At 64.0% G+C, this 135,841-nt stretch overlaps 5 protein-coding genes across 9 annotated transcripts in view; 3 read left to right on the top strand and 2 right to left on the bottom strand.

The window, feature by feature from the left end:
* The first annotated feature begins 4,334 nt into the window (after nt 1–4,334).
* On the top strand, nt 4,335–49,731 carry TAF1 (TATA-box binding protein associated factor 1). Of its 2 annotated transcripts, XM_029067779.1 has the most exons (39): nt 4,335–4,533; nt 10,561–10,693; nt 11,208–11,324; nt 12,084–12,200; nt 13,787–14,040; nt 15,430–15,654; nt 15,756–15,980; nt 16,626–16,824; nt 19,443–19,619; nt 22,381–22,508; nt 23,461–23,568; nt 23,717–23,890; nt 23,992–24,165; nt 25,389–25,493; nt 26,949–27,149; nt 27,978–28,119; nt 28,232–28,362; nt 30,429–30,509; nt 30,623–30,772; nt 31,254–31,373; nt 31,457–31,632; nt 33,292–33,533; nt 37,003–37,219; nt 38,452–38,617; nt 39,453–39,664; nt 41,406–41,514; nt 41,642–41,740; nt 42,948–43,125; nt 44,917–44,984; nt 45,856–45,978; nt 46,236–46,328; nt 46,447–46,531; nt 47,448–47,515; nt 47,659–47,775; nt 48,019–48,144; nt 48,348–48,488; nt 48,626–48,776; nt 49,001–49,187; nt 49,313–49,731. In XM_029067779.1, exons 1-39 carry the CDS (start codon nt 4,414–4,416, stop codon nt 49,536–49,538), a joined length of 5,865 nt encoding a protein of 1,954 aa, XP_028923612.1. In that variant the 5' UTR covers nt 4,335–4,413; the 3' UTR covers nt 49,539–49,731. The 2 variants fall into 2 exon arrangements, with proteins under 2 accessions (XP_028923612.1, XP_028923613.1); XM_029067780.2 differs by lacking the exon at nt 48,348–48,488.
* Nucleotides 49,732–52,663: 2,932 nt separating this feature from the next.
* Nucleotides 52,664–78,301, top strand: OGT (O-linked N-acetylglucosamine (GlcNAc) transferase). 3 transcript variants are annotated; one of them, XM_029067511.1, is made up of 22 exons: nt 52,664–52,745; nt 60,597–60,747; nt 60,953–61,196; nt 63,684–63,752; nt 67,239–67,355; nt 68,487–68,566; nt 68,996–69,191; nt 69,657–69,797; nt 69,881–69,981; nt 70,080–70,233; nt 70,975–71,076; nt 71,164–71,343; nt 71,819–71,977; nt 72,390–72,479; nt 73,149–73,274; nt 73,425–73,595; nt 73,695–73,811; nt 73,913–74,080; nt 75,222–75,374; nt 75,802–76,054; nt 76,152–76,275; nt 77,832–78,006. In XM_029067511.1, exons 1-22 carry the CDS (start codon nt 52,709–52,711, stop codon nt 78,004–78,006), a joined length of 3,108 nt encoding a protein of 1,035 aa, XP_028923344.1. In that variant the 5' UTR covers nt 52,664–52,708. The 3 variants fall into 3 exon arrangements, with proteins under 3 accessions (XP_028923344.1, XP_028923343.1, XP_028923346.1); XM_029067510.2 differs by having other exon boundaries at nt 52,709–52,745; nt 60,567–60,747; nt 77,832–78,301; XM_029067513.2 differs by lacking the exons at nt 52,664–52,745; nt 60,597–60,747; nt 60,953–61,196; nt 63,684–63,752 and adding an exon at nt 65,452–65,792.
* Nucleotides 78,302–85,769: 7,468 nt separating this feature from the next.
* Nucleotides 85,770–106,402, top strand: GCNA (germ cell nuclear acidic peptidase). Its single transcript, XM_029066970.2, has 11 exons — nt 85,770–85,952; nt 88,439–88,485; nt 90,015–90,072; nt 93,045–93,130; nt 95,343–95,627; nt 96,795–97,070; nt 98,048–98,159; nt 99,374–99,521; nt 104,292–104,421; nt 104,529–104,733; nt 106,041–106,402. The coding sequence occupies exons 1-11, from the start codon at nt 85,900–85,902 to the stop codon at nt 106,285–106,287; spliced, it is 1,647 nt and encodes a 548-aa protein (XP_028922803.1). The 5' UTR covers nt 85,770–85,899; the 3' UTR covers nt 106,288–106,402.
* Nucleotides 106,403–106,508: 106 nt separating this feature from the next.
* On the bottom strand, nt 106,509–110,873 carry CXCR3 (C-X-C motif chemokine receptor 3; the record flags this gene model as incomplete). Its single annotated transcript, XM_029067229.2, has 2 exons — nt 110,558–110,873; nt 106,509–107,681 (listed from the first exon to the last, which is right to left on the bottom strand). Coding segments are annotated over exons 1-2 (1,194 nt in total), but the record flags the coding sequence as incomplete, so codon positions are not given.
* Nucleotides 110,874–134,095: 23,222 nt separating this feature from the next.
* The window catches only part of AIFM1 (apoptosis inducing factor mitochondria associated 1), a 13,763-nt gene continuing 12,017 nt past the window's right edge, over nt 134,096–135,841 (bottom strand). For both annotated transcript variants that reach the window (XM_029067835.2, XM_029067836.2), the window contains 4 exons: nt 135,078–135,220; nt 134,860–134,984; nt 134,467–134,663; nt 134,096–134,349 (listed from right to left, as the gene is read on the bottom strand). In XM_029067835.2, coding sequence (XP_028923668.1) covers nt 134,278–134,349; nt 134,467–134,663; nt 134,860–134,984; nt 135,078–135,220 — 537 coding nt within the window. In that variant the 3' untranslated portion in view covers nt 134,096–134,277. The remainder of the gene's footprint in view (nt 134,350–134,466; nt 134,664–134,859; nt 134,985–135,077; nt 135,221–135,841) is intronic.

The raw sequence follows: 135,841 nt of genomic DNA on the forward strand, positions 1-135,841 counted from the left end.
AATAATAATAATGAAAATAATATTAAATGGTATTTATTAAGGACTTGAGGCCCAGGGAAGCCTAATAGTAGTGATAATAATGAAAATGATGTTAAGTGGTATTTATTAAGCACTTGAGGCCCAGAGAAGTGACGTGACTTCCTATAGCAGTGTTCCGAAAGCCCAATAATAATAATAATGAAAATAATAATGTGATATTCATTAAGCGCTTACTAGGGACACCATGTTGCTCGGTCTGTGCAGAGTCGGCGCCCGGCACAGCGCTCGGCACACAGTGGGCGCTCGGCGGGGCCTGGGGATCGGGTTCGTGCAGAGCGGTTCTCGACAGTCATCGTGCAGACCCGAGCCCCGCGGAGGAGGTGAAACCGCAGAGACGGGTTTTTCTTTTCTTTCGCTTTTGGCCGCGGCGGACGGGAGGAGATAAAAGTCAGGGCCCCCACCGGATGACAGCGCGAGGCGGTAAAAACATCGCGCCCCGAGAGAGAAGTCAGACCTCCGTCAACATCCCTTTAATCTTACGCCCTGCAAACGGTCGCAGAATCGATCGTGACGCAGGCGGCGAAATGAGTTTCCCGCTCGGTCGGGGCTATTTATTGAGCGCTGGCGAGGGAGATTAAGAACTGTGGCGTTCTTTGGGCGCTTACTAGATGCCAGGCGCCGTACTAGGGGGGCTGGGGTGGATCCGAGCAAATCGGGGTGGGGGCGGTCCCCGTCCCGCCTGGGGCTCACGGGCTTCATCCCCATTTTGCAGATGAGGGAACTGAGGCCCAGCGAAGCGACTTGCCCAAGGCCACCGAGCCGCACTTACTAGGCACTCGATATTCTTCGGTCTGTGCGGGGTAAGCGCCCGGCACAGTGCTTAACGCACAAGTGGCAGAGCCGGGCATAGGAGCCCTGACCTGACTCCCAGGCCCGGGCTCTCCCCGCTACTCCGTGCTGCGGAGCGCTGTACTAAGCGCTTGGGAGAGCGCCATACAACAGAGTTGGTAGACAGGTTCCCCGCCCGCCAGGAGCTGACAGGCCCGTCCGTCAGCCGGTGGAAATTAATAATGATGTCAATTTGTTCGGCGCCTACTATGTGCCAGGCACTGTTCTAAGAGCTGGGGTAAAGACAGAGCCATCAGGTGGGGCTTACTGAGCGTTTCCTGGGTGTAGAGCACTGTATTGAGCGCTGGGGAGACTACGGTCTAGCGGGGGAGCCAGGAATTGATAGAAATAAATCACGGATACGGACGAAAACGCCGAGGATGGGGGGACCATTAAGGGCTTAAAGGGGACAGAGAGAAGCACGCGGGGGGACGCAGAAGGGAGTGGGAGGAGAGGAAACGAGGGCTTCATCGGGGAAGGCTTCCTGGAGGAGATGTGATTAAAATAAGGCTTTGAAGGTGGGGAGAGTTGCGGTCTGGCTTCGGTGCAGGGGGAGGGCGTTCCGGGCCCGAGGCAGGACGTGGGCGAGAGGTCGGCGGTGAGATCGAGGTACGGGGAGGAAGCTGGTGCTAGAGGAGCGGAGCCTGCGGGCCGGGCCCGAGGAGGAAATTCAGCTGACTCCCGACCGTCGATTTGAAGGTTTTCAATCAGCTCCGTCCTCATTCGGTCGTATTTATTGAGCGCACACCGTGTGCAGAGCACTGGACTAAGCCCTTGGGAACTACTATTCATTCGGTCGTACTTAGTGAGCGCTTGGCAAGTCACTTAACTTCTCTGTGCCTCAGTGACCTCATCTGTAAAATGGGGATTAAGAATGTGAGCCCCACGTGGGACGACCTGATTCCCCTGTGTCTCCCCCAGCGCTTAGAACAGTGCTCGGCACATAGTAAGCGCTTAACAAATACCAACATCATCATTATTATTATTACTATGCGCAGAGCACTGGACTAAGCCCTTGGGAAGTACAGTTCAGCAATAAAGAGGCAATCCTGCCCACGCCGGGCTTATTTATCGGCACTCCTCTCCCACTACACCCCAGCTCACACCCTCTGTTCCTCTACAGCCGCCACTGGTCTGCTGTGCGACTTTGGGCAAGACACTTCACTTCTCTGGGCCTCAGTTCCCTCGACTGTAAAATGGGGATGCAGAATGTGAGCCCCACGTGGAACCACCTGATGACCTGGTATCCTCCCCAGCGTTTAGAACAGGGCTTTGCACATAGTAAGCGCTTAACAAATGCCATCATTACTATTATTACAGCCAACCTACTCACCCTGCTTGGTCCTCCTCGCTCTTACCTCTGACGTCCTCCGGTCTGCTGCCACTTGTCTGCTGGGTGACCTTGGGTAAGTCACTTCACTTCTCTGGGCCTCAGTTTTCTCATCTGTAAAATAGGCATGGAAAAATCATGAAATGTGTGAGCTTAAAACACTGCCTGGCACATAGTACGTGCTTAACAAATACCGTAATTATTATTATTATTATTATTATTACCTCCTGCTCACGCCCTCCCTCCGTCGATGGATCGTTCGTATTTATTGAGCGCTTACTGGGTGCAGAGCACTGTACTAAGCGCTTGGGAGGGGACGACACAGTGGAATTAGGGCACGCGTTCCCTGTCTCTCCCTAAACTTCAGGGCCTTTCCCTTCTCCCGACCGTTGTACTGGACTCTCCCAAACGCTCAGTACAGTGCTCTGCACCCACTTGGACTGTGAGCCCCACAGGGGACAGGGACCGACCTAATTAACTGGTACCTACCCCAGCGCTTAGAACAGTGTTTAATGCATAATAAGCGCTTAATAAATGCTATAAAAAACGCTCAATAAATTGCAGTGATTGAGGCCTTTCCCTTATATTTTCCACTACTCCCATTTCAGAACCCGTCTTCCCCTTTACTCTGCAGATACGAATTAATCAATGGCATTGATTGAATAATGATGATAGCGGTTAGGGGCCTACCCTGCGCCAAGCACTGCACTAAGCGCTGGGGTGGGTCCAGGCAAAGGGGGTCGGACCCGGTCCCTGCCCCGCGCGGGGCTCGCCGTCTCCATCCCCATTTTACAGAGGAGGAAACTGAGGCCCAGGGAAGTGAAGTGACTGGCCCAAGGTCACACAGCAGACAGGTGGCAGAGCCGGGGAAGCAGCGTGGCGCAGTGGAAAGAGCACGGGCTTTGGAGTCAGGGCTCATGAGTTCGAATCCCAGCTCTGCCACTTGTCAGCTGTGTGACTGTGGGCAAGTCACTTAACTTCTCTGTGCCTCAGTTCCCTCATCTGTAAAATGGGGATTAAGACTGTGAGCCCCACGTGGGACAACCTGATTCCCCTGTGTTTACCCCAGCGCTTAGAACAGTGCTCTGCACATAGTAAGCGCTTAACAAATACCAACATTATTATTATTATTATTATTAAGTCATGACCTCTTGACCTCCAGGCCCGGGCTCTACCCGCTATGCCACGCTGCTTCCCAAGTGCTTAATAAATCCCCAAATAATAATTCCAATTCCACAGAATTGGTGGGCACATTCCCTGCCCGCAAGGAGTTTTCTATTGTCCTCTCCTTAGCGCTTAGGCCAATGTTCTGCACACAGTAAGCGCGCAGTAAACACGAGTGAATGAGTACCCCAGCGCTTAGAACAGTGCTTCTAACACAGTAGGTGCTTTAAAAAAAAACCCCGGAGTTATTTCTTAATATTATTTTTCCAATTTTAATGCTGCTAAGGTTGGCAGGCCCCCTGACTGGTGGACCGGAAGTGCGCTCCCCACTGAACAGCCCGGCCCAGGAGAGTCACGTGACCCAACCCGGGGTCGTTCTTGGCCTGCCGCCGCCGCCTCCTCTCCGGGCGCGATACGCATGCGCGGGGGTGGGGGTCGGGGTGGGGGGGAAATAAGCGGCCCCCATTTTGGGCGCGCGCCATCCTGAGGGAATACACATGCGCGGGGAGGGGGTGGCAGCGGCCCCCTCCCTTGGGGCGCGCGCCATCCTGAGGGAATACGCATGCGCGGGGGGGTGGCAGCGGCCCCCCCTCTATTTGGGGCGCGCGCCATCCTGACGGGATACGCATGCGCCGGGGAGGGGTGACAGTGGCCCCTCCCCTTTGGAGGCGCGCGCCATCCTGAGGGAATGCGCATGCGCCGGGGGTGGCAGTGCGCCCCCCCCCTTTTGAGGTACGCGCCATCCTGAGGGAATACGCATGCGCAAGGAGCTGCCCCCCGACGCCGGGGGGCCCTTTCCGGGCTCGCGCCATCGTGAGGGAACGCGCATGTGCAGAGGACGAGAGGGCGGCAGCGGCTAACCCCCGCCCTCCTGCGCCTGCGTAGTCCCGCCCCCCGCCGGCTCACCCAATCACCGTCTTCCATCTTTCAATTGTAGCCAATCAGGCCGCTCCGCCGGGGGTGGAACTCCTTCGCTTCCGGCGTGTGGGCGGCGGGTCGGGGCCCGGCGGGGGCAGGTCCCCGGCGCCGACCTGGGCCTCTTCGCCGGCATCATGTCGGACTCGGACAGCGACGAGGACTCGGGCGGGGGCGGCCCCTTCTCCCTGGCCGGCTTCCTCTTCGGGAACATCAACGAGTCGGGCCAGTTGGAGGGGGACAGCGTGTTGGACAAGGTGAGGGCCGCCCCCCGGCCGCGAAGGCTTCTGGGAGAGAGAGAGTTTGGTCAAGGGCTGAGGAGAGGGGGATGCTGGGAGCGGGGCACGCAGGAAGCGTGGCCTAACAAATTATGCTCCTGATTATTACGTTATTATTGTCATTATTTTTGCTGTCTTCCCTGTCAGCTCGTTGTGAATGTGACCGATGATTGGTGATGATAATGATGATGATTTGGGAAGCGCTTACTAGGTGCCAGGCACTGTGCTAAGCGCTGGGGGAGATAGATCATGCGGTGGTCGCAGCTGGAGCTCACAGTCTTAATCTCCATTTGATGATGATAATAAGGTTGATATTTGGGAAGCGCTTACTATGTGCAGAGCACTGTGCTAAGCGCCGGGGGAGATAGATCATGAGGTTGTGCCACTTGGAGCTCACAGTTTTAATCTCCATTTGATTATAATGATAATGTTGATATTTGGGAAGCGCTTACTATGTGCAGAGCACTGTGCTAAGCGCCGGGGGAGATAGAAGATCGTGAGGTTGGCCCACTTGGAGCTCACAGTTGTAATCCCCATTTGATTATAATGATAATGTTGATATTTGGGAAGCGCTTACTATGTGCAGAGCACTGTGCTAAGCGCTGGGGGAGATAGATCATGAGGTTGGCCCACTTGGAGCTCACAGTCTTAATCCCCATTTGATTATAATGATAATGTTGATATTTGGGAAGCGCTTACTATGTGCAGAGCACTGTGCTAAGCGCTGGGGGAGATAGATCATGAGGTGGTCGCAGCTGGAGCTCACAGTCTTAATCTCCATTTGATGATAATAATAAGGTTGATATTTGGGAAGCGCTTACTATGTGCAGAGCACTGTGCTAAGCGCTGGGGGAGATAGATCATGAGGTTGGCCCACTTGGAGCTCACAGTTTTAATCCCCATTTGATTATAATGATAATGTTGATATTTGGGAAGCGCTTACTATGTGCAGAGTACTGTGCTAAGCGCTGGGGGAGATAGAAGATCGTGAGGTTGGCCCACTTGGAGCTCACAGTTTTAATCTCCATTTGATTATAATGATAATGTTGATATTTGGGAAGCGCTTACTATGTGCAGAGCACTGTGCTAAGCGCTGGGGGAGATAGATCATGAGGTTGGCCCACTTGGAGCTCACAGTTGTAATCTCCATTTGATTATGATAATGTTGATATTTGGGAAGCGCTTACTATGTGCAGACCACTGTGCTAAGCGCCGGGGGAGATAGAAGATGGTGAGGTTGTCCCAGCTGGAGCTCACCGTCTTAATCTCCATTTGATTATAATGATAATGTTGGTATGAAGCGCTCACTATGTGCAGGGCACTGTGCTAAGCGCTGGGGTTGATCATCAGGTTGTCCCCCGTGGGGCTCCCAGTCTTCATCCCCATTTTGCAGATGAGGTCACTGAGGCCCAGAGAAGTGACTTGCCCCAAGTCACCCAGCCGACAAGCGGCGGAGGCGGGATTGGAACCCACGACCTTTGACTCCCAAGCCCGCGCTCTTGCCACAGAGCCACGCTGATGGGTGCATCGTCCTCTCCCCGGCGCTTAGTCCAGGGCTCATTTATTCATTCAGTCGTATTTATGGAGCGCTTACTGTGTGCACAGCACTGTGCTAAATGTGTGGAAAGGACAATTCAGCAACAGAGACGATCCCTATCCAACAGCGGGCTCGCAGCGCTCAGTAAATAGGCTCGAATGAACGAAGGATGAACCCCATCCCTGCCACTTCATAGGAATCGTGGCATTTGTTGAGCGCTTACTATGTGCCGGGCACTGTTCTGAGCGCTGGGGGAGATGCGGCTAATCAGGTCCCGGTCTCGCGGTCTTCGTCCCCATCTGGCAGATGAGGCCCGGAGAAGTGACCTGACTCGCCCAAGGCTCCAGAGCAGCCAGGTGGACGAGGCAGGAGTAGAACCCAGGTCCTTCCGACTCCCAGCCCCGCGCTCCGGCCGCTCGGCTGTTCGCTGTGGGCCCTTGGGCTTGTCACTGCACCTCTCTGGGCCTCAGTTTCCTCGTCTGTCCAGTGGAGAGAAGCGCGTCCAGCGGTCGCAGTGAGTCGTATTTAATGAGCGCTTAGAGGACACTGTACTGAGCGCTTGGGGACAGCAGAGCAATAAAAGGACACATTCCCTGCCCGCAACGAGCCGGAGAGGGAGAAGCGGCGGTGAGAAAAGGAACGGGAAGCGGCATGGCCTTCGGGAAGGAGTCCTGGACTGGGGGTCAGAGGGCCTGGGTTCAAATCCCGGCCCGGCCACTTGTCTGCCGTCGCGGCCCGGGGCGAATCACTTCACTCCTCCGGGTCTCCGATCCCTCGGCTTTCCTCGATCCCTCCGGGGGGATTAAGGCTGTTGGGACGTGGATTGGGTCTCGTGTCTGTCCGCCCCTCCGTCGACCCCGCGGCACTTATTTTTACGTCTTTAAATTAGCTCTGATCGATTATTAGTATTGTGTGTCAGACTGTATGTTAATTGTGGGCGAGGAGCATGTCTGCCCACTCTGTTGTCCTTACAGTCCCGACTTCACTCTGTCGCTTGGATCATTTTTCTACAAACACGCCGTATCTCCCCGCTCCTCGAGACCCTCCGGCGGTCGCCCGTCCCCCTCCGCGTCAAACAGAAATTGGTCCCCGTCGGCTTTTTAGAGAAGCGGCGTGACTCACTGTGAAGAGCCCGGGCTTGGGAGTCGGAGGTCATAGGTTCAAATCCCGGCTCTGCCCCTTTCATTCAATAGTATTTATTGAGCGCTTACTATGTGCAGAGCACCGCACTAAGCGCTCGGGACGGACAAGTCGGCAACGGACGGAGACGGTCCCCGCCCTTTGACGGGCTCACGGTCCGATCGGGGGAGACGGACGGACGAGAACGACGGCGATAGATAGAGTCGAGGGGAAGAACGTCCCGTAAGAACGGTGGCGACTAAATAGAATCGAGGCGACGTACGATTCATTAACAGAATAAATAGGGTGACGAAGATAGATTCAGTCGAGCGGACGAGTACGGTGCCGTGGGGATGGGGAGGGAGAGGGGGACGAGCGGAGGGAAAAGGGGAAAATGAGGCTTTAGCTGCGGAGAGGTGAAGGGGGGATGGCGGAGGGAGTAGAGGGGGAAGAGGAGCTCAGTGTGGGAAGGCCTCTCGGAGGAGGTGAGTTTTAAGTAGGGTTTTGAAGAGGGGAGGAGAATCAGTCTGGCGGAGGTGAGGAGGGAGGGCCTTCCGGGACGGCGGGAGGACGCGGCCCGGGGGTCGACGGCGGGACGGGCGAGACCGGGGGACGGCGAGGAGGTGGGCGGCGGGGGAGCGGAGCGGGCGGGGTGGGCGGTAGAAAGAGAGGAGGGAGGAGAGGTAGGAGGGGGCGAGGCGACGGAGAGCCTCGAAGCCTAGGGTGAGGAGTTTCTGTTCGGAGCGGAGGTCGACGGGCGGCCGCCGGAGGTGTCTGAGAAGGGGACTGACGGGCCCAGATGGTCTCTGCGGGAAGACGAGCCGGGCGGCGGAGCGGAGGATAGACCGGAGCGGGGCGAGACGGGAGGAAGGGAGATCGGAGAGAAGGCCGACACGGTAGTCTAGCCGGGATATAACGAGAGTCGGCTGTGAGACTGTGGGCGAGTCACTTGACTGCTCTGGGCCTCAGTTCCCTCATCTGTAAAATGGGAATGAAGACTAGGAGCCCCACTTGGGACAACCCGATGACCCTGTATCTCCCCCAGCGCTTAGAACAGTGCTCTGCACATAGTAAGCGCTTAACAAATACCCTCTTCAAAACCCTACTTAAAACTCACCTCCTCCAAGAGGCCTTCCCAGACTGAGCTCCTCTTCTCCCTCTACTCCCTCTACCACCCCCCCGTGTGAATAGCTTTACATTATATATTAGAAATTATTTATGTTCAGGCCCGTCTCCCCCTTTAGACCATAAGCTCATCGTGGGCAGGGGACGTATCCGCTGACGCCGCCGTTACTGTCTACGTATCGGGCCGACTTCATCCACTTCAAGTTCATCCCTGTGTGCTTCGACTCTGCCCAGCCAAATAATCTTCCACCCTTATTGACACCCCCGCCCGTCACCCTCGCCAGTTTTTCCAGATGTTTAACTCGCTCCTCGGGCCCCCTGCCTCCTCCATCCCTTGCCGCCAATGACCCGGCCACCAACTTGATTAAGAAAATTGCCACCAACAAGCGTGAGCTCCCCCAGATCTCCCCTGCCCCTCCTCAGTCCCTTCCCCTTCCGGCTCCTTCTTCAACTCTTCCATCTTTCCCTGTGGGATCTCTAGAGGAGATCTCCTGTCTTCACAAAACCCATCCCCTCCACCTGCACGTCTGACCCCATTCCTTCGCACCTTATCCAAACACTCGCTCCTTCCCGTCCTCCCTCCCCGACCGCCATCTTCAACCGTTCGCTTTCCAGTGGCTTCTTCCCCACTGCTTTCGAACATGAACGTGTCTCCCCATCCTAAAAAAAACCTCCTCTGACCCCACGATTTCCTCCAGTTATGGCCCCATCTCTCTCCTAAGGTTCTTCTCCAAACTCCTCGAGCGAGTCGTCCTCGCTCGCTCTGCTGCAAATCTCCCTTCTCGACTCCCTCCGATCTGGCTTCCGTCCCCTTCACTCCACAGAAACCGCCCTCTCCGAGGGCCCTGGCGATCTCCTTCTTGCCAAATCCAGCGGCCTCTATTCCATCCTGATCCTCCTCGGCTGCCTTCAACACCGCAGACCACCCGCTGCTCCCACAGACCTGAGCCCACCTCGGCTTGGCCGACACCATCCTCTCCCGCTCCTCCTCCTCCTCCTCCTCCGTGTCCCGGGCGGGCTCCTCCTCGGCCTCCCACCCCTGGACCGCGGGGGTCCCCTTCTCTTCTCCATCTTCACCCACTCCCTCGGAGAACTCTTCCGCTCCCGCGGCTTCGACTCCCACCTCTACGCGGACGATTCCCCAATCTCCCTCTCCAGCCCCCCTCTCTGCGGTCTCACATTTCCTCCTGCCTTCGGGACACCTCTCCTTGGCTGTCCTCCCATCCCTTTCAGCTTAACATGTCCAAAACAGATGTCCCCATCTTCCCACCCAAACCCCGCCCTCCCCCTGACTTGCCCGTCACTGTAGACGGCACCGCCGTCCTTCCCGTCTCCCAAGCCCGCAGCCTCGGCCTCCTCCTTGACTCCTCTCTCTCATCCAACCCGCTTATTCAGTCCGTCACTAAACTCTGTCAGTCCCACTTTGACAATATTGCTGAAATCCTCCCTTTCCTTCCCAACCGCTGTCCCGTCAATGCAGTCGCTCAACCGCCCCCTTCTCGACGACTCCTTGAGGATCTCCCGGCCTCCCGTCTCACCCCTCTCCGGTCCAGACTTCCGCCTGCAGCCCGCCTCATTTTTCTACCGAAACGTTCAGGACTCGTCTTCCCCCTCCTCACGAAACTCCCGCGGTCGCCCGTCCACCTCCGCGTCAGACAGAAACCTGTCACCGTCGGCTTTAAAGCCGTCCATCGGGTCGCCCCCTCCTACCTCACCCCGCCGCTCCCCTATGCCGACCCGGCCCGCGCCCTCCGCTCCTCTAATACCGACCTTCTCCCTGCGCCTCCATCTCGCCCGCCTCACCTCCGACCCCTCGCCCACGTCCCGCCTCTGGCCCGGAACATCCTCCTTCCTCTCCGACGGACAGTGACTCCCTCCCTCTTCCAAGCCTTCCTGAAGGCCCACCTCCTCCAGGAGGCCTTCCCCGACTACTCCCCCCTTTCCTCTTCTCCCGCTCCCTTCTGCGTCTCCCCGACCCGCTCCCTTCCTTCGTCCCGTCCCCCCCCCCCCGTTCCCAGCCCCGCACCGCTTATGTCCACCTCCCTCATTTATCGATCTCTCTTCACGTCTGCCTTCCCTTCTAGACTGTCAGCACGTCGTAGGCGGGGAATGTGCCTGTTTATTGTCATATTGTCCTCTCCCAAGCGCTTAGGACAGCGCTCTGCACGCGGGAAGCGCTCGACAGATAGGACCGAACGAATTAAACGAATGCCGTCCGGTTTCAGGAATGCAAGAAGCACCTCGCGGGGCTCGGGGCCCTGGGCCTGGGCAGCCTCATCACCGAACTCACCGCCAGCCAGGACGACCAGGACCAGGATGACCAGGACGCCCCCGACAGGACCCCCGTGGACGAGGAGGGTGAGGGGCTGCGGCCGTTGGTGGGGGGGCGGGGGTGGCCGGCCTCCCCTCCCTCCCCGTCCCCCTCACTTTCTTTCATTCATTCAGTCATCTTTATTGAGCGCTCCCTGGGTGCGGAGCACTGACCTGAGCGCTTGGGAGAGGACAGTACAATAAACAAGACACATTCCCCGCTCCCTTCCCATCCCTCTCGCTTTCAGTCGTATTTATTGAGCACTTCCTTTCATTCATTCATTCATTCATTCAATCATTTATTGAGCGCTTCCTGGGTGCAGAGCACTGTAGTGAGCGCTTGGGAGAGGACAATACAGTAAACAAGACACATTTCCCGCTCCCTCCCCGTCCCTCTCACTTTCGGTCCTATTTACCGAGCGCTTCCTTTCATTCGTCCATTCAGTCGTGTTAATCGAGCGCTCCCTGGGTGCAGGGCGCCGTCCTGAGCGCTTGGGCGAGGACCGTAGAGCAATAAACAGGCCCCTTCCCCCGCGCGGTCCCCTCCCTCCGCTCCCCCCAGGATGGGTGAAGAGCACCGACGAGGCCGTGGACTACTCGGACATCAGCGAGATGGCGGAGGACGAGAGCCGCAGATTCCGGCAGGTCATGGGCAACCTGCAGCTGCCGGGGCGCTCAGGTGACCGGCGGGCACCCGGGGGGGCACCACCCGCGACCCCTCCCCCCCCCCCGTCCGTAGCGAGCGCCGACTGCGTGCGGAGCACTGGGCCGAGCGCTGGGGAGAGGACGACAGAGCAGTAGAACCGGCGCGTTCCCTGCTCACGGCGGGGCGGTGGGGAGGCCCAGGCCGATGGAAGAGCGCTCACTGTGTGCGGAGCACTGGGCTGAGCGCTTGAGAGAGGGGAGCTTGACGATTCCTGCCCTCCGGGAGCTCAGTCTGCCGAACGCGGAGCACTGGCGAGAGGACAGTAGCGTTCGACGTGATCCCCGACCTCCGGGGGCTGAGCGTCGCCCGTGTGAAGAGCGCTGCGCTGAGCGCTTGGGAGGGGCCGGTGCGGTCGATCTGGGGGACACGCCCCCCTGCCCCCCGGGAGCTCGGCGGCCCGGCGGAGGAGCTTACGTTTGGGCATAAGCGCCTCGTGGGCAGGGATTCCTGCCCCTCGTCTGTCTTCCGCACCTCTGAGCGCCCGGTACGGGGTCCCGCACCAAGCGGCGCTCAGTAAGTAGCCAGACGAGGCCGTTGTCTCAGAAACAGCCCGGGAGCCCGGGCAGCGGGGGAGGACGACCCGGCCTCCCGCTGAGGGTCGGCGGCGGGCTTCCCGGCCGGACTCCGGCCCCTCCGTGGGTGGGGATCGGGCCTCCGGGGGGGGTCCTGGCCGCGGTCCGGGCGGCTGAAGGCCGCCCCTCCTTCTCCCCGTCGGTCTCCCCCGTCCGCCAGACGACGAGGACGACTACGACGCGGACGGCGACGACATCGACGCCAAGCTGATGCCGCCCCCGCCCGCGCCGCCCAGCCCGGCCAAGAAGGAGCAGGACAAGGACCACGGCCACGCCGGTGCGTCCGCGCGGCCCCCCGACGGACGGGCGGACGGATCGACCCCGGCTGTAAAATAGGGATGGGGAACGTGGGCCCCGTGGGGACAGGGGCCGCGTCCAACCCCATCAGCCCAATCTGACGCCTGGCACGTAATAAATACGACGGTTACTGTGATTACCGTTAGGTTGGACGCGGTCCCTGTCCCACCTGGGGGCTCCCAAACTAGGTAGGAGGGAATAGGGTAGAATCCCATTTTACAGATGAGGGAACCGAGGTCCAGAGACGTGAGGCGACCTCCCCCGAGGAGGCCCGGGCCGACCCAGGCTGTGAACCCAGGTCCTCTAAACCCCGGGCCCGGGCTCTGCCCGCGTCGCTTCTCTGAGAAAAGTGAAGGGACTCGCCCGAGGTCACCCAGCAGACAAGTGGCAGAGCTGGGATGGGGATGAGAATAATAATAACAGTGTTATTTGTTAAGCGCTTACTGCCCGGCTTAGTGGAGAGAGCCCGGGCTTGGCGGTCACAGGTCGAGGGTTCTCATCCCGACTCCGCCACTTGTCTGCCGCGTGACCTTGGGCAAGTCACGTCGCTCCTCGGCGCCTCAGTTACCTCATCTGTAACAATGGGGATTAAAAAATGTGAGCCCCGCGTGGGACAATCTGACTACCCTGTATCTCCCCCAGCGCTTAGAACGGTGCTCTGCACAGGGTAAGCGCTTAACAAATACCAGTATTATCATTATTGTTATCATTCCTGTGTGCCAGTCGCCGTTCTAAGCCCGGAACCAAGGTCCTCGGACTCCCCGGCCCGGCCTTTCGCCTCTTGGAGAAGCAGCGGGGCTCGGTGGCAAGAGCCCGGGCTTGGGAGTCAGAGGGCGTGGGTTCTAATCCCGGCTCCGCCACCTGTCCGCTGGGTGACCCCGGGCAAGTGACTGCACTTCTCTGCGCCTCAGGGACCTCTTTTGGAAAATGAGGATTAAAAGTGTGAGCCCCACGTGGGACGACCTGATTACCCTGTATCTATTCCGTTGCCGAATTGTCCATTCCAAGCGCTTAGTCCAGTGCTCTGCACATAGTAAGCGCTCAATAAATACTATTGAATGAATACTCCAGCTCTCAGAGCAGTGTTTGGCACATAGTAAGCGCTTGAGAAATACCTTCATTATTGGAAGCATCGCGGCTCGGTGGAAAGAGCCCGGGCACGGGAGTCAGAGGTCGTGGGTTCTAATCCCGGCTCCGCCCCTTGTCAGCTGTGTGACTTGGGGCCAGTCGCTTCACTTCTCTGGGCCTCAGTTCCCCCATCTGTAAAACGGGGATGAAGACCGTGACCCCCCCAGCGCTTCGAACAGCGCTTTACACCCAGCGCGTAACAAATGCCATCGTCGTTATTACTAATTGGCCATGCCGTTTCTCTAAGAGAAGTGACCGGCCCAAGGTCACCCAGCGGGCGGGTGGCCGAGCCGGGACGAGGACCCAGGTCCTCGGGCTCCCGGGAGGTCCGTCGGACCCCCGGAGGAGGAGCCCGGGGCCGACGCGGGGGTCTTCCCTCTCCCCCCCCGGGCGTCCGGCGACGGGGCCCGCCTCGATCCCGCCCTCCTCCCGTCGCAGAGGCCGGGGACGGGATCATCCTGCCGTCCATCATCGCCCCGTCGGCGGCGGCGGGCTCGGCCACGGCGGGGGAGAAGACCGAGAGCAGCAGCAGCTCGTCCGACTCGGAGTCGGAGGCCGGGCCGCGGGCCGCCCGGCTGGCCGAGCCCAAGGAGGGCCAGCTGACCCTGCCCCTGGCCGGCATCATGCAGCACGACGTCACCAAGCCCCTGCCCTGCGTCACCCACCTCTTCCCTGAGTTCCGGCCCGGAAAGGTGACGACAACCGTAACGATCGTAATACTTACGGTGTCGGTTAAGCGCTCACTGCGTGCCGAGCACTGTTCTAAGCGCTGGGGGGCGTCGCGGCGTGCTCGGGTTGTCCCCCGTGGGGCTCGCGGTCTTCACCCCCGTTTCCCCGATGAGGGCACTGAGGCCCGGAGAAGGGAAGTGGCTTGCCCGAGGGGGACAGAGCAGACGAGTGGCGGAGGCGGGATTAGAACCCGTGACCTCGGACTCCCAAGCCCGGGCTCTCGCCACGGAGCCACGCTGGCCGGGAGGGGCGGGGGGCGGAGGCGGGGGGCGACCCGGCGCCCAGTCAGCGCGGGGTATTTATGGAGCGCTCGCTATGTGCAGAGCGCTGAGCGCTCGGGAGAGGACGATACAACACTGGTGCCCTGCCCTCAATCAGCGGTATTTACTGAGCGCTTACTGGGTGCAGAGCACTGAACCCAGCGCTCGGGAGGGGACGATGCTACGATACAATTGGGAGACACGTTCCCCGCCCGCCGTCAGCCCATCGGTAGTATTTATTGAGCGCCTCCCGTGTGCAGAGCCCTGGGCTGAGCGCTCGGGAGAGTCCAGTACAACCCGAGTCGGTAGATACGTTCCCTGCCCGGACTAGAAAGGCCCCTCCGGCTCCCAGGTTTTGCCTTGCCTCCCCCTCCGGGTTTTGTCGAGCGCTTACCGCCGGCCGAGCGGTGTCCTAAACGCTTAGGGGAGTCGGTGGCATTTGCCGAACGCTTACCGGGTCCGTTCGTTCATTCACTCGATCGTATTTGATGATGATAATAATAACGTTGGCGTCTGTTAAGCGCTTACTACGTGCAGAACGCCGTTGTAAGCGCCGGGGGAGATACAGGGTCATCGGGTGGACCCACGGGAGGCCCCCGGTCCTCATCCCCATTTTCCCGAGGAGGGAACCGAGGCCCAGAGAAGTGAAGCGACTCGCCCACGGTCCCCCAGCTGACAAGTGGCAGAGCCGGGGTTCGAACCCGTGACCTCCGACTCCCCAGCCCCTTCCATCGCGCGCCTGCCGTGGGCCGAGCGCTGGACGGAGCGACGGGAAAGTACAGTGGGGCAGCCGAGGGAGACGATCCCTCCCCGACGGCGGGCTCGCGGTCTGGAACGGGGGAGGCGGACGTAAGCGCGAGTAGACGGGCGGCGGTAGCGTCAAGGTAGAGAGAGAGGATTCTCGATCTGCGGACGTTATCGATAAAGTAAACAGATCGGTAAATTAGGTAGCTAGATGAGCGCGGTGGGGCGGGGAAGGGGGGTAGAGCAGAGGGAGGGAGAGGGGGGCCGGCTCCCGGAAGGGCTCCCGGCGGAGGCGAGCGCTCAGCGGGCGCGGCCTTCCGCTCCACCCTCCTCCCGTCCCGCCCCCAGGTGCTGCGCTTCCTGCGGCTGTTCGGGCCGGGCAAGAACGTGCCGTCGGTGTGGCGGAGCGCCCGGCGGAAGCGGAAGAAGAAGCCCCCGGCGCGCGAGGCCGGGCCCGGCGGCCCGCCGCCCGAAGGGGAGGCCGGCCCCGACCCCCGGCCCGACCGCCCCTGCCCGTGGGCGGCCGAGCCGGCGCCCCCGCCGCCCCCCGAGCAGTGCCTGTCCGACGACGAGGTGGGCGGAGGGCCCGGCGGGCGGCGCGGGGCGGCGCGGGGCGGCGCGGGGCGGGGGCCGAGCGCGCGCTCCCTCCCACCCTCCCTCGCTCCCGGCCGCAGATCACGATGATGGCGCCGGTGGAGTCCAAGCTGAGCCAGGCGGCGGGCGCGGCGGCCAAGGTGGCCGAGGCGGAGCCGCGGGTGGCCGAGTGGCGCTACGGGCCGGCCCGCCTCTGGTACGACATGCTGGGGGTGCCCGAGGACGGCGGCGGCTTCGACTACGGCTTCAGGCTCAAGGAGCCCGACGACCGGCCCGGGGGCCGGACGCCGGCCCCGGCCCCGGAGGTGAGCGGGGGCGACCGGAGCGGCTCGGGGGGGCTTCGCCCCGGCCCCCCCCATTCCCTCGCTCCCCTTCGGCCTCGCCCCCGACCCGCTCCCGGGAAGCGGCGCGGCCCCGGGCCGGCCGCCTCGCCTCCCTGGGCCTCAGTTCCCTCATCTGGAAAATGGGGACGAGGGCCGGGAGCCCCACGGGGGACGGGCACTGTGTCCAATCTCGTTACCTGGGGCCCGCCCCGGCGCTGGGAACGGCGCGTGGCGTGTAGTAAGCGCCTAAGAAATGCCGTCACTCTTCTTCTTCTTCTTCTGCCGTCTCCCGAGCGCCGAGTCCAGCGCTCTGCGCGCGGGAGGGCGCTCGGTAAATCCAACCGTCTCCGCCTCTCTCTGTCATTCATTCATTCATTCATCCGGTAGTGTTTTCCGAGCGCTTACTATGTGCAGAGCGCCGTACTAAGCGCTCGGAACGTCAGTGTCACGGGCAGGGAATACGTCTCGTGGTCATTCAGGAATAAAGACGGTTTTCGTGGAGCGCGTCCCGCGTGCCGACCGCCGTTCTAAGCGCCGGGGGAGATAGGAGGCGAGGAGGCCGTCCCGCGTGGGGCTCGCGGCGGCGACGCCCCTTTCCCAGCTGAGGTCTGTCTGTCCGGCCGGCAGGAAGGCGGGACGGCCGAGGAGACGGACCTCCTGGCCAACGAGAACTTCCTGATGGTCACCCAGCTCCACTGGGAAGACGACATCGTGTGGGACGGCGAGGACGTCAAGCACAAGGGGACGAAGCCGCAGCGGGCCAGCTTGGCCGGCTGGCTGCCGTCCAGCATGACGCGCAACGCCACCGCCTACAACGCCCAGCAAGGTACCCCGGGGGGGGTGACCGTGCCGTGGGTTCCTCCATTCGGTCGTATCTCTCGGCGCCGGACGCCCGGGCGTCGCCCGGGAGGATTCACTGAGCGCCTCCTGAGGGCACAGCGCTGGATTAAGGCCCTGGGACTGTTTATTGAGCCCCTCCTGGGTGCCCGGGAGAGATGAGTAGACGCGATGCTCGGCCCCCGGGAGCTTACGGGCCAACGGGGAGGACGGACGTGTCTGTCCTTCTATTTACGTGGACGCCGTTGATGCCCGTCTCCCTGTTCCGTCGTCCGTCTCCCCCCCCTTCTAGACCGCGGGGACGGTCTCTCTCTGTTGCCCCGTTGTACTTTCCAAGCGCTCAGTACGGTGCTGCGCACGGGGTAAGCGCCCAAGAAGTACGACCGAACGAGTCGTAACCCTCCAAGGGGGCCGGGCCCCTCGAGAGAGCACCCCCGCCCCCTCTTCCTGCTCCCCGCGCCCCAGACCGTAAGCTCGCCGTGGGCGGCGGACGTGGCGGCGACTCTCTCTCGGATCGTCCCCGCCCTAGCGCCGAGTCCGGCGCTCTGCACGCCCTAAGCGCTCGCTAAATGCCAGTCCCTGGGGGCGGAGAACGTGCCTACCTACCCTCTCTCAGCGTACTTCTCCAGGCGCTCGGTACACTGCGGCATGTTGGACGGCGCAGAGGTCGGAGATCTCCTGCTCCCTCTCAAAACCCGCCCCCCTCCACCCGCGCCCCCGACTCCCTCCTAAACCCCCTCGGCCCCCTCTCTCCTTCCCTCCCTGACGGCCGTCTTCGACCGTTCACGCTCCAGTGGCTTCTTGCCCGCTGCCCGTGTCTTCCCCACCCTCAAAGAAACCTCCCTTGCCCCCCCCCCCCCCCCCGGCCCCCTCCAGCGACGGCCCCATCTCTCTCCTACCCTTCCTCTCCGAACCCCTTGAGCGAGGTGTCTACCCCTGCCGCCTCCGCTTCCTCTCCTGGAACCCCTCCGTCTGGCTTCCGTCCCCCTCGCTCCGTGGAAAGCACCCCCTCGGAGGTCACCGCCGCGCTCCTCCCGGCCGGACCCGCCGGCCCGGGCCCCGTCCCGCTCCCCCTCGGCCTCCGGGCCGCCTTCCGCCCCCGCGGACCCCGGCCCGCCTCGGCTCGGCCGACGCCGCCCTCTCCCGCTTCTCCCCCCGTCTCTCCGGCCGCCCCTCGTCCGTGTCCCCGGCGGCTCCTCCTCGGCCTCCCGCCCCCCGGACCGTGGGGGTCTCTCACGGCTCGGTCCCGGGTCCCCTCCCCTCCTCCGTCTCCACCCGCTCCCTCGGAGAGCTCATCCGCTCCCACGGCTTCGCCTCCCACCTCTACGTGGACGATTCCCGAATCTCTGTCTCCGGCCCCGCTCTCTCTCCCTCTCCCTCTCCGCCGTCTCGCGCTTCCTCCGGCCTTCGGGGCAGCTCTACTTGGACACGTCAAGCTAAACCTGTCCAAAATGGGATTTTTCATCTTCCCGCCTAAACCCCGTCCTCCCCCTGACTTCCCCATCACCGTAAACGGCACCACCAGTCCTTCCTGCCTCCCAAGCCCATAATCTTTGTGTTCTCCTGGACTCCTCCCTCTCATCCAACCCGCACGTTCGATCCACCGCGAAATCCCGTCTGTTCCACCTTCACAGCCTGGCTAAAATCGGCCCTCTCCTCTCCGTCTAAACCGCTCCCACGTTAATCCCATCGCTTCTACTCTCCTTCCCGGACGACCGCCTCAGCCTCCCGGCCTCCGGCCTCTCCCCGCCCCGGTGTGGATTTCCCTCCCTCGCCCGCCTCGTTTTTCTACGGAGACGTCGGGTCCGCGTCTCCCCGCGTCTCCCGGACCCTCCGGCGGCGGTCCGGCCGCCTCGGCGTCCGACGGAAACCGGGCCCCGTCGGCTTTGAAGGCGTCGGCGGGGCGGCCCCCTCCTCCCCGCCCTCCCCGACCTCCTCCGGCCCGGCCCTCGCGCTCCGCTCCTCTCGCGCCGACGTGCTCGCCGTCCCTCCGTCTCGTCTATCTCGGCGCCAACGTCCCGCGCACGTCCCGCCTCCGGCCCGGCGCGCCCTCCCTCCTCAAATCCCACCGACGACGACCCTCCCCACCCTTCAGAGCCTTCCCGAAGGCCCATCTCCTCCAAGAAGCCTTCCCTGACTGCGCCCCCTTTTCCCCTCTCCCCCTCCCTTCTGCGTCGCCCTGACTCGCTCCCTTTCTTTCCCCCCCCCCTCCGGCCCCCCATCGCTTCTGTCCCCCTCCCTCATTTATTCATTTCTATACACGTCCGTCTCCCCCTCTGGCCCGTCAGCTCCTTTTGGGCAGGGAATGTGTCCGTTCTGTTGTATCGTCCCCTCCCGGGCGCCCAGTACAGTGTTCTGCACGCGGTAAGCGCTCAAAATATACGATTGTCGCGCCCGTAGGAAGGGCTGAACGAATACCGCCGACTGCGGCCGGAGGACGTCTGCCGTTTCTGTTGCACTGTCCGGTGCTCTGCCCCCAGTGAAGCGCTCAGTAAATAGCACGCGTTGCGGACGCGTCTCCCCGCTCCTCTCCCCCGAGCGCTCAGCCCGGCGCTCCGCGCACGGTGAGGTCGCCCCCCCCACCCCCAACTTGGTCTCGGCCACCAGGCGTGGCGGCCGTCCTGGACGAGGACAAGCCGTGGTACTCCATCTTCCCCATCGACAACGAGGAGCTGGTGTACGGCCGCTGGGAGGACGGGATCATCTGGGACGCCCAGGCCATGGTCCGCCTGCTGGAGCCCCCCGTGCTCACCCTGGACCCCAACGACGAGAACCTCATTCTGGGTAGGGTCCCCGCCCCCCAAGCGGACGCCGGGCAGAGAAGCGGCGTGGCTCAGCGGAAAGAGCATGGGCTTGGGAGTCGGCGGTCATGGGTTCGAATCCCAGCTCGGCCACTCGTCGGCTGGGTGACTCTGGGCGAGTCACTTCACTTCTCGGTGCCTCAGTGACCTCCTCTGTGAAATGGGGATGAAGACCGTGAGCCCCGGTTCCCCTGTGTCTCTCCCAGCGCTTAGAACGGTGCTCGGCACGTAGGAAGCGCTTAACAGACACCAGCGCTCCCGCGCGTCCCCTCCCTCGTTCGGTCGTCGTCGTCGTCGTCCCCCGAGCGCGTAGCACAGGGCCCTGGCCCCGGGATGCCCTCGACCGATGGAGAAGCAGTGTGGCTTAGTGGAAGGAGCCCGGGCTTGGGAGTCAGAGGTCCTGGGTCCTAATCCCAGCTCTGCCGCTTGTCAGCTGTGTGACCTTGGGCAAGTCGCCTCACTTCTCTGGGCCTCAGTGACCTCACCTGGAAAATGGGGACGAAGGCTGTGAGGCTCACGTGGGACAGCTCGATGCCCCCGTGTCTCCCCCGGCGCTCAGAACGGTGCTCGGCACGTAGTAAGCGCTTAACAGATACCAACGTTATCACGGGAAGCAGCGTGGCTCAGTGGAAAGAGCCCGGGCTTGGGAGTCAGAGGTCACGGGTTCGACTCCCGGCTCTGCCACTCGTCGGCTGTCCGACCGTGGGCGGGTCACTTGGCCCCTCTGGGCCTCGGTGACCTCATCTGGAAAACGGGGATTAACCGCGAGCCTCCCGTGGGACGACCCGATGACCCCGTATCTCCCCCGGCGCTTCGAACGGTGCTCGGCGCGTAGCGAGCGCTTAACAGATACCGACGTTATCATGATTATTATCCCGCCGATCGACTGTGGGCAGGGGACGCGTCCACCGGCTCGCTCGAATCGTCCACTCCCAAGCGTTGAGGGAAGGAGGCCGGGCTCTGGGGTCCGAGGACGTAGGTTCTAATCCCGGCTCCGCCGCTCGTCAGCCGGGTGACTTTGGGCGAGTCGCTTCACTTCTCTGGGCCTCGGTGACCCCATCTGGAAAACGGGGATTAAGACCGTGAGCCCCAACGTGGGACAACCTGATCACCTCGTATCCTCCCCAGCGCTTAGAGCAGGGCTCTGCACGTAGTAAGCGCTTAACAAACGCCATCGTTGTTATTATCGGTACGGTGCTCTGCACGTAGGCCGCCCTTGATACCGCTGACTGATTGTAGACAGGGAGCGTAGAGTAATAATAATACTACCGCCGGCGGCATTGGTTAAGCGCTTACTGTGCGCCAAGCACCGTTCTAAGCCCCGGGGGAGACGTGAGGTCATCTCCCAGCCTTCATCCCCATTTTCCAGATGAGGTCACTGAGGCCCAGAGAAGTGAAGTGTCCTGCCCAGAGTCACCCAGCTGACGGGCGGCGGGGCCGGGATCGGAACCCACGACCCCCGACGCCCGGGCCCGTTGCACTGAGCCGCGCTGCGTCTATCTAACGGGTCCACCAACTCTGTCATAGTGTCCTCTCGCCAAGCGCTTCGCGCAGTGCTCTGCACCCGGCGAGCACTCCACCGTCAATACCTTCGACCTGGCGAGTGGGAGGTGAAAGAGGAGCGGTGCGGCCTAGTGGACAGAGCCCGGGCCCCAGAGTCAGAAGGACCTGGGTTCTCATCTTAGCCCTGCCATTTTCTTTTTTTTTTAATGGCTTGTTAGGTGCTTACTACGTGCCAGGCACTGTACTAGGCGCCGGGCCAGATCCAAGCTAATCGGGTCGGACGCGGTCCACGTCCCACGTGGGGCCCACAGTCTCCATCCCCGTTTTGCAGAGGAGGGAACCGAGGCCCGGAGAAGCGAAGCGAGTCAGTAATAACAATAATAATAATAATAAAGGAATTGGTTAAGCACTTATTAGGTGTCAGGCACTGTTCTAAGCCCGGGGGTTGGTACAGGTTAATCGGGCTGGGCGCAGTCCTCGTCCCCCGTGCGGCTCACTGTCTTGCTCCCCGTTTCGCAGAGGAGGGAACTGAGGCCCAGCGAAGCGAAGCAAGTGACCTGGCCAGGGTCACCCAGCCGACGGGCGGCAGAGCCGGGATTAGAATCTCCGCTGGGTGACTCCGGGCGAGTCGCTTGACCTTTCCGGGCCCCGGTTCCCTCCTCTGTGGTGGCTCGGCGGAAGGAGCCCGGGCTCGGGAGTCAGAGGTCATGGGTTCGAATCCCGGCTCCGCCGCCTGTCAGCCGGGCGACCGGGGGCGAGTGGCTTCGCTTCTCCGGGCCTCGGTTCCCTCATCTGGAGAATGGGGATTAACCGTGAGCCTCGCGGGGGACGACCCGATGACCCCGTATCTACCCCAGCGCTTAGGACAGTGCTGTGCACGTGGTAAGCGCTTCGCAAACACCAACGTTATCGTTGTTAAACGGGGATGAAGGCTCGGAGCCCCACGAAGACCCGGGGCCCCTTCCGACCTGATTTAGCTCGGCTCTACCCCGGCGCTCAGTACGGCGCCCGGCACCCGCTAAGCGCTTCCCGGAGACCGTGAAAGAAGGAAAGAGAGCGAACCGGGGCCCCGTCTCGCCCGAGGTTCCCGGGCGCCGTAAGAGGGGACGCGGGTCTCGCGTCACCGCTTTCCGGAGGAGGAAACGGAAGCCCCGACCGGGGAAGCGACCTGTCCGAGGGCACCCGGCGGGCCGGGGGAGGGGCCGGGCCTCGAGCTCATCCCACCTTCCCCCCGTTCCCAGAAATCCCCGACGAGAAAGAAGAGACGGCGTCCACGTCTCCGTCCAAGGAGAACAAGAAGGAATCCTCCCTGAAGAAGAGCCGCATCCTGCTGGGGAAGACGGGGGTCATCAAGGAGGAGCCCCAGCAGGTGGGGAATGGCGGGGCGGGATGCCCCGGGACGGACGTCCCGTTGTCGCCGGGCCCCCGCGGGGGGGGGGGGGGGTGCAATCACTCATCCGTTCATTCAGTCGTATGTATTCGGCGCTTCCTGTGCGCAGAGCGCCCCGCTCGGCACCTGGGAAAATCCACGGCAGTGATAAACGGTGACATTTAGACCGTCAGCCCGCCGCCGGGCAGGGATGGTCTCCATCCGCGGCCGAATTGTCCATTCCAAGCGCTCAGGACGGTGCTCTGCTCACGTTAAGCGCTCACTGAATACTATCGAATGAATTCCCTGCCCGCGGAGAGCCGACGGTCTAGAGGGGGGATGGTGGACGTCGGTACGAGTAAATAAAATGACGGATACGGGCGGGGGCGGGGGCGGGGGCGGGAGGGCGAAGGGACCAAGTCAGGGCGATGGCGAAGCGGGGTGGGAGGTGAGGAGGGGGGGGGGCTTAGTCTGGGGAGGCCTCTCGGAGGAGGTGGGGCTTCAGCCTGTGGGATTTGAGGAGGGGGGACGGGACGCGGGCCGGGGGTCGGCGGCCAGGTGGACGAGACGGAGGGGCAGGGAGCGGGTGGGCGCGAGAGGAGCGGAGCGTGCGGGCCGGAGGAGGTGATCGGGGAGGGCGGGGAGGAGGGGGCCGCCCCGCCGAGGACTTCAAACCCCCTGGCCACCGCTTCCCGGCGGACGCCGAGGCGGCCGGGCCGCCTCCGGAGGGGCGGGGGGACGCGGACCCGACGTCTCCGTAGCAAAACGAGGCGGCCGGCGGAGGGGAGCCCGCGCCGGGGCGGGGAGACGCCCGAGGCCGTCGTCCAGGCGGGACGGGAGGAGCGATTGTATTGGGAGGGCTGGGCTGCCGACGTCCGCCGGACGCTTGGCCCCGGGGGGCGAGGGGTGCTGACGTGCGGTCGTCGGCTGGACCCCCCCCCCCCCTCCCCAGAACATGTCCCAGCCGGAAGTGAAGGACCCCTGGAACCTCTCCAACGACGAGTTCTACTACCCCAAGCAGCAGGGCCTGCGCGGGACGTTCGGCGGGAACATCATCCAGGTGAACCCGGGGCCGGGCCGGGGGGCCGCTCGGAGCCGGGGGCCCGAGGGGACGGCGCCGTCCCCGCCGGGCCGCGAGAAGCCGGGAGGACTCGGGTCCGAGCGCCGGCTCGGCGTCCGAGCGCGCGTCTGCGTCTCTCCCGCCGCAGCACTCCATCCCGGCCGTGGAACTGAGGCAGCCGTTCTTCCCCACGCACATGGGCCCCCTCAAACTCCGGCAGTTCCACCGGCCCCCGCTGAAGAAATACTCCTTCGGGGCCCTGTCCCAGCCGGGGCCCCACCCCGTCCAGCCCCTCATGAAGCACATCAAGAAGAAAGCCAAGGTCAGGCCGCGGGGGACGCGGCGGGCGGGCGGGCCGGGCGGCCGGGGCGGGCGGGCCCCGGCGCTGAGCGGGCCCCCGCGGCCGGGGCTGTGCCCCCTCAGGTGCGGGAGCAGGAGCGGCAGGCCTCCGGCGGGGGCGAGATGTTCTTCATGCGCACGGCGCAGGACCTCACCGGCCGGGACGGGGACCTCATCCTGGCCGAGTACAGCGAGGAGAACCCCCCGCTGATGATGCAGGTCGGCATGGCCACCAAGATCAAGAACTACTACAAGCGGGTGAGTCGCGGAGGGCGGCCCCCGTTCCCTGCCCCTCGGGGAGCTTCCCGTCGAGCCGGGGATGAAGACGCTCATTCGTTCGGTCGCACTTGCTGAGCGCCGACCGTGCGCGGGGCACTGGACTGAGCGCTTGGGAGGGGACGACAGAACGACCCACGGCTGAGTTCACGCGCCTGCCGGCGGGGCCCGCGTGCGTTCGGTTCATTCCCTGGGACTTGTGTCATTCATTCCGTCGTATTTACTGAGCGCGTCTTAGGGGCAGAGCACTGTATTAAGCGCTTGGGAGAGGACTGGAGAACGATAGAACCGATTCCCTGCCCACAAGGAGCTTCCGGTCTAGAGGGGGAGACGGAATTAATAGAAATAAATAAATCCCGCTTAGTGAGCGCGTCCAGCGTGCAGAGCACGGTCCTAAGAGCTCGGGAGAGGACAGGAGAACGACAGAACAGACACGTTCCCTGCCCACAAGGAGCTTCCGGTCTAGAGGGGGAGACGGACGTTAATAGGAATAAATAAAGCCCGTTCATTGAGCGCGTCCAGTGTGCGGAGCACGGTCCCAAGCGCTCGGGAGAGGACAGGAGAAGAATAGAACAGATTCCCTGCCCACAAGGAGCTTCCGGTCTAGAGGGGGAAGACGGACGTCAACAGAAATAAATCCCGCTTATTGAGCGCGTTCAGTGTGCAGAGCACTGTCTCAGGCGCTCGGGAGAGGACAGGAGAACGACAGAACAGACACGTTCCCTGCCCACAAGGAGCTTCCAGTGTAGAGGGGGAGACGGACGTTAATAGAAATGAATAGATCCCGCTTATTGAGCGCGTCCAGTGTGCAGAGCACCGTCCTAAGCGCTTGGGAGAGGACAGGAGAAGAATAGAACAGATTCCCTGCCCACAAGGAGCTTCCGGTGTAGAGGGGAAGACGGACGTTAATAGAAATAAATAAATCCCGCTTATTGAGCGCGTCCAGTGTGCAGAGCACTGTCCTAAGCGCTCGGGAGAGCACAGGAGAAGGATAGAACAGACACGTTCCCTGCCCACAAGGAGCTGAGAGTCTAGACGGGGGAGACCGACAGGAATAGAAATCAATAAATGAGGGACTGAGACGGGGGCCGGGGAGGGCGTCGGGGCCCGACCGTCGATCGACTGACCGGGCGCCTCGGCCGCGTCCCGCGGGGGGGCGGCCCGGAGGAGACGCCGCGCTGACCGTTTCCGCTTCCTCCCCTCAGAAACCCGGGAAGGACCCCGGGGCCCCGGATTGCAAATACGGAGAGACCATCTACTGTCACACGTCTCCTTTCCTGGGCTCCCTGCACCCGGGCCAGCTGCTCCAGGTGAGGGTCCGGCACCGTCCCCCCGTCCCCCCCTTCCCGGCCCCTCTCCCCCCGGGGCGCCTGTGGAACGGCGCTCCGGGACCACGCCGCCGCTTCCTCGATGAAGATAAGGACGATGATGACCGTTGACGCTGTTCGTTAAATGCTTATCGGGTGCCCAGGCGATGATAACTATAATAATAACGATAATGGATAATGATGGTATTTGTTTAATGCTTATTAGGTGCCCGAGAAATAATAACTGTCATCACAATAACGAATAATTATGGTACTTATTAAGCGCTTCCGAGGTGCCCGAGCGAGAATAATAATAGTGATGCTGTAACGAGTAATTATAGTACTTGTTAAGCGCTTCCTAGTTGCCCAAGCGATAGTAATAATAGTAATAACGATAATGAATAATTATGGTACTTGTTAAGTGCTTCCTAGGTGCCCAAGCGATGATAATCATAGTAATAACGACAATGAGTAATTACGGTATTTGTTTAATGCTTACTAGGTGCCCAAGCAATAATAATCATATTAATAGCTATAATGAGTAATTATGGTACTTTTTAAACACTTCCTAGGTGCCCGAGCAATAATAACTATAATAATAATAATAACAGTAGTGAATAATTATGCTATTTGTAAAGCGCTTACTATGTGCCCAAGCAATAATAACTCTAATAACAATAATTAATAATGATGGTATTAGCTTAATGCTTATTAGGTGCCCAAGAAATAATAACGATAATAATAATTAATAGTTACGGTATTTGTTTAATGCTTATTAGGTGCCCAAGCAATAGTAACTATAATAATAACAATAATGAGTAACTATGGTATCTGTTAAGCGCTTACTAGGTGCCCAAGCAATAACTATAATAATAATAGTGATTAATTATGGTATCTGTTAAATACTTCCTAGGCGTCCAACCGATAATAATAGTAATAACAATAATGAATAATTACGGGATTTGTTTAATGCTCTCTAGGCGCCCGAGCGATGATAACTGCAATAATAACGATTATGAGTAATTATGGTATTTGTTCAGTGCTAACTAGGTGCCCAAGCAATAATAACTGTAATAATAGTGATAACGGTGAGTGATCACGGTGTTGGTTAAGTGCTTCCTCGGTGCCCGAGCAATAATAATTACCATAATGACGATAGCAGCAATAATAATAATAATAATAATAATGGTACTCGTTAAACGTGTACTCGGTGCCGGGCACTGTACTAAGCGCTGGGGCGGATCCAAGCAAATGGGGTGGGACACGGTCCCGGGCCCCCGTGGGGCGCCCGGTCCCGCCCCCCCCATCCAGAGGAGGGAACCGAGGCCCCGAGAGGCGAAGTGACGGGCCCGAGGTCACCCGGCGGACCCGTGATGCGAACCCGGGTCCTCCCGACCGCCGGGCCCGGGCCCCGGCCCCCCGGGCCGCCCTGCTCCTCACGGCCCTCCCTCGCCACAGGCCTTTGAGAACAACCTCTTCCGCGCGCCCATCTACCTGCACAAGATGCCGGAGACCGACTTCCTCATCATCCGGACGCGGCAGGGCTACTACATCCGGGAGCTGGTGGACATCTTCGTCGTGGGCCAGCAGTGCCCCTTGTTCGAGGTGCCCGGCCCCAACTCCAAGCGGGCCAACACGCACATCCGGGACTTCCTGCAGGTGAGCGGGGCCCGGGCTGCGGGCGCGCCCGCGTCTTCCCCGATCCGAAAATGGACCTCCCCCCGGCTCTCCGGCCGCCCCTCCTCCGTGTCCCGGGCGGGCTCCTCCTCGGCCTCCCGCCCCCGGGCCGCGGGGGTCCCTCGGGGCTCGCACCCGGGTCCGCCCCCTCCTCCGTCTCCACCCGCTCCCTCGGAGAACTCCGTCGCTCCCTTGGCTTCGACTCCCACCTCTATTTTTCTTTTTAGCGGTGTTCATTAAGCACTTACTACGTGTCAGGCACCGGGTTAAATGCTGGGATAGATAATAACGATAACGTGGGTATTGGTTACGCGCTTACTATGGGCAGAGCACCGTTCCACGCGCTGGGCTAGATCCAGGGTCATCGCGTCGTCTGCCGTGGGGCTCCCAGTCTTCATCCCCATTTTACAGATGAGGTCACTGAGGCACAGAGAAGCGAAGTGACTCGCCCACGGTCACCTGGCTGCCAAGTGGCGGAGCCGGGAGTCGAACCCGTGACCCCGGACTCCCCAGCCCGGGCTCTTTCCGCTGAGCCACGCTGCTTCTCTCCAGACTGATCGGAGCGGACCCCGTCTCGGTCCCACGCGGGGCTCCCGGACCTCCCCCCCCCCGTTTTACGCACGCGGTCGTCGAGGCCCGGAGGAGCGAAGCGACTCGCCCCGGGTCCCCCGGCGGCGCTCGCCTCGGGCGGAGGACCGTACCGAGCGCCCCGGGGAGCCCGAGAGAACGGAGCCGTTGCCCGCCGTCCTCCGCCGCCCGCGGAGACGCGCGCAGGCACCCACTCTCCCGCACGCGCTCGTCTCCCGGCAGGTGTTCATCTACCGCCTGTTCTGGAAGAGCCGGGACCGGCCGCGGCGGATCCGCATGGAGGACATCAAGAAGGCCTTCCCCTCCCATTCGGAGAGCAGCATCCGCAAGCGGTTGAAGCTCTGCGCCGACTTCAAGCGCACCGGTCAGCCCGGTCACCCCGGGGGCGCGGGACGGGGTGGGCCGGCCCCGGGAGGGGTCCGGCGGGGGGCGGGCGGCGGCCGAGGCGGCTCCCAACCCCCCGGCTCTCCCCGCAGGCATGGATTCCAACTGGTGGGTGCTGAAATCGGATTTCCGCCTGCCCACGGAGGAGGAGGTGCGGGCCATGGTGTCCCCGGAGCAGTGCTGTGCCTATTACAGCATGATCGCGGCCGAGCAGAGGCTCAAGGTGAGCCCCCCCCCCCCCCGGCCCCGGCCCGCCCCCCGACGCCTAGGTCGGTCGTCCCGGGCCGAGACCGTCAGCGCCTTTCGGTCCGTTCATCGATGACGATCATCGTAATAACGGCACTCGTTAAGCCCTTACCCCGGGCCGCGCACCGTTGTAAGCGCTGGGGTAATCGGGGTCGGACCCGGTCGCTGTCCCGCCCGATATCGGGGCAGAGCCGAGCTGATGAGGTTGGACGCGGACCCCGTCTTGGCGGTCTTCGTCCCCGTTTTACGGACGAGGGAACCGAGGCCCGGAGGAGCGGAGTGACTGGGCCGGGGTCACGCGGCGGGCGGACGGTAGAGCCGAGATGAGAACCCGGTTCTCCCTCCCGCTTAGACGGCGAAGGCCACGCGGGGCCCGATGAACCAGGATCCAGGAGAGCGGCGTGGCCTAGAGGAGAGGGTCCGGGGCTCATCCCGACTCGGCCGCCTCCCTGCCGGGTGACCCCCGGGCCGGTCACTTGGCTTCTCTGGCCCTCGGTTCCCTCATCTGCAAAATGGAGCGTGAGGCTGCGCGCCCCGTGTGGGACCGTGGACCGTGTCCAACCTGATGAGCCTGGCACCCAGGAGGTGCTTGACACATACCACTTAAAAATAGCGAAACCAGAAAACCCCCGACTCTCCCCAGCGATTCAGATCAGACCGAAGAATACCTCTGACTCGCCCCCTCCGTCTTCGGCTGTCCCCCAGTGACCCAGCGGGGACCGTCCGGCTCCCCTGACTGTCCCGCCCCGACCCCGACTCTCCCCTAGCGCCCCAGGACGCACCATTCAACGCCCGCCTGACGCTCCCCTCCATCGATCAGACTGCGAGCCCGTCAGTGGGCGGGGATTGTCTCTGTCTGTCGCCGAATTGTCCGTTCCAAGCGCTCAGTACGGTGCCCTGCACGAAGTAAGCGCTCAATAAAGACCGTTGAATGACCGAATCCCCGGCCGGCCCCCAGGACCCAGGACGGACCATCCGGCATCCCGTATTGTCCCCTCCGTCCCTGACCTTCCCCCGGTGACCCAGCGCGGACCGTCCGACGCCCCCGACTCTCCCCCCTCCATCTCTGACTCTCCCCTGGTGACCCCGAACAGACCATCCGACTCCTTTGACTGTCCCCCTTCCATCTCTGTCCTCCGGTGACCCAGCAACCCCTCTAACTCTCCCTTCTCCATCCCTGACTGTCCCCCGGTGAGCCACGGCGGACCATTCAGCGCCCCCCCGACCGTCCCTTCTCCATCCCTGACTGTCCCCTAGTGACCCAGAAGGGACCATCCAACCCCCGACTCTCCCCCTCCATCTCTGACTCTCCCCTAGCGACCCTGAACGGACCATCCGGCCCCGCTGTCTGGCCCCTCTCCGTCTCTGACTGTCCCCCGCTGACCCACGAGGGACCCACCCACACCTCTGACTCTCCCTTCTCCGACCCCGACCGTCCCATACCGACCCAGAAGGGACCGTCCAACCCCCCGACTCTCCCCTCTCCATCCCTGACTCTCCCCCAGCGACCCAGCACGTACCACCCCACGCCTGCCCTGACTGTCCCCCACTGACCCGGGACGGACCTTTCAACGGGCCGGACTCTCCCCCTCCGTCCCTGACGCGTCCCGAGTGATGCGGGACGGACCATCCAAACCCCCCGACGGTCCCCTCTCCCTCTCTGACCTTCCCCCAGTGAGCCGGCACTGACCGTCCAACGTCCCAGACCCTCCCCCTCCATCCTTGACTCTTCCCCCGTGACCCAGAACGGACCACTCGACACCCCGACTCTGCCCTCTCCATCCCTGACTCCCAAGGAACCGGACACTGTCCATCAAACCCCCGAGTCTCCCTTCTTCGTCCCTGACCGTCCCCCGCACCCGTGACTCTCCCCCGTCCACCCCCGCCCACCCTCGCCCCTCTTCCGGTGAGCCAGCACGGACCCTCGGACCCCCGCCCGGGGGACGACCGGCGTCGTCCTCGGGCCGCAGACGGTCGGCGCTCCCCTCCCCGTCGCGCCCCGTCCGTTCTCACCGCCCCCCCCGGGCCGGTCTTTCCCTCCAGGACGCCGGCTACGGAGAGAAGTCCTTCTTCGCCCCCGAAGAAGAAAACGAGGAAGACTTCCAGATGAAAATCGACGACGAGGTAAAGCCGGGCCGCGGGCCGACGAGCCCGGCTCCCCCTCCTCGGATTTCCCGCCGGCCTCGCCCGCGCCGGCGTCGCCCGCGTCCCGCTTCTCAGCCCCGGTCTCCCCGCAGGTCCGCACGGCCCCCTGGAACACCACCCGCGCCTTCATCGCCGCCATGAAAGGGAAATGCCTGCTGGAGGTGACCGGGGTGGCCGATCCCACGGGCTGCGGGGAGGGCTTCTCCTACGTCAAGATCCCCAACAAGCCCACCCAGCAGAAGGTAGGGCGGCCCGCCGCGAGGAAACGGGGGCGCCGGGCCCGGCTCGCGGGGGGCGGGGGGGAGCCGGAGAGGCCCCCCGGGTCGGACCCCGTGGTGGCCACGTCCTCTTTCCACCGAGGGGCCGTGTCTCCCGACTCTGCCGTCCTCTCCGAGCGCTCAGTCCGGGGCTCCGCGCGCGGTAGCCCGGCGGCTCCCGGAGGGCAGGGATCGTGTCTGTCGGACTCTCCCGGCCGCCCGGGCCGGTGCTCCGCACCCGGCCGGCGGGAAGAGCAGTCCTCGGTTCCGTCGGTCGTGTCCGGCGAGCGCTCACCGCGTGCGGAGCGCTGTGCCGAGGCCTCGAGAGAAGGCGGGAGGACGGTAGACGGATAGTTTCCCCGCCCGAGAGCGGAGGCGGGGACGCGGTCCTCCCCCGAGCGCCGCGCCGCCCGCCCCCGTCGCCCGCTCGGCGCGGAGCCCCGTCCGACGGCTCGGCCCCGCGCAGGACGACAAGGAGCCCCAGCCGGTGAAGAAGACGGTGACGGGGACCGACGCCGACCTGCGCCGCCTCTCCCTGAAGAACGCCAAGCAGCTGCTGCGCAAGTTCGGCGTGCCCGAGGAAGAGGTGACGGGGCGGGCCGGGGGGCCGGGCCGGCGGCGGGGGGCCCGGGGGCGGCCGGCCCGCCAACACCCCGTCCGCCGTCCCAGATCAAGAAGCTGTCGCGCTGGGAGGTGATCGACGTGGTCCGCACCATGTCCACGGAGCAGGCCCGCTCCGGGGAGGGGCCCATGAGCAAGTTCGCCCGGGGGTCCCGCTTCTCCGTGGCCGAGCACCAGGAGCGCTACAAGGAGGAGTGCCAGCGCATCTTCGACCTGCAGAACAAGTACGGGCCCCGGCGGGGGGCCGGGGCGGACCCTCCCCCTCCGCCCGACCCCCTTCCGCATCCCCCGCCGGGAGCCCGGACCCTGCGCGGCGCCGGGGTCGGGGGGGGGGGGGGCCGGACGGCCGCCGCGGGGTCGGCGGGGGGGCGTACCGTGCGGCGGGCGCCGTAGGAAGCGCCGCGGCGGGTCCCGGCGAGTCGGGGCCCCCCCGGGGCCCTCGGTCTCCGTCCCCGTTCTACAGATGAGGGAACCGAGGCGCGGCCGAGGCGAGTGACCCGTCCGAGGTCACCGCGCTAGACCGGGGCCGGGGGGATCGTAATAATGTTGGTATTTGTCAAGCGCTTACTCTGTGCGGAGCGCTGGGGGAGATACAGGCTCGTCCGGTGGTCCCACGTGAGACTCGCGGTTAATCCCCATTCTACAGATGAGGTCACCGAGGCACAGAGAAGTGAAGCGACTCGTCCCCGATCGCACAGTAATGACGTCGGTGTCCGTTAAGCGCTTCCCGTGTGCCGAGCACCGCTCTAAGCGGCCGGGGGGAGACACGGGGGAATCGGCTCGTCCCACGTGGGGCTCACGGTCTTCATCCCCGTTTTACAGATGAGGGAACTGAGGCACCGAGAAGTTAAAGCGACTCGCCCAGAGTCCCAGAGCCGACAGGCGGCAGAGCCGGGATTCGAACCCTAGACCACTGACTCCCAAGCCCGGGCTCTCGCCACTGAGCCGCGCTGAGAACCCCGGGTCCTTCCGGCTCCCCGGCCCGGGCCCCGCCCGCCACGCCCTGCCGCTTCGATGGTAACGACGGTATCCGGGGAGAGCCCTGCGTGGGCCGAGCGCCGTCCGAAGCCCCGGGGGTAGATCCGGGTTGGACCCGGTCCGTGTCCCAAATCGGGTTCACGGTCTCCCTCCCCGTCGGACGGACGGGGGAACTGAGGCCCGGAGAAGTGAAGGGACCCGCCCAAGGGGCAGAGCCGGGACGAGGACCCCGGTCTCGCGAAGCGGGTCGGGGCGGCGGACGGTCCCGGATTCTCCTCCCGGCCCCGCTGCTCGAGTCCGGGGTGGCGGGTTCCGCCGCCGTCCAGCCGGGCGACGTCGGGCGGGTCACTTCACTTCTCCGGGGCCTCGGTGACCTCATCCGGAAAACGGGGGCCAAGACCGGGAGCCCCAAGGGGGGGCGACCCGACGACCCCGTGTCTCCCCCGGCGCTTAGAACGGCGCTCGACACGTAGGAAGCGCTTAACAGATAGCAACGTCGTCATCGTCTGCCGCGTGGCCCCGGGCGAGTCGCCCCGCTTCTCCGAGCCTCGCTTCCCTCATCTGTGAAACGGGGACTGAGGCCGGGAGCCCCGTGGGGGACGGGGACGGTGCCCACCTCCCCCGGCGCTCAGTTCGGTCCCCGGCGCCTAGTGAGCGCTCGACGGATACCGCGGTTATCACCGGGTCCCTCCGACGCCCGGGCCCGGGCTCCGCCCGCCGGCTGATGCTGCTGCTTTGGTTCCTTCGTCGGTCGGTATCTGCCGAGCGCTTAGCGCCTGCAGAGCCCCGTACCAAGCGCTCGGGAAGCACGGTTGGGCGTGAAGAGAAACACCCTGGCGCTCTCGGTCCAGCCGGGCGGGAGGGGCGGCGCGGGCCCCGACCCGTCGGCCCTCCCGCCCCCGCAGGGTCCTGGCGTCCACGGAGGTGCTGTCCACGGACACGGACAGCAGCTCGGCCGAGGACAGCGACTTCGAGGAGATGGGGAAGAACATCGAGAACATGCTCCAGAACAAGAAGACCAGCTCCCAGCTGTCCCGCGAGCGGGAGGAGCAGGAGCGCAAGGAACTGCAGCGGATGCTGCTCGGCGACGACGGGCCCCACGACAAGGACAAGGCCAAGAAGGACAAGAGGGACCGGAAGGGGCTGGGTAAGGAGCCCCGCGGGGCGGGGGGCCGGCGGCCGAATCTCTGGAGCGCTTCCCGGCGGGCGGGGCGCCGGACTGAGCGCTCGGGACGGCGGGACGAGAGACGGGCCCGTTCCCCGACGGGCCCTTGATGTTCCCCGGCGTCTCCGTCCGGATCCCTCAGCTGTTCATAGCGGCGTCCGTCTTCCCGGGCGCCGGGGGTCCGGCCTGGGGGTCCCGGAGGGGAGGTCCGGGAGGGGAGGTCTCTCCGCCGGCCGGGGGGCCGCCCTGGGTACCCGTGAGGAGAGGTCTTTCCGATCACCGTGGGTCCGTGAGGAGGGGTCTTTTCGGTCACCGGGGGTCCACGGAGGGTGGTCTTTCTGGTCACTGGGGGGGGGGGTCTGCGCTTAGTATCCGTGAAGGGTGGTCTTTCCGGTCACCGGGGGTCCGCCCCGGGAGTCCCCGAGGGGCTGCCTTTCCGGTCACCGGGGGTCCGCCCTGTGTGTCCGTGAGGGGAGGCCTTTCCGCTCACCGGGGGTCAGGTCCGAGCGTCCGTGAGGGGAGGCCTTTCCCTTCACCGGGGGTCAGCCCCGAGCGTCCGTCAGGGGAGGCCTTTCCGGTCACCGGGGGTCAGCCCCGAGCGTCCGTGAGGGGAGGCCTTTCCGCTCACCTGGGGTCCGCCCCGAGCGTCCGTCAGGGGAGGCCTTTCCGGTCACCGGGGGTCAGCCCCGAGCGTCCGTCAGGGGAGGCCTTTCCGCTCACCGGGGGTCCGCCCCGAGGGTCCGTGAGGGGAGGTCTTTCCGCTCACCGGGGGTCAGGTCCGAGCGTCCGTCAGGGGAGGCCTTTCCGGTCACCGGGGGTCAGCCCCGAGCGTCCGTGAGGGGAGGCCTTTCCACTCACCGGGGGTCCGCCCCGAGGGTCCGTGAGGGGAGGTCTTTCCGCTCACCGGGGGTCAGGTCCGAGCGTCCGTGAGGGGAGGCCTTTCCCTTCACCGGGGGTCAGCTCCGAGCGTCCGTCAGGGGAGGCCTTTCCGGTCACCGGGGGTCAGCCCCGAGCGTCCGTCAGGGGAGGCCTTTCCGGTCACTGGGGGTCTGCCCCGGACGTCCGTGAGGGGAGGCCTTTCCGGTCACCGTGGGTCAGCCCCGAGCGTCCGTGAGGGGAGGTCTTTCCGGTCACCGTGGGTCAGCTCCGAGTGTCTGTGAGGTCACCGGGGGTCCGCCCCAAGCGTCCGTGAGGGGAGGTCTTTCCGGTCACCGTGGGTCAGCTCCGAGTGTCTGTGAGGTCACCGGGGGTCAGCCCCGAGCGTCCGTCAGGGGAGGCCTTTCCGCTCACCGGGGGTCAGCCCCGAGCGTCCGTCAGGGGAGGCCTTTCCGGTCACTGGGGGTCTGCCCCGAGCGTCCGTGAGGGGAGGTCTTTCCGGTCACCGGGGGTCTGTCCCGGACGTCCGTGAGGGGAGGCCTTTCCGGTCACCGTGGGTCAGCCCCGAGGGTCCGTGAGGGGAGGTCTTTCCGATCACCGTGGGTCAGCTCCGAGTGTCTGTGAGGTCACCGGGGGTCTGGCCCGAGCGTCCGTGAGGGGAGGCCTTTCCGGTCACCGGGGGTCAGCCCCGAGCGTCCGTGAGGGGAGGCCTTTCCGGTCACCGGGGGTCAGCTCCGAGCGTCCGTCAGGGGAGGTCTTTCCGGTCACTGGGGGTCTGCCCCGAGCGTCCGTCAGGGGAGGCCTTTCCGGTCACCGGGGGTCAGCTCCGAGCGTCCGTGAGGGGAGGCCTTTCCGCTCACCGGGGGTCAGCCCCGAGCGTCCGTCGGGGGAGGTCATTCCGGTCACCGGGGGTCTGCCCCGAGCGTCCGTGAGGGGAGGTCTTTCCGGTCACCGGAGGTCTGTCCCGGACGTCCGTGAGGGGAGGTCTTTCCGCTCACCGGGGGTCAGCCCCGAGCGTCCGTCAGGGGAGGCCTTTCCGGTCACCGTGGGTCAGCTCCGAGCGTCCGTGAGGGGAGGCCTTTCCTTCCGCTCACCGGGGATCTGCCCCGCCTGTCCCTGAGGGGCGGCCTTTCCTCTCACGGCGTCGGCCTCGGTCGGGGCTGGATACCGAGGCCCGCCCCCAATGCTTAGAACAGTGTTCCACGCTTCGAAGAGCGCTCGACACATAGTAAGCGCTCGACAGGTCCCATCACCGTTACGGCCCCCCACTCCGCTCCCCACGACAGCCCCCTCTTGAGCGCCGGCCGGTCGGCGGCCCGCCCCGTTGCGGGTCAGCGACCTGGCAGGACAAGCCGGCCTGATGACCCCCCGCGTCCGGTTGCCGAGCGCTGTGCTAAGCACTGGGGTAAGTCCCTCTGACAGCCCCGGGCCAGCCCCACCAGAGGCTCACCACGTAGCTAGGATCATAATAGATGGGTGGCTAAAAATAACAATAATGACGATGGCATTCGTTAAGCGCCCGCTGCGTGCCAAGCACTGTTCTAAGCACTGATCTAACGCGACGATAGTCTCTTTCGGAGGGGGGGGGGAGTTCTCCAGAAGACAGTACCTGCGGGGTGCCGGACGCCCCGGGGCCCCAGCGTCTATCGGTCGTTCCGCACGGAGGCGGGAGGTTGGACTAGTTGACCTCGGACCGGTTGACCCCCCCGGGGTCCCTCCCATCACCCGGCTCCCCCAGCCAGCGGACGTCGGTTTCCTCATCTGCAAAGTGAGGATTGCGACCTCGAGCCCCCTGCGGGACCGGGCCGGTGCCCAACCTGGTTTGCTTGGCTCCACCCCGGCGCTCGGTCCACCGTCTGGCCCTTAGTGAGCGCTTCACAAACACCGTTTAAAGAAAATAAATAAAAATAAGAACCCGGAGGGCCTCTCTCGCCCCGGGCTTCCACGTTCCGGTCTTCCGGTGGCCGAGCGGGCAGCTCTCCTCGCCTTGGGGCGACCCCGACGGTGCCCGTCGGTTTCTCTGATCATGATGATGATTAGCGTGGCTCAGTGGGAAGAGCCCGGGCTTTGGAGTCAGAGGACATGGGTTCGAATCCCGGCTCTGCCACGCGTCAGCTGTGTGACTGTGGGGGAGTCACTTCACTTCTCTGGGCCTCGGTTCCCTCATCTGTAAAATGGGGATTGAGACCGTGAGCCCCACCTGGGACGACCCGATTCCCCTGTGTCTCCCCCAGCGCTTAGAAGAGTGCTCTGCACACAGTAAGCGCTTAACAAATACCAACATTATTACTATTATTATTTTAATTATAATTGCGGTATTTGTTGATCACTGGGGTGCAGCCAAGCAAACGGGGTCGGACCCGGCCCCCGTCCCACGTGGGGCTCACGGTCTCCATCCCCTTTGGGCGGGGGAGGGAACCGAGGCCCGGCGGGGCGAAGCGTCTTGCCCGAGGTCACCCGGGTGGCGGGGCCGGGATGGGAGGTCGTGACCTCCCGACCCCCAGGCCCGGGCTCAATCCACTACCCCGTCTCTCTCTCTGTCCTCCCTCTGTGTGTCTGTGCGCGCCCCGCGCAGCGGCGGGCGGCCCGGGGGCGTCCGGGGGTCCTCACAAGGACGACGACACGGCCTCGGTGACCAGCCTGAACTCGTCGGCCACGGGCCGCCGCCTGAAAATCTACCGCACGTTCCGAGACGAGGACGGGAAGGAATACGTCCGCTGCGAGACCGTCCGCAAGCCGGCCGTCATCGACGCCTACATCCGCATCCGCACCACCAAGGACGAGGAGTTCATGTAAGAGGCCGCCACTCGGCGACGCGGCGACCCTGGGCGAGTCACGTCCCTTCCCCCGGGCCTCGGCTCCCTCATCGGGAAGATGGGGATCGAGAGCGGGATCCCCCCCCCCCCCCCCCCCCCCGTGGGCGTCCAACCCCATTCGCTTGGATCCGCCCCAGCGCTTAGAACAGCGCCTGGCGCTTAATAAGCGCTTCACAGATGCCATCGTCGGCATTTGGGCAAGCTGTCACGGGCCGGGAGGGGTGCCGAGCGCTGTGCCGAACGCTGGGGCCGCCCCACCCCCCCGCCCCGTACCGTGAAGGGATGAGGGAGAGGAGGCCTGGAGACGTTGAGCCGACCCTCCCGAGATGGGCGGGGAATGTGTCTCTTTAGAGAAGCAGCGCGGCTCGGCGGAGAGAGCCCGGGCTTAAGAGTCGGAGGTGGTGGGTTCTAATCCCGGCTCCGCCACCTGTCAGCTGTGTGATTTTGGGAGTCATTTCCCGTCTCTGGGCCTCAGTGACCTCATCTGGAAAACGGGGATGACCGTGAGCTTCACGTGGGACAGCCTGATGACCCCCCGTCTACCCCGGCGCTTAGAACAGCGCTCGGCACGTAGTAAGCGCTTAACGAATACCCACGTCGTCATTATTATTCCATCGTCCCCTCCCTACCGCTCAGTCCATTGCTCTGCATACGGCCCAGCGCTCAGTAAATACCGTCGAACGACTCGCCGAGCGGACGAGGGGGCCGAGTCGGACATTTATCGAGCGCTCACTCTCTGCAGAACGGTGGACTGAACGCTCGGGAGAGTCCAAACGACAACATCCTAGACCCGTCCCCCGCCCAGGTGGAGCTGACGGTCCAGAGGGGGAGACCCACAGAAATAGAAATCAAAAAATCACAGATGCGGACGTGAGCGCTGCGGGGAGGGGGGGATGAGTGATTCAATCATTCGGTCGTATTTATCGAGCGCTTACCGCGTGCAGGGCGCTGAACCGAGCGCTCGGGCGAGGACGAAAGAACGGTGAACCGACCCATTCCCGGCCCACAGGGAGATGAGAGTCTGGGGGGGGGGGACGAGAAGGAAAGAAAGGAGGGAGGGGGGGATGTAGGGGGTCCCCGGGACGAAGGAAGGGAGCAAAGGTCGGGGGGACGCGGAAGAGGAGGAGCGGGGGGCTCGGGCAGGGAAGGCCTCTGCGCACGGCGAGCGCTCGGTGGAGGCGGCTGACGGGGCCCCGCGCGCGTTGCAGCCGCAAGTTCGCGCTCTTCGACGAGCAGCACCGCGAAGAGATGCGCAAGGAGCGCAGGAGGATCCAGGAGCAGCTGAGGCGGCTGAAGCGGAACCAGGAGAAGGAGAAGCTCAAAGGGCCCCCCGAGAAGAAGCCCAAGAAGATAAAGGAGCGTCCGGATCTGAAGGTGCCCGGGGCCGGCGGGGGGCCGGGGGGGGGCGACCCCGGGCCCCACGGGGAGAGGACCCGCAGCCTCGAGAGCGCGGGGCCGGGGCCCGGGATCCTTGGCGGGAGCGGCGGGGGAGGAGGGCGGCCCGGCGGCCCCGGCCCCGAGGCCCCGGCCTCGGGAGGCGGAGGACGCGGGTTCCAATCTCGGCCCCGCCGCCCGTCTGCCGGGTGGCCTCGGGCGAGCCGCGGCGCCTGGCCGCGCCTCGGTTCCCTCCTCCCACAGATGGGGATCGGGGACTCGGTCCGACCTCGTCGGCCTGGATCATCTCCCCCCCGTTACGGGAGGGAACCCTCCGGCCTGATTTCTCGGTCATTCGAATAATGACGACGGCATTCGGTTCGGTGGGGTTTATCGAGCGCTTACTAGGCGCAGAGCACCGTACCGAGCGCCTGGAATGGACAGTCGGGCCGCGGATGGAGACGATCCCCGCCCGACGACGGGCTCGCGGTCTCCAGGCGCCGTACCGAGCCCTGGGGCGGATCCAAGCGAAACGGAGACGGACGCAGCCCCTGACCCACCCGGGGCCCGGTCTCCCCGCCGCCGTTTTCCGGACGAGGGCACCGGGGCCCGGAGGAGTCAGGCGACGGGCCCGAGGTCGCCCGGCAGACGGGTGGCGGAGCCGGGATTAGAACCCGGGTCCCCCCGACCCCGGGCCCCGCGGCCGGGCGGGCGGGGCGGGGGGGGGAGCGGCGGTCCGCCCATCCCCGGGACCCCTGTCGAGCGCCGGCCGCGGGCAGAGCGCCGTACTAGACGCCCGGGGGGAGGACGGCGCCACAGCCTGTCTCGTCCGCAGCTGAAATGCGGGGCCTGCGGGGCCATCGGACACATGAGGACGAACAAGTTCTGCCCTCTGTACTACCAAACCAACGCCCCGCCCTCCAACCCGGTGGCCATGACGGAGGAGCAGGAGGAGGAGCTGGAGAAGACGGTCATCCACAACGACAACGAGGAGCTCATCAAGGTGGAGGGCACCAAGATCGTCCTGGGGAAGCAGCTGATCGAGAGGTGGGCGGGCGGGGGCGGGCGACGGGGGGGGGGGCGGGGGCGGCGTAGTTACCGAGCGCTTGACCCGGAAGCCGAGGACGGACCCCGAGCGGACGGCGTAGACGGGGTGGGGGGACGGACGGTCACGGAGAGCCAACGGATCGGGGGCATTTATTGAGCGCCCGCCGCGTGCAGGGCACTGGGCCGAGCGCGGCTCGCCCGCGACGGGCCGACGGTCCGGAGGAGCGCCGCGGAGAGAGAGCCCGGACCTCTGGGAGTCACGGGTCTTGGGTTCTAATGCCGGCTCCGCCCCTCGGCGGGCGGGTCACTTCACGCCCCCGCGCCTCAGTCCCCTCGTCGGGGAAATGGGGACGGAGACCGTGAGCCCCGTGCGGGACAGGGACCGGGGCCCGACCCGACGAGCGTGGCTCCGCCCCGGCGCTCAGTACGGCGCCTGGCACGGGGTAGGCGCTTAAAAGACAGCGTGAGAAAAGAAAAAAAAGTTCACTTCGGAAGGGGCAAGACAGGCGGTGGAATTGATCCGTCAGGCGGTGGTATTTACTGAGCGCCTACTGTGTGCGGGCCACTGTATCGAGCGCCTGGGAGAGGATACTAGACTCCGGACCGTGAACCCGTTGTGGGCTGGATTCATTCATTCGGTAGTATTTACGGAGCACTCACTATGGGCAGAGCGCTGGACTAAGCGCCTGGGATGGACAGTTCGGGTTGTGTCTGTTGTTATTTGGACTCTCCCTGTCGGGCTCGGGAGAGCGCTCGGGCTACCAGGCGCTTAGTACAGTGCTCTGCACGTAGTAAGCGCTCAATAAATACTTTTGAAAATACTATTGAATGAGTCAGGGGTCGTGGGTTCGGATCCCGGCTCTGCCACCCGTCAGCTCTGGCGACTGTGGGCGAGTCGCTTCCCTTCTCTGGGCCTCAGTTCCCTCATCTGGAAAACGGGGGTGAAGGCTGTGAGACGTGGGACAACCCGATGACCCTCCATCTCCCCCAGCGCTTAGAACGGCGCTCTGCGCATAGTAAGCGCTTGACAGATACCGACGGTATTATTACTTAGCACAGTGCTCTGCACACGGCGCTCATTAAAGACGACGGAATGAGTACGATATACACGTTTGCAGCGGGGGTTAACCGTGAGCCTCACGTGGGACGACCCGATGAGCCCGTACCTCCCCCAGCGCTTGGAACGGCGCTCGGCACACAGTAGGCGCTTAACAGATACCATCGTTATCGCTATTATTATTACCTAGTACAGTGATCTGCACACGGTCAGCGCCCGTTAAAGACGACGGAATGAATACGATACGATATACGCATATATGATGGGGGTTTACTGCGGGACCACCCGACGACCCCGTATCTCCCCCCGCGCTTGGAAGGGCGCTGGGCCCACAGTAAGCGCTTCACAGATACCGACGTGAGGATTATTCTATGGTACCTACACCATACGATGGGCACATTCCCTGCCCACAGTCAACGCGTGGCATTTAGCGAGCGCTTCCCGTGTGCGGAGCACCGGGCCGAGCGCTCGGGAGGGGACGGTTCGATGGCAGACACCTTCCCCGCCCCCAGAGGACCGACGGTGGAGGGGACCGTGGGCGTTGAAGAGTGGAAGCCGGGGGGATCCGGTGGGGGACGGAGTCCCACCGTCCCCGGCGGGGTTAGGGGTCCCGGGTGGGCGTCGGGTCGCGGGGGGCGGCCGGCGCGGCGGCCTCGGTAGCCCCGGCTCCTCCCGTGTGTCCAGCGCCGACGAGGTGCGGCGGAAATCCCTGGTCCTCAAGTTCCCCAAACAGCAGCTGCCGCCGAAGAAGAAGCGGAGGGTCGGCACCACCGTCCACTGTGACTACCTCAACGTGAGTCCCGCGGCCCGGCCGGTCGGTCCGGGGGGCCGCCGGCGGGAGGGGGGCGGCTCGGGGATCCGCCCGTAGCGCCCTGGGGCTACCCGGAACCCTTGGCTCCCCCCTCCCCCCCCCCCCCCAGAGGCCACACAAGTCCATCCACCGCCGGCGCACGGACCCCATGGTGACGCTGTCGTCCATCTTGGAGTCCATCATCAACGAAATCCGCGACCTCCCCAACGTGAGTGCGGCCCCCCCCCCCGGCCAGGCGCGAGGCCCCGGGGATGACGAGAGTGTTGGCGTTGGTTGGTTAAGCGCCTACTACGTGCAGAGCGCCGTGCCAAGCGCCGGGGGAGACGCGGGGTCACGGGGTGGTCCCACGCGAGGCTCACAGTCCTCATCCCCATTTGACAGACGAGGGCGCCGAGGCCCAGAGGAGCGAAGCGACTCGCCCACGGTCACCCGGCCGACGGGGGCGGGGGGGGGGCCGAGCCGGGATTCGAAGCCACGACCGCTGACGCCCAAGCCCGGGCTCTGGCCACCGAGCCACGCCCGCGAGCCCGGGAGTCTGCGGGGCCCGGGTTCTGATCCCCGCTCGGCCCCCCGCCGGCCGCGTGGCCTCGGGCACGTCACTCGGGGCCTCAGCTGCGGGCCCCGCAGATCTGTCAGTTGCCCCCGCGGGGGCCTCCGTTCTTTTGACCCCCCCCCCCCCCCCGGGTACTCCGGCCGAGCGGGCAGAGCCCGGGTCGTGGGTTCTCACGCCGGCTCCGCCACTTGTCCGAGCGTGAGCCCGGGCAAGTCGCTTCGCTTTTCCGGTTCTCAGTTTCCATACGGGTAAAATGGGGATGGGGGCTCTGAGCCGACCCGGTGCGTCCAACCCGATCTGCTTGTCCCCACCCCAGCGCTTAGTACAGTGCCTGGCACACGGTAAGCGCTTCGCCGATACCGCCGCTGTGGGTATTACCGCTGACCAGTCTCCACGGAGCCCATCGTACACGGACTCCAGCCCGCCCCTCTCGTCCTTAGAACTGTCCTCAAGCCCGTGGGCGTTTTTCTGTTCTCTTTTTAAAAACGGTGGCCGTTGAGCGCTCACCTTGCGCCGGGCAGCATGCTGAGCGCCGGCGTAGATAGGGAGCGATCGGGTGGGACGAGGCCCCGCGGCTCCTCGCGTGCCAGCGGCCGCACTGAGCGCCGCGGTCGACGGGAGCCGTCCCGCGCGGGCCTCGCCCCCGTCTCACGGACGGGGGCACTGAGGCCCAGCAGAGGGAAGTGACCGGTCCGGGGTCACCCGGCGGACACGGGGCGGAGCCGGGACGAGAGCCCGGGTCCTTAGGACTCCCGGGCTCTACCCTCTGGGCCGCGCCGCCCCTCGGACGCGGGGGGGGGGGGGGTTGCCGGCGGCGGGCCGGGCGGCGTCTGACGCCCGGCGGGGGCTCTTGTGGGCGCAGACGTACCCCTTCCACACGCCGGTGAACGCCAAGGTGGTGAAGGACTACTACAAGATCATCACGCGGCCCATGGACCTGCAGACGCTGCGCGAGAACGTCCGCAAGCGCCTCTACCCGTCCCGCGAGGAGTTCCGCGACCACCTGGAGCTCATCGTCAAGAACAGTGCCACCTACAACGGTCGGACCCCCGCGGAGGGGATGGCTGGGCCCAGAGCTCGGGGCCGGGGTCGCCGGGGAGGTGGGCGGGGGCCTGATGAGCGCCACGGTTACCGTGATCGATATCACTGTCATCGGCCCGTCTCTACCCCAGGGTTTGTTTAGTCCAGGCCCCGGCACATAGTGAGCACTTAATAAATGCCGTCGTCATTATTATTATCATGATTAACCCCGTTAGCTCGTCTCCGTCCCGCGGCTCAGTCCGGGCCCCGGCCCGTAGCGAGCACCTCACGGATATCATCGTTTCTATCATTATTATTATTATTAACCCAATTAGCTCGCCTTTATCCCGGGGCTCAGTCCAAGGCCCGGCACGTAGCAAGCGCTCAACAGATATCATCCTTTCTATTATCATCATCATTATTATTATCATCGACCCGATTAGCTCGTCTCTACCGCGGGGCTCAGTCCGGGCCCCGGTACGTAGCGAGCACCTCCGAGATACCGTCGTTTCTATTATTATCATCGACCCGATTAGCTCGTCTCTACCGCGGGGCTCAGTCCGGGCCCCGGCACGTAGTGAGCGCTCAGCAGATACCGCAATTATTGTCGTCGTCATCACCGTCGTTATTAAGCCGATTAGACTGTCCCTTGTAGTAGGCTAACAAACGCCACGGTAACTGTTATTACGACTACTACTACTGTTATCGTTATTTTTATTATTTTTATCAACCCGTTTAGATTGTCTCGACCCCAGGGCTTAGTCCAGGGCCCTGCACATAGTAAGCAGCTAACAAATACCACAGTTACTATCGTTATTAGAACTCACCCGATTAGACTGTCTCTAACAATAACAATAATAATAATAATGTTGGTATTTGGTTAAGCGCTCACTGTGTGCCGAGCACCGTTCTGAGCGCTGGGGTAGACACAGGGGAGTCGGGTTGTCGCCCGTGGGGCTCACGGTCTTCATCCCCGTTTTACAGATGAGGTCACTGAGGCACCGAGAAGCGAAGTGACTCGCCCAGAGTCACCCGGCTGACGAGTGGCCGAGCCGGGATTCGAACCCATGGCCTCTGACTCCCAAGCCCGGGCTCTTTCCGCTGAGCCCCGGTTGTCATTATTATTTTTATCATCATTATCAATCCCATTAGATTGTCTCCACCCCAGTGCCTAACAGGTGCCACGGTTATTACCGTTGTTCTTATCATTAACCCGATCATCTCGCCTCCACCCCGGGACTTAGGCCGGGCCCTGGCACGCAGTAAGCACTCAGCAGACCCCACGGGTTGTCATCGGTGTCATCGACCCGCCTAGCTTGTCTCTACCCCAGCGCTTAGCCCCGTGCCCGGCCCATAGTGAGCACCTAACAGATATCGTCATTACTGTAATAAAAATTAACCCGATTAGCTCTGCCTCAGTGCTCGGTTCGGGGGTCTGGCACCTCACCAGCGCTTAACAAGTGCCACAGTCTTCATCGTTATCATTGACCCGATTAGCTCGTCCCTACCCCAGTGCCCGGCACCTAGTAATAGATGCCACCCGTTATTTATTAGCATCATCGACCCGATTAGCTTGTCTCTACCCCAGCGCCTAGTCCAGGCCCCGGCACGTAGCGGGCGCCACAGTTCTTATCATCCCCCTCAGCTCGTCTCTACCCCGGCGCCTGATAGGCAGTAAACACTTAACAGATAGCGCGGACGGACGGGCGCGGGCGACGCAGGAGGGAGAGGGAGGCGGGGGGGAGGAGGGCTCAGTCGGGGAAGGCCTCTCGGAGGAGGTGCGAGCGTACCTGGGGGACGTTTGTCCGTAGGCCCCAAGCACTCCCTGACTCAGATCTCCCAGTCGATGCTGGACCTCTGCGACGAGAAGCTCAAGGAGGTAGGCGTCCCCTCCTCCCCGGCCTCCACCCTCGAGGATTCGGGGGCGCGGGGCTCGTCCGTTCATTCGCTCGTACCCACGGAGCGCCCGCGACGCGCCGAGCGCCGGACCGAGCGCTCGGAACGGGCCATTCGGCAACGGACGGAGACCGTCCCCGCCCGGACGGACCCCGCGCGAAGTGGGAACGGGGGGGGGGGGGGGGGGGGGGCCGGGGTCGTCAGCCGCCCGGGCCTGGGAGTCCGGAGGTCCCGCGTTCCGATGCCGGCTCCGCCGCTCGCCTGCTCTGTGGCCCCGGGCGAGTCGCTTGGCCTCTCTGGGCCTCGCTCCCCTCATCTGGAAAACGGGGATGGAGACGGCGAGCCCCGCGGGGGACGGGCCCCGGCACGTAGGGAGCGTTTAACAAATACCGACATCATCGGCGTTATCATCGTTGTTATTATCGACCCCATTTGCCTGTATCCACCCCGGCGCTTAGAACTGGCCTGGCACATAGAAAGTGTTTAACAGAACCATTCTCCTACTCCTCCTCCTCCTCCTCCTCCTCCTTCATAAGAACGATCAGGAATGACATTATAATCATCATCGTCAATCACTCACTGTGCGCCAGGCACTGTACTAAGCACCCGGGTGGATCCGAGCAAATGGGGTCGGACGCCGTCCCCGTCGCAACGTGGGGCTGACGGTTTGAATCCCCGTTCTACAGAGGAGGGAGTTTAGGCCCGGAGAAGTCGAGTGAGCGGCCCGAGGCCGCCCGGCGGCCGAGGGGCGGGGGCCGGGATTAGAACCCGGGACCTTCCGACTCCCGGGCCCGGGCTCTCCCCCTGCACCGGGCCGCTCCTCACTTGGTTGTCACCGTTATCGTCGTTATCAGAAGGAAGATAGGCTGGCCCGTTTGGAAAAAGCCATCAACCCGCTGCTGGACGACGACGACCAGGTGGCCTTTTCCTTCATCCTGGACAACATCGTCACCCAGAAGATGATGGTGGTCCCCGACGTACGTGTCGGGGGGGCCGAGGCGGAGGGGTCCGCGGAGGGGCGGGGCCGGGCCCCCCGACGACGGACGGGCCCGGTCTCCCCGTCCCCGAGGGGTCGGGGACACCCCTCCTCCGGGGCCCCGGACGGTCCGAGGGGAAGCTCCTCCGGACGCCCCCCCCCCCCCCGAAAGGGAGAAAAAATGGGGGGATCCGCTCCCGTCGCGCCCCCCACGCGGGGCCGGAGAGCGGCCCCCGACCCTCCCTTCCCTCCCCCCAGTCCTGGCCGTTCCACCACCCGGTCAACAAGAAGTTCGTCCCCGACTACTACAAGGTGATCGTCAACCCGATGGACCTGGACAGCGTCCGCAAGGTACGGGGCCCCGGGGCGGGCCGGCGGGAGCCCCCCCCCCCGCCACGCGCGGGCAGGTGACGCGTGCACGCGCGCGCCAGGGGACGGGGCTCACGGCCGCGCGTGTCCGCCCCACCAGAACATCTCCAAGCACAAGTACCAGAACCGGGAGAGTTTCCTGGACGACGTGAACCTGATCCTGGCCAACAGCGTCAAGTACAACGGTGGGTGGGGGCCTCGAGGGCCCGGAGGAGACTCCGGACCCGCCGAGGGCGGAGCGTTGAGGACGGGGCTCGGCGCGCGGTAGGCGCCCAACGCCCCGGGGGTCGGGGGCGCGAAGGGTGCGTCGGTTGGACTCTCCCCGGCGGTCGGTAGAGCGGAGGGCGCACGGGGGGCGCTGGCGTCCGGGGTGGCCTCCGCCCCGGGGGGCTCGCGGGGCTCGGAGGGGCAGCGGGTAGAGCCCGCCGTTTGACCTCGGCCCGGTCCTCTCGTTCCTCCGCGCCTCAGTTCCCTCCCCTGTAAAACGGGGACGGAGAACGGGAGGCCCACGGGACGGGGCCTGTCCAACCTGACTCTCCCCAGCCCCAGCGGTCAGCACGGCGTCTGGCACGCGGTGAGCGCTTCACAGAGACGGTCGTCGTCTCCGTCGTCGTCCTCGTTAATACCGCGGGGTCGGGCACGTAGTAAGCGCGCGAGAAATGCCATTATGGAAGGAGCGAGAAACGCCACTCGGTTCGCCGCGGGTCTCTCGTGCCGAGCGCTGGGGTGGTAACGAGGACGACGACGGCATCGGTTAAGCGCCCGCTCTGCGCCGGGCCCCGGGTCGAGCCCGGCGGGGGACACGGGCCAACGGAGGCGGACGCGGTCCCCCGCCCACGTGGAGGTCCCCGTTTGACGGAGGAGGGAACCGAGGCCCGGAGAAGCGAAATGAGCGGCCCGGGGTCACGCGGCCGACGAGCCCCCCCGACTCCCGGGGTCGGCCCCGATCCCGGGCCCCCGCGGGACCCCTCCGGGGTCCGAGGAGGGAGGCCAGTCGACCGGCGAGGGGCCGGGGGGCCCAGAGAGGCGGAGCGACTCCCCCGGGGTCACCCGGCCGACCCGGCGGTGACGGTCCCCCTCCCCTCCTCGGCCCGCCCGCAGGTCCGGACAGCCAGTACACCAAAACGGCCCAGGAGATCGTCAACACCTGTTACCAGACGCTGGCCGAGGTGAGCGAGGGGGCGGGACGGGCCTCGCCGGGCGGCCGCTCCTTCGCTGGAACTGGGTGAGCGCGGAGCACCGGGCCGGGCGCCCGGCAGAGCACAACGCCGTCGCGAGACGCCACCCACGGCCCCCGTCCCTCCGTTTCCAGTACGACGAGCACCTGACGCAGCTCGAGAGAGACATCTGCACGGCCAAGGAGGCCGCCCTGGAGGAGGCGGACCTGGAGAGCCTCGACCCCATGACCCCCGGGCCGTACACCCCCCAGGTGGGTCGGCGGCGGGCGACCGAGACGGGGCTTCCCTTCCTCCTCCTCCTCCTCCTCCTCCTCCTCCTCCCCCCCTCCGCCGACCGCTCCGGTCCGTCCCCGTCCGCCCGGCCGGCGTCCGCCGCCCCCTTTCTCGCCCCCGCCCGCGTCGGCCGAACCGCCGGCCCGTGTCCCGCCACCCCCCCCCCCGGGCCCGGCGCCGGGCCGACCTCCCCCCGACGCGTCCGGCGGTCCGCCCCGCAGCCTCCCGACCTCTACGACAACAACACGTCCCTCAGCGTGTCGCGGGACGCCTCGGTCTACCAGGACGAGAGCAACCCGTCGGCCCTGGACACGCCCACCGCCACCCCCGAGAAGCGGGGGGCCCAGGTGAGCCGTCCCGTGCCCGTCGCGCCCCCCCCCCCCCCCCCCGTCCGGGGCGCCCGCCCACCCCTCAGTCAGGGCCGGGCCGGGGGGCGAGGGGGGCGAGGGGGACGGCTCCCGGCCGCCCGGGCGGCTCCGGGGCTGAGCCCTCCTTCCTCCTCCGCGCCCCCGTCCCCTTCCCGGTGTCCCCCTCTGTTTTCCCCGTTCAGATGCGGCAGGGCCAGGGCAGGCTGGGCCAGGAGGACTCTGATGTAGATATTGAAGGGTTTGGTGAGGAGGAGGAGGAGGAGGAGGAGGATGAGGAGGAGGAGGAGGAGGAGGAGGATGGGAAACCTAAGACTCCGGCCCCAGTGAGTATCCCGTGACCCGGAGCGTCCGTTCCCCCGGGGGCAGACAGGGGCGCCCGGGGCGGGGGCGAGGGGCGCGACGCGGGGCCCGGCGGCCCCCCGCCCCCCGCCGGCCCCCGACCCCGGTCCTTCCGGCCTAGGAGGCGGAGGACGGCGACGACCTGGCCGAGGAGGAGGAGGGGGCGGCTCGGCGGCCGCAGGCCAGCGTCCTGTACGAGGACCTGCTCATGTCCGACGGGGAGGACGACGACGCCGCCGGGAGCGACGAGGAGGGGGACAATCCCTTCTCCTGTGAGTCCCCCGCCTCACCTCCGGCCCCGGGGGGCGGCGGGGAGGGGACCCCGGCGCCCATCCCTTGGGGCGGCCTCCTCGAGCGCCGTACTGAGCGCTCGGGGGAGGCCGGCGCGGCACTCGACGTGCGTCCGGGTGCGGCGGGGGGGGCGAGGCGGGGGGGGGTCGGGCCCGCGCCCCGGCCCCCCCCGCCCCGACCCCGTCCGTCGTGCCGCCCCCGGCAGCCATCCAGCTGAGCGAGAGCGGCAGCGACTCGGACGTGGAGGGCGGAGGCGGGCGGCCCAAACAGCCCCACGGGCTGCTGCGGGACGGCACGCGGCTGGGCCTGGGCCTGGACGCCGAGGAGACCATGCTGGCCTACGCAGGGGAGCCCGCCGGGGCCGCCCACGCCACGGAGGACAGCAACATCAGGTGCCGCCGGGAACCCCGGGGCGGGGGAGCGGGCGCGACCCCTGACCTCCGGGCGGGCCGCGGCCGGGCACGGGGGGGGGGGGGGGGGGCCTGACGGGCGGCGCGGCCTCCGCCCCCCCCCTCAGCTACGGGAGCTCGGAGGAGCCGGACCCCAAGTCGGCCACGCGGGACACGAGCTACAGCAGCGCCGGCGGCTACGACGTGTCGGAGGAGGAGGACGACGAGGAGGAGGAGGAGGAGCAGCCCTGCGGGCCCAGCGTGCTGAGCCGCGTGGCCCTGTCCGAGGACGAGGACGACAGCGAGGATTTCCGCTCCATGGCCGGAGAGAGCGACCTGGACTCGGACGAGTAGGGGGGGGCGCGGGAGACTCGGGGCGGGGGGTCCGGGGGGACGCCGCACCACGGGGACCCGGCCACCGACCCCCGGGGAGGCCGGGCGCCCGTCGCGGGCGGCGGCCCGGATCGAATGAGTCCGACCGGCGGACCGGCCCTTCTCCGGAAGGCGGCGGCGGGAGCGTGGGGAATAAACGGCCGTTTTTCCCGGAGCGGGGCGGGCCGGGGATTTTTCCGGGGGACGGAGGAGGAGGGGAGGCCGCCGGCCGCCCGGACGGGAGACGGCCGTCGGCGGGCACGGCCCTCGCCCACCGGGAACTGCGGACGCGACCCCCGCCGTGACGGGCTGCGGCGTGCCGAGCGCTGGGCCGAACGCTCGGGGGAGTCGGATGAGTAGACCGCCCCCCCCCCCCCCCCCTCGAGGAGCTTCAATCAGTCGCCGGGGCGAGTTCATCGGGGCCTTACGGTCGGCGGGACACTGCGCCGAGCGCCCCGGAGGGGACGTGACAATAAGCGGACACGTTCCCTGCCCACGGGGACCGCGCTGTCTAGCCTCCCGTCTGCCGGGGGCAGAGCCCCGCACCGGGGCCCGGGAGAGGACGATGGAGTCGGTAGCGTGGGCCAGGCACTGTACTAAACGCGGCCGAGCAAATGGGGTGGGACACGGTCCCCGACCCCCGACCGTGGGGCTCCCAGGCGCCATCCCCATTTGACGGAGGAGGGTGAGGTGACTCGCCCCAGGCCCCGCGCGGGGTAGAATTAGAACCCAGGGCCCCCGGCGCCGCGGGGGGAGGGGTGCAGTTCGCCGGGAGCCCGCGAGGAGGCGCCCGCGGTCCCGCCGTGACTCAGCGGAAAGAGGGGTGGCCAAGGGGGACTGCGCTAGACGCCCCTGGGGGAGTCTCCCCCGCCCCCCAAATTCCTCCCCTCCCCTCCAGAGAGACATGCGACCCTGGGGGGGGGTCGCCCAGGCCGGGGAGTGACAAAAACCCCGCGCATGCGCCTCCACTGGCAACTAGGCCTTAGAGGGCGCCTGCGCATGCGCCCCGGAGAGGAAGCCGCCACCGAAGGCGAACAAGAGCCCCGCGCATGCGCCCCAGCGGGGCGACCGGGCCGAGGGCCCCCAGGCATCCCGCGCATGCGCCCCAGCGGGGAAGCAGCCCGGCCTCCGTCGCTCATTCATTCATTCATTCATTCAATAGGAATAATAATGTTGGTATTTGTTAGGCGCTTACTGTGTGCCGAGCACCGTTCTAAGCGCTGGGGGAGATACAGGGTCATCGGGTTGCCCCACGTGAGGCTCACAGTTAATCCCCGTTTTACAGATGAGGGAACCGAGGCCCAGAGAAGTTAAGTGACTCGGCCACAGTCACACAGCTGCCAAGCGGCAGAGCGGGGAGTCGAACTCGTGACCTCTGACTCCGAAGCCCAGGCTCTTTTCCACTGAGCCATGCTGCTTCCCCAATAATGATAATAACGTTGGTATTTGCTAGGCGCTTACTATGGGCCGAGCACTGTTCTGAGCACTGGGGGAGATGGAGGGTCATGGGGTTGCCCCACGTGAGGCTCACAGTTAATCCCCATTTTCCAGATGAGGGAACTGAGGCCCCGAGAAGTGAAGTGACCTGCCCACAGTCACCCAGCTGACCAGTGGTAGAGCAGGGATTCGAACCCGTGACCCCTGATTCCAAAGCCCAGGCTCTTTCCACTAAACCACGCTATATTTATTGGAGTGCCTACTCCGTGTAGAGCACTATACTAAGCGCTTGGAATGGACAGTTCGGCAACAGAGAGAGAGAGAGACCATCCCTGCCCGACGACGGGGTCACAGTCTAATGGGGGGAGACGGACAAGAGACCGGCTGAGTGACGTCGGTCAAGTCACGTGGCTTGTCGAGGCCTCAGTGACCCCATCTGGAAAGTGGGGATGGAGACTGGGAGCCCCACGTGGGACAACCCGATGACCTCGCATCTCCCCCAGCGCTTAGAACCGTGCCCGGCCCATACTAAGCGCCTAAAAAGCACCGACATTAGGATGAATGAATTAGCGTGGCTCAGTGGAAAGAGCCTGGGCTTCGGCGTCAGAGGTCACGAGTTCGACTCTCCCGGCGTGGCTCAGTGGAAAGAGCACGGGCTTGGGAGTCGGAGGTCATGAGTTCGAAACCCGGCCCTGGCACTTGTCGGCTGTGTGACCGTGGGCAAGTCACTGAACTTCTCTGTGCCTCAGTGACCTCATCTGTAAAGTGGAGATTAACCGTGAGCCTCACGTGGGACCACCCGATTACCCTGGATCTCCCCAGCGCTTAGAACAGTGCTCGGCACACAGTAAGCGCTTCACAAATACCAACATTATTATTATTATTATTAAGCGCTTCACAAATACCAACATCATCATCATCTCTGCCGCTCGTCGGCTGTGTGACTGTGGGCCAGTCACTTCACTTCTCTGGGCCTCAGTGACCTCATCTGTCAAATGGGGATTAACTGTGAGCCTCACGCGGGACCACCCGATGACCCCGGATCTCCCCCAGCGCTTAGGACAGTGCTCTGCGCGGACTAAGCGCTTCACAAATACCAACAGTATTAGGATGAACGAAGGCCCCACGGGACCCTCGCGCATGCGCGCCAGCGGGGAGGGAGCCCGAGCGGGGCCGCCGGAGGTCGTGACCTCCCATCCCGGCCCCGCCACCCATCATCCCCCGGGTGACCTTGGGCAAGTCACGTGGCTTCGGGGGGGGGGGGGCCTCATCGATCCCCTCCGGAAAATGGGGGTGGAGACCGTGACCCCCCACGGGGGACAACGGCCCCGCCCTCGTTTGCACCCCAGCGCTTAGCACAGGACCACAGGCGGCGCTGGAGACATAACCTCATTAGTAGGGGGGGCGCGCATGCGCGGGCGAGGGGGGGGTGTGTGGCTCGCGCGCATGCGCGGCCGCGCGAGCTGGGGAGCGGGTCGCGCGCATGCGCAGGGCGCCGTTGGCGGCGGAGGGATCCTGCGGCGCGGCCGGGGGGAGGGAAGGAAGTAGTTCCGGCGCCGGAGGAGGAGGAGGAGGAGGGAGGAGGGAGGAGGAGGAGTCGCCGCCGCCGCCATTTGGAGAGCGCGGGGCTCAGGGCCGGTCGCGGTGCCTGCCCCCCCCCTCCCCCCGCCCCTCCCCCAGTCCCCCCCAGCGGCCCGCGCGCCCCCGGACCCGCCATGGCCTCCTCCGTGGGAAACGTGGCCGACAGCACAGGTACGGGGCACGCCCCTCCTCCCTCCATCGCCCCCCCCCCAGGACCCCTCCCCCCCAGTTGGCTCCCATCCCAGGATCCCTTCCTTGCATCCCCCCTCCCCCCGGTCGCTCCCCGGGATTCCCCCCCCCAATTGTGTCCCCCCTCAGGTTCCCCTCCCCCCGTCGGGCTCCCCCTCCCCCCAGTCGCCCCCCAATTACCCCTCCCCCCCACATCGGGCCCCCCCCCAGCATCTCCTCCCCCCCCAGTTGTCCCCCACCCCAGGATCCCCCCATTAAGCCCCCCTCCCTCCCCATTGCCCCCCCATCGGGCCTCTCCTCCCCCCACTTGCCCCCCCCCCCAGGACCCCTTCCCCCCAACTGGGTCCCATCCCAGGACCCCCTTTTCCCCCATCAGCCCCCCTTTTCCCCCTCCCCCCCAATTGCCCCCCCCAGGACCCCCTCCCCCCAATCAGGCTTCTCCCCCCACCCTCGGACCCCTCCCCCATCAGGCTCCCCCGCCCCCCAGGACCCCCCTCTCTCTCCATGGCTTCTCCCCAATAATAATAATGATGTTGGTATTTATTAAGCGCTCCCTATGTGTCGAGCACCGTTCTAAGCGCCGGGGGAGACACGGGGGAATCAGGTGGTCCCACGTGGGGCTCACGGTCTTCGACCCCATTTTCCAGATGAGGGAACCGAGGCCCGGAGAAGCGAAGTGACTCGCCCACGGTCACCCAGCTGACGAGGGGCAGAGCCGGGATTCGAACTCATGAGCCCTGACTCCAAAGCCCGGGCTCTTTCCACTGCGCCACGCTGCTTCTCAATAGGCTCCCCCCATTACCCTCCCCCCATCAGACTCCCCCCCCGGGACCCCTCCCTCCCAGTATTGCCCCCCCAGGATTTCTCCCCCCAGTAGCCCCCCCAGGACCCCTTGGTTCCCCCCAATAGGCTCCCCCCCAGGACCCCCGCCCCCCCCAATTGGTTCCCCCCAATAGGCTCCCCCCCAGGACCCCCTCTCCCCCAGTAGCCCCCCCCCAGCAATTTCTCCCTCTCAGGACCCCTTGGTTCCCCTCAATAGGCTCCCCCCCCCAGGACCCCCTTCCCCCCCAGTAGCCCCCCCAGGATGTTCTCCCCCCCAGGACCCCCCCCAATTGATTCCCCCCCAATAGGCTCCCCCCCAAGACCCCCCCCCCCAATAGGCTCCCCCCAGGACCCCCTCCCCCCATCAGCCTCCCCTTCCCCCAGGATGTGTCGCGGGGGGCTGTTTCAGGTCGGGGCGGGATTTGGGGGGGATGGGGGGGGTCTTTCTTCCCCTCCCGAGCGGGAGCGTCCAGCCCCCCCCCCCCCCACGGTCAGTCCGTCCGTCCGTCCGTCCATCCACCGTCCATCCGCTTCTCCAGCCAAAAACCCTGCGCCGAGCGCCGGGGCCCGCAGACGCCCCGACCCCCTTCCCCGCCGTCGGCCCGCGTTGAGCGCCCGCTCGGGGCAGCGCGGCTCGGTGGAAGGAGCTCGGGGGTCCGAGGCGGCGGGTTCGACTCCCGGCCCTGCCGCCGGTCAGCTGGGGGACCGTGGGCGGGTCACTTGGCCGGGCCCCGGTGACCTCCTCCGTCAAACGGGGACGGAGACCGGGAGCCTCCCGCGGGACGGCCCGACGACCCCGGATCTCCCCCAGCGCCCAGCACGGTGCTCAGCACGTAGTAAGCGCTTAACAAGTAGCGTCATTACCCAGCGCCCCCGGGGACCTCCCGGTCGGAGACGAGGGGGAAGGGAAGCGACCGGCCCAAGGTCACGCCGCGGACCGGCGGGGGACCCGGGTCCCCGGCCCCTCTCTGCCCGGCGGCTCGGGGGAGGCCGGCCGGACCGTCCATTGAGCACCTCCGGCGGGCCGAACGCCGTGCCGGTGGGGATCGGCGCGCTTCGCCCAGTGCTCGGCGGAGGCGGGACGCCGTACTAAGCGTCGGGGAGAGTCCGGCGCCCGCCCGTCGGTTAGGATGCGACCCGCCGTACCAGACGCCGGGGGGGAGTCCGGTACGGTCCGACGGGAAGGCAGCCCGGGAGACGGAACGGAGAGGAGGCCTCGTGGTCGGGCGGCCCGCTCGACGAGGGCCCCGGGCGGAGGGAAGAGACGCGGCCCCCCCCCCGGCCCTCCGAGGAGCCGCCGGGGCGCCGTACTGAGCGCTTGGGAGAAGACGGGAGAGTCGGGAGCCGTGACCCCCGACGGGGAGTCTCCACGCCCCCCCGCCCCCGGGGGCCCGACCCCGAAATAAGTGACGGGGAAGCCACAGAATCGAAAGATGCGTCCGAAACGATAACGCTCATTGCGGCGGCGGAGCGCCTGTCGCGTGCCCGGGGGAGACGGGGGCGAATCCGCCCCGCCGGGTAGATCCGGGTTCATGGGCTCAGGCCGGGGGGCGCGCGGTCCCGGCCCCCCGCTTTCCGAGGGAGGGGAGCGACCGGCCCCAGGTCGCGCGGCGGGCGAGGGGAAGAGCCGGCATTAGAACCCGGGACCGCCCCCGACCCCCGGGCCTCGCTGCCCCTCGTCGGCCCGGGGACTGGTACCCCGCCCTCGGGCTCGTCCTTTCCCTGGGCCGTCCGGACCGGGCGCCCACTACGTGCAGAGCGCCGTCCGGCGTCGTGCGGTCCTCTCCCGAGCGCTCGGTACAGTCCTCCAGACCGTGAGCTCGTTGCGGGCGGTGACCGGGTCTCTCTAGTGGGGAAGGGTACCTTCCAGGCGCTCGGTACGGCGCTCTGCCCACGGGAAGCGCTCAATAAGTCCCGCTGAGTGAACGCTCTGCACGCGGGAGGCGCTCGGGCAGTACGATTGAAAGGCGGGGGCTGCAACCCCCTAGATCGTCAGCTCCTTGTGAGCGGAGAAGGTGCCTATTTACTGGTGTATCAGACTCTCCCAGGCGCCTAGTACAGTGCTCGGTAAATGCCACTGAAATACGGTAAGCGCTCGGTAAATACCGTTGAAAGGCCGGGACCGTGAGCTCGTCCTCGAGGTCGTCGGCTCATCGTGAGCAGAGAAGGTGTCTCTTCGCTGGCGTAGTAGACTCTCCCAAGCGCTTAGTACAGTGCTCAGTAAATGCCGTCGAAAGGCCGGGACTGTAAGTTGGTCCCCTGGGTTCTCGGCTCATTGTGAGCAGAGAATCTGTCTATTTTGTATTAGACTCTCCCAAGCGCCCAGCACAGCGCTCAATAAATACCTTTGAAAGACAGTAAATATAATAAGCGCCCAGTAAATACTACTGAAATACAGTAAATACAGTAAGCGCCCAATAAATACCGTTGAAAGGCCGGGACTGTAAGTTCGTCCCCTAGATTGTCTGCTCGTGAGCAGAGAGCGCTTCTATTTATTGTTGCGATTGGACCCTCCGAAGCGTTTAGTACAGTGCTCTGCACACAGGAAGCGCTCAGTAGAGAAGCAGCGTGGCTCAGTGGAAAGAGCCCGGGCTTGGGAGTCGGGGGTCATGAGTTCGAATGCCGCCTCCGCCACTTGTCAGCTGGGTGACTGCGGGCGAGTCACTTCACTTCTCTTTGCCTCAGTTCCCTCGTCCGTAAAATGGGGATGAAGACCGTGAACCCCACGTGGGACGACCTGATTCCCTTGCGTCCACTCCAGCGCTTAGAACGGTGCTTGGCACGTAGTAAGCGCTTAACGAATACCAACGTTATTATCAGATACCCTTGAAGGGCCGGGGCTGTCGTCAGCTCGATGGGGGCGGGGAATGTGTCCGTTTATCGTTGCCGTGGGCTCTCCCAAGCGCTTAGTACAGTGCCCTGCGCACGGTGAGCGCGCAGTAAATACCACTGAAAGGCTGGGACGGTCAGCTCGTCCTCTAGACCGCCAGCTCCTTGAGGGCAGGCAGTTTCGTTTATTGCGTGTGGGGCTCTCCCAAGCGCTTAGTACAGCGCTCCGCACGCGGTAAGCGCTCAATAAATACTACCGAGTGAAGGCCGACCCGCATATTAGGCGGTGGGGAGCGCGCAGGAGAGGAGCCAAGCCTCGACTACGCGGCGGCGGGGACTGTACTGAGCACCGGAGTAGGTAGAAGTCCCGGGGAGGCAGGGCGGCCTGATGGGTAGAGGCCGGGCCTGGGACTCGGAAGGGCCCGGGTTCGAATCCCGCCGCCCCCCCCCCCCCCCCCCCGCCGGGTGACCTCGGGCGGGTCACCTCCCTTGGCCGCTCGTCCCCCCCCGGGGGAAACGGGGGTGGAGGCCGGGAGCTCCACGTGGAACGTGGACCGCGTCCAACCGGATTCGGCTTGGATCGGGCCCAGAGCTCAGTACAGTGCCTGGCGCGCAGCGAGCGCCTAACGAATGCCATTTTTTCCCAAATTAAACAGCCCCGGGGCGAAGCACCGAACCGAGACCCGGGTGACGGTGCCCTTCCCAGCCTCCGGGTCTCCTCGGTTGACCTCGGCCTCCGCGGGGCCGGCGCCCGGAGGGGCGGCCGTCCGTGGGCGCCGGCGACCGAGCGCTTACCGCGTGCGGAGCGCTGTGCTGAGCGCCGGGGAGAGCCCCCCACCCCAGGGTGGCAGACGCCACCCCCTCCCGCCCACCCGGGGGGCCGGCCGTTCCGCGGGTGGGGGAGGCGGCCGGAGGCGGCTTGACCGTTGGGCACAGGCCTCCGGGCACCATCGTTAGGGCGCCTGCGGGTTGGCGGGCTCTGGGTTCTAATTCTGACTGGAATTAGGACCCCCCCCCAAGACCCTCCGGGAGTCATTTCCACCCCCCTCCCGGCCTTCCCCGTGGCTGCACGAGGAGACGTGTCCCTAAAGGTCGTCGCGCACAAAGAGCACGGCCCAGGGGGTAGAGCCCGGGCCTGGGAGTCAGAAGGTCCTGGGTTCTAATCCCGCCTCCGCCACTCGTCTGCCGGGTGACCTTGGGCCAGTCGCTTCACTTCTCTGGGCCTCAGTTCCCTCCTCCGTCGAATGGGGACGGAGACCCCGACCCCCACGCGGGACAGGGATCGGGTCCCGCCCCGTCGACCCGTATCCACCCCGGCGCTTAGTACGGTGCCTGGCACGTAATAAGCGCTTAACAGAAGCCGTGATTATCATGATCGCGTCTGCTGGCGGAGGCCTGCGGCGGAGGCGACCTGATTGACGTTGAACGTCTAATAAGGTTGCTGGGTTGTCGGGGGGTTTTTTTAAATGGTATTTAAGCGCTTACTACAACGTCCCCGTCGTCCTGCTGTCCTTGCCCCAGCGCTTGGCCCGGTGCTCTGCACCCGGTAGGCGCCTAATAAATACGAATGAACGACCCGTTGTCGGAGAAGCGGCGCGGCTCAGTGGCGAGAGCCCGGGCTCGGGAGTCGGAGGTCGTGGGTTCTCATCCCGGCTCCGCCGCCCGTCAGTCGGGTGACCTCGGTCGAGTCGCTTCGCTTCTCTGGGCCTCGGTGACCTCATCTGGAAAATGGGGATGAAGAGCGGGAGCCCCACCTCGTGCGGCCCCCCAGCGCTTGGAACAGTGCTTGGCACGTAGCAGGCGCCTAACAAATACCAACGTTATCATTTTTATTATCCCTTCTGGACCGTGAGCCCGTCGTCGGGCGGGGCTGGTCCCGATCTGGTGCCGAATCGCCCCCTCCCAGGCGCTTAGTACAGCGCTCCGCGCCCCGCGAGCGCCCGGTAAAGGACGACGGGACGGGCGTCCCTCAAGGCGCCTCTCTCCGAGGTCACGATCGAGACTCCCTCGCCAGGAGTCTTGAGTCTCGGGGGAGGAGAGTCTTTCTTTTAATTCTCATGATAATCGTGACGACTAGAAAAGGAAGTAGCGATTTTTTAATTAGGGTGCGTGGGGGAGGGGGTCGGGGTAGAGCCCCAGGGCGACGTTCCCGTGGACCGTGGACCGAGCCCAGCTCCGCCCCTTGTCGGCTGTGTGACTGTGGGCAAGTCACTTACCTGCTCCGGGCCTCAGTTCCCTCATCTGGGAAATGGGGATTGGCAGCGTGGCTCAGTGGGAAGAGCCCGGGCTTTGGAGTCAGAGGTTCATGGGTTCGAATCCCGGCTCGGCCGTTTGTCAGCTCTGTGACTTTGGGCAAGTCACTTGACTTCTCTTTGCCTCAGTGACCTCATCTGTCAAACGGGGGTTAAGACCGTGAGCCCCACGTGGGACGACCCGATTCCCCTGTGCCTCCCCCGGCGCTTAGAACAGTGCTCGGCACGTAGTAAGCGCTTAACAGATACCAACGTTATCGTTAACCCGATTCCCCTGGGTCTCCCCCGGCGCTTAGAACAGTGCTCGGCACGTAGTAAGCGCTTAGCAGATACCGACATCGCCAACATCATCCAGGGCCACCCTGGGCCAACCCACAGCCGGGTTCTCCGTGACTCGGTGGCGTGAAAAGTGCCGCCCGTGGAGGGTCTGGGGGGCCGGGGGCGCGCGCGTGCCCACCCGCCCGCCCACGCCCCCGTGCTTTGCTCCGCGGGGCGTCTGGCATGTAGCGCGGCTCGGTGGCAAGGAGCCCGGGCTTGGGAGTCAGAGGTCGCGGGTTCGAATCCCCGCTCCGCTGCTTGTCAGCTGGGTGACCCTCGCTTCTCCGGGCCTCGGTGACCTCATCTGTCAAATGGGGATGGAGACCGCGAGCCCCACGGGGGGCCACCCCACGACCTTGTATCTCCCCCAGCGCTTTAGAACAGTGCTTGGCGCATAGTATTCGTTCAGCGGTATTTAATGAGCGCTCACCCTGTGCAGAACACCGTACCGAGCGCTTGGAGCGGACAGTTCGGCAACAGATAGAGACCATCCCTACACCCGACGACGGGCTCATACGTAGCAGGCGCTTAACAGACGCCGACGTGCTTATCATCATTATGCCGGCGTTTAGAACAACGCTCGGCCCAGAGCGAGCGCTTAAATTTTTACCGGCGCTTAGAGCGGTGCTTTGCCCGTGGTAAGCGCTTAATAAACGCCATCATCTGATTATCGTCAGCGGAGGAGACCGTCGACTCCGAAGCCGGGCACCCCGCTCTCTTCCTTAATCCTCCCGACGCCCCCAGGCAAAAACGCGCCCCGACCCGAAATGGAGACCAACGGGTTTTTTGGTTGGGTGGCCCGTGTGCTTTGCGGTTTGTTTTTTTAATGCTATTTGTTCGGCGCTTCCCAAGTGCCGGGCTCCGTCCCGAGCCGGTCAGGTGGGACGCCGTCCCCGTCCCCCGTGGGGCTCACGGACCTCCTCCCCGTTTTCCAGGGGGGACAGACGCCCGGGAAAGTGACGGGGTATTTGTTCGGCGCTCCCTAAGTGCCGGGCTCTGGACTGAGCGCTCGGGGAGATCCGAAATGGTCAGGTTGGGCGCGGTCGCCGTCCCCCGTGGGGCTGGCGCTCTCCGTCCCCGTTTTCCGGAGGAGGGAACCGAGGCCCGGAGAAACGAGGGGGTATTTAAGCACGCGCCAAGTGCCCGGCGCCGTACTGGGCGCTGGGGGAGATCCAGGCCGGCGGGGCCGGACCCGCGTCCCCCGTGGGGCGACGGGGCCCGGCCCCCCGTTTTCCGGGGGAGGGAACCGAGGCCCGGAGCGGCCGAGGGGCTCGCCCAAGGTCGCCCGGCCGGCGAGGGGCGGCGGGGAGGGGAAGAATGCGGGGTCCCCGCCGGGGCGGGTGGCAGAAACGTGAGGAGAAGGCTCTCCCCGACGGCCCTCCGCCGCCGGAGAAGAGCCGGAGGGCGCGGAGCGACCCTCACCCGCGTGCCCGGGTCGCCCGCGCCCCTTGCGCCCCTTCGATTTTGCGTCTTTTTGATTTTTTTTCTCTCTCTCTCTCTCTCTCTTCTTTCTTTTCCCCTGCGGTTGGCACCTTCTAACTTTTTGTTTCCCCCTCCCCTAAATGTTTTGGCGCCCCTCCAGAACCAACGAAACGTATGCTTTCCTTCCAAGGGTTAGCTGAGTTGGCTCACCGGGAATATCAGGCGGGAGATTTTGAGGCGGCCGAGAGACACTGCATGCAACTGTGGCGGCAGGAGCCGGACAACACCGGCGTGCTCTTGCTCCTCTCGTCCATCCACTTCCAGTGTCGCAGGCTGGACAGGTAGGAGGGCCCGAGGCCGCCGCCGGCCACCCCGGGACGTCCGCGCGTCCCGGTCGGGGTCCGCGCCCGCCCTCCCGGCCCGGCGGCGGAGCGTCCTCCGGGCGAGGCCGGCGAGGGGCCCCGGGCCGGCGCGGCGGGGGGTGGGGCCGGTGCCCGGCCGGACCCCCGACAGCCCGCCTCTCCGCCCGCCCCCGCCCCCCGCCAGGTCGGCCCACTTCAGCACCCTGGCCATCAAGCAGAACCCGCTCCTGGCGGAAGCGTACTCCAACCTGGGCAACGTGTACAAGGAGCGCGGGCAGCTGCAGGAAGCCATCGAACACTACCGGCACGCGCTCCGCCTCAAGCCCGACTTCATCGACGGCTACATCAACCTGGCGGCCGCCTTGGTGGCGGCGGGCGACATGGAAGGCGCCGTGCAGGCCTACGTCTCCGCCCTCCAGTACAATCCCGTGAGTCCGCGCGGGGGCTCGGCGGGGAGGCCCTTCCCCACCCGGGGCGGCGGCGGGCGGGACCCGGCCGGTCCGAGGCCGGGGTGAGGACCCGGGACTCTCCCCGGGCGTTCGGTCGGGTGCTCCGCACGCCCCGCCCGTCCGCCGTCGGTGGATCCGTTAAGCCCTTGGCTCTTGGGAGGGTGCCGAGGGACTCGCGGGCACCGCCCCGAGCGCCCGGGGTGGGCGCCAGCTAAGGGGGTCGGCCCCCGGCCCGCGGGGGCCTCAGGGTCCGAGCGCCGCGCCGGACGCCGGGGTAGGTGGAAGGGGTCGGGTCGGACGCGGTCCCCGGCGCCCGCGGGGCCCCCCGGCTCCGTTGGCGGGAGGAGGGGGATCGGACCCCCCCGTTGCGCCGCCGAGGGAACGGAGGCCCGGAGAAGCCCCGCGATCCGTCCGAGGCCGGCGTTGGCCGCCCGGCCTCTTTCCGCCAAGCCCGCGCTGCCTCCTGGCACCCCTTTATTGAGCGCTCACCGTGTGCAGAGCACTGGACTAAGCGATTGGGAAGTGCAGTTCGGCAACGGAGCCGATCCCCGCCCAACGGCGGGCTCGTGATAAAAGCGTAGGATTGTGGTATCCGTTCAGCGCCCGCCGGGTGCCAGGTACTGTACCGAGCGCTGGGCCGGGGGAGGGGGGGGATCCAAGCAGGTGCATTCGTCCAGTCGCATTTATCGAGCGTGGTGAGCGCCGGGGAATACGAATCGGTGGGGTGGGACGCGGTCCCCGACCCCCGTGGGGGTCCCGGGCTCGATCCCCGTCTTCCAGGTGAGGGAAGCGAGGCCCGGAGGAGGGAGGTGACCCGGGCGAGGTGGCCCCGCAGACGAGGGGCGGAGCCGGGACGAGAACCCGGGGCCTTGGGCCGCCCGGGCTCTGTCCGCTCCACCCCGCCTGCCTCCCCTAGGAAGCGCTTAACGAGAAGGGGCTCCGGCTCGCGGCCGGTAGCGTCCCGTCGCCCGCCTGCTGCGGAGCCCCACGGAAGCGTCGATTCCTCCATTTAAAAAACGACGGTCTTTACGAAGGGCTCACGCTGTGCCGAGCACCGTTCTGAGCGCCGGGGTAGATACGAGGCCGTCGGGTCGCCCCGCGTGGGGCTCGGTCTTCATCCCCATTTTCCAGAGGAGGGAAGTGAGGCCCGGAGAAGCGGAGCGACCGGCCCGAGGGCACGCTGCTGATGGGGCGGGGCCGGGATTAGAACCCGGGTCCTCCGCCTCCCGAGCCCGGACGCAGTCACCGTCCGCCATGGGGCTTCCAGGTCTTTCCCGTGAGGCAGGAGGCCGAAGGGAGGGAGGATATCGTCCCGGGGGATCGTTCCGCCCTGCCTCGGCCGAGCCCAGTGCCTAGAACAGTGCCTGGCACCGAGTCGGGGCTTAACGGGCACCCCCGTCGTCGTTAAACGGGAGCCCGCCGGGCAGAGCTGGCGTCCCCTCGGCCGGATCCCTGGGCCCCGCTGCGCCCCCCCCCCCCCATTCCCTCAGCCCCGCCCGGAGAGCCGGGGGGTGGGTCCCGGGGGTGGACCCGACCCTTTGTTCATCAAACAATCAATCGGTGGTATTTATTGGGCGCCCGCTGGGACCGGGCGCTCGGGAGACGACGCTGCAACGGACTTTGCTTTGAGTCATATTGAGCGCCCGCCTCCGGTAACCGCGGTGTCCGTTAAGCGCTTAGTACGTGCCCGGCACCGGAGTAAACGTCGGGGTGGCTCTAAGAGAACGGGGTGGGATGCAGCCGCCGCCCCCCCGTGGGGCTCAAGGTCGTCTTTCCCCCTTTCCGGGCGAGGGAACCGGCCAGTGAAGTGGCTTGCCCAGCGGCGCGCGGCGACAGACGGGTGGCCGACCGGGGATTGGAACCCGCGACCTTCCGACTCCCGGGCCCGGGCTCTCCCCTTAGGGTGCGCGGGGCGCTGTACCGAGCGCTGGGGAGAGAACAACAGAGAAGCTGCGTGGCCCGGAGCCCGGGCTCGGGAGTCAGAGGGCGCGGGTTCTAATCCCCGCTCCGGGCAAGTCCGCTGACCCCCCCCCCCCGGGGCCTCGGCGACCTCATCCGTCGAACGGGGGTGAAGACGGGGAGCCCCACGTCTGTCCCCCTCGGCGCTTAGAACGGTGCCCGGCACGTAGCGGGCCGTCACCGCTGCAACCATTGGCGTTCCGCACGCGGCGGGAGCCCGGGGCGGGTCACTGGACTTCTCTGGGCCGCAGTGACCCCATCTGCAAAATGGGGACGAAGACTGGGAGCCCCACGGGGGAGGACCCGATGACCTCGCGTCCTCCCCAGCCCCGAGGACGGTGCTTGGCGCGCGTAGAAAGCGCTTAACGAATACCACCGCCGTCACTACTGTCCGGGAGCGAGAGGGATCCCCTCGGCCGGAGGTGGGGAAGGGGGAGCGTGGGGGCGGCCTTTTCGGGGGGCTGAACGCGTGGGCGATCCGGGGGGGGGGTCTCCTCTGCCCTGCAGGACTTGTACTGTGTGCGCAGCGACCTGGGCAACCTGCTCAAAGCCCTGGGCCGGCTAGAGGAGGCCAAGGTAGGTGTCCGCCGCCTCGCGCGCGCCGTCCCGCCGAGCCGATGCCCGGCCCCCTCCCTCCCCCCGGGGCCGGGACCGGGGCCGGGGGCCGGTGGACGCCCCCGCCCCAACCCCCCGGTCCCCCCGGGGCCCAGGACGCGGCGGCGCCGGCGGCGGCGGCCGGCCGCCGAAGCTGCTCTTCTAGAGTTCGGTCGCGGCTTGTAAGTGGAGAAGACCGGCGCCCAAACGTTGCCCCCCGTGGTAGTGGCCTTGACCAGCTTCCGGCTCGTGACCCCCTCCCCGCCCCCTTCCCCCCCGTCCGTCCGTCCCCCCACCCCGTGGAAGAAAGGCTGGAAATTTGGTCCTAAATTCACAATTGGATTCGTGCCCCCCACCCCGTTCCTTCCCTCTCGACCCTCCCCGTCCTCCCCTCCGACCCCGTCCCTCCCCCCCCGAAAAAGACTTCCCGTTCCTCCCCGTCGCTCCCTCCTTCCCTCCCCGCAACCTCCTCCCCTCCCCCCCCCCCCGAAAAAAAAGAGGAAAAAAGAAATTCAATTAACCACCCCCCCACCCCACCACCACCCCCGCCAAATTTTCTCTCCGCATTGATTTTGGAACCGAAGGGGCGAAGCTGGTTTGTTTGGGAAAATGGGCTGATCGAAAGAAAAGTTGCCCGAGTGGAAAGGTGGCTTCTAGCAGCGTCTCCGTCGGCCCGGAAGGTCCCCCCCCCGGGGGGGTCCTTCCGGAGGGACCAGTGTCGGGGCGCGCCCCCCACCCCCCGCCCCCCCCCCCAGAACCGCCCTTTGTTACAAGCCACCTTAACGCCGGGGCGTCCGTCCGCCCGCCCGCCCGCCCGTCCGCCCGCCGGGGCGAGGAGCGGGGCGAGGGGCCGGGGGGTGGGGGCCGCCCGGAGACCCCCGCCCGCCCGCCCGCCCTCCGCTCCGAGCCCCACGCGCCTGCTTCCCCGCGTGGAGTGCACGCCCAGCGTAGCTGTCTGGTTGACCGCCCGGACCCCCCACCCACCCCCCCAAAGACGCGCCGCCGTCCTGGCCGGAGGCGAATGGCGAATTGGTCACGTCCGGGCCGGTGGGGACCCCTCTCCTCCCCCCCTGCCCTCCCGCCCCCCCTAAAAGAGAACGATTTAAAGCCAAAAAAAAAAATTTAAAAATCCGTGTTTTCCTCCCGCCGCCCCCCCCCCCCGACCAAGCGGACAGCTAACACGAGTTGCACTTCACGGCAGCTTTAGAGGGCCGGCGTAGGCCGAGACGTCCGTCCGTCCGTCCGTTCCCCCCCCCCCGCGCCTGCCTCTCTGGGTTGTTGCTGACCTCTTTGTTTCAGAGCTCTGGAGACCTCCTAGTTTGAAACCCCGCCTCTCTGTCTCTCGCGAGAACCGCAGCCAGCGACCAGATCTCTCTGTCTCTCTCTCTCTCTCCGTCTCTCTCTGTCTCTCCGTCTCTCTCTGTCTCCGTCCCCCCCAACCCACCCCCCCGGACCCACGATCCGTCCACGCAACGTCTTTCTTTTGCCATCAGTGCATTTGAGAAGTCAAGCCAGCCCCGCCCCGCGGGCAGACCGAAGCCTGACCAGGCCGCCTTGGCGGGCGGCTCAGAGCCTTTCTTCCAGCCCAGAGCGGACCCCCGCCCCCTTCCCCGCGACCCCCTCCCCGCCCCCCCCCCCCCCCCCCCCGTATGTCAAAATCCTCCCTTTTCGAACCCCTCCCCTCCCCTCCCCTTCTGCATGACTCCCGTGTTCCGGACCGAACCCGTCCCCGTCCCCGTCCCCCGGTGTCCACAATCCAGAGAAGTTTCCGTTGCTTTGTTGAACTTGGACTAATGATCTTGTTTTATTTTCTCTCTTGTTTTTTGGTTTTGTTTTGTTTTTTTTTTCTCCCCCCACCCCTTGACACTGTATTGAGAAGGTTTCAGGTGGGTGAAACCTCCTAATCCACATGCGTAAAGGGCCAGGCCTGGATCTAGGGCAGACACACGCCTCCTCCTCCTCCTCCTCCTCCTCCTCCTCCTCCTCCAAGGAAGGCGACGCAAAGTCACATGAGAAAATATGGTAACGGGTTTGTAACTGCCACAGCCAAACAATTTGCCTCCATGCTTGTCTTCTGTCTCGTGGCTTCAGAAAACAGCTTCAGATGATACATCTTCTCCCCCCTCCCCTTTTTTTCCTTTGGTTTTTTTTTTTGGTTTTTTTTTTTGGTTTTTGAAAGAAAAATCTAGCTCTAGATCTAAATCTACCTGTGTACGAGCCAGTACCGTAAGAGAACGTTCGATGCCAAAGCCACGGTTCTTTCGGAGAAAGTCGATGAGAGCCATTTTTTTAATTTTCCTTTCTTTTTTTTTCGTTTCGAAATTTTAAAAAAAAGCCAAACAACCGAGCGGAAAGCCTAATTGGAGATTTTGATTTGACTCGAGCGAGAGCTTCTAACGCTCCCTGTTTTTTTTCCGGGGGGGGGTGGTTCGGGTTTTTTTTCTCCCCCCCCGTATGGTTATGAGGATTATGGTTATTTTTTTTTACGATTATTATGATTTTTTTCCTCCCCCCTCCCTCCCCGGCCCCCCGACCTTTACCCTCCTTGGTTTGGATTGCAGCGATCCGCCCTTCTGGTGACGCGCCGTGACCCTGCAGCAGCGCAGAGGCCGCGCAGGCGTTTCCCCCCCCCCCGCGCCCGCCCCGCGCAGCGCGTGCGAGCGAGCCCCTCCCCCCACCCGCCCCCCCCCTTGGCGGACGGTCGACCGGATCCCGCGCCCCCGTCCGGCCAACCCCCCCCCCCCACCGCCACCCCCCGCCCCGGGGTGCGCGTCCCGTCTCCTCCCGCCCCTCGCCCCGGGCCCTCCCCCGGGGGTCTCCGGAGCGAGCCCGGCCGGCGGCGGGGGGGCGGATCCGCTCGGCCGTCTGCCGCGCCCCGGGGGGGACGGCGGCGCGGCGCGAGCGGCACAGCGCCAGCGGCTAGGAGGCGCCGGCGACGCGGGCGCACGCATTACAGGGACCGTCCCCCGGGGCCCCGGCCCGGCCCGCGCGAGGTTTCGGGAGCGCCGGTCTTCCCCGCCGCCGCCCTCTCCCTCCCCCCGGGTGTGTCCCCCTGCCCGTCCCCTCCCGCCCCTCCCGTCCCGCCCCGGTCCGGGGAGGGCGGCGGCACGGAGCCCGGGGGGGCTCGGGGGGGTCTCGGGGGGCCGGCGGCGGAACTGAGCGCGGGGGCCCGGGCCCCGGGTGCGGTCGGCGCCAGCGCAGGAGAGGCCGGCTGAGGCAGCGCATTTAGTCAGGGCGCAAGCGAGCCTGTGCTGCAGGGTCACTTTTGGCCGGTCGGAGGAGGGCCGCTGACACCCCCTTTTTCTTCCTCCCCGCTCCCCGTCCCCCCCCCCGTCAAATTTTTCCCTCTCCCCCTCCGCCCCTCTCTCCGTGTCTCTCTCTCTCTCTCTCTCTCTCTCTCTCTCTCCGTCTCTGGGCCTCTCTCTGTCTCTCTGTGCCCCCGCCTCTCCCGTCGCTCCCCCCTCCAAGGCGTGTTACCTGAAAGCCATCGAGACCCAGCCGAACTTCGCCGTCGCCTGGAGCAACCTCGGCTGCGTCTTCAACGCCCAAGGGGAGATCTGGCTGGCCATCCATCACTTTGAAAAGGTGGGCGCCGGGCGGGGGTCGGGGGAGACGGGGGGGGACGGACCCCGGGCCTCAGGAGACGCCGCTCGGCCACCGGCCTTTAGACGGCACGGCCCCGAGGACGGTGCGTCTGGCCCGGCCCAGGGTCCCACCTGGTTGACGGCGAACACGAGGGCTGCTCTCTGCCACCCTTTCTCCTTTTCCCTCTCTCTCTTTTCATCCGTCTCTCTTCCTCTCTCTTTTTCCCCTTCTCTCTCCCTCTCCTTTCCTCCCCGTCTCTTCTTCTTCTCCTTTTCCTTCTCTCCCTATCTTCTTTTCCCCCCTCACTCCTTTTCCCTCTCTCCCCCCCTCCCTCTTTCTCCCTCTCTCCTTCCCCTCCTTTCATCCCTCTCCCCCTTCATCTGTCCCTCCTTTTCCCTCTCCTCTCCTTTTCCCTCTCTCTTCTTCTCGTCTTTTCCCTCTCCTTCTCTCCTATTCCCTCTCCTCTCTCCCTCACTCTCCTCTCTTTTCCCTCACTCCTTTTCCACCTCATTCCTTTCCCCCCCATTCCTTTTTCCCCTCACTCCTTTTTTTCTCTCTCGCCCTCTCTCCCGTCTCCTTCGTCCCCGTCTCTCCTTTCCCCTCTCTCTTCCTCTCTCCTTTTCCTTCTCTCCCTCTCTCTTCCTCACTCCTTTTCCCTCTCACTCCTTTTCCCTCTCTTCCCTTCTCTCCCTCCCTTTCGTCCCTCTCTCTCCTTTTCCCTGTCTCTCTCCATCTCTTTCATCCCCCCTCTCTCCCTCTCTCCTTTCCCCCTCTCTCCTTTTCCTTCTCTCCCTCTCTGTCCCTCTCTCCGTTTCCCCCTCACTCCTTTTCCCTCTCTCCCTCCTTCCCCTCCCCTCCTTTCATCCCTCTCCCTTCATTCCTCCCTCCTTTTCCCTCTCCTTTTCCCTCTCTCTCCATTCTTTTCCCTCTCTCTCCTTTTCCCTCTCCTTTCATCCCCCCTCTCTCCTTTCATCCCTCTCTCTCCCCCCCTTCCCCTTTCCGGGGGAAGGTCAGGGCCCACCTCAGCGCCCGCCCGGGGATCGAGCCTCTTGGTCGAGGGGGTTAAGGACGGGAGCGGGGGAGAGGGGGCTTGCAGCCCGGGCCCCGACTGACGGGTTCCTCGTCTTTCAGGCTGTGACCCTTGATCCTAATTTCCTGGACGCCTATATCAACCTGGGCAACGTCCTGAAGGAGGCCCGAATCTTTGACAGGTGAGATGAGGCGGGAGACCGAACGTTTCTGTAGAACAACGATGCGGATGGCAGAGTGGAGTCCGCGGACTGGAGCGGGGGGAGAGAGGAGGCGGGGGGGTCCGCGAGGAGGCTGATCCGGCAGTCGAGGCGGGAGAGGAGAAGGGGTCGGATCAGCCCGGTGGCCGTTCGGATGGAGAGGAGAGGGCCGATCTGAGCGATGCCGTGAAGGGGGGACGGATGGGATTCAGTGATGGGTCGAACCTGTGGGTTGAGAGAGAGAGGAGTCGAGGAGAAGCGCACAGGCCGCGGGCGCCGGGAGTCGGGAAGGACGGCGGTGCCGTCTACGGTGACGGGAGAGTCGTGGTGGCGTTCGGGTGGGGAAGGTGCCGTGTCGCATTTTGGGCGCGTCGCCCCCGCCCTCACCCACCCCCGGGCCTTGCGTCGCAGAGCCGTGGCGGCCTACCTGCGGGCCCTGAGCCTGAGCCCCAACCACGCCGTGGTCCACGGCAACCTGGCCTGCGTCTACTACGAGCAAGGCCTCATCGACCTGGCCATCGACACGTACCGGCGAGCCATCGAGCTGCAGCCCCACTTCCCGGACGCTTACTGCAACCTGGCCAACGCCCTCAAGGAGAAGGGCAGCGTAAGCTGGGGGTCCCCCTCCCCTCCCCCCGCCCCCTTCTCCGGAGGTGGGCTTGCCCACGGGGGCCGGGGCCGGCCCCGGCCCCGGGGAAGGAAGCTCACAGGGAGGGGGAGCGCGGCTGTGAATGGGAGAGCGGGAGTGAGAGTGAGATGTGAGAGACCGTGTGAGAAAGCGAGGGTGCCTTGGGATGTAACGGTAATAATAATAAACGGTCCCTGTTAGGCGCTCACCGTGTGCCAAGCACAGATCTGAGCACGGGGTGAATGAGGTGGGATAGAGTCCCCGTCCCCCGTGGGGCTCACGGTCCCAGGGTGGTCCTGGAGCGGGAGGACCAGAAGGCGTAGAGTGGTCCACGCGGGCCGAGGGGCTCGGGCCCCGGGTTGCGGGGGGAGCTTAGCCCTTCCCGTCGCCCTCTGACCCTCCGAGACGGAAGCGGTCCCCGAGCGGTTTCCGTCTTCCCTCCAGGTGGCGGAAGCGGAAGACTGTTACAACACGGCCCTGCGCCTGTGCCCCACGCACGCCGACTCCCTCAACAACCTGGCCAACATCAAGCGGGAGCAGGGGAACATCGAGGAGGCCGTGCGCCTCTACCGCAAGGCGCTCGAGGTAGGCCCGGGGGCCGAGACCGGGCCCGGGCCGGGGGCGGGGCGGGAGGCCGGAAGGCTGAGCGCCCCGGGCTTCCTCCCTAGGTGTTCCCGGAGTTTGCCGCCGCCCACTCCAACCTGGCCAGCGTCCTGCAGCAGCAGGGCAAGCTGCAGGAAGCCCTGATGCATTACAAGGAGGCCATCCGGTACGTAGCCCGCCGGGGGCGGCCGCGGGGCCGGGCCGGGGGGGGCGGCGGGCGCTGACGGCCGGCGGGGGCCCGGGGCCTCTCTCCCCCCCCCCCAGCATCAGCCCCACGTTCGCCGACGCCTACTCCAACATGGGGAACACGCTGAAGGAGATGCAGGACGTCCAGGGGGCCCTGCAGTGTTACACGCGCGCCATCCAGATCAACCCGGCCTTCGCCGACGCCCACAGCAACCTGGCCTCCATCCACAAGGTAGCCGGCCGAGGGACCTCGCCCGCCCCCCCCCCGCGGCGCGGACCGGTGGGTGGGGCCCGGGGGGCGGGAGGACCCGGGTTCTGACGGCCGCTCGTCCGCTGGGCGACCCGGGGCCGGTCCCTTCGCTGCTCCGGGCCTCAGTGGACCTCCTCTGGGCGGGGACCCGATTGGCCTGGGTCTTCGCCGGCGCTTAGGACCGACCCCTGACAGGTAGTAAGCGCTTAACGAAATACCGTGGTCATCCCGGCTCTGCCGCCCGGCTGCCGGGTGACCTTAGGCCGGTCCCTTCCCGTCTCTGGGCCTCGGTTCCCTCCTCCGGAAGACGAGGATGAAGAGTGTGAGCCCCGGGTGGGCCGGGGACCGGGTCCGATCGGCCGGGATCCGCCCCAGCGCTCAGAACGGCGCTGGCCACATAGGAGGCGCCCAGCGGATGCCATCGTCACCCCGATGCCTGCGGGGTGACCTTGGACGAGTCACCTCCCTGGGCCTCGGCGACCCCATCTGTCCAATGGGGACGAAGCCACCTGGGACCCAGGGACTGTCCCCAACCCCATTAACCTGCATCTCCCCCAAACGCTCAGAACGGTGCTCGATACGGAGGAAGCGCTGAAGAGTCAGCGCTTCCCACGGGGCTCGGCACGTCGTAAGCGCTTAACCGGTCCCGCGGCTAGAATTCAGTGGCGCGGTCCTCGTCGTCGAGTGCCCGAGTTCCCGCCGTAACGATCCCACCCCGCGCAGGACTCGGGCAACATCCCGGAAGCCATCGCGTCCTACCGCACGGCGCTGAAACTGAAACCGGACTTCCCCGACGCCTACTGCAACCTGGCCCACTGCCTGCAGGTGAGCCCGGGGGGCCGGCCGGGACCCCGAGCCTCGGCCCGGGGTGGGGGTCCTCTCGGTGACGCCCTCCCTCTCGCCCTCCCCCAGATCGTCTGCGACTGGACGGACTACGACGAGCGGATGAAGAAGCTGGTGAGCATCGTGGCCGACCAGCTGGAGAAGAACCGCCTGCCGTCGGTCCACCCCCACCACAGCATGCTCTACCCGCTCTCCCACGGCTTCCGCAAGGCCATCGCCGAGCGCCACGGCAACCTCTGCCTGGACAAGGTGAGGGGCCGGCGGGGGGAGGAGGCCCCTCCGGTCCCGTCGGAGCGAAACCGCCCCGTTGTCGCGCCCGCGATACCGCCCGGGCCGTGGGGAGAGTCGGCCGCTCAGCGGGTCGCCTTTGCCCAGCGCTCACTGCGTGCGGAGCACTGGACCGAGCGCTGGGGAGAGAACGGCGGAAGAGCAGGGTGGACAGAGTTGGCCTCCGGGGCCGGGGAGGAGACGGGGATTTTCCCACGCGGTTCCCCCCCGATCCCCTTACTCCCTTCTTCCTCCCCGGCCAGCTGTGGAGGCCGGGCCTCGGAACGAGGCCGGCGGGGTAGGGAGGAACGGGCGACGCGGGAGTCACCTCACATCTGAGGGGATCGTCGGTCGGGGGACGTCCGTCTGGCCGCCCCCCGCGGGGTCAGCGGGGACCTCTGGCTCGGTCTCCTGGAAGCGTGCTCACTCTCTGTCTCTGCGTCTCCCTCCCTCCCAGATCAACGTCCTCCACAAGCCGCCCTACGAGCACCCGAAGGACCTGAAGGTCAGCGAAGGCCGGCTGCGGGTGGGCTACGTGAGCTCCGACTTCGGCAACCACCCGACGTCTCACCTGATGCAGTCGATCCCGGGCATGCACAACTCGGACAAGTTCGAGGTGAGGCGGGGGACCGTCCCCGGAGCGGGGACCCGGCTCGGGCGGCCCCGCCTCCGTGTCCTCTCCGCCCCATGACGATCGTTGGTTCAGTCGTATCTATTGAGCGCCTACTCTGTGTGCAGAGCACAGGGAAAGTGCACTTGAGCGGTAAAGAGAGATGAGAAGAACGGTATCTGTCAAGCGCTCGCTCGCTCGGAACCCGCGTCCTCCGACCCCCGCGCCCGGGCTCCACCCTCGGAGCCACGCCGCGCCCCGTCGGTCGATAACAGGTCGTCCCCGGCCTCTCCACTGTCAGCCGGCGGCGAGCAGGGGAGGGGGGGTCTGTCCCTCGTCCTCTCTCACGCGCCCGGTCCGGCGGCCCGCGCGCGGTCAGCGCTCAGCGGGTCCGGCTGACCGGCTTCTCTCCCCTCAGGTGTTCTGCTACGCCCTCAGCCCGGACGACGGCACCAACTTCCGGGTGAAGGTGATGGCGGAGGCGAACCACTTCGTCGACCTCTCCCAGGTGAGCGCCAACCCCTCTCCCCCCAAGCCTCCGCCCGCCGGGCGTCCTTCCGGGCGCCGCCGGGGGACCCCGGCTCCCGCTTTCAGTGTCGAGCCCCTCGGGGCGCGGGACGTGGTCCCGTGGTGAGACCCCCCTCCCCCCCCCGCCACAGAGAAGCAGCCTGGCGTCGTGGGTAGAGCCCGGGCCCGGGAGTCAGGAGGAGCTGGTTCTCCTCCCGGCTCCGCCCCTTGTCTGCTGGGTGACCCTGGGCCAGTCACTTCACCTCTCCGGGCCTCACTCAGAGCTCATCCGCCAAATGGGGATCGTGAGCCCCGCGTGGGACGGGGACGGTGTCTACCCCGATAGGCCCGGATCCACGACAGCTCTTAGAACGGTGCCTGGCCCGTAGTAAGCGCTTACAAACCACCACGACTATTTATTTATCTATTATTAAAGATATTTAAAAAAGCGGGAGGTGGTGGAGAAGGGGGCGGCCAAGCCGCCGACGGGGTTTCTGAGCGGGGCCGGGAGTGATGCCACGATCATAATTCTGATCGGGCCGGCGGGAGGGCGGGTACCTGGGTACCTCACGCCCGGGGGAGTGACTCGGCCGAGCCCACCCGGCCGGCGCGGGGCGGGGCCGGGGCCCCGTCTCCCTGCGCCATCTCCACCCCTCCCCGGCGTCTCCAGATCCCGTGTAACGGCAAGGCGGCCGACCGCATCCACCAGGACGGCATCCACATCCTCGTCAACATGAACGGCTACACCAAGGGCGCCCGCAACGAGCTGTTCGCCCTCAGGCCGGCCCCCATCCAGGTAGGCGCCCAGGCGGTCCGGCGATGGGTCGCCCGCTCGGATCAGGCCGGCGTTCGGTCCTCCGCCCGGAGGGAGCGCGGGCCCCCCCGGGAGACCCCCCGCGCCCGGCCGGAGCCCGCGCCTGACGGGCCCTCCGGCCGCGACTCGCAGGCGATGTGGCTGGGCTACCCGGGCACCAGCGGGGCGCTCTTCATGGACTACATCATCACGGACCAGGAGACCTCGCCCGCCGAGGTGGCGGAGCAGTACTCGGAGAAGCTGGCCTACATGCCCAGCACCTTCTTCATCGGGGACCACGCCAACATGTTTCCTCACCTGAAGGTAGGCGGGGGCCTCCCGAGGCCGCCGGGGGGCCGGGAGGGGTCCCCGTCGGGTGGCGCCCCACCGATCCCGGAATCCCCCCCGCCCCCCCCCCCCCAGAAAAAGGCCGTCATCGACTTCAAATCCAACGGGCACATCTACGACAACCGCATCGTCCTCAACGGCATCGACCTGAAGGCGTTTCTCGACAGCCTGCCCGACGTCAAGATCGTCAAGGTGCGTGCCCGGGGGCGGGCGGCCGGCCGGGCGGGCGGGGGCGGGGGGCCGGGGGCGGCCCTGACCCCGGCCGGCTCTCTCCCGCCCCTTCCCCCGGCCAGATGAAGTGCCCGGACGGCGGGGACAACGGCGACGGCGGGCCGGCCCTCAGCATGCCCGTCATCCCCATGAACACCATCGCGGAAGCCGTCATCGAGATGATCAACCGGGGCCAGATCCAGATCACCATCAACGGCTTCAGCATCAGCAACGGCCTGGCCACCACCCAGGTGGGACCCGGACCCCTCCCACCCTCCTCTTTGCCTCTGCCCCCCTCTCCGTCTCTCCTTCTTTCTCTCTTGGCCCGTCTCTGTCGCTCTCCTTCTGTCTCTCTTCTCTCTCCCTCTCTGCCCCCTCTGTCTCTCCCTCTCCCTCTTTCTCCCCTCCTCTGTCTCTCCCCCTCTCTTTCTGCCCCCTCTGTCTCTCCCTTTCTCCCCTCCTCTGTCTCTCCCTCTCTCTTTCGGCCCCCTCTCTCTCTCCCTCTGTCTCTCCCTCTTTCTCTCTCTCTTTCTTTCTCTGCCCTCCTCTCTCTCTCTGCCCCCCTCTCTCTCTCCCTCCCCCCCTCTTTCCCTCTCTCTTTCTGCCCCCTCTGTCTCTCCCTCTTTCTCCCCTCCTCTGTCTCTCCCTCTCTCTTTCTACCCCCTCTGTCTCTCCCTCTCTCCACCTCCGTCTTCGGGCAAGTCACGTCACTTCTCTAGGCCACATTTACCTCACCTGTAAAATGGGGATTAGGACGGTGAGCCCCATGTGGGACGGGGACTGTGTCCAACCTGATTAACTTGAATCTGCCCTAGTGGTTTGAACAGCTCCTGGCACATAGTAAGCGCTTAATAAGTACCATTGTTATCATTCCCCCCTCTCTGCCCCTTTGTCTTCCTCTATCTCTGCCCACCTCTGTATCCCCCCCCCCCCCCCCCCCCCCCCCTCGGCCCCTGCCTCTGATCTTGGCCTCGGTTGGAAGCCCCTCTTGACTTGCCGAACGAACCACGGCGATGTGGCGAGTCAAGAGGCCGTCCGGCCAATGGCGAGGGCCAGCGGCGACCTCCTTCCCCCCTCCGCCGCTGCCCCAGGACCCCAGTTGTGCGAGACCCTCTGCTATGGGGAGATGGGGCCAAAGACCCATAAGCCCACCACCCCTCGGGGAGCAGGGAAGGCCGGAGACGCGGTCACGGGCCGGCCCCCTCCGTCCGTCCGCGAGGGCGACGAGGCGGCCGGAGACCGCGGGCCCTCCGACGCCCGACCCGGGGTCGCTTCGGACCCTCCGGCGCGGGGAGGGGGAAGAGGAGGGCGGCCCCCGGCCCGGCCTGACGGAGGCCCGGTCTCTGTGTCTGCGTGTGCGTCCGTCCGTCCCTCCCTCCGCCGGCCCCCCAGATCAACAACAAGGCGGCCACCGGCGAAGAGGTCCCCCGCACGGTCATCGTCACCACGCGCTCGCAGTACGGCCTGCCGGAGGACGCCATCGTCTACTGCAACTTCAACCAGCTGTACAAGATCGACCCGTCCACCCTGCAGATGTGGGCCAACGTGAGTGCCCGGCCGGGGGGGCGGGCGAGGGGCCGCCCTCGCCGCGGCCGCGAAGGCGGGCGGCGGACGTCAAGCGGGGAGGGAGGCCCCGGCCTGGGAGTCTGATCCCGGCTCCGCCCCGGTCCGCGGTGTCCCTTCCCTTCTCCGGGCCTCGGTTCCCTCCTCCGTAAAACGGGGATGGAGACCGTGAGCCCCGCGTGGGGCGGGGGCCGGGTCCGCCCCGATCTCCTCGCGTCCACCCCCGGCGCCCGGTGGGGCGCCCGGCACGGAGCGAGCGCTCACCGGCTACCACCGTTAGGGATCACGGTCGGGTGGATGAGCGCCGCTCTTAACGGCGATGGTCGGATAGCCGTCGGACCCCCCCCGGGCCTCCGCCGTTAGCGTCGTCGCGCTCGTCGATCCCGGCCTTCCCGTCTCTCCCGGGCAGATCCTGAAGCGCGTGCCGAACAGCGTGCTGTGGCTGCTCCGCTTCCCGGCGGTGGGCGAGCCCAACATCCAGCAGTACGCCCAGAACATGGGCCTGCCCCAGTCGCGCATCGTCTTCTCCCCGGTCGCGCCCAAGGAGGAGCACGTGCGCCGCGGCCAGCTGGCCGACGTCTGCCTCGACACGCCGCTCTGCAACGGCCACACCACCGGCATGGACGTCCTCTGGGCCGGGACCCCCATGGTCACCATGCCAGGTGGGCCCCGCCCCCGGGGACGGGGGTGGGGGGCGGCCGCGGGGGGCGGCCGGGGCCGGGGGGTGACCGTCGGGGGTCCGGTCCGCTCTGTCGGCAGGGGAGACCCTGGCGTCCCGCGTGGCCGCCTCGCAGCTGACGTGCCTGGGCTGCCTGGAGCTCATCGCCAAGAGCCGGCAGGAGTACGAGGACATCGCCGTCAAGCTGGGGACCGACCTGGACTAGTGAGTTTCCCCCCCGCCCCCGCCGCGCCCCCCGCGTCCCTTCGTCCGGGCGCAGAGCGCTGGGGCCGAGCGCCCGGGAGGGGACGACGCGACGGTGAGACGGTCGCACCCCCTGCCCGCGACGAGCTCGCAGCCCCGAGGGGCGGACGGGCCTGCAGAGAGATAACGTAGTCAGCGGCATCAATTAACGAGAATGATAATAATAAGAATGTTGGTATTTGTGAAGCGCTTACTAGGCGCAGAGCGCTGTTCTAAGCGCCGGGGGAGATCCGGGGTCATCAGGATGTCCCACGTGAGGCTCACGGTTAATCCCCGTTTTACAGATGAGGTCACTGAGGCCCAGAGAAGTGAAGTGACTCGCCCACGGTCGCCCAGCTGACGAGTGGCAACAGAGAAGCAGCGTGGCTCAGTGGAAAGAGCACGGGCTTGGGAGTCAGAGGTCAAGAGTTCGAATCCAGGCTCTGCCACTGGTCCGCTGGGTGACTGTGGGCGAGTCCCTTCACTTCTCTGTGCCTCAGTGACCTCATCTGTAAAATGGGGGCTAAGACCGTGAGCCTCACGTGGGACGACCCGACGACCCTGTATCTCCCCCAGCGCTTAGAACAGTGCTCGGCACATAGTAAGCGCTTAACAAGTACCAACGTTGTTATCAAGTGGCAGAGCTGGGAGTCGAACCCATGACCTCTGACTCCCAAGCCCGGGCTCTTTCCGCCGAGCCACGCCGCTTCCTACTTAATAACAAGAACAATGCCGGTATCCGTCAAGCGCTTACTATGTGCCAAGCACTGTTCTAAGCGCCGGGGGAGATACGAGGTAATCAGGTTGTGCCACGTGAGGCTCACGGCCTCGATCCCCATTTTACAGATGAGGGAACTGAGGCACCGAGAGGTGGCGACCCGCCCCAAGTCAGAGCCGCCAGGTGGCGGGGCCCGGGATTGGAACCCGTGACCCGCCTCCTAAGCCCGGGCTCTTTGCACTGAGCCACGCCGCTTGTGTGCAGAGCGCTGAACTGAGCACTCGGGAGAGGACGGCCGAACAATAAACGAGGCGCGTCCCCGGCCCGCCGCCGGCTCGCGGTCTAGGCGGGGGGACGGACGTGAATAGAAATGCACGGTCCTATCTACCGAGCGCTCCCTGCGTGCCGAGCCGCGGACCGAGCGCTTGGGAGAGGACGACGCGACCCTGACCGGGCCCGTTCCCCGCCCTCACTCATTCAGTAGTATCTGTCGAGCGCTCGCTCCGTGCGGAGCGCCGGACCGAGCGCTTGGAACGGACAGATCGGCAACGGGTTAGAGACGGTCCCGGCCCTTCGACGGGCTCACGGTCCGATCGGGGGAGACGGACGGACGGAGACGGTCTAGAGGGGGAGGGCGGACCTTGACCGAAAGGAACCGGTCCTACTTAGGGAGCGCTTCCAGGGGGCGGAGCACCGTCCTGAGCGCCGGGGAGAGGAGAGGGCGAGGGCGGAGAGGGGGGCGAGGAGCCGACGGCCTAGGGGAGGTGGTGGGCGTCCCGCCCGACCCCCCCGGTGGGCCCGTCGGTCCGTCCCCCCGCAGCCTGAAGCTGATCCGGAGCAAAGTGTGGAAGCAGCGACTGTCCAGCCCCCTGTTCAACACGAAGCAGTACACGGCCGAGCTGGAACGCCTCTACCTGCAGATGTGGGAGCACTACGCCTCGGGGAACAAGCCGGACCACATGATCAAGCCCCCCGAGACCACCGAGTCGGCCTGAGGGCCCCGGCCGGCCACCCCCACCCCTCCCCACCCCAGCGCGCGGACGGGGCGAACTCCAGGAACGCGCGCGCCCCCGCCGCCCCGGGAGCGCGCGCGCCTGCGTACGCGCGTGTACGCGTCTGCTTGTGTGTGAGCCGCCATCCCCCCTCCCTCCCGCCCCCGCCCGCGAATCCGTCTTTTTCTACCCGCGTCCGGGGAGCGGCGGAAGCTTTTAGAGTCTCGATTGGAGGTACCGCCCCGGGGCGGGCGGGGGGAACCGGGACCGCCCTCCGCCCCCCGGCCCCGGCGGCGCCGTCCGGGCCGGCCGCTCCCCCTCCCCGCCGCCCGCCGCGGCGCGCGTCGGTCGGACCTTCCCCGCGCCGCCCCCCCCCCCCCCCGCCTCGGAACCGCCCCCGCTTCCCGTTGGAAAAGAGCCAGCACGCGCCCCTCCGTCCCCCCGTCCCCCCGCCGCCCCGCGTCCGCCCCGGCGTCTCCGGGAGACGCCCCGACACGTTCGCCGGGCCGGGCGGACGGCCGCCTCGGCGCCCCCGCCCCCCCCCCCCGATAGGCAGCGAAAATAAAGCTTCTGTTTGGCCCAGCGGGCGACCCTCTCCCCCGGCCTTCGGCCTCGCCGCCGCGCCCACCCCCTCGCCGGCTCCCGTCCGTCGGTCGGAGGCTCGGAGCGCCCGCTGCGCGCCGAGCACTGGGCGAAGCGCTTGGGGAGGAAGGGCTCGAGGACGGGTGGCCGCGCGTCCCGTCCCCCCCCCCCCGGCCCTAGCGAGCAGGCGGTTCGGAGGGACAGACAGCGGCAGAAATAGCGGTGTTTATCGGGCGCTTGCCGCGTGCAGAGCACTGGGCTAAGCGCTTGGGAGAGGACAACGCGACGACAGACGGGTCCAGGAGGAGCTAACGCCGACCCTCCCCCTCGTTGTTCCCGTTTCCCCTCAGCCGGGAATCGGGTCTTCTCCGCCCCTCGAAGTACGTCCGGGGCGAGCCGGGCTCCCGGGGGAAACCGAGGCGGAGCACCTCGCTCCCCCACACCCGGTCCGGGCTTCCCGTCGGGCCGGGGGCTCCGAACCGACGTCCCCCTCCTCGGCCAGATCGGGCGCCGCCTCTCCGCCACAGAGAGGTGCCCGCCCGCTGGCGGCGGCGCGCCGCCGGACGCCCCCCGCCTCCCGACCCGGGACCCCCGTTCTGGGGGACGAGGCGCCGACCGGCCGCAGGCCGGAGAGCCCGTCACCCCCTTGGCCCGTTGGCGACCGGGCTAGATGGAAAACAAGGCCGGTGGACCCGGTGTCCGGCCCACCGGGGAGGATGGCCAAGGTGGAGGGTGGGCGGGCGGGAGTAAGTCCGTGTCTGCACGATAACCCGCTTTTAACCAGAGGCTAGGAAACGTTTTGGGGGGGAATCGTCTTGGCTTTGGGCCTCCCTCCTCCCTCGCACCCGTTTGCGCGTCTGTCCTAAAGACGACTTAGAAATATAATGAGGCCGGAAACCATTTCCTCTCCCCCCCCCCGCGCCCTCCTGGCAGCCTTGGCCTTGGGTTCCAGGGAGCCGGATGTTGCCCGGCGCCTGGGCTGGTGATCGTAGGGCCGATGGAGCCACCCAGACCCCCCTTTCTCCGAGTCCCAGTTGGATGGGGAGGAAGCGGCATCCGTCAGGCTCATCTTTTGGGCGTCACCGTGCGCGGAGCCCCGTGCCGAGCTCTCGGAGGGTGCAGCGTGACATTCTCCCCGACTCCTCTGAGCAGTCCCGAACCTTTGCCAAGAAAGTGGTTCGGGAAAGCCCGAGAAGGGAAGCTACCGTGTTCTCTAGTAATAGTATTTAAGCGCTTCGTGTGGTATGGCAGACGCTGTACTAAGCGCCGGGGTGGAGGCAAGCCGGGCCCGTTGGATCCGGTCCCTGTCTCTCATGGGGCTCACTGTCTTTCATCCCCGTCTTCCGGATGAGGCCCGGAGAAGTGAAGTGACTCGACCAAGGTCACCCAGCGGACAACGGCAGAGTCGAGATGAGGATTCATCGATGTCGGTATTTAAGCGCTTCCTATGTGCGGAGCGCCGTTCTGAGCGCTGGGGGAGATACGGGGTCATGGGGGTCGTCCCACCCGGGGCTCACACTCAATCCCCATTTTCCGGATGAGGGAACCGAGGCCCAGTGAAGTGACTTGCTCGCGGTCACACGGCTGAGTGGCAGAGGTGGGATTTGAACCCGTGACCTCCGACGCCCGAGCCCGGCCTCTTTCCACTGAGCCACGTTGCTTCCCAATAATAGAAGAACGCAGGGCCTTCTGACTGCCAGGCCCGGGCTCTACCCACTAGGCCACACTGCTTGTCCCTCCATAAAGGGCCCGTCTGCGTTCTGTGGTCCTCTCCCCAACGCTTAGCCCGGCGTTTTCCCCGCAGGAAGCGATCGATGAATAGCGGTTGGCAGTGGGCTAAGGTGTCTACCGCTCCCTTGTCCTCTCCCCGGTGTTTAGTCCAGTGCTCTGCCCTTAGGAAGCGCTCAATAAATAGTAGGGATCGACTGTGGGCAGGGATGGTGTCTACCCATCTTCCCCCAGCGCTCAGTCCAGCGTTCAGTACGCAGGAAGCGCTCAATAAATAGGCGGAATTGACCGTGGCCAGGGACGGTGGCCACCCCCTCTCTGTTCCTCTCCTCAGCGCTTAGTCCAGCGTTCAGCACGCAGGAGGCGCTCAATAAATAGTGGGGATTGACCCGTGGGCCTGGATGGTGCCCACCCACTCTGTGGTCCTTTCCCCAGCGCTTAGTCCAGCGTTCAGCACGCAGGAAGCGCTCAAGAAACAGTAAGGATCGACTGGGGACGGGGACCACCCACTCTAATCCTCTCCCCAGCGCTTAGCCCAGCGATCGGCACGCGGCGAGCGCCCAATAAATAGTCGGGATTGACTCCCCAGCGCTTAGCCCAGCGTTCGGCACGCGGGAGGCGCCCAATAAATGGTCGGGATTGACCCTGGGCACGGACAGCGTGTCCACCACTGGACAGTGTAGTCCTCTCCCCAGCGCTTAGCCCAGCGTTCGGCGCACGGGAAGCGCTCGATAAATAGTCGGGTTCGACTGTGGGCGGGGACGGTGTCCACCCACTCTAGTCCTCTCCCCAGCGCTTAGCCCAGCGTTCGGCACGCGGGAAGCGCTCAATCAATAGTCGGGATTGACTCTCCCCGACGCTGAGTCCACGTTCGGCGCCCAGGAAGCGCTCAATCAATAGGATTGACTCTCCCCAGCGCTTAGCCCGGCGTTCGGCATGCGGGAAGAGCTCAATAAATAGTCGGGATTGACTCTCCCCAGCGCTTAGCCCGGCGTTCAGCACGCAAGAAACGCCCAACAAATGGTGGGGATTGACCCCGGGCCTGGCCAGTGTCCACCACTGGACAGTGGAGGCCACTCCCCAGCGCTCAGTCCAGGGTTCAGCCCGCAGGAAGCGCTCAATAAGTAGTGGGGATTGACTGTGGGCAGGGGGTGTCGTCGTCCGCCCCCCCCCCGCCCGGGCCGCCCGCCTGAGGGGATGATTGACAGGGCGGTCGGGGGGCGGGGCCAGGGTTTTCCCGCCATTTTCGGCGGGGGGGAGGATGTGCTTCCGGGTCGCGGCGTCCCCCGGAAGTGACGTCGTGGCGGGGGCCGCTTCCGGGCCGCCGGATTCGCAGGGCAGGTGGGCCCGCCGCCCCTCCCCCTCCCCCGTGCTCCACCCTGAGCGAAGCGCTGGAGGCGGCTCATTCATCCATTCATTCGAGAGTATTTACTGAGCGCTTCCTAGGTGCAGAGCACTGTACTAAGCGCTTGGAATGAACAAGTCGGCAACAGATAGAGACGGTCCCTGCCCTTGGACGGGCTCCCCTTCCCCCTCCCCCCCCCCCGTGGGCGAGGCCCCTCAGAGGAGAGAAGCGTTGGAACTCAGTGCGGGGGGGGGGGGGGCGGTCCGGGGGCGTGGGTTCGAATCCCGCCTTTGCCCCCGGTCAGCTGTGTGACCGTGGGCCAGTCACTGCACTTCTCTGGGCCTCAGTGACCTCCTCTGCAAAATGGGGATGAAGCCCGGGACCCTCCCGTGGGACCACTCGATGACCCTGGATCTCCCCAACGCTTAGAACAGTGCTCGGCACAGAGTAAGCGCTTAACAAATGCCGACATTATTGTTATTATTCTTCTCTGGGCCTCAGTGACCTCCTCTGCAAAATGGGGATGAAGCCCGGGAGCCTCCCGTGGGACCACTCGATGACCCTGGATCTCCCCAACGCTTAGAACAGTGCTCGGCACAGAGTAAGCGCTTAACAAATGCCGACATTATTGTTATTATTCTTCTCTGGGCCTCAGTGACCTCCTCTGCAAAATGGGGATGAAGCCCGGGAGCCTCCCGTGGGACCACTCGATGACCCTGGATCTCCCCAGCGCTTAGAACAGTGCTCGGCACATAGTAAGCGTTCAACAGATACCGACATCATCATTATTATTATTAACCTGATTCCCCTGTGTCTACCCCAGCGCTTAAAACAGTGCTCGGCACCTAGTAAGCGCTTAACAAATACCAACATTATTATTATTCTCTGGGCCTCAGTTCCCTCCTCTGCAAAATGGGGATGAAGCCTGGGAGCCCCACGTGGGACCACCTGATGACCTTGTATCTCCCCCAGCGCTTAGAACGGTGCACGGCACAGAGTCAGCGCTTAACAGATACCATTATTATTATGATTCTTCTCTGGGCCTCAGTGACCTCATCTGCAAAATGGGGATGAAGACGAGGAGCCCCACGGGGAACCACCTCATGATCTTTTATAACAATAATAATAATGTTGGTGTTTGTTAAGCGCTTGCTGTGTGCAGAACACTGTTCTAAGCGCTGGGGTACATCAGGTTGTCCCACACGAGGCTCACGCTCTTCATCCCCATTTTGCAGATGAGGTCGCTGAGGCCCAGAGAGGTGAAGTGACTCGCCCACAGTCACACAGCTGACAAGTGGCAGAGCCAGGATTTGAGCCCATGACTTCTGTCTCCCCAACCCGGGCTCTTTCCACTAAGCCGTGCTGCTTCGCACGCTGCTTTTATCTCCCCCAGCGCTTAGAACAGTGCTGGGCACAGAGCAAGCGCCTAACAAATACCAACATTATTAGTTTTATTCTCTGGGCCTCAGTGACTTCATCTGCCAAATCCTTCTTGCCAAATCCAATGGCTCCTACTCCATTCTGATCCTCCTTGACCTCTCTGCCGCCTTTGACACCGTCGACCATCCCCTCCTCCATCATACCTTCTCTCACCTCGGCTTCACGGACTCCGTCCTCTCCCGGTTCTCCTCTCACCTCTCCGGCCGATCATTCTCGGTCTCCTACGCCGGAGCCTCCTCCCCCTCCCATCCTCTAACCGTCAGAGTTCCTCGAGGGTCGGTTCTCGGCCCTCTTCCGTTCTCCATCTACACTCGCTCCCTCGGCGAACTCATCCGCTCTCACGGCTTCGACTACCATCTCTACGCAGATGACACGCGGATCTACATCTCCGCCCCGCCCTCTCTCCCTCCCTTCGGGCTCGCGTCTCCTCCCGCCGCCGGGACGTCTCCGCCTGGATGTCGGCCCGCCACCTAAAACTCAACGTGAGGGAGACCGAGCTCCTCATCTTCCCTCCCGAACCCGGTCCTCTCCCGGACTTCTCTATCACCGTGGATGGCACGACCGTCCTTCCCGTCTCTCGGGCCCGCGATCTCGGTGTCGTCCTCGACTCGTCTCTCTCGTTCGCCCCACACGTCCTATCCGTCACCGAGACCTGCCGGTCTCACCTCTACGATATCGCCGAGATCCGCCCTCTCCTCTCCACCCGAACGGCTACCTTACCGTTATGGGCTCTCGTTATATCCCGGCTAGACTACCGTGTCGGCCTTCTCTCCGACCTCCCTTCCTCCTCTCTCGCCCCGCTCCGGTCTATCCTTCGCTCCGCCGCCCGGCTCATCTTCCCGCAGAGACGATCTGGGCACGTCACTCCCCTTCTTAAACAACTCCTGTGGTCACCTATCGACCTCCGCTCCAAACAGAAACTCCTCACTCTAGGCTTCGAGACTCTCCGTCACCTCGCCCCTTCCTACCTCTCCTCCCTTCTCTCTTTCCACCGCCCGCCCCGCACGCTCCGCTCCTCCGCCGCCCGCCTCCTCGCCGTCCCTCGGTCTCGCCCGTCCCGCCGTCGACCCCCGGGCCACGTCCTCCCGCGGTCCCAGAACGCCCTCCCTCCTCGCCTCCGCCAAACTGATTCTCTTTCCCTTTTCAAAACCCTACTTAAAAATCACCTCCTCCGAGAGGCCTTCCCAGACCGAGCTCCTCTTCCCCCTCTACTCCCTCTGCCATCCCCCCTTCACCTCTCCGCAGCTAAAGCCTCATTTTCCCCTTTTCCCTCCGCTCCTCCACCTCTCCCTTCCCATCCCCTCAGCACTGTACTCGTCCGCTCGACTGTATATATTTTCGTCACCCTATTTATTTTGTTAATTAAGCGTACATCGCCTCGATTCTATTTAGTCGCCATCGGTTTTTACGAGACGTTCTTCCCCTCGACGCTGTTTAGTGCCATCGTTCTCGTCCGTCCGTCTCCCCCGATTAGACCGTAAGCCCGTCAAACGGCAGGGACCGTCTCTATCCGTTGCCGACTTGTTCATCCCAAGCGCTTAGTACAGTGCTCTGCACATAGTAAGCGCTCAATAAATACTGTTGAATGAATTTGGAAAATGGGGATGAAGACCGGGAGCCCCACGGGGGTCAACCTGATGACCTTGTATCTCGCCCAGCGCTTAGAACAGTGCTGGGCATATAGTAATAATGTTGGTATTTGTTAAGCGCTTACTATGTGCCGAGCACTGTTCTAAGCGCTGGGGTAGACATAGGGGAATCAGGTTGTCCCACGTGGGGCTCACACTCTTCAGCCCCATTTTACAGATGAGGTCACTGAGGCACAGAGAAGTGAAGTGACTCGCCCACAGTCACACAGCCGACAAGTGGCAGAGCTGGGATTCGAACTCATGAGCCCTGACTCCAAAGCCCGTGCTCTTTCCACCGAGCCACGCCGCTTCTCCTAGTAAGCGCTTAACAAATACCGTTATCATTATTATAAGTGGCCAAGCTAGGATTCATAAATAAGAATAATAAGGGCGGTATTTGTGAAGCGCTTCCTCTGTGCCAGACACCGTCCTAAGCGCTGGGCTGGATCCAAGCTAATCGGGTCGGTCCCGGTCCCGCGTGGGGCTCACGGTCTCCATCCCCATTTTCCAGATGAGGTCACCGAGGCCCAGAGCAGGGAAGTGACTCACCCAAGGTCGCACAGCAGGCAAGTGGCAGAGCTGGGATTCATAAATAATGATAACCGGTATTTGCTCTGCGCTTACTAGGTGCCAAGCACTGGGCTAAGCGCTGGGGCGGAGGCCAGCGAATGGGGTCGGACCCGGTCCCTGCCCCCCGTGGGGCTCACAGCCTTCCCCCCCCCCCATTTTCCAGATGGGACAACTGAGGCCCGGAGCAGGGAAGTGACTTGCCTAAAGCCACGTGGCGGACGGAGGCGGAGCCGGGATTAGAACCCATCGCCTCTGACGCCCGGGTCCGGGCTCTACCCACCGCTCCAGGCTGCTTCGCAGTGCCTGGCACCATTATTATAAAATATATTGCTTTTTATGTTATTATTTTATGTTATTATTAAGTATCACTGTTATTATTCATTCGGCGACATTTATTGAGCGCTTACTATGTGCAGAGCACTGGACCGAACGCTTGGGAGAGTCCTCTAGAGCAGAATTAGCAGCCCTGCCCACAATCAGTGGTATCGATCGAGCGCTTTCTGGGTGCAGAGCACTGCGCTGAGCGCTTGGGAGAGTCCAGTCCAGCCATAGAGACGCTCCCCGCCGAGATGACGCCGTGACGCTTGACCTACGGGTCTCAAGATGGCCGAGGCCGAAGAAGGAGCGGCCGGAGCCCCGGACCCCCGGAGGAAGAGGTGAGGACGTCGACTGGGGTTGGGGGAAGCCAGTCCCGTTTTGGGGGGCCCCCCAATAATAATGTTGGTATTTGTTAAGCGCTTACTATGTGCGGAGCACCGTTCTAAGCGCTGGGGGAGATCCGGGGTCATCAGGTTGTCCCACGGGAGGCTCGCGGCCTTCATCCCCATTTTACAGATGAGGTGACTGAGGCACAGAGAAGCTGATCGACTCGCCCACAGTCCCCCAGCTGACAAGGTGCGGAGCCGGGATTCGAACCCATGACCTCCGGCCCTGGATTCTATTTGGTTGCCGTTGTTTTTACGAGACGCTCTTCCCCTCGACTCTGTTTATCGCCATCGTTCTCGTCCGTCCGTCTCCCCCGATGAGACCGTGAGCCCGTCAAACGGCGGGGACCGTCTCTGTCTGTTGCCGACTTGTTCGTTCCAAGCGCTTAGTACAGGGCTCTGCACATAGTAAGCGCTCAGTAAATACTCTTGAATGAATGAATGACTCCCAAGCCCGGCCTCTTTCCACTGAGCCACGCGGCTTCTCAAGCGCGGCCCCCCCGCAAGACCTTCAGTACCCGCTCCCCGACTTCTCCTGCCCGTCGCCCTTCATTCGGGCGTATTTATTGAGCGCCCACTGTGTGCAGAGCACTGACCCGGGCGCTTGGGAGAGTCCAGTACGGTAGAATGAGGAGACGTGTTCCCTGCCCACAATCAGTGGCTTTTACCGAGGGATTTCCACGTGCAGAGCACTGAGCCCAGCGCTTAGGAGAGTCCAGTACGGCAGAGGTAGACGCGTTCCCGGCCTCTGACGAACCGACGGTCTAGTGAGGCGGTCCGTCGTATTTGTTGAGCGCTTCCTGGGTGCCCAGCACTGTAATAATAATAATGTTGGTATTTGTTAGGCGCTTACTACGTGCAGAGCGCTGTTGTAAGCGCTGGGGGAGATACAGGGGAATCGGGTCGTCCCACGGGAGGTTCCCAGTCTTCATCCCCATTTTCCAGATGAGGTAACCGAGGCCCAGAGAAGCCAAGGGACTTGCCCACCGTCACCCAGCTGCCAAGCGGCGGAGCTGGGATTCGAACCCGTGACCGCTGACTCCGAAGCCCGGGCTCTTTCCACTGAGCCGCGCTGCTTCTCACCGTACTAAGCGCTGGGGAAAGTACAGCGCGACTATTATTGTCAGTAGTCATCTTTACTGGAGTTTGACTGGGTGCAGACACTGGGCTAAGCGCTGGGGAAAGTACAGTGCAACTATTACTGTTAATAGTCGTATTTATGGAGCGCTTCCTGGGTGCGGGGCACTGTCCTAAGCGCTGGGGAGAGGTTCAGTGCAACTATTGCTGTTAATAGTCGTATTTATGGAGCGCTTCCTGGGTGCGGAGCACTGGACTAAACGCTTGGGAGAGGACGATAGAACAGTGAACGGACGCGTTCCCTGCCCCCAGTTCATTCAGTGCCGCCTCCATTCATTCAAACTGTGTTTGTTGAGCGCTTCCAGTGCGCAGAGCAGTGTACTGAGCGCTTGGGAGAGGACACCACAGCCCGGAAGCCTCGCTCCCTCTGTTGGATTGTCCTCTCCCGAGCACGTAGTCCAGTGCTCCGCACACAGTAAGCGCTCAACCAGTAAATATTAAATGAACGGATGGGGCACGTGTGACCTCGGCCAGCGGCCGCCACAACAGTAATAATGATAATAGCGATGGTATTTGTTAAGCGCTTACTGTGTGCCGAGCGCTGTTCTGAGCGCTGAGGTAGATCCACGGTAATCGCGTCGACCTACCTGGGGCTCACAGTCCTGATCTGTGGGAAGCAGCGCGGCTCAGTGGAAAGGGCCCGGGCTCGGCGATCGCGGGTTCGAATCCCGGCCCCGCCCCTTGTCAGCTGTGGGCAAGTCACTTCCCTTCTCTGGGCCTCAGTTCCCTCATCTGCAAAATGGGGATGAAGACTGGGAGCCCCACGTGGGACGACCCGATGACCCTGGACCTCCCCCAGCGCTTCAAACAGCGCTCTGCACGGAGTAAGCGCTGAACAAAGACCAACATTATTATTATTAATCCTCAATGGAAGGAGGAGGAAACTGAGGCCCAGAGAGGTGACGCGACCTGCCCGAGGTCCCGCGGCAGCCAGGTGGCGGAGCGGGGATTAGAACCCAGGACCTTCTGACTCTCGGGCCCGGGCCCTGCCCACTGAGCCACGCCGCTTCTCAGCTTCCCTCTGCCCCGACTCCCGGCGAATGACTGAATGAATGGCTGAATGAATGAATGAATGAATGAAGAGGGCCCCCGCCCCCACCCTCAGCCGACCGGGGTCTCCCCGGATGCCCGCGGGTGGGGCCTGGCACGGAGGAGCCCCCCGCCCCACAACTTTTCATTCAGTGGGCGTTGACCGTCTCTCTTTATTGCCAAATTGTCCTTTCCAAGCGCTTAGTACAGTGCTCTGCACCCAGCAGGCGCTCAATAAATACGATGGAACGAATCTCTCTCTCTCTCCACAGCCGGGATTTTCCACCCGGATCCAGCAGCGATGAAGAATTCGAGCTGAGTGAGTAAGAGCTGGGACGGGGGCGTCTCGAAGCGAGGACGGGGGAGAGATCAGAGCGACGGTATTCATTCGGTGGTATTTATTGAGCGCCTACCGGGCGCAGAGCCCCGGACTCAGCGTTTGGGACAGCGTGCGAGCCGCGTCGTTTCTGCCATCTGAGACTGGCCACTCGCTACGGGCGGGGGAGGCGTCTACCGGCTCTGCTGTACCGGACTCTCCCTGGCGCTCAGTCCGGGGCTCTGCCCGCGGTAGGCGCTCAGTCAATACCCCGGACTGATGGCGGGCAGGGAACGTGTCCTACCCGCTCTGTTCTGCTGTCGGTCACTCAGTCCTCCTTTTTGAGCGCCTACTGTGGGCAGAGCACTGGGCTAAGCCGCTCGGTTGAGCGCCCTCTCCCAAACACGTAGCCTGCCCCGTCGTTCCCGGGAAGCGCTCAGTAAATACCACCGATGGACTGGAGCCGGGGAACGTGTCTGCCGACGCTGTGCTAAGCGCTTGGGAGAGAATAACAATCCCTCCCTTAAACCCCCTCCCCTAACCCCCTCACCCTAAGGGCCCGGGCCTGGGAGTCAGAAGGCCGTGGGTTCTAATCCCGGCTCCGCCACCTGTCCGCCGGGGGACCCGGGGCAGGTCGCGGCACTTTTCTGGGCCTCAGTTCCCTCATCTGGAAAATGGGGGTGGAGACCGTGAGCCCCACGGGAGACAGGGGATGGTGCCCATCCCCATTTCCTTCTATCCACCCCGGCGCTTAGTACAGTTCCCGGCATGTCGTAAGCGCATAATAATAATTACGGTTGCATTTGTTAAGCGTTTACTATGTGCCGGGCTCCGTTCTACGCGCTGGGGTAGATAGAAGGTCATCAGGTTGTCCCATGTGGGGCTCCCAGTCTTCATCCCCCTTTTCCAGATGAGGTCACTGAGGCCCAGAGAAGTGAAGCGACTCGCCCAAAGTCACACAGCTGACAAGCGGCCGAGGCGGGATTAGAACCCACGACCTCTGACTCCCAAGCCCGGGCTCTTCCCCCTAATGATCATCAGCGCTTAGACCAAGTGCCTGGCACATAGTCGGCGCTCAACAGATGCCATCCCGATCAACAGCGCTTAGACCAGTGCCTGGCACATAGCGCTCAACAGACGCCATCCCGATGAACAGCGCTCAGACCAGCGCCTGGCACATAATCGGCGCTCAACAGATGCCATCCCGATCATCGGCGCTTAGACCAGTGCCTGGCACGTAGCGCTCAACAGATACCATCCCGATCCACAGCGCTCAGACCAGTGCCTGGCACATAATAAGCGCTTAACTAAGTATCGCAATTATTATCATTACTGAGGCCTGGCACTGTACTGAGCGCCGGCAGTGGACTGAGGGTCTCCCCTCCCTCGGGGGCGATGGGGGGGGACCGCTCTCTGGGGGGGGGGCCGCGGCTCCGTAAGCGCCCCCCAGTCTCTGCCTCCCCCTCCTCTCGCCCTGTCTCTCACACGCCTCTCTGTCTCTCCGTCTCTGTCTCTCTCCGTCTCCGCCTCAGTCCTGTGGCACCTGCGGACCCCGCGGTCCCTCGGAAGCAGGAGGAGGAGCGGCGGCCGGTGGGTTCGTCCGTCTGAACCGATGGTCGGGTCGGCGCCGACTCCGGGCCCGGCGCCGGGTCCGGGAGGGGTGCGGGGACCGGCGCCGCACGCCGGGCCCCGCGCTTCTCGGCTCCCTCATCGGGAAAAGGGGGGGGCGAGGGCCGGAGCCGTCGGGGAAGCCGGGCCGTGTTGGCAAACGCGGCCGGTAGCGAGTCGGGCCAGGCCACCCTTCCGCTCGTTTCGCGGCCGTCCGGTAGCCCAAGACCGAGAAGTGGGGCCGAGCCCATCCTGCTATTTCCCGCCGGTCCCCGGGTGTCGCGGCACCGAGTCCCTCCCCTCGGGGCCCGTTTCTCCGCGCCCCGGACTGGCCTGTCACCTGCCGCGCCGCCCCCGTTTGCGATTGTCTTCGTCGTCCCTCATTCGGATAATCATGTCGGTAGTTTTTAAGCGCTTACTACGTGCAGATACAGGGTAATCGGGTTGCCCCCCGTGAGGCTCCCAGTCTTCATCCCCATTTTCCAGATGAGGGAACTGAGGCCCAGAGAAGTGAAGCGACTCGCCCACAGTCACCCGGCTGACAGGTGGCAGAGCCGGGATTCGAACCCGAGACCTCCGACCCCCCGAGCCCGGGCTCTTTCCGCTTCTCTAAGCGTGCTCCGTTCCGCATTCTACGCCCGCCTCCCTCGGCGTGGGCTTTGGGTCATCCAGAGGACGCTCTCGGGTGGGTGTCGGGACTGAGGGAGGCGGTCGGGAATCCCCTCCCGCCAGGGTCGCTGAGAATTTGGGGTTTCAAGACTAAAGGCGGCGCTCGGCAATTCCCTGCCGCCAGGGAGTCACTTCACTCCTCTGTGCCTCAGTGACCTCACCTGTCAAATGGGGATGAAGACTGCGAGCCCCACGGGGGACCACCCCATCACCTTCTATCCCCCCCCCCCCCAGCGCTTAGAACGGTGCGTGGTACGTAGCGAGCGCTTAGCAGATGCCATTATTAGTATAATTTGGGGTCCCAGGACTACGGGGGTGCGGGTCGGTCATCGGATGTTGCAACCTGATGACCCTGTATCTCCCCCGGCGCTTAGAACAGTGCTCTGCACATCGTAAGCGCTTCACAGATACCAATGGTATTATTAAGGGGCATCTTGGGCTTGCCAAGGTGCCGTTTTCCTGGGTGGAACTCAACGCAGACTCATCAGTGTACATATTCGCTGACCGGAATGCGTATACGTGAGCCGATGGGGATACGTATTTAATGATAATAATAATGATGTTGGTATTTGCTGAGCGCTTACTATGTGCAGAGCTCTGTTCTGAGCGCTGGGGGAGATACAGGGTGTGATCAGGTGGTCCCACGTGGGGCTCACAGTTTTAATCCCCGTTTTACAGATGAGGTCACTGAGGCACAGAGAAGTTGAGTGACTTGCCCACGGTCACATAGCTGACAAGCGGTGGAGGCTGGATTTGAACCCATGACCTCTGACTCCCAAGCCCGGGCTCTTTCCACGGAGCCTAATAATAATAATAATCTTTAATGATGATGGTGGTATTTGCTAAGCACCTAGAGACACGAGCACGGTTCGTTGGTTCATTCAGGCGTATTTCCGGAGCGCTCGACCACAGCAGCCTAACGGGCAGAGCCCGGGCCCGCGAGTCAGAAGGACCTGGGTTCTCATCCCGGCTCCGCCGCCTGTCTGCTGGGTGACCCTGAACGAGGTGCTTCACCTCTCTGGGCCTCAGTCACCTCGTCTGGAAAATGGGGGTGAAGACGGTGAGCCCCACGGAAAGCCCGTCAATGGGCAGGGACCGTCTCTATCTGTTACCGATTTGTCCATTCCAAGCGCTCAGTACTGTGCTCTGCACATAGTAAGCGCTCAATAAATACTCTTGAATGAATGGGACAGGCACTGGGTCCCACCCGATTGGCGCGGATCTCCCCCCAGTGCTTAGTCTAGGGCCTGGCACATGGTAAGCGCTCAACAGATGCCATAAAAATAAAAATAAAACATTTTTTTTTTAAAAAAAGTACACTCCCCGCCACCCCATTTTCCTTTCCCCTGGGGGTAGGGGAGAAATGGCTCCTGCAGGAGGTGATAAATGAAATCTTAGAGTCCGACGGGGCCTTATCGCCTCCTCCAGAGGAAGGGTCGGCCCCGGACGGACCCCCTCCCCGACCTCCTTGCCCCCAAAAGAGTGAGTGGACACAATCCCTGCCTCCAGGGCTGACGGTCTATTGCGTGCGGAGCCCTGAACTAAGCACTTGGGAGGCAAAAATAGAGTAGCGGTCAATAAGTATAATAATAACCATCATATCTGTTAAACGCTCACTACGTGCCCAGCACCGTTCTAAGCCCCCGGGGTAGGCTGTCCCCCATGGGGCTCACCGTCTTCACCCCCATTTGACAGACGAGGGAATTGAGGCCCAGAGAAGCGACGTGGCTGGCTCAAAGTCACGCAGCTGACCAGCGTGGTTCAGCGGAAAGAGCCCGGGCTTGGGAGTCAGAGGTCACGGGTCCGAATCCCGGATCTGCCACTCGTCAGCTGGGTGACCGTGGGCGAGTCGCTTCACTTCTCTGGGCCTCGGTGACCTCATCTGTAAAATGGGGATGAAGACTGTGAGGCGCACGTGATGACCCTGTATCTACCCCAGGGCTTAGAACAGTGCTCTGCACAGAGTAAGCGCTTAACAAATAGCAACATTATTATTATTAAGTGGCGGAGCGGGGATCAGAACCCGCGACCCGGGTTCTTTGCGCTAAGCCCCGCTGCTTCTTAGTAAGAGTTGAATGAATGACTATTGTCCTCTCCCAGACCCTCAGTCCAGGGCTGCGCACACAGTAAGCACGCAGTAAAGACGATCGAAGCTTTCTCAGAATGCCGGGGGGGCGGGGGGCCGGAGGGTCCCCAGTGGGAGGATTTCCACGACAAGGGCGGTGGGCGAAGCCCCCGATTCTGCGCCGGCCTCCTCCCCCTCGCTCCGACCTTTCCCCCGACAGGCTCCGCGACGTATTGGACTCCGACCCAGAGCTGTCGCCCAGCGCGGCCTACGGGACCAGACGACCCCGCGGGGTGACCAGAGCCCGTGAGTGGACGGGTCTCCCGGCCGGCTCCGCGTCCCCACCGTCTCCCCTCCCGTCAGTCAGTCCTATTTAGGGAGCGCTCACTCTGTGCGGAGCGCTGGATCAGTCGCTCGGGAGAGGTCGAGGTGACAGAGGTGGTAGACGCCGTCCCCGCGCGCGGTGAGCTGCCGGTCCAGAGGGGAAGAGAGACAGTAGCAGAAATGCAGAAATGAGGAATTGGGACATAAGGGGCTGGGGGTGGGAGGAATAAAGGGAGCACCTCCGAGGGCTCGGGTGACGCGGAAGGGAAGGGGAGAAGAGGAAAAGGGGGGGGGGCTTAGGGAAGGCCTCTTGGAGGAGGCGGGCCTTCCTCAAGGCTTGGAATGGGGGGAGAGTCGGAGGAGGAGGGAGGGCGTGCCGGGCCGGAGGTCGGCAAAGAGATAGAGGAGATGGCGGGATAGGGAGAAGGTCGGCGCGAGAGGGGCGGAACGTGCGGGCCGGGCCCGAGGAAGAGGAGATCGGGGAGGAGGGGGCCGCCCCGCCGACGCCTTCAGACCCCACGGCCACCGCTCCCCGGCGGACGCCGAGGCGGCCGGGCCGCCGCCGGAGGGTCCTGGAGGACCGGGGGGACGCGGACCGAACGTCTCCGTAGAGAAACGAGGCGGGCGGCGGAGGGAAGTCCGCGCCGGGACGGGGAGAGGCCGGAGGCCGGGAGGTCAGCGGGCAGGCCGACAGAGTAATCGCAAAGGGGGTAGGAGAAATGACTGGGTCGGCGTGGTAACGGTTTGCAGAGAAGCAGCGTGGCTCAGTGGAAAGAGCACGGGCTTTGGAGTCAGAGGTCATGAGTTCGAATCTCTGCTCTGCCACTTGTCAGCTGTGTGACTGTGGGCGAGTCACTTAACTTCTCTGTGCCTCGGTTACCTCATCTGTAAAATGGGGATCAAGACGGTGAGCCCCACGTGGGACATCCTGATTCCCCTGCGTCTCCCCCAGCGCTTAGAACAGTGCTCGGCACCTAGTAAGCGCTTAACAAATACCAACATTATTACATTATTAGTTTGGTTGGAGAGGAAAGGGCGGATTTTCGCGGTGTCGTGAGGTTGAACTGACAGCATTTGGTGACGGATTGAATATGTGGGTGGAATGAGGGCGATGAGGCTAAGATAACACCAGGGTTCCAGGCTAGTGAGACGGGGAGAGGCGTGGTGCTCTCTACAGTGGTGGCAAAGTCAGAGGGAGGGCAGGATTTGGGCGGGAAGGTAAGGAGCTCTGTTTTGGACACGTTACGCTTGAGGTGACGGGAGGACACCCAAGTAGAAACGTCTCAAAGGCAGGAGGAAATGGAGACCGCGGAGAGGGAGAGAGAGCGGAGCTGGAGAGGGAGATTTGGGAATCGTCCGTGTAGAGGTGGGAGTCGAAGCCGTGGGAGCGAAGGAATTCTCCGAGGGAGTGGGGGGTAGATGGAGAAGAGAAGGGGGCCCGGGATTGAGCCGCGAGGGACCCCCACGGTCCGGGGGCGGGAGGCCGAGGAGGGGCCCACACGGGAGACGGAGAAGGGGCGGCCGGAGAGACGGGAGGAGAAGCGGGAGAGGACGGCGTCGGCCGGGCCGAGGCGGGCCGAAGTCTGCGGGGGAAGAGGGTGGTCCTCACCGTGGAAGGCAGTCGAGAGGTCAGGGAGGGTCAGGAGGGAGTAGAGGCCGTCGGATTTGGCCAGAAGGAGATCGTCGGTGACCTCTGAGAGGGCCCTTTCCATGGAGTGAAGGGGGATGGAAGCCAGACCGGAGGGGCTCCGGGAGAGAATCGTAGGAGAGGAAGTGGAGACAGCGGGCGGAGACGATTCCCTCAAGGAGTTCAGCGAGGAAGGGTAGGAGAGAGATGGGGCCATAACTGGAGGGAGCCGGGGGTCCAGGGAGGCTTTTTTTAGGCCAGCGGAGACATGGGCGTGTATGAGAGGGGTGGGGAGAGCCAAAAGGTGAAGATGGGAGGCAGGGAGGGAAGAAGGGAAGGGGGCGAGTGAATGAAATAAGGGACGGGGTCTGAGGCACAGCACCCCGTGGATTTTGGAGGGTGGATTTTGAGGAGGCCGGAGGTCTCCTCTTAAGATACCGGGGCGGACCGCCTAGGCCTCGGCCCCCCTGGGGAGCGCTCGTGCAGGGCTCGGGCCGGGGCCGGGTTGGACGCTGGCGGCCGCGGGCCGCCCGGACCCCGAAGGCCAACGGGCCTCTCTCATTTCAGCGCCGGCGAGGCCGAGGCCGGAGCCCCCCGCCGCCCCGGCCCGGAGGAGTTGCGGCGAGCTGAGCGACGGAGTGGAGGGGTCCTCGGAGCGTCCCGCGTCGGGGGATGGAGAGGAGGCGGCGGAGAGGCCGGGGGCAGAGGCCGCTCTCCCCACTCCCGCCGCCGCCGCAGGCCCGGACTCGGACAGTTCGGAGGATGAGTTCGAGTCCATCGTGCACCTGATACCGAGGCCGGCGCGAGGCCCGGCCCGGACCCCCCGGACCCCCCGAACCCCGAGCATCCGGGGTAGGTCCGTCGGTGGGGGACGGGGTTCCCAGAAATCGGGGTCCCTTCCACGGGGCCCTTGGGATCTCCGGTTCCCCTGGAAAGCTGGGGGCGCTGGGGAAAGGTCAGCCTGGGCTCCCCCCCCGAAAGAAAACACACAGTCACTGGGTCTCTCGGGGAGACTCGGGGATGGAGAGGGGGAAGACCAGAGTCAGTTGTATTTATTGAGCGCTCACCATGTGCAGACCACTGGACTAAGCGCTTGGGAGAGGACACTAGGGCAATATAGGAAGATATATTTCCTTCCCGCAAGGAGCTGACAGTCTGGAGGGGGAGAAGGACAGGACGAGAAGGAAATGAGGGAGGGGGAAATGGGGGGTGCGGGCCTGGGACGGGGGGATGAAGAAAGGGAGCCGGTCGGGGTGACGCGGAAGGGGAGATGAGGAAAAGTGGGGGGCTCGGTCAGGGAGCTCATATTTCGTGTATATATAGTATATTACTGTTGTAAGGCCTCGAAGTCAGGAGGTCCTGGGTTCTAATCCCGGCTCCGCGACTTGTCTGCTGTGTGGCCTTGAGAAAGTCACTTCACTTCTCTGGGCCTCAGTGCCCTCATCTAGAAAACGGGGATGGAGACAGTGAGCCCCATGTGGAACAGGGACTGTCCCCAACCCGACCTGCTTGTATGCACCCCGGCGCTTAGTCCAGTGCCTGGCACCTAGTAAGCGCTTAACAAATACCACAATTATTATGATTATCATTACCAAGACCGTAAAAAAAAAAGTGGGGAGGTGGAGAGGGGGTGTCCAAACTGCCGGTCGTGTTTCTGAGCGAGGCCCGGAATTTGGGCCGAACAGGTAACGTGAGGATGTCCGTGATTTCCTGCGGGTGTAGCGTGATCAGTTCGTTCATTCATTGAATCGTATTTATTGAGCACCTGCTGTGTGCAGAGCACTGGACTAAGCGCTTGGGAGAGGACAACCCAACAGCAAACAGACACATTCCCTGCCCACAAGGAGCCGAGAGCGTAGATTCCCGTCTCCGGGGCTCTCGGGCTGTGACCCCGTCCCTAAGTGCCAGGCTGAGACCACCTCGAACCCGGGGAGGGTCGGTGAAGCTCTCGGGCCGGGGTTGGTGGGGTCGGGGGGGGTCTCCCGGACCCCAGACGCCAACGGGTCACTCTCGTTTCAGCTCCGGCGAGGCCGAGGCCGGAGCCCCCCGCCGCCCCGGCCTGGAGGAGTTGCGGGGCGCTGAGCGACGGAGAGGAGGGGTCCTCGGAGGGTCCCGCGCCGGGGGATGGAGAGGAGGCGGCGGAGAGGCCCGGGCCGGAGGCCGCTCTCCGCACTCCCTCCGCCGCCGCGGGTCCGGACTCGGACAGTTCGGAAGAGGAGTTCGAGTCCATCGTGCACCTGATACCGAGGTCGGCGGGAGCCCCGGCCCGGACCCCCCGCACCCTGAGCATCCGGGGTAGGTCCGTGCGGCCTGGGGGCGGGGCCGGGGTTCCCGAGAATCGGGGTCCCTCCCCCGGAGAAAGTCGAGGCGCACTGGGGGAAGGGCAGCACTCGGTGGTATTTATTGAGCGCTTTCGGTGTGCAGAGCACTGGACCGAGCGTTTGGGAGAGGACCAGAGAAGACTAGAACAGACGCAATCCCTGCCCACGACCAACTGGCGGTCGAGAGGTCGGTCGGGCGCTTACTAGGTGCCAGGCGCCGTAGGAAGCGCCGGGGTGGATGCGGTCGAATCAAGTTGGACGCAGGTTGTCTCCCTGCCGAGCACTGTGAAGATGCCACCTCGAACGAGGGGGTGTCGCTCCTTCAGGGGTGGGGGACCCGTTCTGGGGGGGCCCCCCCGTTCTGGCCACCGGCCTCGTGGGGCGGGGTGCGGCCTAGCGGGTAGAGCCCGGGCCCGGGAGTGGGAAGGACCCGGCTTCTCATCCCGGCTCCGCCACGCCTCTGCCGGGTGACCTTGGGCCGGTCACTTCACTTCTCTGGGCCTCAGTTCCCTCTTCTGTAAAATGGGAATGAATTAGTTTTATAGTATTTGTTAAGCACTTACTAAGTGCCGGGCACTGTATTGAGCGCTGGGGCGGATCCAAGCAAATGAGATTGGACGCGGTCCCGGTCCCCGGTGGGGCTCACGGTCGTCTCCATCCCCATTTTCCAGACGAGGGGACTGAGGCCCAGAGAAGTGAAGCGACTTGCCCACGGTCACCCGGCGGACATGTGGCCGGGTCTGGATTAGAACCCAGGACCTTCTGACTCCCAGGCCTGCGCTCTACCCACTGGGCCACGGAGACGGTGAGCCCCACGTGGGACAGCGACTGTGTCCAACCCAGTTAGCTCGGATCTCTCCCAGCGCCTAGTACAGAGCATGGCACATAATAAGTGCTTAATAAATACTCTCATTATTATCATTAATTTTGGGGTTCTGGGCTCCCTTCCAGCCCCAATAAAGGAAGGTGGCAAACCGCCCTCGTGCCCGAGGAAGGTGTCTCGGTCGTCCAGCCCCCCTGACCGCAGAGACGCCGAGGAATCGACACCCCTCCCCGACTTCAAGTAAGTACCGCTTCTCCCGGGCCCTTGCCAGCTCCAGTATCCACTGTGAAAAAATAATAACCCTTACGGTACATGTTAAGCGCTTACTCTCTCCCACCATAGCACTGTTCTAAGCACCGGGGGAGATCCAGCGCTTAGAACAGTGCTCTGCACATAGTAAACGCTTAACAAATACCAACATCGTTATTATCATTCTTATTATGCTGTAAGGTTGGACCCAGTCCCTGTCCCCCGTGGGGCTCACGGTCTCCATCCCCATTTTCCAGATGAAGGCACTGAGGCCCAGAGAAGGGAAGAGACTGGCCCAGGGTCACCCAGCAGGCAGGTGGCGGAGCCGGGATCCGAACCCAGGTCCTCCTGAGTCCCAGGACCGGGCTCGAACCACGCTGCCTCTCCGCGTGCCAGCTCTCCACGGACAGTGGGGCAACGAGAATCCCTGGCGTGGGGGGGGGGGGGGGGGGGGGGTCCGACACGATTTGCCTCTCTTCCCCTCCCCGGCACTCAGTACAGTGCCTGGCGCATAGTAAGCGCTTTACAAACACCCCAATTATGAATGGGTAGGGGCTGGGCCTGGGAGTCAGGAGGTCTTGAATTTGCATCCCGGCTCCGCCACTCGTCCGCTGGGTGACCTTGGGCGAGTCACTTCACTTCTCTGGGCCTCGGTGCCCTCATCTGGAAAATGGGGGTGGAGACCCTGAGCCGCAGGTGGGACAGGGATCGGGTCCGACTCGATTTGTTTGGCTCCACCCAGGCGCTTAATACAGGGCCTGGCACCTAGGAAGCGCTCAACCAATACCATTAGAAAAAATAGGGTTGCAGGCGGCTGGATCTGGATTGGAGTTGCTGTGTGACCCTGGAAGAGTCACTTCCCTTTTTATTTTTAATAGTATTTGTTAAGCACCTGCTATATTCATTCATTCATTCATTCAGTCGTATTTATTGAGTGCTTGTTGTGTGCAGAGCACCATACTGAGCGCGTGGAAAGTACAGTAGAGCAGTAAAGAGAGACCATCCCTGCCCACATCGGGCCAACGGTCCATTCAGTCGTATTTCTCGAGCGCTTATCGTGGGCAGAGCGCTTTGCTGAGCTCTTGGAAAGTACAATTTGGCAACAGACAGAGGGTGTGTGCCGGGCACTGTTCTGGGCGCCGCTTCCCTTGGCTGGGATGGGCGGGGGGTGGTAAGGGGCTAAGCAGTGGGTCTCCCCTGAGCAGGGGTCCGCGGGCATGTTCTGTGCCCGGCTGTTTCCTGCCCCAAATCTCCGCCTCCTCCGGGGCCCGCGGCAGAAAGTTCCAAGAGGAGAAGAAAAGTCTGGTCAAGAGACTCTACCAGCTCTACAACACCACCGTCTTCGATTCCAAGGTAGGCCCGCGGCCCCCCTCTCGGCCTCCCCGAGACCCTCCCGACCATCGACCGGCGCTCGGCACGGTGCCGGGCACGCTCTGAGCGCTCAGTAAATCCCGTCGGCCGACCCACGCTAACGGAAGCACGGCGTAGCGGGTAGAGGCCGGGCCCGGGAGTCAGAAGGTCCTGGGTTCGTTCATTCATTCAGTACTATTTATTGAGCGCTTACTGTGTGCAGAGCACCGTACTAAGCGCTTGGAATGTACAGATCGGCAACAGATAGAGACAGTCCCTGCCCACTGACGGGCTTACAGTCTCATCGGGGGAGACAGACAGACAAAAACAATAGCAATATACAGAATCAAGGGGATGTACATTTCATTAAAACAATAGCAATAAATAGAATCAAGGTGATGTACATCTCATAAACAAAATAAGTAGGGTAATAAAAATATATACAAATGAGCGGATGAGCACAGTGCTGAGGGGAAGGGGAGGAGCAGAGGGAAAAGGGGGGAAAGGGGGGCTTAGCTGAGGGGAGGTGAAGAGGGGGGTAGAGGGGCAGCAGAGGGAGCAGAGGGAAAAAGGGAAGCTCAGTCTGGGAAAGCCTCTTGGAGGAGGTGAGCTCTCAGCAGGTTTTGAAGAGGGGAAGAGAATTAGTTTGGCAGAGGTGAGGAGGGAGGGCATTCCGGGACAGCGGTGGGACGTGGCCCGGGGATCGACGGCGGAATAGGCGAGAACGGGGGAAGGTGAGAAGGTGGGCGTCGGAGGAGCGGAGCCTACGGGGTGGGCAGGAGAAAGAGAGAAGGGAGGAGAGGTAGGAGGGGGCGAGGTGATGGAGAGCCTCGTAGCCTAGAGTGAGAAGTTTTTGTTTCGTGCGGAGGTCGGTAGGCGACCACTGGAGGTTTTGAAGAAGGGGAGTGACAGGCCCACGGCGTCTCTGCGGGAAGAGGAGCCGGGCAGCGGAGCGAAGAATAGACCGGAGCGGGGAGAGACGGGAGGAAGGGAGATCGGAGAGGAGGCCGACACGATAATCCAGCCGGGATATCACGAGAGCCCGTACCAGTAAGGTAGCCGTTCGGGTGGAGAGGAATGGGTGGATCTTGGCCGATATTATAAAGGTGAGACCGGCGGGTCTCGGCGACGGATCGGACGTGTGGGGCGAACGAGAGAGCCGAGTCAAAGAGGACACCGAGGTCACGGGCCCGAGAGACGGGAAGGATGGTCGTACCGTCCACGGTGATAGGGAAGTCAGGGAGAGGGCGGGGCTTGGGAGGGAAGATGAGGAGCTCAGTTTTGGTCATGTTGAGTTTTAGGTGGCGGGCAGACATCCAGGTGGAGACGTCTTCGAGGCAGGAGGAGATACGAGCCTGAGGGGAGGAGAGGACGGGGCGGAGATGTAGATCTGGGTGTCATCTGCATAGAGATGATAGTCGAAGCCGTGAGAGCGAATGAGTTCACCGAGGGAGTGAGTGTAGATGGAGAACAGAAGAGGGCCAAGGACTGACCCTTGAGGAACCCCAACAGTTAGAGGATGGGAGGGGGAGGAGGAGCCCGCGAAGGAGACCGAGAATGACCGGCCAGAGAGATAAGAGGAGAACCGGGAGAGGATGGAGTCCGTGAAGCCGAGGTGAGATAAGGTGTGGAGGAGAAGGGGATGGTCGACAGTGTCAAAGGCAGCTGAGAGGTCAAGGAGGATTAGTATAATAATGTTGGTAATTGTTAAGCGCTTACTTTGTGCAGAGCACTGTTCTAAGCGCTGGGGTAGATACAGGGTCATCAGGTTGTCCCACGTGAGGCTCACAGTTAATCCCCATTTTACGGATGAGGTCACTGAGGCCCAGAGAAGTGAAGTGACTTGCCCACAGTCACTCAGCTGACAGGTGGCAGAGCCGGAATTCAAACTCATGACCTCCGACTCCGAAGCCCAGGCGCTTTCCACTGAGCCAGGATAGAGTAGAAGCCATTAGATTTGGCAAGAAGGAAGTCACGGGTGACCTTAGAGAGAGCAGTCTCGGTAAAGTGGAGGGGACGGAAGCCAGATCGGAAGGGGGTCCGGGAGAGAATGGGAGTTAGGGAATTCTAGGCGGCGAGTGTAGACGACTCGTTCTAGGATCTTGGAAAAGAAGGGTAGTAGGGAGATAGGGCGATAACTGGAAGGGGAAGTGGGGTCGAGAGAGGTTTTTTTTAGGATGGGGGCGACGTGGGCATGTTTGAAGCCAGAGGGGAAGAAGCCATTGGAGAGTGAGCGGTTAAAAATAGAAGTTAAGGAGGGGAGGAGGGAAGGGGCGACGGTTTTTATAAGGTGAGCGGGAATGGGGTCCGAGGAGCAGGTGGAGGGGGTGGCACTTGCGAGGAGGGAGGAGATCTCCTCTGAGGATACTGCAGGGAAAGAGGGGAAAGTAGGGGAGAGGGTTCGGGGTGGGGGAGGCAAGAGGGGGAGGGGCGACTTAAGGGAGCTCAGACCTGATTGTGTTAATTTTCGTGATGAAGTAGGTGGCCAGATCGTTGGGGGGAAGGGATGGGGGAGGGGGAGGAACAGGGGGCCCGAGGAGAGAATTAAAGGTCCGGAACAATCGGCGGGGGTGACGGGCATGGGTGTCCATGAGGGAAGAAAAGAAGTTTTGCCTGGCGGAGGAGAGGGCACAGTTAAGGCAGGAAAGGAAAAATTTGAAATGGATAAGGTCCGCTTGGTGCTTGGACCTTCGCCAGCAGCGCTCGGCAGGTCGAGCATAGGAGCGTAGGAGGCGGACAGAGGCGGTGACCCGGGGCTGTGGGTTAGCGGAGCGAGAGCGGCTCAGGGAAAGGGGGGCGAGAGAGTCGAGATGAGTAGAGAGGGTGGAGTTGAGAGCGGTGACCCGATCGTCGAGAGTGGGAAGAGAGGACGGGGGGGCAAGGTGGGGAGAGATGCTTTTGGAGAAATGGATGGGATCAAGAGAGCGGGGGTCTCTGTGGGGGAGTAGTTCAGATTTGCAGGGGGAGAGAGTGTGAGAGAGGAGGCAGGTGAGAAGGTTATGGTCCTAGAGAGGGATTTCAGAGTCGGTGAGGGAAGAGATAGTGCAGCGGTAGGAGGTGACGAGATGGAGGGTGTGACCGAGTCGGTGAGTGGGCGCGGTACGGTGGAGCAGGAGGTCGGCAGAGTCGAGGAGGGATAGCAGGCGGGCGGCAGAAGGGTCACCGGGTACATCCGTGTGGGTGTTGAAGTCTCCGAGGATCAGAGTGGGCAGAGAGAAGGAGAGAAGGCAGGTGAGGAAGGGGTCAAGGTGGTTGAAGAAGTCGGTGGTGGGACCGGGAGGGCGGTAGATGACGGCTACAAGTAACTGGAGGGGGTGGTAGAGGCGAATGATATGGGCTTCGAAGGAGGGGAAGGAGAGGGAGGGGGGAGGAGGGATAGTGCGGAAGCGGCAGCAGGGTGAGAGGAGGAAGCCCACGCCTCCTCCCTTTCCGGTGAGTCTGGGGGGGTGGGAGAAGGAGAGGCCTCCGCCGGAGAGAGCGGCGGCGGAGACCGTGTCTTCGGGAGTGAGCCAGGTCTCCGTAGGGGCGAGGAGGAGGCGAGAGAGGGAAAGGAAAAGGTCAAGGATGAAAAGTAGTTTACCTGTAATGGAGCGGGGGTTCCAGAGGCCACACTTGAAAGTAGCTGTGGGGGCCGGGGTTCTAAAGTGGGGGTCTAGGGCGGGGGAGAGGAGGAGGGGAGGAGGGAGAGGAGAGGGGGAAAGAGCGGGGCGAGAGAGGGGAAGGAGAGGATTGGGACGGGCAGGTGGGGGGGCGGAAGGACGTGGCGAGGCCAGAGAGGTAGGTGGACGCACTGAGAACAATTAACGAGAACAGGCCGGAAGTGGTAATATAGTAACATGATACAATAAAATATTATTAAGAAGTGGGTGATGACCAGGCTCGGGTGTTGACTAAGGATCGACCTGATCCAAGTCAAAGTCAAAAGGCTAGCGGCAAGGAGAGCTCTGGGGCTCATGTCCAAATGTCTCTGAGGTGGCGGCGGGAGCTCTGCGGATGTCCGGGGTGGGTGGCGGGCGTAGGTGAAGGCTAAGGTAAGGTAACGCGGTGAGAACGAGGACACGGTTGCCCGGGGCGGGGGAAATTAATCACCTCACGGGGGAGGAGGGAGTGAGGGCTTCCCAAAATGGCCGCTTCCAGGCGGAGTCGGGGGAGGGCCGTTGGGGAGCACAATGTCCCAAGGCCCGGGGTGGGAGGAGCAGGGGAGCACAACGTCCCCAGGTCCGAGCAGGGGAGCACAGTGTCCCACGACTCTGGGGTGGAGGGGGTGCTGAGGGGAATAGAGTCCTGCGGCACGGGTTTGCTACCAGGACGGGCTACGGGGGTCAGGGAAAGTTGTGGGGAGGTCTGGGAGCTACTCGTGGAGCTGGCGGCCGGGGGGTCTGCGGCGGCGGGGAGGGATCCTCAGTGTCGGAGTCCTTGAGCGGGAGTGCGGAAGTCCAGGTTGCTGAGCTGACTCTAAGCCCAGGGGCAGGTCATCGAGGACTGATAGCGCGGCTCCAGGGAAGCGGAGGTCCCGAGTCGACGTGGCGGCGAAGACTCGGCCGCTAAGGGACCTCGGGCAAGTCGCTGCGTTTCTCCGGCCCTCGTTGCCTTGGCCTGTGAAATGGGGATGGAGGCCGTGAACACCACGTGGGACCGGGGCCGCGCCCCACCCCATTTGCCCGTATCCGCCGCAGCGCTCACCGCAGCGCCGGACGCCCAGTAAGCGCTTCACAGATCTTCCAGTTATGATTATTCCCCCCTCCCGCCCCCGTGACTCCCTCCCCCACCCAGTTACCCGAGGACATGGAGATCACCTGGAACAAGAAACTGCGAATGACGGCGGGTTTCTGTGCCACGGGGCAGAAGGCAGGGCAGCGCCACGCCCGCATCGAGCTGTCCGAGAAGGTCTGCGACAGCGCCGGTGAGCGCCGGGGCACGGTCAGCGCGGGGTGGGCCGGGGCCGGGCCCGGGGGGCGGCGGGGCGGGGGGCGGGTCTCTCCCGGCCCAACCCCGCTTTCCTCTCCCGAGAACGGCTGCGGGACACGGTGATCCACGAGATGTGCCACGCCGCCACCTGGCTCGTCTTGGGCGTCCGCGCCGCCCACGGCCCCGCCTGGAAGGCTTTCGCCCGCAGGGCCTCGGCCGTGCACCCGGAGCTGCCCAAGGTCACCCGCTGCCACAGCTACCGGATCAACTACAAGTTCACCTACGAGTGCGCCCGCTGCGGGCACAGGTCTGCCCGCCTCCCCGGGATGCCCACCGCCCCCTCCCCCCCGACACCTTTTTCATCATCCCTCCATTAACTCCGTCGGTCGGGGGGATTTACGGAGCACTTACCGCCTGCCGGAGCACCCCGGTAAGCGCGAGAGAGGAAAATAGGATTAGTAGACGGGGTCCCTCGGGGGAGCCGAGGGTCTCCTGGGGGCAGAGGGCTGGGCTCAGCACTTGAGAGAGAGCGGGAGGGTCCGGCGGGCGAGCTGGCCCCAGATGGCTGGGGGTGTCTGGTAAGCGTAGTCTGAGGGAGGGTCAGCCCCACCGGACAGGTGAGGAAGCTGAGGCCCAGGGAGGTTATGCGAGTTAGCCAAGAAGATTCGCCAGCAGCTGAGCGGCAGAGCGGAATTAGAACCCGGGGCTCCTGACTCGGTCCCAGGCTCTTTCCCCGAGGTCTCACGGCCCTTCTTCCAGTCTGCTCTTCTCCGTTTCCCCTGTCCCCGCCACCTGCCGCCCGGCTTCTCCCTCCCCTTCCTGTCTCTCCCTTCCTTCTCCTTCTCTCTCCTCTCCCTTCCCCATGTGTCTCTCCCCTCTTTTCCCCTTTCTGTCTCTTTCCTTCCTCTTCTCTATCTCTTCCCTTCCCCTTCTCTCTCTTTCTTCCCCTTCTGTCTCTCCTCTCCCTTCCTTTTTTGCCTCTCCCCTCTTTTCCCCTTCTGTCTCTTGCCTTCTTCTCTGTCTCCTTTCCCTTCTCTCTCTCCTCTCCCTTCCTTTTTTTGCCTCTCCCCTCTTTTCCCCTTCTGTCTCTTGCCTTCTTCTCTGTCTCCTTCCCCTTGTGTCTCTCCTCTCCCTTCCTTTTTTTTGTCTCTCCCCTCTTTTCCCCTTCTGTCTCTTGCCTTCTTCTCTGTCTCCTTCCCCTTCTGTCTCTCCTCTCCCTTCCTTTTTTGCCTCTCCCCTCTTTTCCCCTTCTGTCTCTTGCCTTCTTCTCTGTCTCCTTCCCCTTCTGTCTCTCCTCTCCCTTCCTTTTTTGCCTCTCCCCTTTCCCCCTCCTGTCTCTTCCCTTCTTCTTCCGTGTCTCTTCCTTTCCTCTTCTGCCTCTTCCTTTCCCTTCTCTTGGTTCTCCCTCTGTCTCTCCTCTCCCTTCCTTTTTCGTCTCTCTTTTCCCCATCCGTCATCTCCCTTCCCTTCTTCTGCGCCTCTTCCCTTCTTCTTGTCTCTTTCCTTCCGTGTCTCTCCCCTGTCCCACCCACCCCCTACCGCCCCCAGCCCTCCCCCTGGGGGCGGGGATGGGCCTGGCCTTCCCGCCCCGACTTCCGGGTCTCTCCCTTTCAGGATCGGCCGTCACTCCAGGTCCCTGGACCCGCGGCGCCACGTGTGCGGCCGGTGCCGGGGCCCCCTGGCCCTGCTCCCTCAGGCCGGGAGGGGAGACGGGACCCCCAGGCCGCTCACCCCCTTCGCCCGCTTCGTGAAAAGCCACTACGCTTCGGCCCGGAGGGAGCTGGCCGGACAGAGCCACGGACAGATCATGCGCCAGCTCGGCGCCGACTTTGCTTCCAAAATTCATCTCCAGGAGCCGTGAGACAACCCCCCAACCCCGCGCCCCGATCCCGCCCCCCGTCCCGGAGACCCCCGGGGCCTCGGGCCCCGGAACCCCGTTTCAGTTTTAATAAACGGGCCGTCCCGCCCGACCCCCACGTCCCTCGGCGTCCTCCGCGGGCCGCGCCCCCCCTTCCCCCCCCCCGCGCGACGGGTCGGCGGCCCCCCGCTCGGCCTCCCCCGGCTTCTCAGAGAGGGGAGGGGGGCGGTCTGTCCGGCCCAAGGGAGTCCCGGGCGCGGGGGACGGGCCGGCGGGCCGAGGGGGAGGGGGCGGCAGCCGCGGGGGGGGTGCAGGGAGTAGGTGGCCTCGGTGGGCTCGGAGCGGGAGGAGTCGGTGCGGGAGCTGGCGGGGCCACACCCCCACCCCTCCCCCGGGCAGCCCCAGCGGGCCAAGAGCAGACGCAGGCGGGCCCGGAACTTGTCGCCCACGAAGGCGTAGAGCAGCGGGTTGAGGCAGCTGTGGGCGTAGCCCAGGCCCGAGGCCACGGACCGGGCGGCGTCCAGCCGGGCCTCCCGCTCGCAGTCGCGCGCCAGGGCGCCCAGGTCCACCAGGGCGTCGGCCAGGACCACCAGGTGGTACGGGGTCCAGCAGAGCGCGAAGACGGCCACCACGGCCACCACCAGCCGCGTGGCCCGCCGCCGCCGCCGGCCCCGGCCCCGGGAGCCCAGCAGGACGGCCAGGATGCGGGCGTAGCAGAAGCCCATGACCAGCAGCGGCAGCAGGAAGCCGGCCCCGAACTGCAGCAGCTGCAGGGCCGTCCGCCCGGCCGGGGGGAAGAGGTGCAGGCAGCGGGTGGCGTTGAGGCGCGGCTCGGCCCGGGCCGACAGGAAGAGCAGGTCCGGGAGGGCCAGGAGGGCCGACAGGCCCCAGACGGCCCAGCACGTCCGGAGCGCCCGGCCCCGGGGCCCCCGCCGGTACAGCCGGGGGGCGCGCACCACGCCCAGGTAGCGGTCGAAGCCGATGCAGGCCAGCAGGAAGGCGCCGGCGTAGAAGTTGACGCTGAAGAGGGCCCCGGCCAGCTTGCAGAGGGCCGCCCCGAAGAGCCAGCCGCGGGCGGCCTCCACCGCCCAGAGCGGGAGCGTGAGGACCAGCAGGGCGTCGGCCGCCACCAGGTGCAGGAGGAAGGTGTCCGTGCCCCCCAGGGGCGGCCCCCGGCGGCCCAGCAGCACCGCCGCCACCGCCCCGTTGCCCAGCAGGCCCAAGAGGAAGAGGAGGCCGTAGGCGGCCGGGAGCAGGGTCCGGTCCACCGCGCGGCTCAGCTCCGGGCTGCAGGGCGGGGTGGGGCAGCACGTCGAGGTCACCGGGTCCGTGTCGTTGTAGGGGAGGCTCACGTTCTCCAGGAATCCCAGGTCTTCCATGAGCACGTGTTCCAGGTCCTGCCGGCGGGGAGACGGGGGAGGGCGAGGGTTGACCGGCCCGGCGGGACGGACGGGAGGGGGCTGGGACCGGGGCGTGGCGTGGGGAGGACTGACCGAGGCCTCGGAGACGGAGGGTCCGCCCGTTTTTCATTTCCTTTCCTTTCCGAAACGGGATCTGCGGAGCGCTTACCGGGTGTCTCCGGGCGCTGGGGGAGACGCCGATTAGCGCTGGGGGGTGGGTCGGGCGCCGACCGGGGGCCGGGCGCTCGACTGAGCGTCGGGGCAGGGAGGAACCGTGGTATTGGTCAGGCGCCGACTGCGTGCCGGGCACGGGGCTAAGCGCCGGGGGAGACGGCGGCCGTCACCGTGGTCTTCGTTAAGCCGCGACCGTGGGCCGGGCGACGTACCGAGCGCCGGGGCGGGCGCCGGCGAATGGGGTCGGACGCGATCCCTGTCTTTGTCCCCGTTTTCCAGATGAGGGAAAGGAGGCCCGGAGGAGGGAAGCGACTCGCCCCCGAGGGCACACGGCAGGCAAGTGGCGGACTCGGGGTGAGAGCCCACGTTCCTCCGACTCCCCGGGCCGGGCTCTGCCCGCTGATGGCGACGACCGTACTTGCTAAGCGAGGCCCGGGGAGGCCAAGGGACTGGCCCCGGGTCACGGGGCAAGCAGGCGGCGGAGGCGGGATTTGAACCCAGGTGCCTCTGACTCTCGGGCCCGGGCTCCAGAAACTAGGTCACGCAGCCTCTCTGCATCGCACCCTAAGACTGAGTCATTTATCTCATCACCTCCCGCCCCCGACCACGTAGACACCCGTCTGCCCGGTGACCGTGCTCAAGTCGTTTGGCCACTCTGGGCCTCGGCGTCCTCATCTGTAAAACGGGGACGTGATACCCTTTCGGCCGGGAGACCCTCGAGAGGCGGGGGACCGGGGCCCGTCCGAGGGTCTCTCGGCCGGCCGGCGCGCGGTACGGCGCCCGGCGTGTAGCGAGCGCTTGGCGGCTCCCCCGTCAGCGCCGGGGTGGCTAGGGAACGTTCAGATCCGGTTCCCGGCCCGCCCGAGGCTGCCCGTCTGAGTGAAAGGGAGAACGGTCTATGTGTTTCGTCCCCTTCTGACAGATGAGGAAACCGAGGGCGACAGACGGGCGAGTTCGGTGACTCGCCCGAGGTCCCACACCCGACAGACCCTGGGGGTTAGAACCCCGGGCCCTCTGGCTTCCAGCGCGGGGCGTCTCCTCGCCGGAGGATGTGGGAGGGCCTGGGCTCGCGAAGCAGTCGTTGGGTCGGTCTTATTTACGGAGCAGCGGCCACCGTGTGCGGAGCGCTCGACTCGGCGCGTGGCACACCTCCGTACTCATCCCTCGTCCCGCACCCGCCGTCGTCCCGACCCCGCCGCGGGGTCTCAGTAACCTGCTCCCGGCCGATCCTCCCGAAGCTGAGCGGTCCGCTTCCCCCGATCCCCTGGGGCTCAGCGCCCACCCCTGCTCCCCCCGACCCCCTTGGGGCTCAGCACCTGCTTCCCCCTTGACCCCCTGGGGCTCAGCATCCTGCTCCCCCTTGACCCCCTGGGGCTCAGCACCTGTTCTCCTCACTCCCTGGGGCTCGGCATCCTGCTTCCTCCTCACCCCCTGGGGCTCGGCATCCTGCTCCCCCCTCAACCCCTGGGGCTCGGCATCCTGCTCGTCCCCTAGGACTCAGCGCTTGCTTCCCCCTCACCCCCTGGCTCAGCATCCTGCTCCCCCTTCACCCCCTGGGGCTCAGCATCCCGTTCCCCCTCGATCCCCTAGGGCTCAGCATCCTGCTCCCCCCGACACCCTGGGGTTCAGCCCCTGCTCCCCCTTGACCCCCTGGGGCTCAGCACCTGCTTGCACCTGCTTCCCCCTCACCCCCTGGGGCTCAGCATCCTGCTCCCCCTAGACCCCCTGGGGCTCAGCATCCTGCTCCCCCTAGACCCCCTGGGGCTCAGCATCCTGCTCCCCCTTGACCCCCTAGGGCTCAGCCTCTGCTCTCCCCTTACCACCCCCCCCAAGGCTGAGCAGCCTCCCCTCCCCACCTCCTGAGGCTCAGCACCTGCTGATTCCCCCACCCCAACCCACACTGTTTAGCATCCTGCTCCCTGACCCTCTGGGGCTCAGCCTCTGCACCCCCTTGACCCCCTAGGGCTTAGCATCCTGCTCCTCCGACCCCCCCGGGGCTCAACACTTGCTCCCTGTTCACCCCCCCGAGACTGAATGGCCTCTCCCCCCGACCCTCTGGGGTTCAGCACCCGGTCCCCCTCACCCCCCGGGGTTCGGCATCCCGCTCCCCCTCGCCCCCCGAGCCTCGGCATCCCACTCCCCCGATGCCCCTGCGCCTCAACCCCGGCTCCCCCCGACCTCCCTGAGGCTCAGCAGCCTCTTCGCCCCCAACCCCCTTAGGCTCAGCACCTCCTTATTTTTTGACGGTACTTGCAAAGCGCTTCCTATGTGCCAAGGGCTGCTCTGAGCCCTGGGGTACGTCCACGTTGATCGGGTTGGACACAGTCCCTATCCTACACGGGGCTCCCGCTCCCACTCCTCATCCCCGTTTTCCAGATGCATTCGTTCATGCAGTTGCATTTATCGAGCCCTTATCGTGTGCAGAGCACCGGACTAAGCGCTTGGAAAGTACAGTTCGATGAGGGAAACCGGGTGACCTGCCCCAGTCCCCCGGCAGACGTGTGGCGGAGCCCTCGGACTCCCGGGCCCGGACCCTACCCCTTAAGCCACGCTGCTGCGGCCCCCCTGACCTCCTGAGGCTCAGCCCCTGCCCCCCACCCGACCCCCGCCGGGGGCAGGACCCGGCCCGGGTGGGGAAGGCAGGTGTGACTCCTCTCTGGTGACCCCGGCCCCTGCCCCGACCCCCGGCCTCCACTCACCCACGGGTCCATGGCTGGCATCCGACTCCGGCCTAGAGGCCGCGGCGGGGCTGGGAGGGATTCGGGGGGGACTCCGGGGCTGGTCCCGTCCGTCCGGGAGGCGGCTGTTACTACTGGTGCGGGTGCTGCCGTTCTCTAAGACACCTTCCACAGGAAGGGAAAGGGAGGCCACCGACACCTCTACCCTGACCCCGCGACCCTGCTCCCGCTCCCCCCGGCTCCTCGTTAAGAGCTCAGCACGGGCGAGCACCCTTCTAAACGTCGGGGGAGGTACCAGTTAGATTGGAAACGGTCCCCGTCCCCCAGGCAGCTCCAGCATCCCTGGCCCTGCCCCTTTTTCCCTAGGCCCTGCCCCTGATCAGTCAGTCATTCATTCATTCGATAGTATTTATTGAGCGCTTACTCTGCGCAGAGCACTGTACTAAGCACTTGGAATGGACAAATCGGTAACAGAGTCCGTCCCTGCCCTTTGACGGGCTCACAGTCTGAACCAGGCGGCAGGCACTGGTGCTGGGGGGGGGCAGATAACGAGGCGATCAGGTTGTCCCTGTCCCACACGAGGCTCCCCCCGCCCCTGATTAATAATGACCGTACCTTTTAAGCGCTTACTAGGTGCCAAGCACTGTTCTAAGCGCTGGGGTGGGTCCGAGTTAATCAGGTGGGACACGGTGCCCGTCCCAAACGAGGCTCTCCCTGTCCCCGATTGATAGCGACCGTACCCGTTGAGCGCTTCCTATCTGTCCTAAGCGCCGGGGTAGATAGGAGCTCATCAGGTTGGACGCAGGCCCCGTCCCCCACGAAGCTCACGCTTCTGCCCCCCTCCCCGGCCCTGCCCCGATGAGTAACGAGGGGGGTACTTAGATGCTTGCCAGGTGCCGAGCACCGTTCTAAGCGCCGGGCAGCACGCGGACCCCGTGCCCCCCGACCCGAGGGACGTGGCTTCTCCCGCTCCCACCCGCCGGGCCTCAGGAGAGGGCCGGGTCGGGCGGGGGGTGGCGCCGGCTGGAGGGGGAGCCGGATCCCCGCCCCGGGGGGCGAGGGGATGGCTCCCCTCCCCCGGAGGAGCAGGAAGCGGCCTCGAGGTGGTCGACCTCCGCGTGTAGAGGAAGCCGTGTGCCGCCGGAAGCGCGGACGGCCGCTCAGGAAGACGAGGCCGTGGGCCGCGGGCGGGGACCCGGGCTTGGCAGGGGGCCGTCTTCACACCTTGGCCACCCTGCCGGCGTGGGGGCGGGGGAGGCCTCTGCAGGTGAGGCAGAACCGGAACTCCTGCACCCAGTCACCCCGCCGCCGCTTCTTCCCCCACCCCGGGTCCTGCCCGGCTCCCCGACCCATCTCCCGGATACCGGGTTTCGGGGGAGGGTCTCCGAGAAAAGCGGTCGCCCCGAGATTTCCCCCGCCCCGGCCTCCCCCGGAGCCAATCTCCCCCCCGCCCGTCGGGCGTTCGGAAAGTGGAAAAGAGAAGTGACGAGTTTCCTAACCGCGGTTCCCCCTCTGTCACGGAGCGGGGGAGACGGACGGAGGAAGCGCTCCGTCGGTACCGTCGGCCGGGCCTTGGTGGCTTTCACGGGAACGAGCGCTCGGGCCGCGTCTCCCCGTCCACCTCGGCGTCGGACAGAAACCGGCCCCCGTGGGCCTTAAAGGCCTCGGTGGGGCGGGCCCCTCCTCCCTCCCCTCCCCGATCCCCTGCTCCGGCTCGCACGTCCCGCTCCTCTCGCGCCGACCCCTGACCCACGTCCAGCCTCCGGCCGCGGAGGCCGTCCCTCCTCGGATCTGGCCCCGGCCGCCGACTCTCCCCACCTCGAAAGCCCCCCGGGAATCGCATCTCCGAGCGGCCTTTCCCCACCAACCCCTGGTCCGGGCTCGGCCGGGGTCGCCCAACAGACCCCTGGCGGGGCCGGAGTGAGAACCCAGGTCCTCGACTCCCACTAGGCCGGGCCGACTCCCCGTCCGAGCGGGTCGGCTTCCGTCTCCCATAACGCCTCGACCACGGTAAGCGTGAAACGAATGGGACTCTCGTTATGATTAGTACCGCGAGCTCCTTAGCGGAAAATCGGGTTTAAATAAATCAGGAAAGATCAGGCCCGATATCTGTCAGTTCTAAAGCTCCCGTTTCACACCAACGCCCACACGGCCGAGAAGCGGCGTGGAGAGAGGATTGCGATCTCCTGCCGTGGCGTGACCCGGGGCCAGTCACCTCACGTGCCCGGGCCTCGCTTTCCCCTGAGCGGGGATTCGAACCCTGTTCTCCCTTCTCAAATCCCGTGTGGGAAAGTGACCGCGTCCGGCCCCATTGGCCTCCATCTCCCCCGGTGCTTAGCACGTTACTCTTTGTGATCTCCATTAGGCGCTTACTACGCGCCGGGCACCGTTCTAAGCGCCGAGGTAGGCGAAAGCCGATCGGGTCGGACCCGGTCCCCCGACCCCCGTGGGGCTCACGGGCGTCGTCCCCATTCTACGGATGGGGGAACGGAGGCCCAGAGAGGTGAGGCGACTTACCCGAGGTCACCCAGCAGACCGGAGGCGGAGGCGGGATCAGAACCCAGGACGTTCCGACTCCCGGGCCCGCCCTCTGTGCGGTAGGCAACGCCGCCTCTCACTCCGTTTGGCACACGGTAGGCATCTAACAAATATCGCAGAGCACCGGACTGAGTGCTCGGGAGAGTCCGATACAACAGAGTCGGTAGACGCCCTCCCTGCCACAAAAAGCTTACGGTTTAGTGGGGGAGACAGTCGTTAGTCACTCAGTGGTATTTATTGAGCGCTTACTCGGTGCAAAGTACTGCACTAAGGGGTTGGGAATACAACAGAAATAGCCTACACATTCCTTGGCCACGACCGGCCTACGGTCTAGAGGCCTGTGTATCGTAACCTCCCGCCGAAGGTGAGGCCTCTTGAATCAATCGACGGTACTTACTGGGCGCTCCCTAGGTGCGGAGCACTGTCCCGAGCAGTTGGGAGAGCACGATAGGAAAGAATTAACAGACCCGTGCCTCGGTCACGGCGAGCTGAATATCGTAACCTCCCGCTAAAGGTGAGGCCTCGCGAATCAATCAGTGGTACTTCTTGAGCGCCTGGTCGGTGCACGGCACCGTACCGAGCGCTCGGACGGGTTTCCTTCGCCCCTCCCCGGGGCTGTGAGAGCAGTGGATGGGCCAGCCGGTGCAGCGTGGCTCGGGGGAAAGGGCACGGGCTTTGGAGTCAGAGGTCATGGGTTCTGATCCCGGCTCTGCCACTCGTCAGCTGCGTGAGTGTGGGCGAGTCACTTCACTTCTCTGGGCCTCGGTTCCCTCATCTGTAAAATAGGGATTAAGACTGTGAGCCCCACGTGGGACGACCCGATTCCCCTCTGTCTACCCCAGCGCTCAGAACAGGGCTCTGCACCTAGTAAGCGCTTAACAAATACCAACGTTGTTATTTAGGGAGCGTTTACTGTATGCGGAGCGCTGTACTGAGCTGTTGGGAGAAGACAAAAGAACACTGTACCAGACCCCTCCCCGCCTCCCGGGACAGTGTAGAGGGGGAGGGTCCGCCCCTAGCCCGGGGGCAGCTCCGTAAGGGCATCTCAATAAGGCTGAGAGGGACCGGGGATGGAAAGCCTGGCTTTTAGACGCGATTTCTTCCAACTGAATCATTTGATTATGGAGAGGCAGGGAATCGCACTCCCCTCGGGAGTGGAAAGAGCTCGGGCTTTGGAGTCAGAGGTCCTGAGTTCGAATCCCAGCTCCGCCACTCGTCAGCTGTGTGACCGCGGGCGAGTCGCTTCACTTCTCTGGGCCTCGGCGACCTCATCTGTCAAATGGGGATGAAGACGGTGAGCCCCACGGGGTGTCTCCCCCGGCGCTTAGAACAGTGCTCGGCCCATAGGAAGCGCTTAACAGATACCAACATTCTTATTACTGGGGGCTTCCGTGGGAGTGGCGCGGGGCACAACGGCCAGGCCCCGGCCGGAGGGAGACACAGTCAGTCGGTGGTATTTATTGAGCTATTAGTGGGGGCGAAGCACTGTACCGAGGGTTTGGGAATACGACCGAATTAGCCCCCGTCTGTGGGCCGGGGGGGAGGCGGCTAACTCCGCACAGAAGGTGAAAGGTCAGGGGGACGCGTGGGCCGCGCCCCCGGCCCATTTCCAGTTCCCGGCCTCAGTGGATCCGATCTGGGCCCCGCCCCCTGCTCCACCCCGTCCTGATTGGCACCGGGGGGGGGGGGGGCGTGGGACCCCTCCCCCAGTCCCAGCTCCGCCCCCCGGCCCCGCCAGCTCACCAGATCCCGGTTGGTCCGGATCACCTGAGGACCTGTCTGCCCCGGGACGGACCGGCCGCCCGGGGAGGGTGGATGGATGGATGGATGGATGGATGGGTGAGTGAGTGCGTGCCCCGACCCGCCCCACCGTCGTGGGGCTTTGCCCCCGGTGGGCAGGGATTCTCTGCCCAGTGGGCAGGACTGCTGGGGGGCACCCAGGCCCCTCTGCCACCGGTGGGGGACGCGGAAATGGACTCTGCCCGAGTGGGCGGGGCAGTTAGGCCGCTTTGCCGCAGGTGTGGGACGCAGAAGTGGGTTCCTCCCGAGTGGGCAGGGCTGCTGGGGGGCACCTAGGCCGCTCTGCCACCGGTGGGGGTTCCTCCCGAGTGGGCAGGGTTGGTACCTAGGCCGCTCTGCCACCGGTGGGGGCCGCGTCAATGGACTCTGCCCGAATGGACGGGGCTGGTGGGGGGCCGTTAGGCCGCTTTGCCGCAGGTGTGGGATGCATAAGTGGGTTCCTCCCGAGTGTACGGCTGGTGGGGGGCACCTAGGCCGCTCTGCCACCGGTGGGGGTTCCTCCCGAGTGGGCAGGGTTGGTACCTAGGCCGCTCTGCCACCGGTGGGGGCCGCGTCAATGGACTCTGCCCGAATGGACGGGGCTGGTGGGGGGCCGTTAGGCCGCTTTGCCGCAGGTGTGGGATGCATAAGTGGGTTCCTCCCGAGTGGGCAGGGCTGCTGGGGGGCACCTAGGCCGCTCTGCCACCGGTGGGGGTTCCTCCCGAGTGGGCAGGGTTGGTACCTAGGCCGCTCTGCCACCGGTGGGGGACGCGTCAATGGACTCTGCCCGAGGGGGCGGGACTGGTGGGGGGCACCTGGGCCGCTCTGCCACCGGTGTGGGACGCATAAGTGGGTTCCTCCCGAGTGGGCAGGGCTGGCGGGTGGGAGGTCACTGCCTCCGCCTCCCCACGTGCCCACAGACGGGCCGGGGGTTCCGGCCGGGGGGGGGCCTTGGCCCTTGTGCCCCGCGCCACCCACACAGAAGCCCCTTCTTCCCGTCAGGGAAGCTCTCGGAGCCCCCAGTGATCCTATTCCTCCCCAGAGGGAAGTACTATTCGCCGCGTCTCCGTAATCAAATAATTCAGTTGGCCTCGAGGAATAAATCGTCCCTAAAAGTCAGGCTTTCCGTCCCCGGTCTCTCTCGGTGCGTTGTGCCCCGCGCCAGTCACACAGAAGTCTGTTTTTCCCGTCAGGGCAGCTCGGATAGCACCGAATAATCATATTCCCCTCCCCCGAAAGGGAAGCGCGATTCGCCGCGCCTCAATTATCGAATAATTCGGTTGGCTCCACGGAATAAATTTTGTCCAAAACTCAAGCTTTCTGTTCCCGGTCTCTTTCTCTCTCTCCCTGCCTGGTCACGCCGATTCCCGAAGGGACCCGTCCCCGGGTGACAGGGCGGCAGGCGGGAATGGAAAGAAAGAAGTCGAATCAGTAGACGGCGACATCCCGGCCCCGGCCACCCGAGGAAAAGTGAAAGATCCGAAGGCAAAAGCCGCGCCGGCCCCCGGCCCACGTCCCGCCTCTGGCCCGGAACCTCCTCCCTCTTCCCGGCCCACAGACACACGTGACTCGCCCCCCGCTCCGAAGCCTCCCTCGAGGCCCACCTCCTCCGAGAGGCCTTCCCCGATTACACCCTCCTTTCCTCTTCTCCCGCGTCGCCCTCGCAACGGGGTCCGATCCCTTTAAGCCCTTGATTTTTCTTCCCTCCCCTCAGCCCCCCGGCGCCGCCCTCCACATCCGGAATCTCTCCGCGTGTCCGGCTCCCCGCCGTAGACCGTGAGGTCTGTCCTTTATTTATTTCTAGTCATTCAGTCGTATTTATTGAGCGCTTACCGGGTGCAGAGCACTGGACCAAGCGCTTGGGAGAGGACAGTTCAGCAACAGAGGGAGACCGTCCCTGCCCACGCCGGGCTCACAGTCTAGAAGGAGGAGAAGATTAAGGTCTGTCTCCCCGTCTAAACCACCAGCTCATTCTGGGCAGGGAATGTGTCTGCTTATTGTATCGTCCTCTCCCCAGCGTTTAGTCCAGTGCTCTGCGCCCACTCTCCTGTCCCCTCCTTGAGGGCAGGGATTTGTATTTACTATTGGACTCCCCCGAGTGCTCATCAGAGTGTTTGGGCACACGGTAGGTGACTTTATCTCATCCCAACCGCATCGATCGGTCGGTCGGTCACGGGTGTTTATGGAGCATTTACTGCGTGCGGAGCGCTGGGCTGGGCGCTTTGGAGAATGTGCTACACGGGTTGGCCTCCTCACCGGCCTCCCCGACTCCAGTCTCTCCCCTCCCTCGTCAGTAGGATTTACTGAGCGCTTCCCGGTGTTAATTTGTGAAGCGCTTACTAGGCGCCAGGCTCTGTGCTAAGCGCTGGGGTGGGGCTCACGGTCTTGGTCCCCATTTTGCAGGCGAGGCCACCGAGGCCCAGAGAAGGGAGGTGACCTCCCCAAGGTCACCCGGCGACCCGCGGCGGAACCGGGATCAGAGCCCGGGTCCCACTCCACGCACGACACCGAGCGCCGACGGAGCGCTCGGGACAACGGAACCCACTCTGCCCACGGGTTTCGAGCGGAGGCCCAGACGGTCGTAGAGATCAATGAAGGATGGATAGGCGCAAAAGCCTCGCGGGGGCCGATCCGAGGGCGAGGGCCGCCCGGAAGGGAGTGAGAGAGGAGCAGAGGAGGAGGAGGCTCGGTCGGGGAAGGCCTCTCGGAGGAGACGTGATTTTATTAAGGCTTTGAAGGTGGGGAGAGCGGTGGTCTGCCGGATTGGAGGGGGGGTAAGGCGCCCCAGGCCCGAGGAAGGATGTGGGCGAGGGGTCGGCGGTGAGAGAGGCGAGATCGAGGTGCAGATCTCCGGTCCATACTTCACCCCGCCGCCCCAACAGGCTTTCTAAATCGTCACTCCGCCCCCTCCGCAAAACCCTCCGCTGGTAGGGCCCGGCTCTTCCCGGCGGCCGGCAGAAGATCCCGACGGCGGGACGTTTGGACCCCCCAGGTCCCTTCTCCCTCTCGTCGGCCCCCCTCTCCCGGCCCGGCCGGCTCCCCGCGGTCTTCTCGCGCCGCCGACCTCCCCCAGGGGTCCCCGTCTTTCCCGCCCTCGACCCCCCGGCCGGCCCGCCCGCTTCAGATCCGGCAGAGACCGCGGATCCTCCCCCCTCCCACTAAGCCCTTTAAAAACTTCACTTCCAGGAGGGCTTTCTGTGACTAATTTCTCCTCTCCCGCTGCCCGGGCCCCCTTGCTGTGTCATTTCTGCCTTTGAATTCACACCTTCTAAACCGCTTGTTTTGGTTTTGGGTTTTGTTTTTTTTTTTTTTAAGAAATGATACTCGGTACTATGCGGTCGGGCACCGCTCTGAGCGCTGGGGGAGATCCAAGTTAATTGGGTCGGACAGAGCCCCCCGCCGGCCCCTCCACGGGGCCCCCGACCTAAGCGGGAAGCGGAACGGGGCTTGAATCCCCATTTTACCGTGGAAGGAAAGGAGGCCCAGAGAAGCGAAGCGACTCGCCCGAGGTGGCACGGCGGACCTGGGGCGGAGCCGGGATTAGAACCCAGGGCCTCTGGCTCCCGGGCCCGGGCTCTACCCACCTGCTCGGGAGAGGACGACGGAGTTAGACGTCATCCCTGTCCTCAGAAAGCTGCTAATCTACTCCGAGCGGAGCACCGTACTGAGCGGTCGGGAGAGCACAGCGGAATTAGTAGACGTGATAAGAACTGTGGTATTTGCTCAGTGCTGACTCCGTATATCAGGCGCTGTGCTAAACGCTGGGGTAGATGCAAGATGATGCGGTCACGCCTGGGGCTCGCAGTCTAAGTAGGAGGGAGAACGAGTATTGAAGCCCCGTTTTCCAGATAATAATAATAATAATAATAATGATAACGTTGGTATTTGTTAAGCGCTTACTATGTGCCAAGCACTCTTCTGAACGCTGGGGAAGATAGAGTGATCAGGTTGTCCCACGTGAGGCTCACAGTCTTCATCCCCATTTTCCAGATGAGGTCACTGAGGCCCCGAGAAGGGAAGTGACTCACCCAAAGTCACACAGCTGACAGGTGGCGGAGCCGGGATTAGAACCCACGCCCCCTGACTCCCGAGCCCGGGCTCTTTCCACCGAGCCACGCTGCCTCTCCAGAGAAGCGAGGTGACTCGCCCAAGGTTACAGAGCAGACAAGCGCCGAAGCCAGGACTAGAACTCAGCCCCCAGGCCCCGGATCTGTCGGCTAGGCCGGGCGGCTTCCCAAAAAGGGAGGAGGATGAGGGAGAGGAGAAGAGGAAGATAGAGAGGAAAAAGATCAGGAGGAGGAGGAGACGGATGAGCGGAAAGAGGAGGGAGACAAAGGGAGAGGCGGTGCGGCCTGACGGTTAGAGCCCGGACCCGGGTTCTCATCCCACCTCCGCCGCCTGTCCGCTGTGTGACCCTGGGCGAGTCACTTCACTTCTCTGGGCCTCAGTTCCCTCATCTGCAAAATGGGGATGAAGACCGTGGGTCCCTCGCGGGACGGGGACCGCGTCCAACCCGATTAGCTTGGATCTACCCCACGGCACTTAATACAGTGCCTGGCCCATAGTACGCGCTTAATACCATAAAAGAGAGGAGGAGAAAGTGTCACTAGGAAAGATTCCCTCTCAACCGAGACCGGCAGCTTAAAATCGAGCGCCTGAAGTCGCGTCTGAGTCGCCGATTCTGGGGTGGCTCCGGAGAGGGTCCGTTGGCGCCGAGAAGGTTGTCTGTCACTCAGTGCTATTTATTGAGCGCTTCCCGCGTGCAGAGCGCTGTACTGAGCGCTGGAGAGAGGACAATAGACAGACACGTTCCCTGCCCGCTACGAGCTGACGGTCTAGAGGGGGAGACGTTCGTTCGGCCATCCGCTTGATCGTACTTAGCGAGCGCTTCCTGTGTGTAGAGCGCTGTACTAAGCGCTCGGGAGAGGACAGAATAATTAACGGATACATTCCCTGCCCACGACGAGCCGTTTAGAGGGGTAGAAAGACATTAATAAGGGCCAGGAAGCCGGCATGGAACAGGTCTCGAAGGGAGCCCGGTGGGTCTGAGGCAAATGAACAGCTAAAACCGCCGGGGGTGATAACCACACAAACACCTGGATGGTTAGCGCTCAGTCATGCGGTTGTATTTTTTGAGCGCTTACTGTGTGCGGAGCACTGGGGAGAGGACAACATAACAATAAACAAGTTCCCTGCCCACAAGGGGCTGACGTTCTAGAGGAAGAGACAGATGGTAATAGAAATAAATAAATGAGAGCTGTGGACCGAGGTGGTGGGGACCGAACGGAAGGAGCTAGGCAGGGTGAGGCAGAAGGGAGCGGGAGAAGAGGAGCGGGGGGCCGAGTCGGGGAAGGCTTCTCGGAGGAGATGGGCCCTCCGGAAGGCTTTGAACAGGGGGAGGAAGTAATCGAGGTCGTGGGTTCCAATCCCGACTCTGCCCCTCGTCTGCTGCGGCCAAGTCGCTTCTCTGGGCCTCGGTTCCCTCATCCGGAAAATGGGGATGAAGAGCGTGAGCCCCACGTGGGACGGGGACCGTGTCCAACCTGATCGCTCTGGATCTACCCCAGCGCTTGGCACATAGTAAGCGCCTAACAGACACCGCCAAAAGAAAAAGGGGGTCGAGGTAGTCAGTGCCGGCTTCCCCTGGTTCATTCATTCATCATTCAATCTTATTTACTGAGGGCTTACTGTGTGCAGAGGACTGGACTAAGCGCTTGAGAAAGTACAATGCAATAATAAACGATCACATCCCTTGCCCACAGTGAATGTTCTCAAGCTCTGTGGGGCCATACCTCGGGATATGCAGAATGAGAAACATATCATCTACGTGTCGGGTACCTATCTTTAAATTTTGTGTTATACCTTATTAATTTCAATTAATGTCTGTCTCCCCTTTCTAGACTTGAAGCTCGTTGTGGGCAGGAAACGGGCCTGCCGACCCTGTTCTATCGTCCTCTCCCAAGCGCTTAGTCCGGGGCTCTGCGCGTAACAAGCGCTCTATAAATACCATCGGTCGATTACCTGACATCATCGTTATCGTCCTCAATTTTTTTTTTATCGGTGTTATTTTTTTTCTGGTGTTTAAGCGCTGTACTGTGTGTCAAAAACTGTTTTAAGTGCTGGGGTAGGTTTGAGGGGGTTTTTTTTGGTATCCGTTAGGTGCTCACTAGGTGTCAAATGCCGTTCTAAGGGCTCACGCACTTCGCTCTTCTGTTGCTTAACTTTCTCACCCTACCTTGATCTCGTCTATCTGGCCGCCGACCTCTCGCCACGTCCCGCTTCTGGCCCGGAAGGCCCTCCGTCCTCGTGTCCCACAGACTACGTCTGTCCCCCCACTTTAAAGCCTCATCGAAGGCCCGTCTCCTCCAAGAGGCCTTCCCCGATTAAGCCCCCCTTTCCTCTTCTCCCGCTCCCTTCTGCGTCGCCCCGACTCGCTCCCTTTATTCTCCCCCCGGCCTCGCTCCCCTTATGCCCACCTCCCTCATTTATTTATTTCTACTGTTGTCCGTCTCCCCCTCTAGTAAGCTCGTTGTGGGCAGGGAATGTGTCTCTTTATTATTTCAGACTCTCTTCCAAGTCCAGTGCTCTGCACACAGCGAGCGCTCAGTCAGTACGACCGGACGAAAGAACGAACGGAATGTGTCCGTTATATCACGTTAAGCTCCAGCTCAGCTCTGCGCGCAGTAAGCGCTCGATAAATACGATCGATGGATTGATTGACCGATGCATTCGTTTCTAGCCCAACTCTGGGCACAGTGCTTGGCAGGCGGTGAGTGCTTAGCGAACACCCGCGTTTTCGGAGCGGCTCTTTTAGTGCTGACGTTTCGTAGACGCGGCGCTGCCTCGTTGGGAAGAACCCGGACCCGGGCGTCAGAAGGTCCCGGGTCCTAATCCCGGCTCCGCCGCTTGTCTGCTGGGAGGCCTTGGGCGGGTCACTTCACTTCCGTGGGCCTCGGTGACCTCATCTGGAAAATGGGGATGGAGACGGTGAGCCCCACGGGGGACGGGGACCGGGTCCAACCCGATTAACTTTTACCCATCCCAGCGCCTCGGACGGTGGTTGGCCCTTAACGGGTACCGTCATTACTATTATTGTCATCATGGTGCCTGGCACATAGTAAGCTCTTCAATACCGCAATTATTATTATTATGTGACCAAAGTGAAAGGAGAACGAGGTGCTGTAAACCATACGATTATCAGTCAGTGGCGGATGGCCTTCATGTGTTCGTGATGCGGTCTGTACCTTGGCCCTCTGTAAAAATCTCACAAGTATCACATGCACCCGGAGATCCCCTTCACGCCCGCTTGCCCGAGAACAGAGAAGCAGAGCCGGCGGCCTGGTCTGGTGGGTAGAGCCCGGGCCCGGGAGTCGGGAGGACCCGGGTTCTCATCCCGGCTTGTCTGCGGGGTGACCTTGGGAGAGTCACCTCACTTCTCTGGGCCTCGGTTCCCTCGGGAAAATGGGGATGAAGACTGGGAATCCCGTGTGGGGCGGGGACCGGGTCCGACCTGCTGACTCTGTCTCTCCTCCAGTACCTAGTACCTTTTCACTTAGTAAGCGCCTAAACGATAGCAGTGAAAAGCTAATTTTAAATATAGGCTTTCCGGCTTACGGTCTACTGATGGGGGTAACGCTTGGGAGAGGATTTTGCAATAAGCCCAATAATAGCATTTCAGTCGGCCGATCCGTCGTATTTACCGAGCACCTGTACTGTGCCGAGCGCCGGACTAAGCGCTTGGGTGAGGACCGTCCGACAATAAACGGACGCGTGCCCTGCCCGCAGCGAGTTGACCGTGCAGAGAGGCAGAGGGACTCCCTTCAATAGAGATGAATCCATTACGGACGTGGACGTAAACGCTGCGGTGGGGCCGAGGGAGGGGTGAAAATCAAGAACTTGAAGGGAACCGATCCAAGCCGTGCAAAAGGGAGAAGTTCGGGGCAAGAGTTTAGTCAAGGGAGGCCTCTCGGAGGAGATGTGCTTTTAATGAGTCTTTGATGGTGAGGAGAGCAGTGGTCTGTCAGATATGAAGGGGGAGGGAGTTCCAGAAGAGAGGGAGGATGTGGGCAAGGGGTTTTCAAGATGAGATCAAGGCGTAGTAAGCAGTAGGAACAAAGCGAACCGGCCGGCTTGTAGTAGATGAGCGAGGTGAGGTGGGAGGAGGCGAGCCCGTGGAGCTTTTTAAAGCCGACGGTGTCGAGTTTCTGTTTGATGTGTAGGTGGAGGGGTAACCACCGAGGAGCGGGGCGACGCGGCGTCAATGGTTCGGTAGAAAAATGATCCGAGCGGCAGAGCCGAGCGTGGACTGGAGTAGGGGGAGGCGGGGAGGCCTGCGGGGAGGCCGGCGCGGTCACCCGGGGCTTGGGAGCAGTTGGGGCGGAGAGGAAAGGGCGGATGGCAGCGGCCATACGAAGGTCGAACCGACGGGATTTGGTGACAGACTGAATGTGCCGGTTGAAGGAGAGGGAAATGGAGGACAATCTCAAGGTTCCGGGCGCGTGAGGCGGGGAGAGTAATAAAAATAAGGAATGACTGTGCGATCTATTAAGGGTTTACTCAATGCCAGGCACCGTACTAAGCCCCAAGCTGATGACGGTCCCTGTCCCACGTGGGGCTCGCAAGTCTTCATCCCCGTCTGACAGATGAAGTCAACGAAGCACAGAGAAGTGACTTACCCAAGAGCGGACGAGCGGCAGAGCCAGGATGGGAACTTCTGACTCCCGGGCCCGTGCTCGATCCACCAGGCCATCCCGCTTCCAGCGGTGTCGTCCACGGGCGGGGGGCAAAACCAAGGGAGGACAGGTTTTGGGTAAGAAGGGGAGGAGTCTCGGACACGTTAAGCTTGAGGCGACGGGAGCCCATCCGAGCAGAGCCGTCCTGGAGGCAGGAGGCGATGCCGGACGGCAGAGCGGGAGAGACAGCGGGGCTGGAGAGGGAGATTTGGGAATCGTCCGCTTGGGGATGGGAGTCGCAGCCGTGGGAGCGAATGGGTCCTCTAGACTGTGAGCGCGCCGCGGGCGGGAAAGGGTCTCTTTGCCGTTATACCGTACTCGCCCAAGCGCTTAGTACAGTGCTGTGCACACAGCGGGCGCTCAATAAATACCACCGAATGAATGAATGAGTCCTCCAAGGGAGTGGGCGTGGGTGGAGACTCAGAACTGAGCCTCGACAGAGCCCCACCGTCGGAGGGGCGGGGCAGATGAAGAGCCCCGATTTTTCAAGACCCTCCGGTGGTTGCCCGTCCACCTCCGCGTCACACAAAAAACTCGGCTTTAAAGCCCCTCCGTCGTCTCGCCCCCTCCCACCTCACCTCGCCACTCTCTTACTTGGACCCGGCCTGCACGCTCTGCTCTTCTGGCGCCAACCTTCTCAGCGCGCCTAGGTCTCACCTGTCTCGCCGCCGACCCCCCCCCGCCCACATCCTGCCCCCGGCCTAGAGCGTCCTCCTCCCTCAAATCGGACAGGCGACGTCTCTACTCCGCTTCAAAACCTTCTCGAAGGCCCATCTCCTCCAAGGAGCCTTCCCCGACTAAGCCCTCCTCTCCCTCCCTCCCGCGTCGCCCTGACTCGTTCCCTTTATTCCTCTCCTCTCCCGGCCCCACAGCGCCGACGTCCGTATCTCTCGTTTATTTACTTCTGTTAACGTCTGTCTCTCATCGTGGGCGGGGAATGTGTCTATTTATTGTCCGTCGTCCTCTCCCAAGCGCTTAGCCCAGTTGTCTGCACGCAGTAAGCACTCAATAAATACATTCGAATGAATGAATGAGCTCGCGAGAGACTGAGGATATGTGGCCAGAGAGATAGGAGGAGACCCAGGAGTGGACCACGTCAGCGAAGCCGAGGTTGGACAAGGTTTCCGAGAGCAAGGGGCGGTCCACGGCGTCGAAGGCAGCCGAGAGGTCGGGGAGGATCTGGATAAAATAGAGGCCGGTGGATTTGGCGAGGAGGAGTTCATCGTCGACCTTAGAGAGGGTGGTTTCTACGGAGCGAAGGGGATTTCTGCGTAGCGAAGGGGACGGAAGCCAGACCTCAGAGCGTCGAGGAGAGGAGATGGAGACGGCGGGGGTAGAAGACTCGCTCCAGGACTTTGGAGAGAAACGGTAGGAGGGGAGCGGTCAAGGGAGGTTTTTCTTAGGAGAGGGGAGAGACGATTGAAAGCAGTGGGGAAGAAGCCATTAGATGGGCTGAAAATGGAGGGCCGGGAGGGGAAGGGGCAGGTGTTTCGACGAGGTGCGAATGGAGGGGTGGATTTTGAGAAGAGGCAGGAGAAGAGCTCCTCTCGAGATACTGCCGGGAAAGATGGGAGAGTCAAAGAAGGGTCAGGAAGAGGGAGGGACAGGAGAGGAGCAAGGAAGATTTTGGGGAGATGACACCCGGTGGTTTCAATTTGCTCAGTAGAGTAGGCGGCCGGGACATCGGGGGCGAGGGATGGGGGACGCGGGGGGGGTCGAGGAGGGGGTCGAACGGCGGAAACAACCGGGCTCGGGAATCAAATACGGAGGGAGCGATGGTGTTGCCGGGCGGAGGAGAGGGCGGAGTGAGAACGGGCCAGGATGAGCTCGAGATGGAAGAGGTCAGCCCGATCTCTAGATTTCCGCCGGCAGCTCTCTGCGGCTCGCGCGAGGGAGCGGAGGAAGTGGACTGAAGGGGATCCAGGGCTGTGGGTTCGTGGTACGAGATCGGTGAAGGGATAGGGGAGCGTGTGTGTTGAGGTCAGCGAGGAGGGCGGTTTTGAGGGCGCAGGTTCGATCGACGAGGGAAGGTGGCTTGTCCGTGGAGGCCAAATGGGGCACGGTGACGCGAGGGACCCGGACGGGGTCATGAGATGGGAGCTCTCGGTGGAGGGGCGGGACGGGCTTGCGAGGAGGGGCCGGGGAGAAGGCAGGTGAGGAGGTCTGGTCGGAGAGAGGGGTTTCGGAGTTGGCGAGGGTGGAGATCGTGCGGCGGCTAGAGAGGGTGAGAGCGAGCGCGTGTCCGCGTCGGCGAGTGGGCGAGGGGGAGCAGGAGGCCGGCGGAGTTGACGAGCGATAGAAAGCGGGCGGCGGGAGGGTCGTGAGGAACACCTGCGTGGATACGGAAGTCCCCAAGGTGCGCCGAAGGGTCGGAGAAAGAGAGGAGTGTGAGAAAGGGATCGAAATGGTGCCGACGGTTGGAGGGGGGTCCTGGGGGGCGGTAGATGACCGGGACCCGGGTCTGGAGTGGGTGGTAGGGGCGGATGGGCGGGGACGGTGCGAGAGCGGCGCTGGGGCGCCGGAAGGAAGCCGACGCCTCCTCCTTTCCCGGGGAGTCCGGGGGAGTCCGGGGACGATGAGGCCCCCTCCGGAGAGAGCGGCAGGGGAGGCCGGCTCGTCTGGGGAGAGCCGGGTTTGGGCGATGGCGAGGAGGAGGAGGAGGAGGAGGAGGGGACGGGTCAAGGATGAAGGGGACGGATGAAGGGAAGGGATGAATTCCCCATGATGGAGCGGAATTCCACGGGGCACACCTGGTTGAGGCCGTGGGGGCTGGGGGGAGGGAACAGCATGCGGGCGGGGAGGGGGCCGGGAAAGAGAGGTGTGAGGGTGGGGGCCGGTTGGATGGAGAGGGATGAGGGCGTTGCTGGGAAGGAAGGACGAGGATGGGATAATAACAGGAATTCAGTATGTGCCAGGCACTCTGCTAAGAGCTGGGGTGGTTAAAAGCCCATCGGGTTGGACCCAGTCCCCGTCCCACGTGGGGCTCATAGTCTCGGTTGCCATTTTCCAGATGAGGCGACCGAGGCCCAGAGAAGTGAAGCGACTGGCCCGAGGTCACACAGCAGGCAAGCGGCGGAGCCCGGATGAGAACCCAGCTCCTCTGACTCCCCGGTCTGTGTTCCATCCACTAGGCCGTGCTGCTGCTTAGTACAGTGCTCTGCCCCCCCCATAAGCCCTTAATGATTTCACTCCTACTTCCTCCACTTATCGCTCCGCCCCTCTCCTACCATTCCTTTCCCAACTCTTTGAGTTGTCTACGCCCGCTGCCGGTCCCCCAGTTTTCTCTGACTCCCTCCGACCCGACTCCCGTCCCCTCCGCTCCGTGGAAATCACCCCCGTAGAAGTCACTGACGATCACCTCGGTCCGTCCCGCTCCCCCTCGGCCTCCGGGCCGCCTTCCGCCCCGCCGACGGCCCCCGGCCCCCGCGGCCCCCGGCCCGCCTCGGCCCGGCCGACGCCGTCCTCTCCCGCCTCTCCTCCCGTCTCTCCGGCCGCCCCCCCTCCGTCTCCCGGGCGGCTCCTCCTCGGCCTCCCGCCCCCGGACCGCGGGGGTCCCTCGGGGCTCGGTCCCGGGTCCCCTCTTCTTCTCCGTCTCCCCCCCGCTCGCTCGGAGAACTCATCCGCTCCCACGGCTTCGACTCCCGCCTCTCTGCGGACGCTTCCCGACTGCACGTCCCCGGCCCCGCTCTCGGTCATTCATTCTATCTTACCGAGTGCTCGCTGTATACAGGGGACAGTACTGAGCGCTTGGGAAAGTACGACGATGAACCAGACGTATTCCCTGCCCACAGCGGGCTTACAGTCTAGAGGGGAATCGCCCACTCTGCAGTCTCACGTTTCCTCCCGCGTGCGTGACGTCTCTACTTGGATGTCCTGTCGTCACCTCGGAAGTAACGTGTCTAAAACGGAACTCCTTATCTTCCCAACCAAACCCTGTCCTTCCCGTGACCTTCCCATCGCCGCAGACCCCAACCTTCTCACCGCACCTCGATCCGATCTCCCTCGCCTCCGACTTGGCACGCGCGTCCCGCCTCTGGCCCGGAACACCCTCCCTCCTCGTCTCCGACACGCAACGACTCCCTCCCCGCCGTTCAAAGCCTTATGGAAGGCCCGTCTCCTCCAGGAGGCCTTCCCTGACTGCAACCCTCCTTTCCTCGTCTCCCCCTCCCTTCCGAGGTCGCCCCGGCTCGCTCCCTTTCTCCCTCCCCTCTCCCGGCCCCCCGGCGCTTCCGTCCATCTCCGTCATTGATTTCTGCTTACGTCGGTCTCCCCCCTAGACCGCCGGCTCGTTGTGGGCAGGGAATGTGTTCTGTTGTTCCGTCGTCCCCTCCCAGGCGATCACTCCAGTGCTCTGAACGCAGTAAGCGCCCAATAAATACCACGGACTGACTACTACAATTTCTGCTAGACGGCTTCTACTTGGAATACACTGATTCCATTTCTGCCGTGGCTACCAAGTAGCGTGGTCCAGCGGAAGGAGCCCGAAGGACCCGGGTTCCGGTCCCAGATCCCGCCTCCCCCTGGGACCCTGGGCCAGCCGCCGCTCCGGGCCTCAGTTTCCTCATCGGTAAAATGGGGATGAGGACCGCGAGCCCCACGTGGGACCTGGACTCCGTCCACCCTCGTCAGCTTCTCTCTCTTCATAAATACCATAAAAAATAAAGTCAGAGGTGATCCGAGGGGAAGAAGGTCACTTAAAAAAGGCCAAGCTCTATTTACTGACTACTGACCGTGCGCAGAACACTGTACTGAGTGCTTGGGAGAGTACAGTCCCGTGGCCTCGCGGGTAAAGCCCGGGCCTGGGAGTCAGAAGAGGGACCTGGGCTCTGATCCCCTTGCTGTGTGACCCCGGGCAAGTCACTCCACTTCTCTGGGCCTCAGTCATCCCATCTGTAAAATGAGGATGAAGCCCCGTGAGCCCCAGAGGGGACCCGACCCGATTAGCCTGGATCTCCGCCGGCGCCCCGAACGGCGCTCGACACACGCTCCGCGCTTAACCGAATACCACCTTGACGATGATCAGACACGCTGCCTGCCCGCAGTGAGCTGAGAGTCTAGTCCTCTGGAGCGAAGAGTTGATAAAAAGCCGCTCAGCGAGGCAGGGCAGACGCAAACAGGAAATCTGGTGGCCGGAAAGAAGTTTGAGAGTTTGAAGAGCGTTTTCAAGAGATGGCAGGGGTAGTCAAAACATTTCGTCTACCTTGGAAACGTAAGCAAGAATAGAAAACCAATCGATGAATCTGCTTAACAAACAAATTACCGACTTTCCTGAAACTCTCTCTCTTCCCCCAGCTCCTAGATGTTTACGCTCTACCCTCTAGACTATCAGCTCCCTGTGGGCAGGACACGGGTCTCCCCCCTCTGTTGTACCGTCCTCTCCCAGGCGCTCAGTACAGCGCTCGGTCGATGGATCACGCGTTCACCCGCCATGAAGGTCTGCTCGTTGCCAGTTGCCTAACCCTAAACCACCTCCCCCAGAGATGGTTGATTTAATCGATCGACCACTTGATCGGCGGTATTTATGGAGTGCTGACTGGGTGCAGAGCACTGTATTAAGCGCTTGGGAAAGGACGGTACATACCGTCGATTGCCGGGCTCGTCCCTTTCGACCGGTGGTATTTATGGAGCGCTTAGGGGGTGCAGAGCACTGTACTGGGCGCTGGGGAAGAGGATAAGCAGAGTGGTCAAGTGCAAGGATCGCGGGTCTGGAAATCGGGGGATCTGGGTTCTGCCGGGTGACCTTGGACGAGTCACTTCCCGTCTCTGGGCCTCAGTTCCCTCATCTGTAAAATGGGGATGAAGGCCGTGAGCCCCATGCGGGACAGGGACCGCGTCCAACCCGATGAGCGTGGCTCTATCCCAGTGCCTGGCACAGGGTAAGCGCTTAACAGATACCGTTAAAAAAACTCCAGGCCAAAAAAATGAGTTGGTAGACAGGGGCTCTTGCAGTAGATGGGGGAGGTTAAAATGACTTCATTTGAGACAGGTGGCAGATTTTGAATTTTTTAGGGTAATTGTTAGGTGCCAGGCGCCGTCCTAAACGCCGGGGTGGGTCCAAGCTGATCAGGTTGCACACGGGGACTCACAGCCTTCACCCCCCTTTTGCAGAAGAGGGAACTGAGGCCCGGAGAAAGCGACTCGCCCAAGGTCGCACAGCAGACGAGGGGCGGAACCGGGATGAGACCCCCCGGTCCTCTGACCCCCAGGCCCGGGCTCTACCCCCTAGGCCACGCCGCTTCTCTTGAAGGAGACGATATGCTTTTCAGGAGGGTGGGCAAGGCGGAGAGAGCCATCCTCTGTCGGTTACGAAGGGGGAGGGCGTTGCGTGCCGGGGGAGGATGTGGGCATGAGGATGTGGGCAGCGAGATGGGCGAGGTAAACTGCAGGCGTGCCCTCGGGACTGTAAACTCCTTGTGGGCAGGGAACGTGTCTGTCAGCTCTTGTTATACTGTACCGGGCGCTCAGTACAGTGTTGTGCGTAGAGAAAGTGCACAATAAATGCCACTGACATTTTTTAAGGTTCCGAGGGCTACCCGCCCCCCCCCGTAGCGTAGCGGACGGAGCACGAGCCTGAAAGTCAGAAGGTTACGGTTTCTAATCCTGGCCTCGCCTCTTCTTTGCCGAGTGGCCCCGGGCAAGTCGCTTCTCCGGGCCTCGGTGACCTCATCTGGAAAACGGGGATTACAAGCATGGGCCCCGTGCGGGGTGGGGACTGCGTCCGACCCGATCTGCTCGCATCCGTCCCAGGGCTTAGTGTGCGGGGCATAGTAAGGGTTTAACAGATGATGATATTATCATCAGAGGAGCGGGGTGTGCGGGCTGGGCCGGAGTAGGAAATCAGGAAGGTGAGGTCGGAGGGGGCGAGCCCATCGACGGTGAGGAGTCTCCGTTTGACGCGGAGGCGGATGGGCAAGCACCGGAGCGTCTGGGGGAGGGGGGAGACGGGCGCCGAATGGATTTTTAGAAAAACGACGAGGGGAACACAGTGAGGGATGAACGGGACCGAGGAGAGGCGGGAGGCAGGGAGGCCGGCGAGGAGGCCGATGCGGTAATCAAGGCGGGCGGGGAGAAGCGTGATTGCAGTTCGGCTGGAGAGGAGAGGGCGGATTTATGGATGTTGCGATGAGCGGGACCGACGGGATCGGGTCTCACGGAACGGGCGGGTCGGATGAGAGGGTTGAGCTGAGGATAAAGCCAAGGTTAGGGGCCCGGGAGCCGGGAAGGACGGTGGCGCCGTCCGCAAGGACGGGGAAGGACTGGGTTCGAGGGGGGGAGGAGGAGGAGGAGCTCGGTTTGGGAAGGGTTGAGCGTGAGGTGACGGGAGGAAGGCCGAGCAGAGCCGTCCCGAAGGCGGGAGGAAACGCGAGACTGCAGAGAGGGCGGGGCCGGAGATGGACGCTGGGGAGACGTCCGTCCGCACAGAGGTGGAAGTCGAAGCCATAATTAGGAGGCGGGGGAGCCCGCAAAAGGGTCCGACAGCCTGGCCTCCTAAATCATCCGAAAAATGCATTTTTCTGTGCTATTAAACCCCGAGATGCAGGGGCTCTAACCCAGCCTAACGGCTAGAACGCCATCGACTCATCTGTAAAATGGAGATTAAGACCGTGAGCCCCATGAGGGACGGGGACCGTGTCCAACCCGATTAGGTCGCATCTACCCCGGCGCTTAGACTGGTGCTTGGCACGTAGTAAGCGCCTAACGAATACCGCCTTTATTAGCCGCGTCGGATGGGCTCTTATCAAGTGGTTTGAATCGCTGAAAACGGAGAGGGCAGAAAGGCCCAAGTCATTCAGTGGTATTTATTGAGCGCTACTGTGTGCAGAGCACTGTACTAAGCGCTCGATGGATGGGGTCCGAGCCTGGGAGTTAGAGGACCTGGGTTCTAATGCCAGCTTGGCACTTGTTTACTTGGTGATCTCGGGCAAGTCATTTCATTTCCTCCATGCTTCAGTTTCCTCCTTTGCAAAATGGGGATTCGATACCTGTTCTCCCTCCGACTTAGACTGCGAACCCCGGGGGAGGGGGAGGACAGGGACCGTGTCTGATTTATCATGCTTTTCGCCCAGTGCTTGGCACACGGTATATCCCTCACAAATACCGCTTTAAAGGCATCGATCTGAGTTACGGGGCAGCACGGGAGCTACAGAGAATATCCACGGGGAGGCACGGGAAGGCCGGTCAACAGACCAATACCGCGGGAGAAGGTCAGTCGCCAGAGACGCAGCGTGGCCTCATGGAAGGAGGCCGGACCCGGGACTCCGAGGATCTGGGCCCCAATCCCGACTCCGCCACTTTCGTGCCGCGTGACCTCGGGCGAGCCGCTTCATCGCTCTGCGCCTCGGGTACCTCGTCGGCAAAATGGGGATTCGCTACCCGTCCGCTCCCCTCCTCACGCTATCAGTCCCGTGCGGGACTTGATTATCTCCTATCTCCCCCGGTGCTCGGCCCGGTGCTTGGCATGGACTAGAGCTTAACGTAGCCCTTAATTATTGTTTTTATTAATCGACGGTATTTGTTGAGCACTTACCGTGTGCTGAGGTGTAAGTGCTTGAGAGGGTCCAAAACAAGAGTTGATAGAGACATTCCCCGCCCACCATTAGCTTACAGTCGAGTGGGGGAGACAGAGGTTAATATTTAAATAAATGTCAGCTACAGAACTTGAAATGACATCGACCCCAAGGAGTGGATGGGTAGCCACCGGAGGGTCTTGAGGAGCGGGGAGAGGTGGACCAAACATTTTTGGAGAAAAGCGAGCCGGAGTGTGGGGAGAGTCAGGAAGCGGGGAGGTCAGCGAGGAGGCTGACGCGGTCATCCGGGCGGGAGGGGAGAAGCGACGGGGCTGACGCGGCCGCAGTTGGGGTGGAGGGAAAAGGGAGGATTATAGCCACGGTGTGAGGGTCGAACAGACGGCATCCGGGGACGGATCGAATGAGAGGGGTCGAGGAGGACCCCGGGGCTGAGACCGGGAAGGGCGGTGGTGTCGTCTACGGTGATGGGAAAGTCCGGGGGGAGGACGGGGTTCGGGTGGAGAGAGGAGGAGCTCTGCTCCGGACCCGTTAAGGTTGAGGCGTCGGCGGGACGTCCAAATAGAGCCGTCCCGCAGGCGGGAGGAAGTGCGAGACTGGAAAGAGGGAGAGAGAGCGGGGCCGGAGAGGGAGATTTGGGAATCGTCCGCGGGGAGGTGGGAGTCGAAGCCGGGGAAGTGAATGAGTTCTCCGAGGGAGGCGGTGGAGACGGAGAAGAGAAGGGGACCCGGGTTCTGAATCCCGCCCCCGCCACTCGTCCGCTCTGTGACTCTGGACCCGTCCCTTCGCCTCTCTGGGCCTCGGTTTCCTCAGCTTCAAAACGGGGACGCGGGACCTGCCGAGAGGAGCGGGAGAGGGCAAAGAGGACAGACCCCAGTGGCGCCCGGGAGAGGGCGGAGAAGGTAGAGACGCTGGGAGGGGGCAGACAGGACAGAGAGGGCACAGCCGGCCCCAAAGCCCGCCCTATCCACTCGTGTTTGGCTCGGGGTCCGCTCTGACCGCCGGATCGCTTTTGGCCGGAGCGGCGGGCTGTCCGCTCGGCTGCCGTTTGTTTTTCCGGCAGGAGGGTACCCACCCCGGGCCCCGGTGGGATGAGAACCCGGGTCCTCTGACTCCCAGGCCCGTGCTCCGTCCTCTAGGCCACGCCGCTCCCCGCGATCCCAAGGCCCCGGGACCTCTCGACACCCCGCGGACCTCCTGTCGGGTCCCCGACGCTCCCTGCCGACGTTCTGCCCACGGAGGGAGTGCGGGCAGACCGGCCTCGGCCCCTCCTTGCATCGAGGCGGGTTTCGCTCCCGGAGGTGCGGGCCCGGGAGTCGGAAGGTCACGGGTTCTGATCCCCCCTCCGCCTGTCGGCCGCGTGACCCCGGCCGAGTCGGCCGCCTGGGCCTCGGTGACCTCATCCGTAGAACGGGACTGCGTCCAACCCGACCTGCTCGTCTCCACCCCAGCGTGCGGGACGGTGTCTGGCACAGAGTAAGCGCTTAACAGATACCACGTTTATTTTATTTGGAAAACTGCGGCCCCGGGCGGGGGGACGTCTGACCCCCCCCCCCCCCGCCCCGGGGAAATCGCCCGCATCCCCGGGGCCTGGAAGCAGCGTGGCGGCTAGAGCCCAGGCCCGGGAATCGGAAGGTCATGGGTTCTGATCCCGGTCCTGCCCCCCGGTCTTGGGGGAGTCGCTTCACTCCTCTGGGCCTCCGTTCCCTCCTCTGTCAGACGGGGAGGGGCACGGTGAGCCCCGGGCGGGACGGGGACCGTGTTCACCCCGATCTGCTCTGTATCCGCCCCGGCGCTTAATACGGGGCCTGGCACACAGTAAGCGCTCTACGAATACCACCGTCATTAATGGAAAGAGCCAGCCCGCTGCCCTGCCAGGAACCAGATCGAGGGACTCACCCTCCCGGGCGAGGGGCCCCCGTGGCCCACGGCTCGGCTCGGGCGGCCCCCGGCCCCCTCCCCGTCTCCGAGCGGGAGGGACCGAGCCGAGGACGATCCGTTTTATTGAGCGGTGCCAAAAAAAAAAAAAAAAAAAAAAAGGGAGGGGGTGGGTGGGTGGGGAGAGGGGGGCAAGAGCTCCCGCGGGGCACGGGTGGCCGTCCGGGAGGGCGGGGCCGGGCCCAGCCCGGGCCTCGCCCCCGCCTCGCTCTGCCTCACCGCGGGGGCTTCAGTCTTCGTGGATGCTGAAGAGCTTGGCCACCTCATTGAGGTCCTCGTGCTCCTCGCCGTCCTTGATGATCTGCGCGGGAGGGGAGACGGGGGCCCGGGGGGCCGCTGAGCCGCGCCCGCCCGCCCGCCCCCCAGGCCGCCCCCTCCCCGCCCCCGCGGCCTCCTGGGAGGGGACGCCCGGCCCCACCTTCCGGGCGACGGGCATCCGGTTGAAGACGTTCCAGAGCAGGATGCCCACGACCACTTTATCTCTGAGGTAGAAGACGACGCCCTTGCCGTAGTCCTCTCCCGGCCGGGGGGCCTGGGGGCCGGCCGGGCCCCCGGCGGGGACGGTCGCGTCGGGGGCCTCCGACTCGGTCTCGCTCTCCGAGCGGATGCCCGTCCCTGCGGGGGAGAGGAGGCGGCGTCCGCCGGTCACGGCCGTCGGGACCGGGCCCCGCCCGGCCCCGCTCCTCTCTCGGGCCCGGAGGGAGACGCTCCCCCGCCGCGGGGCCTCCTCCCGTCCGGCTCGGGGGGGGGGGGGGGTGATCCGACTCTCCGAGAGAGGGCGGACGGGGGGGTCCGGCGGGGGTCTCCTCACCTGACCGTTCCGTGGCGGACCGCGGGCTGTCTCTGGCGGTGGCTTTGGCGAAGACCCCCACCGTGGGCAGGCTACTGTCCACGAGGCCGATGGCTTCGTAGCCGACGTCGGGGCCCAGGTCGCTCCTGGGGAGGGAGAGGACGGCGGGAGCTCCGGCGGCGGCGGGGCCGGGGACGCCGCCGGCCGGCCTCCCCTCCTCCCCCCGTCGGCGGCCTTACCAGAACATGGACTGGTGCCAGTAGGGCTTGGCGGCTCCCGTCATGTTCTCTCCCGCCAGTCGCCCGCTGACGACGGCGTGGTCGTGGTGCTCCACGCGCCTCCGGCCCAGCTTCAGGTCGTAGAAGCAGGCGGCGTCACCGGCCTGAGGGGACGGATGGCGGCGTGAACCTGGGGCCGTGCCCGGGGGGCGATGGGGGGGGGGGGGGGCGTGCGCGCGCGCTCTCCTCCGGGAGGTCTTCCCCGATTTCGCCCTCCCCTCCTCCCCCTCTCCGCGTCCCTCGGCCCCCTTGGGGAAGGGAAAGGGGGACGGGAACGGGACCGCCGCTTCCCCTCGGCCACGGACCCGACGCGGGGCGCGGGAGTCCGGGGGGGACCTGGGTTCTAATCCCTCGGCGTGGGGGCCGCGAGGCGCCCGGGGCCCCGGAGTCGCCGCTCTCCCCCGGAGAGGGGACGGAGGAGGAGTCCGGTCAGCCCGTCGTATTTGTCGGGCGCCGACTGGGTGCGGGGGACCGTGCTAAGCGTCTGGGCGGGTGACGTTCCCTGCCCACGACCAGCTTACGACCACGTCTGCGCCTCAGCGACCTCACCCGGGAAATGGGGACGGAGACCGGGAGCCCCACGGGGGACGACCCGATGGCCTCGCGTCCACCCGGCGTCCGGCGCGGTGCTTGGCACGTAGTGAGCGCTTAACAGATACCCAAACTGGTCGTCTCAGTAGGGGGCTGGAGGTCCGGGGGAGGGGGAAGCGGTCCCGGGGGACCGG

The sequence above is a fragment of the Ornithorhynchus anatinus genome, chromosome 6, assembly GCF_004115215.2.
Source record: "Ornithorhynchus anatinus isolate Pmale09 chromosome 6, mOrnAna1.pri.v4, whole genome shotgun sequence".
NCBI lineage: Eukaryota > Metazoa > Chordata > Mammalia > Monotremata > Ornithorhynchidae > Ornithorhynchus > Ornithorhynchus anatinus.

Coding starts and splice junctions, on each gene's coding strand:
- TAF1 (XM_029067779.1), top strand. CDS start 4,414: ATGTCGGACTCGGACAGCGACGAGGACTCGGGCGGGGGCGGCCCCTTC. Junction 15,655..15,755: donor AGTGCCTGTCCGACGACGAG/GTGGGCGGAGGG, acceptor TCCCGGCCGCAG/ATCACGATGATGGCGCCGGT. Junction 23,891..23,991: donor ACATCAAGAAGAAAGCCAAG/GTCAGGCCGCGG, acceptor GTGCCCCCTCAG/GTGCGGGAGCAGGAGCGGCA.
- GCNA (XM_029066970.2), top strand. CDS start 85,900: ATGGCCGAGGCCGAAGAAGGAGCGGCCGGAGCCCCGGACCCCCGGAGG. Junction 95,628..96,794: donor CCGAACCCCGAGCATCCGGG/GTAGGTCCGTCG, acceptor CTCTCGTTTCAG/CTCCGGCGAGGCCGAGGCCG. Junction 104,734..106,040: donor TGCGCCCGCTGCGGGCACAG/GTCTGCCCGCCT, acceptor TCTCCCTTTCAG/GATCGGCCGTCACTCCAGGT.
- OGT (XM_029067510.2), top strand. CDS start 52,709: ATGGCCTCCTCCGTGGGAAACGTGGCCGACAGCACAG. Junction 52,746..60,566: donor AAACGTGGCCGACAGCACAG/GTACGGGGCACG, acceptor GCGCCCCTCCAG/AACCAACGAAACGTATGCTT. Junction 67,356..68,486: donor CCATCCATCACTTTGAAAAG/GTGGGCGCCGGG, acceptor CTCGTCTTTCAG/GCTGTGACCCTTGATCCTAA.